This window comes from Eutrigla gurnardus (assembly GCF_963514095.1).
Source record: "Eutrigla gurnardus genome assembly, chromosome: 1".
Classification (NCBI taxonomy): Eukaryota; Metazoa; Chordata; class Actinopteri; order Perciformes; family Triglidae; genus Eutrigla; species Eutrigla gurnardus.
Genome location: NC_139915.1, coordinates 20,293,423 through 20,437,601, shown reverse-complemented (window position 1 = coordinate 20,437,601; position 144,179 = coordinate 20,293,423). Strand labels below are relative to the sequence as shown.

Below are 144,179 nucleotides of genomic sequence, written 5' to 3'. Positions count from 1 at the left end.
TTTTTCTAATATTGTGTATTCTGTAGACAAACTGTATATCTACTGTTGATATGTAGAAGGATAGCACGATAACCGGCTGCTGTGATACAATAATTTCCCAATTTCATATTAATAAAGAACATTTATATATATATTTATGTATTCCCCTGTGAGTACAATTGGCATATCTGTGTAAAATTGAGTGAGAATGTGAACGTTTACGTAACTTTGTACAGGTATGTTAGATGTCCACTGTACATTTTGTGTTTTTAATGTTTGCATGTAAAAAAATCCAATGAAAATATTTGAAAAGAAGGATAGGTTTATTATTGGTTTTGGCCATTTTGAGAGAAGTGTGCATTTGTTCATTTTTGTACGTTATATATGCACACATAACCAATGTGCAGGAACAGGAAAAGTCAGATCCTGTTAAGTTATTTAAGGGAGGGTGACAGTGTGACAGCGTGTTTGAAACCCCTTGAGCAGAAAACAAAACAGGTTGGACATGTGTACATATGAGAGGGTTTGCTACATACATCCAAGGAGTCATCCTGGTTCCAGGTGACTTTAATTCCCAGCTGAGCTGTGACAACGATACTCGATGTGGTCCCAATGACAGACACCCCGAATGTGACATAAGGCAGAAGCACCCTGCAGAAAAAAAAAGTTAGCGTGAACACAACAAACAGGAATTCATGTTCTCATGAGCCAAAGTAACAACTGTGTACTGTGAATGTGAATTAATTGGTTAGGTTTATTAAAAATACATTGTTAGGTCTATAAAATAAAATGACTTGTTTAGGACTACACAGTTAGGTTTAGGTAACAAAACTATTTGGTTAGGTTTCATAAAAAAACATGTTTCAGTTTAAAATGACTAAAAACTTGAAACAAAACAAAAATGCAATAGATGCTCTCCGTATAAACTGAACTCAATCTACTTTCCAATAAGCAAGCTGAGGAACAGAAATCTCAAAGCAAAACACTCTCATCAATTGTGCAGTCAAATTTGACTTCAGTCAGGTAAACTTACAATAGATTACCGGAAAATGAATGATACTTTAGATACTGTTTTGTAATCTTTAAAAATCAGAGTCATAGAACAACCCAGACTTGCCAGACTAATTCTTTGATAATCTCCCCATTCCAACGTTAGATCCTGATAGAGGAAAATAAATGGAGGAGGGAATTTCTCTTGAGGAATTCACGGCTGCTATTAAATGAATGCAGAGTGGCAAGAGTCCTGGTTCTGAAGGATTCCCCACCATATTCTATTAGAAATTCAATGATAGCCTACTAGACTATTCAGAGAGATGCACAAAAAAACTCTACCCCCGACTTGAGGATAGGCCACTATTTCACTACTCCTAATCAAATAAGAATTGGCTTAATTGTGGTTCATTTTGGCCCATATCATTATTAAAGTAGACTTTAAAATACTTTCTAAAATACTAGCTTGAAGACACAACATCTTCCCTGAATAATGTCACCTGATCAAACTGGCTTTGTGAAGAGACTGTGTGGACTTCTGCAGACTGATTTGAAACTCATTTGTGATCAGTCAAGAGGAAAACATAATCCATGTCAAATTACCTTCCCTCGAAACATTCTGAGTATCACTGCCTTCAAGGTGATAACGATCATGACTATTAGTAAATGTAAAACACAAAAAATTTGCTAAAAGACTCAAGCACCATCTCTATTAAACTCTAGTCAGCCTAGGACTAAACCTTCCACAAAGGACAACTCTACTCATTCTGCACGCCCTCTAAAGACAGCTCTCCTTAATGTCCGATCCCTCACTCATAAAACTTTCATTGTCAATGATATAAAAATATCTCATAGGCTTGACTCTATTCTCCGTACTGAGACGTGGCTTGATGAAACTGGAAGCAAAGAACTGATAGATTCTTTACCATCTATTTTTTTTAAATTTTATCCAACAAGATGGTTGGTTGCTGCAATGTTTTCAGATATTTTAACATGTAAAAGTGTCTCATTTGGTTGTTACTCTTACTTTATTTAGCCCTGGTAATCAGATGTGTACAGCCGCTAAGGCTTAGGAAGGGATTCATATCTGAATTTGTTGAGCGTTTATCTAAAATCACTGTTGAGTATGAATCAATCCTTATTTCAGGTGATTTTAACATTCATATTGACAACACCACAGACCACTTTGCTCATCAGTTTACTACCCTGCTATCAACTTTTGAGTTCATGCAGCATGCTGTCGGGCATACTCATAATCAGGGTCACACTCTTGACCTAGTTATATCTAAAAGTCTAGATATAACTCCAAAGTGCACTCGAGATGTTAGGATCTTAGATCACCTTTGTATTGTCTTCAATGTTGCCTGCTTAACTAGACAAGTCGCTTGTGTCAAAGTAGTCAAAAGATGCTCAATTCGAACACACACTGACAGGTTTATTGGTAGATATACTGATTCTGCTGGGCTTGTCTGGTCACATTCTGATTTTAATTTGTCCTCCTTGTCTTTGTGTGACAATTTGAACAACAGTTTGAACTTTTCTGTGACACAAATTATGGATGACTCAAACAAAAGCACCATGGAGGAATGTGGAAGAGTGATGGCTCTTCAAAGAACCTATTGCAAATCTGTGAGTGTAAGTGGCGCTAACTATAATATCCATATTATATAATACCTATAATAAAAAGACCTGCTTAGAAAATATAATGCTGAATTTACTTTTCTCAAATTATTGCTGAAAATGTGAATCATTCTTCTGTTTGGTACAATTGGAAAACGGATTAATCTTCTGGGACCAATATGAGCACCAGTCCTCAGACAGATGTAATGAATTTCCTTTATACTTCAAATACAAAATAAAAAAAAACATTAGAAATAACATGGGGGTTTCCTCTGCCAGTGAGTGTGACCTCTCATCTTCCACCGTTGCCAATCTGTCCAATTTGCTCTTATTCAACATAGTGAACTGCAAGAAGTCGTTCAACATGTTGTGTTGACTCAAAATTGTGAAAAAAATGCTTTCAGCTGTCTGCTAGATGATGTACTCGAGATTGTCAATGCTTCCCTATTCTGTGGAATCTTCCTCTTAAGTCTCAGACATGGCTATCATTTCCAAAAACTACAGACCAATCTCAAATCTTCCATTCCTGGGGGAAATTCTCCAAAAGATGTGCCAGTCTGGTTTTATAGTTAACCACAGTCAAAGTTGTAAATTATGTTAAAATTAGCACAGACATTTTGCTTCTTTACAAACCAGAAAAGGTCTCTAAATGTTTTCACTCACCCATCCAAATAATTAAAAATCAGGTGTTCCAATCACTTCCATGGCCACAGGTGTATAAAAGCAAGCACCGAGGCATGCAGACTGTGTTTACAAACATTTGTAAAATAATGGGTTGCTCTCAGGAGCTCAGTGAATTCCAGTGTGGTACTGTGATAGGATGCCACCTGTGCAAGTCCAGTTGTGAAATTTCCTCACTCCTAAATATTCCACAGTCAACTGTCAGTGGGATTATAACAAAGTGGAAGAAATTGGGAATGACAGCAACTCAGCCAAGAAGTGGTAGACCACGTAAAATGACAGAGTGGGGTCAGCGGATGCTGAGGCACAGAGGCCAACTTTCTGCAGAGTCAATCTCTACAGACCTCCAAACTTCAAGTAGGCTTCAGATTAGCTCAAGAACAGTGTAGAGAGCTTCATGGAATGGGTTTCCATGGCAAGCAGCTGCATCCAAGCCATACATCAGCAAGTGCAATGCAAAGCGTTGAATGCAGTTGTGTTAAGCACACCGCCACTGGACTCTAGAGAAGTGGAGAAGCGTTCTCTGGAGTGACCAATCACGTTTCCATCCATCCATTTTCTACCGCTTATCCTGTATTCAGGGTCGCGGGGGGGCTGGAGCCGATCCCAGCTGTCATTGGGCGAAGGCAGGGTACACCCTGGACAGGACCAATCACGTTTCTCCATCTGGAAATCTGATGGACAAGTCTGGGTTTGGCGGTTGCCAGGACAACGGTACCTATCTGACTGCATTGTAGAGTTCTCAACGGGCCTGAAAATTACGACCCGGCCCGTGGCTTTTAAAGCCCCGACCCGATATAACCCGACACATAAACATGGATTATCTGCCCAAACCCGCCCCCTTCTTCTTTTTTTCTCATACACGTATTATCATGACCAGAAGACGGCGACGGTGAATTCACCTGCGGCAAGTTTACTTTTCACCAACTCCATCTACTTCTCCAGGCTAAAGGCATGCACGCAGCAGCGTCAGGTCTGCCCCCGCCCCTCTCCATGATTCCACGTTACACGCAGCAGCCAGACTTTCTTTACGGTGAACAGCAACGATGATTAATACACTGAGCGGAAAAAATTAAGACCGAGGTCCGACCCGACCCGAGTCACTGCTTATATTTTAGACCCGAACCCTGCCCGAACCCGCGGGTCCCGTCGGGTTTGTCGGGCCGACCCGACTTGTTGAGAACTCTATTGCATTGCACCACGTGTAAAGTTTGGTGGAGGGGGATTATGGTGTGGGGTTGTTTTTTAGGAGCTGGGCTTGGCCCCTTAGTTCCAGTGAAAATGACTCTGAATGCTTCAGCATATGAAGAGATGTTGGACAATTCCATGCTCCCAACTTTGTGGGAAAAGTTTGGGGATGGCCCCTTCCTGTTCCAACATGACTGTGCACCAGTGCACAAAGCAAGGTCCATAAAGACATGGACAAGAGAGTTTGGTGCGAATGATCTTGACTGGCCTGCACAGAGTCCTGACCTCAACCCAATAGAACACCTTTGCGATGAATAAGAGTGGAGAATGAGAGCTAGGCCTTCCCGTCCAACATCAGTGTGTGACCTCACAAATACGCTTCTGGAAGAATGGTCAAACATTCCCATAAACACACTCCTAAACCTTGTGGAAAGCCTTCCAGAAGAGTTGAAGCTGTTCTAGTTGAAAAAGGTGGACGGAAGTCATATTAAACCCTATGGATTAAGAATGGGATGTCACTTAAATTCATATGCGAGTCAAGGCAGGTGAGCGAATACTTTTGGCAATATATATATATAGGGCTGCACGGTGGTGTAGTGGGTAGCACTGTCGCCTCACAGAAAGAGGGTCCCGGGTTCAATTCCCGGGTCGGGTCCGGGTTCCTTCTGTGTGGAGTTTGCATGTTCTCCGGCTTCCTCCTGCAGTCCAAAGACATGCAGGATGGACATGTCAGCCCTGTGATAGACTGGTTACCTGTCTGTATCTACATGTCAGTCCTGTGATAGACTGGTTCCCTGTCTGTATCTACATGTCAGTCCTGTGATAGACTGGTTCCCTGTCTGTTTCTACATGTCAGCCCTGTGATAGACTGGTGACATGTCCAGGGTGTAACCCGCCTTCGGCTCCAACCCCCCCACGACGCTGAATATAGGATAAGCGGTAGACGATGGATGGATGGATATCTTGTTGAGTGTTATTTTAGATCCACTACGACACTACGCTACTCACTTCTTGCAGCAATTGGCTTCCTCTACTTCAATGCAACTGACATTTTCTTAGAGTCCGCTTGATCCCCCAGACCCCTCAGATCATCAAATAGAAGTCTCTTCACTGTATGGAGAATACATTCTAAATCAGCCTGTGGTGCCTCCAGTCCTACCTAAGGTCTGCTACAACTGTGTCATCTTTTAAAAGCAGGTTAAAAACACAATAAACGTTTGGTTAGGTTTTAAGATAGTTGAGTGTGATATAACTTATTTAGAATTTTTGCTATCCCTTTTAATAATAACAATAATACATATTTTTTTCTCCGCCTGTCGTATTAAATGTGCTACATGAATAACCTTGACTTGTCTTCACAACTACACTTTGGGACACACCAGTCTCAGCATGGTTGAACGTCCTGTATTGTGTTCAGAGACACATGGAACAATTTTAAATTGGTGTCCATGTATGATAATCACTAGATTTAAATTGTGTTGCAAGATAAGTATCTCCATAACAACTGAGCAACCTCCATCCACTGATGCAGACCGAGAGATATGGTTGAAAGCTAGTTAGTAGAAAGCCTTTTTTTGTCAAACTACTATTTTCATGGTAAGAAAAAATGTTCAACTCATCAATACTATAGGACTTAAAGTTAATATCTGATCAGAAACACATTTCCCAACATGTAAAACAGAGTCTCAGTCTGAAACACGGAGAATGTGAGGTATAGTGTGTAGCTGAACTTACTTTGTGTCATCAACGATCACTGAGTTGCTGGAGAGCTCCAGCACAGTCCCATCCAGCCTCATGACGATACTGCTGATGGTGGGGATGTTGTTGACTAATGTACGCCTCATCTGAATGTTGAAATGTTCGTAGCTGTTCGTACACTCGTAGGCCAACACATGGTTACATGTGGAGGCCAGCTGGAAGAAATTTCCATCAAAGGTCTTCCAGTGATACTGTCCCCAAGTCGTGCACACTTGGCCGAGATGGTTTGTATTAGCTGCAACAACATAGTAACATATTAAAACATCTATAACTGACAGGAAGAGCAATAATTAATAATTAATAACAGCAATAATTAATCTTGGGCATTTGCACAGTTACCTGTACCCAGGCTCAGTGGCTGTAGAGAAGGGATGAAGGTTACTGTAGGAAGAAAAGAAATAAGCATTTTATTTTAATGTTTCTGAATATTTGTTCTGTATCAGCTTGAAGCCATATGGCGTGTCCTCAGGGCCAAGTCCAGGAGGACAACCTGGGAATCTGATCAGCAAAAAATGACCCTGCGAGGCCCCATGATACGGTATGATTTTATGCGATTTTAAACATTTTGCGATATGCTGAATATTGAATAAAAACATATAGCATTGTATTACCTTTTTTTTCAAAAGCAAATTATGCAGTTTCTCAACTTGTTTTATCTAATGACATTGTTTTATCTAATTTTTAAAACAGCCCAATGTGTTTGTAAGTCAAGCAGTCCGACTGACACATTAAAACCTGTTGTTCATCTTCCATCATGCACCTGACATATTCAACTGTTTATAACAATCATCTCCAATCCCTAATACTACCTGACCACACACGAAAAAAACTGTACACAAACTAGTGGACTGAAGAAACCAATGTTACAAAAAGGTTTAACTTGTTGCACTATTATCAGTTTACATAATAAAAGATTGGTACTTGGCGTCCGTGTATCGATACACTATTGCAACACAAAATATTGTGATACTATGCTGTATCGATTTTTTTCCCTCCACCCCTATTCTGCATCCTGCTGGAAATGCATGCCTCAAAATCTATCAATTCTAGTCGAAGATTTACATTTACATCTAATCTTATAAAAATGCAGTTTGTATTTTGTCCGAAGCTTTCTGAATGAATAAATTCATATTAATTAATGAATATTGATTATATAAAATAATAATTATGTGGTTTAATATCATATTACAGAAAGGCAATGTATTGAAAAAAGATATAAAATATCTCAATTCATATGTTTTCTTCGCTTCACCATGCACAACATTAATTCCTGTTAATACCACACAATCAAATTGTATGCAACAAGTGTGAAAATGTAATGATGTTTCAAGTCACCACTCACCAGTCTGAGTGAGTGAGTCAACCAGCAGTGTCAGGTAGAAGAGCCATGCTGTGGATTGGAGTCCTGTGGTCCCCATGTTTGGTCCTGAGGACTGACCCGCTATGAGACTTTTCACCTGCAGGACAAAACCCTTTTATAACCAGTAAAGGAGGAGCTAAGAGAGAGAGGTGTAGCTCCAGCTCTAAATATCATCAGAGTGGTTGTTATTTGCATATAAAATAAATGCTTGACAGTGCACACAAGGTTACAACACTTTACAAGTGTTGTTGTTTGCTCAACGAGCATGTCATCACCTCCATTGCCGCACTTTAGTTAGTTAGCCCTACAGGCCTCTAGTGAGCTACAGGAGGCGTTGATGCTTTATGACATTGGGCCTCATTCACCAAGAAGAGTTCTCTTTTTAAACCACACATACACACTTTTCACAAAGATTCTGACATTCACCAATGTTTCCTTAGTTGGGATTTGTTCTTAGGTGTGTGTGTATATGTGTTTGCAAAAATAACTTGTATAACATTATGGCTTTTTAAAATAAAACAAAACACTCCACTAACACATTCATTCCTATATATATCTAAACAGTATATATCAACAATCACGACTCATTCATGATTAAGTCCAGCATCACTGGCTCTATTCCCATCAGGATTTCTTTTATTATGAGACGGAGGATCTGCCTCCTGGTTGATGACATCCGACTCACCCGGAGGTGTCGTTCAATCAGCGGTACGCGCGTCCTCGCTGCACAGCGCACAATCGGCAGGTTGAAAAGACGCTGCAATTCATTATTTTTTAATTTTTGTATTAATTTCTGTAAGTGTCTCAGAGTTTTAAACCGATAACTCTGAACAACCTTTCCGCCTCCAGTAGTCGGCATCTCTCTTTTCTTTCTTTTTTTGCCTCACATTTGACATTAAACCGTTTCTTTCTTACTTCATCGGTTGTGCGCTCTTCTCCGGATACAGCATCTACTGAACGAGTAACACCACCATACATGCATCTTGTTTTAGATCTACTCCCGACGCTACAGACTACGGCAGTCGGCTTCCTCCACTTCAGAACTACTGGTTGTCCACCGTCTGTAGATTTTCGTTTCCGCATTCTTTACTTCCTTCTCAACTTTTCTGCTCTTTAATTTCACTGGCATGCGCGTTCAATTAACAAAGACAAATCAAGATAATAACACGTGCAAATATTTCTGCTGTTTAAAAACACATGAATACTACGTTTCACGGATGTCCCTAGGATTTAAAGACAGGGAGAGCTTAGCCCCCAGGAGAGGTATACAGATATTAGTACGACACAACAACCAGTGAAGAAGTCCAGCTAGTAACAAGTCTTCTTCCATTCTCTTTTGTTGAACAAGAGTTACTGTCATGTTAACTTTTAGACACATTAAAGCTGCATGCTCAGAACCTGATTATGTAAATGTGTCATTAGATAAACTACAGGTCTAAAGAATGTACTTTAACTACACCAGTTACTGTCCTGTAGACTGGTTCAATCAGAGTGATTCTGCTCAGTAAAGTTTCTGTCATAAAGTATACAGTAGAATAAACCAAGACTGATTTTAATGGTCACAATAAAATCTGACAACATAAATATGAACTTTACCCAAATAACTGTATTTATATATATTCTATATGTATCTATTTATTCTGTATTTATTCCATCAAAATAAGGATACAGTGTCTGTTAAAAAAAACAACATAAATAAATAAATAAAAAAGCTCAATGCGTGGATTAAAACATCCGAGTCAGACCTTCAGCTCCGGGTTAAAACTGTTAGCTCTGTCATCACACTGCCGTTGTTCCCACTATTAATCCTGCCATCACTACTCTGATGACATGAATCATTTCTGCCATATGGATTGACTCTGTTGTAGTTATTGGGTTGTTTATTGCATACACGTGACATCTATAACACTTCTGTCCATCCTGGTAGGGATCCCTCCTCTCTGTCTCTCCCTGAGGATTTTCTTTGCATAGATGTTGTACATGTGTGATTTTGGGCTTTATAAACAACATTCAAATTAATTGAAATTGACTTTCACACCATCGCACTTCAAAAGGTTGAAACAAGCCTTGGGGCTGCGGTTTGAGATTTAACATCACTATTGACTCCTATCCTGATCAACTTCTCTGACATCATGATGACCACTTTCTACAATTACAGTAATGATGTTTTCACTCTGAGTGCTTCTATTTTAGATTATCTCACTGAAGGTTGAGGCAGCTGGAACATGGATCGATGAGCCTGAATGGTGAGCCACAGTCAGTTTTTTCTTTAAGGTACAATGAACACAACACAATGAAGAGACTTCATCATGGAAGAAATATCAGCAAGATCAGATCAGTTGAAAAGTGTGTTAAAAGATGGTAACCATTAATACAGGCACAGCCAGAACTCTAGTCACCTCTCTTTTTTTAAATGACTTGCAGTCACCAAGCAATCTGACTAAAAACATGTTAGAAACTGAATATCTAATCAATGGCTTATTGAGCATAAGACGTCTCAGTATGCAGCAGTCCGCACACATCACTTAGTCAGCTATGAAAATTGAACACAATATGTCTCATTGTTCGGATGTAAACATGACGTGTGTTGCTCTAAGGAGGCATGAAAGATTGTTTGGCTTGTGTTGATGTTGCGGGCCTGCGTAAATAATCCACAATGACTCAGCTCCTCAGTCCAGGATATGCATCCGTGGTGCATCTTTGATTAAAAAAAACTGTTTGCTAACTAGAGTGCTTGCGTTGTAACAATAAAGTCTAATGAGCCGTTAATGTTAACATAGTAAATGTGCCGTGCAATTTATTGTAAAAAATAAATGAGATTCATGCTTCTGTATAGGAAGTGTTCATTTGGATGGAAAGCTCATTCTGAAATTAATTTGGTGTTGTTGCTTGTTTTCAATGCACTTTACTTTTTCCCTTTACATTGAATCATTTTTTCTTCCTAATTAAACCATTCCTGTTTGTGTTACTTTACATAATTTGAAACCAGCACTTTTGGACAGGTAAGGTTATCTCCACAGTTCAGGACAGTCTTGGAAGCTGTCCAGACCCTCAAATATCTCATAAGGCAAATCATTTTTGTAACCCATAATCCATGGCAACCCTGTCTCCAGAGAAACATATTTTCTTCCAGACTTAACAGCCTCAGATTGAAACAGTTTGAAACACATTGTTAACACACAAAACAAAAAAACACTCAAAAACCACATGGTAATGTTGGGGTTGTAGCAGGAGCAGATTTGGTTATCAACAGTTAACTATCAATATCAATATGATTATCGGTATTAATAATTATATTTAATATATTATCATGATATAATCATGAATAAACAGGGCACCACCCTGGGATCAGGGAAAAGATAACCTAAAACTGTATTCAGTCTCAATATAAAGGTTTTATACTCACATGCCAATCATCGTGATCATTGGCATGGAAGCATAAAAACAATCTAACAATTAAGAAGGGCGTGAAATTCAAGCACTAGCCTTCACAACCTCCTGTTATCCAGTGACATATACACAACAAGCACAAGAGACCGCTAGTTATAATATAATCAGATTTATTAAACTCAGTAATAATGATCACAATCAATAACACTGCAATTAACAAAGCCTTATTACCTAACTACCTAACACACAAAGCTAAGCTAAACAAAGGGAGAGACACACGTGGAGTGTGTGCGTGCGTGTGCATGTGCGTGCGTGCGTGTGTGTGCGCGTGTGTCGAGAGAGAGAGAGAGAGAGAGAGAGAGAGAGGGAGAGATGGCTATGTGCGGCCACCAGATGGAGCTATTCCTCACAGCGTTCAGGGGCGGAGCCACTGACGTCCGATGGGGTAGCGAGAGAGAGAGAGAGGTGGAGCTATTCCTCGCAGCGTTCAGGGGCGGAGCCACTGACGTCCGATGGAGTAGCGAGAGAGAGAGAGAGAGAGAGAGAGAGAGAGAGAGATAGCCGTATGTAGCCACCAGATGTAGCTATGTCCCTAGCGTCCGCCGGGAACAGCTGGCTTAGGACACGTGTGTGCGGCGTGTATGTGTGTGTGTGTGTGTTAGCGGGACACAAACAAAGAGAGAGAGAATGCGCGAGCGATATTCTGAGTCTCAGAAGCCGTGCCGCTACCACACGGGCTCGCGTGAATGAACTGGCGTTTATTCCGCGAGACCGGTCTTTTAACTGATAGTAGAGGCTTTCTGAGCTTGCGAATATGGCGGATGTTAGTCGAAAACACTGTTACAGAAATCAACCCAGCTGCGTGGGTACACGATCAGCATTCACATACAGCAGCACATGAACAAACGGACTCGGCGGTCCACGATCAGAACTTAAAACACGTTAGCAAGAATTACAAGCATATCCTACACTATCACTTATGTCTCTGCCCAGACTGATAGCCTCTTACTGGTATCGTTGCGTAAGACGATGAAGGCGATGAAGGCGTCCCTGAAGATTGTCAGCCAATAGGCACCAGTTGGGTGGCGTCGCATCTCTCACCTGGGTGAGATGTGAAACTAAAATGGCGGTGTAGTTTTTAACCCCCTTTGTCCTGTTGTCCTGGCCGCATGGTGTAGTCCTAACGGTTAGGTCCCAACACTGCCCAGACAAATAGCCTCTTACTTTTGTCGATGTGAGATGCGGCGATGTGAGGGTTTCGTCCCGTGCGGTGATAGCGTTCCTTGACGCCGGCAACGGACGGTAGTTCGTGGGCGCTCGTTCAGCGCCGGATCCAATTGGTTGAAGAAAACCGTTAGTTATTCTTCCTTCTGCAGGGAAATGATGAACAATCGCGGGGCTCGGCGATTTAGTCAGCTGATTTCAGACAAAGACGGGTCGAGTTATCCGTTCTGCTGGCAGCTGGGATGAAGAAAGTTTTCTTCTTACCGCGGGGAACGGGAGAGTCGCGCTGTCGCGGTGGTCTCCTCGGGATCCAAAATGATAAACAAAAGAAAAATAAAACGAGTAGAGAAAAAGAGGGGTAAAACAGTCTGTTGCTCGTCCAGCGAGTTTGGGGAAAAGACTGCGGCCTAGGACAAAGGAAAACGCTGCAGACGTTATGTTCACCTCCTGGTGTAACGCGAGTTACTTTGGAGAGAGTGAGGGATCTGGTGGCGCCGGGATTTATAGCTCACGGCTGGTCCGGGGGACCCCCTGGAGTCCCATGCAGTTGTCAGCCAATAGGGCCCCAGTTGTGTGACGTCAGATCTCGCGACCAGGTGGAGGTGACACTAAAATGGTGGTTGTAGTTTTTTATCTCCTTTGTCTCTTTGTCTGGCCGCATTGTGTAGGCTTTGTAGGCCGCATTGTGTAGTCCTAACGGTTAGGTCCCAACAAATATATTATATTTGTAATGGGCTTTCCATTGTTAAAAACGATCTCAAGGTGCTACAGCGTAAAACAAAAACAGAATAAAAAGATGTTTAAGAACAGCAAAAAAAGAACAATGTTTACTAAATTATTTTTTCTTTAAAGATAGTTTTTCAGGCCATTCTTAAAAGAGTTTGTGTCTTGCGAAGCCCTCAGGTGATCAGCTGAGCAGAAGGCCCGATCCCCCATAGTGCAGAGCTTGGTCCTGGAGGGATGAAGCAGGGTTTTGTTTCTGGAGCGGAGGTTTCGTGAGGAGGTTTGTGGTGTGAGGAGTTATTTAAGGTAGGGAGGGGCATTTCTGTGGATGCACTGATGGGTAATGTTAGAGATTTTATATTCGATCCGGAATGAGACCGGAAGCCTGTGGAGTGAGTGAAGGATGCATGATGCGGTTGTGTTTTCACACCCTCATCAGGTATCCTAGCGGCACTGTTTTGGATGTATTGTAGTTTATGAAGGCTCTTGCTAGGAATGAGGAGACAATGGTGTGGATGAGTGTTTCTGCATTGGACAGATGGAGGGACGTAGTGGGATGGAGTTTGGCAATGTTTCGGTGGAAAAAGGAGGTCTTGCAGAGATATTTAATGTGGGTGTCAAATGTGTGATTAGTGTCAAATCTTACACCCAGGTTAGATGATAGCGGTATGTTTTGACCAGAGAAGGTGATGTGGGTTATGGGAGATGACTGGACCTGGTGTGATGTGCCAATCAAAATAGCTTCTGTTTTGGAGCTAGAAGGAAATTTCCTTTCATCCACGCCTTTATCTCCTCAAGGCAGGAGCTCAGAGATGATGATGATGATGATGACGACAACGACAGTGAGGCTGATGAGATTGGGTCTGTCCTTTGTGTGTCATCAGCATAGCAATGGAAAGCTATACCATAATGGCTGATGATGCAGCCAAGGAGAAGAGTGTATAGGGTGAACAGGGTGGGACCGAGAACCGACCCTTGAGGGACACCACAGGTGACGATGTGTGTCTCTGACTTTGTACCACTCAAGGAGACATTTCAGGAGTGTATTCTGTTCTTTCAGACAGGTAGGACTGGAACCAGCTCAGGGTGGAGTCAAGAGAGTCTGATGGTGTTATGGAGGCGCTGAAGGACGATTTTATGGTCAACCGTGTCGAAAGCTCCATGAGGATGAGGAGTGATAGTGATCCAGTGTCAGCCGACAAATGGGGCCTCATTTATAAAGCTTGCGTATGCACAAAACGGGACTGGAAACGTGCGTACACCACTTTCCATGCAAAGGTTGTGATCTATAAAAACCAAACTTGACAGGAAAGTGTGTGTACCGTAAAGCGAACTCTGAGGCATGTGTGTTCACATTCTGGAGACTGGAGGCGAATCAGCGACACAGATGGAGCTGAAGTTAGATTGTAGAAAGTAAATGTGCGAAGAACTATTATAGTTTTGATGACTCACACACATTTAATTTCACTCCATATCATACGTTAAATCCGCGTTATCATGAAGATGAACTCCCACAGTGTTATTGGCACTTTTACTGAGTGATATTTTTTTCATAAAAACCTTCTTTTAAAATCCAACTCATATCTTAAATCAAAATAATTTATAAATATTGAATCAGTGCTGTGTCACCACAGGAGGAGGAGACGGCCCGACAACAAATACCCTCCCATTAGATCACTGCAGAACACAGCGGGAATAACTAAATATTCGCCTTATTTACTGTGCGTATATCATCAGCACACATAAATACAGCAATAAGCCATTGTATAATTGTCACACTTTATCCTCGTAATCAGTCCTTACTAGCTGCAGGTGACAGTGGCTGCCCCCTGAGATGCTGGCTCCTCACCCCGTTCTTAAACAACCAGAGCGCAAAATGGAAATGCGCTATAAGTGTCACGATTGTTCGCGCTCAGTCATGGAGAGTGCCATCGGCCTCCTGAAGGGCAGATGGAGAGCGCTGGATGCAGACTACTCTGCAAAAGTTTGCAAAATCATCAGGGTGTGCGGAGTTTTGCACAACTTGGCCCTGAGGAACAGCATCCCTCTCCCTCCTGACCTCCCTCCCCCCCAGCATGATGACCCCGAGTCACAGCCCCCTGCCCGACTGGAGAGGTATTAACAGGGCGAAAGAATCCGTGAGGATGTCATGCAGTGTTTGTAAGGTAAGGAAGACAACAATCAATGTTCATTTTTTAACGTATTCTTTTATTAATATGGCAATTTCTTGCATCACAGTGCACGTTTGCTGTAGCTTAGCTGCAACGTTGTTGATGGCAGCAATGCGCCCGGGGTGCACTGCTGCTTGGAGCGCTGCTGCTTTGCGCCGCTGTGCCGAGGGCCCCTTAACTTCACCCTCCTCACCGTCACCCTCCTCACCGTCACCGTCCTCTACGCCCAGCGCTGCAGACTCTGGAAGGACAGAAACTATTTAACTTTTTGTTTTTATATACAATAAAAGTTTAAAATCTGTTTACCCTTATACCTCTGGTCTCAGTCGCGTCTGTGTCTCCCTCCTTTTCGGACACAATCTCCATCAAAGTCACATCAAAGTCAAACTTCCTCAAATACTCAAGTAATACATTAAATACATGTTGGTAAAGGAGAAGAAATATGTAATTTACCTTCAGATCTTACCACTTTTTCTTAAGTTCTGCCACCGTCCGCTCTGTCCCACTGACGCCGTTGACTGCAGCAGAAATGTGTTGCCACTCGCACTACTTCTTTTTATTTGTGATCCCGCTGCTGTGGCCACTAAATAAAATTATTTTCCGGGCCTCCACCTCCCAAACAAGTGTCTCTTTCTCCGTTTCTGAAAAGTTACGTTTCTTTGTTTTTTCTGACCTGTCGCCATGATTCACCGCACGAAAACAATTGCATGTCGGCTCATTAATATGGTAAAAAGTGAACGTGTACAGGGCGGGATTTAGGTACGCACACTTGTAGGTGATTTGTGATTTTAAAGGGAACATTGCGTACAGCATGCGTGTGCACAGTTTTATAAATCTGAATTTTTTTGGGCGCACGCAAACTTTGGCTTTTGGGCGTACGTACACTTTTAGTAAGGATCCTATGCACAGTTTTATAAATGAGGCCCCAGGTCATTACAACATATAATATACATCAGTACATGCCCTACTGACACAAGGTGGTTGCTAACAAATGGCTCAATGAGACTACAGGGGTTGTTAGGGAATTCAAATTACAAGTCATGTGATGGTGACTTAGTTGGTTTATAGCCTATGAGCTTTTTACTTCTACCTATTGCTTTCAGGCTTTTACAATCATAAACGTGGTTGATTTGTGAAGATTATCTTGCTGAACAAAATATGTACGTATCCTAAAGGTTTGTTTGCTACAGTGATTGTTTTCGGTAGTCCGACGGATGTCCAAATGAAGCTTCGTGAAGCATTTTCGTTATTTTCTGAGCCCAATAGATGGCGCTCTCTGTTCAACAAAGGGTTGAAAGCAATGGAAATATATCGGCCTTCAACCCATTGTTGAACAGAGAGCACCATCTATTGGGCTCAGAAAATAAAGAAAATGCTTCACGAAGCTTCATTTGGACATCACTAGTTTTCGGCAATAATCCAAAATCCAATGGAAAAATCCTACTGAAATGTTTTTGATGGAACCAGCTTCCAGCTAACTTCCTGTTCATCATTAAGGAAGTACCCATACAGGAAGGATAGTAAGTACTACATTATGACTTACAGAGTACATGAAAACCTACCAAGAAACTAGATGGTAATACAATCTATGTACTAAGAAAGTACCCATTGGAAAGGATAGTACGTACTAAGTTATTACTTAGTAAGTACATGGAAACATACTAGAAAAGTAGATGGTATTACAATATATGCATTAACAAAGTACCAGAAGGAAAGATTAAAGTACGAATGTATTACCAAGTAAGCAAAACTTGGTAGGAAATTAGATGGTAATACAATATGGATATTGAGAAAGTACCATAGTAAAGAATAGTACTAACTTATTACCTAGTAAGTACCTACAATACATTGGTGAATTCCAGTTACTTACCTTTAAATAGCATTCACTGCCAATCTGAAAGTGTCATGGGTGCTTATTGCGTGATGACGCTGCTCCGGTGGAGAAAAGTGGAGAGCCAGCCAGCTCCGCGTCGGTGAACGCGGGGATCTGTTGGTTGCCGTGGTTACCCCACTCCGATGTCGTCTGAGCTGTCCGAGCCTGTTGTCAGTCCAGATGGTAAGTGCGATGAGGTCGTCCAAACCTGTGGGTAAGTCCAGAGGAAGTAGGAGGTCTTGAATAGGGGCAGCCAGCCCCTTAAAAAACACATCGTACAACGCAATGGAGTTCCACCCGCTCTCTGCCGATAAAGTGCGGAAGTGGATAGCATAGTCACACACGGAGTCCTGAAACTCTGCGAGAGAGCTGCAGATGGTTGATTGCCGACCCCATTCTGCTGCCGCCCAGGCTTTGGCTCTCCCGGTCAGGTGAGAAACCATGAAGGCTATCTTTGACGTAGGAAAGGCATGGGGGGGTTAATTTGAAATTAATTGAGCAGTCTATGATGAATGTCTTACATAGCCCTGGTTCCCCCGAATACTACGCCGGCGGAGCCAACTTACTACCGGCCCCAATGTAGGGCGTGGGCGGAGCTGGTATGGTGACCACAACGGCCAGTTGAGCGCACTGGTCGACCATGCCCTGTAGCTGGGTCGTGAGGTTCCCCATATGTGAAGCCATTGCCGTCTGGAACCCCTCCTGGTGTGAGATGCGGTCTTCTTGAGCTTGCAGGAGCCCTGACAGGCGTTCTCCCTCTGCTGGGTCCATACTGGCCCGAGTATACTGTCAGGCCTGGACCAAAAGAGGATGCAGATGCAGAGAGTGAACAGCTCAGGCAGATCTTTATTGGAATTTCAATCTTCCCTTGACAGCGTGAAAACAAACCGGCTATGAAACACTAGGACTATGTTTCAAACGTCAAAAGATGGAGAACCGTGAAAACACTAACAAAACACAAGAACCCTAACGGTAAAAAGATAACGAAAAATCACTCCCAAGGGGGGCAAAGAAAAAGCGGAGAACTACACTACGCTATGGTTGAATTAACTATTACATTTCCAAAAAGAAAATCACTCCAACAGAGGAAAAAGACAAGGCTATAAACTTAAACTGAGCTACAATAGAGTGGAAAAAAGGTACAAAGCAAAAACACTCCAACAGAGATTAGCGCAAGGCTACAAACCAAAAAACTAGCTTCTCTAGAGACTGACCAAAAACTACAACAAAAAATCATTAAAATACAGGAAAGTGAGAAATCCAGATCTTACAAACTCATGGGCTTTTGGCGTGGGCTGGAGGTACAGGGTCAAACGATATACAGGACAAAGGGAGACGCAGACTATAAGACACATGAGGATAATGGGCAACAGGTGGAAACAAATTTGGGATCAGGGGAGACGTCAGACTTACTTAAGGCGAGTCCACACCGGACCGAAAATCGGCGTCTTTGAGAGAGTCGGCGTCCGTGACATGAGTCTACTTGGTGTGGTCGCTCGAATCGGCCCACGTCGGCGTTCATTTCAGCCGACTCAAATGTATAATCCGCCATTCGAGTCGGTCATTCTTTTACCATTCTGATTGGTGGAGGCTAGCAGCTTGACTAGCGAATCAGTGAAGCCCGGAAGTGACGATGGTAAACATACCAGATAAACAGTGGAATCGAAGAAGAATTCCAATTCCATAAGAATAAGTGCGAGAGCTGACAAGGCCAGTGTCTCCGTATCGACATCATCCAACATTTTAGATTTTTCCGTTCAGAGAGTAATCACAACTACAGTTTACAACCTCACTCTGCTGACAACAGTGATTGGTGAGGACAGCGTGCTCTGTGTTATGGTCTAGAGAGGACCGGCTACCTCCGGTTTTCGTGTTTTTTGGCCCACAATACAGATTAGCGCCGCCTGTTGTTTTGGAGACATTACATCTCGCGCAAGCGCGGAACGTATGGCGTCGGCTGTAATTCCGTAGGTGTGAACCGCCCATGTCGTTGTTCGAGTCGGCCATATTAAGTAGCCGGACTTCATTTACCGACGCAAGTCAGGCAGTTCTTCCGTTGTGGACTCGCCTTTAAAGACGTCAGACTTACTTAGAGTTACTTTTCAAAATAAAAGAGGAAATTCACAAGACTAAAAACCCATGACGAGACACAACTCACGTGACATACATGTTTCATATTACATTTCTATATGTTCAAGTCCAGTGATAACTGACCAGTAAGACCAAGTCCAACCTCTGTACGGGGCAGTCCCATCCCAAGAAGATAAAATGTGACCAGCACCCAGAAACGGGCTCGCTCTGACTGAGATCCTGCGGGAGCTCTGCCATTCCGAGCCCAGCACTGCCATACTTCACCTGTAACCTGAATAAATACTATATCTGTGAACTGAAGAGTTCTCCGGTTTATCCTTGGGCTTCCAACAAGAGAACGGGGGGTTAATACCATAGAAATTGCAACATTAAAGGTCCCATATTATACTGTTTTTTATCAATTTCACACAGCTGTCAGAGGTCCAATAACACTGTATTCGACATGCTTTGTTTCAAACCCATCCGTGGTCCTGAATTTCAGCTGTCTAAAAGTTGCTCAAATGAGCTCTACTAAGAAAAGGCTGTTTCTGTTTCTGCACCTTTAGATGCTAATGAGCTCCGTCTGTCAACGCCTACTTGGAGAGCGACGGAGAGGATGCAGCTTACGCTAGCGGTAGCATGCACCAATGTTTACGTGGATGTATTGCTATGGCTCGCCTATGTTGCTCAGGTGAAGTTGCTGGGTCCCGTATGGTTGGCACAGATCCTTTTAAATCGCCAGAAAGCAAAGTTCGATATGAAGGTGGGGTTCGTGGCATATTTCGACTCTCCTTTCCACCATTACGGCGGAATGGTCTGTACAAAAAGGCCTACAGTTAGGGTTTCATGGATTCTACTTGGTGTTGGCTCACTTTCACAAAGATTAGCATCGAAGTTCAAAGTTGGTGGATCTCTGTTCAGCATTTTGAACTTTCGTTGACCCAACTTCCGTCTTTCTTTACACAGCTCTGGTAGGACTCGGCGCTCACAAACGTCAAAGTGATGACACATTTTGGCAGTGGCAAGAGAGAAGAGGCAACCAAGAATGTCTTTGACAGTATTTTCTGGGGCCAGTTGTTCAAAGGTAATTTGATCGGATTTTGGTTATGATTGGATAAAATCTGTAAAATGGGTTGTTCAAAAGGGAAAGAAGGATTCTGAAATTGGATAAGATCATGTAATCCAATCCGAGTTTGGAAATGGATCCTTCAAACCAGGGGTTAATTTGAGCCGGATCCTGCCGGAACAAGATCCGGCACCTCTTAATTTTGGCCTCCCTGTGTTCCGGTACCTATTTCGGCAGATCCGGCACCTCTCATAAAAAAAAAAGAAAGAAAACACATAAAAAAATGTTTAAAATAAAATTTAAATAAAATAATAATATGCATGTATTAATTTACAGAACAAATCCCAAAAATGATGTGTTTTTTAAGATTTAACGTCATTTGAAATCAACAAACCACGCCCCCGTCACTATTACAGAAAAAAAATTAAATATTTGAAATTCGCCGCATCTCAGGAGAAGGAAGAGAGAAAAAACCGTTAGGCATTTCGCAAACATGTCAAAGAGACAGTTGAATTTACTGTCCTTTTTCAAGAAAAAAGAAGAGTTGCATGACTCAAAACGAGTCAGAAAAGCCGGCGACGAGGGCAGCTGCAGCGGTCACGTTGAAGGTAAAAACCGGCTGCAGCAGGAGGCTAGCGCCGCTAGCCGGGTTCACCCACAGCTAGCCAAGCCGGGGCAGGAGGCTGGCACCGTGGCAGCAGCTGGTCAGGTTCACCGCCAGCCGGAGCAGGAGCCAGCTACAGCGCTAGGTGTCAGCCAGGTGGACCACCAACAGCCGGAGCAACAGGCGGGTACCCTGGCATCAGCTAGCCCGGTACAACAGCCGGAGCAAGAGGCGGGAACCGCCGCCGTGACATCAGCTGGTTCACAGGAGGAAGATTCGGAAGGAGAGGGGAGCGCACTGAGCGGAGATGGGACGTCCGGGATGGGATGCACAGTTTGGACAGCTACTCAGTTCAAAGTTAAGCAGAGCTACTACCCCTGGCTTCTTATGAAAAATACAGGTTTTGGCTGCACAACGTGTAAGGCGGTGGGGACTTTGGGGGCAGAGAAGACGGGGGGGATGAAACTCGCAAAAGAGTGGGTTTCATGCACAGTAACCTCATCTGCTCCAGATATTAAAAAACAGCAACGCGCAATCAGAAAAAAAGTATTTGAACATGCCCGTACCAAGGCTCACCTAGCAGCAGCAAGCATTCTTGAAAAGGCAAAAGTGGACACTTTAGGACAGTCTATAATTAATAGTCAGTCTGAACAGATAGCCACTACAGCTCGCGTATTTCGCACGGCGTACAAGGAGGCTAAACGCCACCGTCCCGCATATGGGTTCGAACATGAGATTGATTGCCAAGAATTAAATGGACTCGATATGGGGAGGATTTTACATTCCAATGTTGCGTGTGTAAACATACAGAAACATATTTCTTAAGAAATGAAAAGAAAACTGTTTGAAAAAATAGTACAGTGCACCCCCAAACTCAGTTTAATGCTGGATGAGTCAACCAGTTTAAGCAAAAAGAGCTGCTTAATAATATACCTTAGGGCTCAGTTGCCTGATATGGACAAGCCTACAAACATTTTTACTGAACTCGTAGAGCTAGATGATCTAACTGCTCATGGTATTGTCCACAAACTGTTGTCTGCGCTGGAGCGCCTGCATTTGACACAGGATTTTCTCTCTAAAACCCTCATTGGAGTAACTTGTGATGGTGCTTCTGTTATGTTAGGGCGTAAAAGCGGAGTGGCGAGTCGGCTCCAGGCCATTTTCCCTAACATTACTGTGTGGCACTGCTCAGCCCACAGGCTTGAACTTGCAGTCGCAGACGTAGTGAAAGACATGGGCGCCATAAATCACTTTAAAATATTGATGGACAAGTTATACGCAGTGTATAGCACATCTAACAAAAACCGAATGGAGCTGAGAGAGTCTGCTGAGAGCCTGGATGTCCAGCTATGCAAAATAGGTCGTATTTTAGACACTAGATGGGTGGCATCGAGTTTTAGAACCGTTGAAGCAGTGTGGAAGAATTATCCAGCACTTTACAAGCATTTCAAAACTGCATCAGAAGATCCCTCCCGTGATAGTGTCACAAAACAAACATACAGTGGGCTTGCTATGCGCATATCATCGCATGCATTTGTTAACAACTTAGGCATAATGTGCGATGCATTGCAAGAATTATCCGAGCTCTCAGTCGAGCTTCAAAAACGAGACATTACCATCATTTCAGCACACAAGACAATTTGTCGGGAAATCAGGGTACTTGAGGCCATGTCGGATCGGCCAGGGCGCTACACTGAACTGAGCCAAAGGGGAATTGGGGAAAACTCTTTCCATGGCATCACGCTGAATGGAGGAAAATCAAGCGACAAAACACTCGACCCCAAGCAGTTTTTCCTAACTGTGGCCAAGAACTTGGAGGATCGCATGTTATCTCAAGGAGGCCGGATGCCAGATAAAACTGGATATAACAAGTTCATTGAGGAGTTGAAGGTGCTTTACGCACAGTACTGGCCCGAGGACGCAGGTGCGCTGTATGGAGAGACTGAGGTTGAGTCACTGTGTCAGCGCTTCAACATTGACAACCCGCGCACAGTCATACGGGCCTACAGAAAGTACAGAGACTCAGATGGAAAAGACACCCCCGATGAGCTGATGGAGTTACTTGTTGCTGTCAACAGCATCCCCATTGCAAGTGCTGAATGTGAGCGCGGATTTTCTCAAATGAACTTGATTTGCACTGCCAACCGTGCCTCACTGCTCACATCCACCATATCATCTTTACTCTTCCTAAATCTTGTTGGACCCCCCCTCGCTAAATTCAACCCAGTCCTGTACGTGAGGTCGTGGGTGGCCAAAGGACACAGAACTGCCACAGACACGCGCAGCAAAGCCCGAAAAAAAGAGGAGGAGAATCCGGACATGCTCGTGATGTGGGGTGTTTTGGACAACTAAATGGTGAGCATACTTTATATTAATAGGCCGCCGTGCCAATCTTTGAATAATAATAATAATGGAAGATTTGTGTGATTTATAAAAAGCTCTTTTTTTTTTTTGACCTGTTGAGAAATTAATTGCTGACTGTAGATACTGTAAGTCCCAGCTGTGGTGATGTGGGCATTTGCCTGTGCTGTGCGGAGTATAGCCTAAAATAATTGTAAATTATCGTCATAACATTTATACCATGGATATAATTTGAAATTGAGTCTTGTAAGTCCCACGGCGTGGCAAGTGGGCATTTGCATGTTGTTTTCAGCACGTTTTGTGTATACGTTCCGGGACCTGTGCCCGTCTCGTCATCCCGAGCTGTTATATGTACTTTGCGTTCCGGCACCTTATGATTTACAAATTAAGCACTGCTTCAAACCTTCAGTTTGTGTTGCTCAAAACTTTTCAGTAGGATTTGGATAACTTTGATCCAAAAAAGGGGTAGGATTTCAAGGTGGATTTCAGGAAGAAAATGTAGTAAAACTTAAAAATTGGTCAAATAATACATTTGTATCATTTAGTGTATGTACTTTTATTTATATTTTGCACTTGACTTGTTTAACCGTTACAGTGATAAAGTAGACCTTTCAGTATAGTAAAGTAAAAATAAAAATGAAACCCCCCAAACAGATTTCAATAACAAACAAAAATGATATATTAAATTTTTCATCTCTGTCACTGTCATTCATCACTGTATATTAATGTCAAAGAAACAATCATCAGATATGAACCTGTCAAAAATAATTTCGAACAATTGCATCCCTTACGACACGTCCAGTCAGTCCCTCGTTCTGACGCCAGAGGTTGGTCTGGTGCATCATAAACTTCACAGAGAGGAACATTGCGTCTGGTAGCGATGTTGTGCAGGACAATACAATCAAGTATTATGTTGTATGCACCCTGTGGTTCCACTCGCAAATAGTATGCATTAATGTTGATATTCTCCGTCATTTTTTAGCAATTTTGATTGATGTGTAATATTGTGATTTTGATCCGCGGGTCTGTTCAATTTAAGTTCCCATACAACAAACCACATGACCAATTATGCTCCAAAGGAAACCTATATTTCCTCAGGGATTATGTTTGTGTTTGACGATGTTCCTAATCATAGTCCAAGGTCGGGGGGTAGTAATCATGTTTCCTCCCACATGCATTAGGCTAAAACATACAGTATGGTGATTTTAGGAGACGGGGCTGACCTCTTTTTAATTTGACATAATTGATGCAACAAGGGCACTTTTCAAAACGGAATATATTTATCAAGGAACACCTCCAGAGTGTTTTTTATTAGAATAAAAGTCTATGAAGCGACCAATCAAAGGCATGCAAAGCGTCTCTTCAGAACTCCATTTAAACGCTCAATTGCACATCTTGTTTTGAAATGAGCAGTATTGAAGCGTGCCTGCGCGGGCGTGGTTGCTGCACAAAAAGGAGTCATCAGCCATGCTAGGAGTGGATACATAACACACAGTGTGCGACTGAACCACACATCACTAATAAGCAGTCAGGAGGAGTAACTGCAAAACTGCACTCTCAGGCATTCAACCAGGGGTTAAAATTTGTTGCTGAACTTAATTCAGGCACCTTCTTGTTAAGTAAATTATAATCTGATGGGCAGTTTCATTCATCAGTCTTTCATTCTGCAGTGATGCACCACCGTGAATGCATGAATATCTGTGAAAAGGCGTAGTCTAAGTGGCTGCTTTGTTCATGGCACAAGCATGTTTTATTAACTTAGTTACTCATTTTAACCCTTTCAGTTTTAGCCACAAGGCTAAATGGGTTTTTGTTGTCATGGGTTTTTGGGATGTTAGAGGTCAAAGGGCAGCGATGAAGACCAGCTCACTGGTAGTCCTGTAACAACACGGAGAAATATCTTATTTCATTATCAAGATTGAAATTGTAATCAAGAGAAGAATATGGGGTAGCTGTCATTAAAATATTGATGTACAAATATTGATGTAATTATTTGAGTTACGGAGAAGTGTATCCCTCCTACTAGGGTTGTAAACGATGAACCGATGCGACCAGGTATTCGGTTCAACAAGTGAGAGATACGGCTGCATCGGTAGCAGCCTCCTCAATCGATACGAATTATCAATGGATTCCTAGATGAATCGGTTACAGAGTCATGGATCGGGTATCGCAAGACTTTGAAGTGGTCGGCGGCATCATATCTATGGGCGGCATTACACCAGCGTCTCTAAAACAACCCAAGAGCTGAAGCTGCCGGCGAAACGCCGTAGCTGGCTAGCTGGTATGAGTTATAAACAAGGGACAACACGGAACATGGAGGAGGTGGAGGTGGAGAGGCGGGCGCAGCACAGGTAGGCGGCTGCGATGCTGCCGTGTGACCGCAGGCACTCCACGACCGCACGCGAGAGACGGATGGCTTTGAATGTCGATCGCTTGTATCTAAACTTGCGCCACAAGAGGCGGCCGCAGCACGGGTAGCGTCCACGACACTGTCCTGTGACCGCCATCCAACGATTCAGACAGACTTTTTTTTGGTCCATGTCTAAAAATAAATACATTGACATGTGATTTTGTTGTTCTGTTTTTTTTTTTCACCAGTGCCATACAGCCACAATGTTTGGAGATATGTGGTATTTTACATATTTGAAATATTGTACTAGTGATATTGTCACTTTCATAGAATCAGCTTCTTTATTTTATAAAATATCTACAACAAATATTAACCGTTGAATCAAATCGTATCGTTACACTGTATGGAATCGATTCGAATCGGTCTGTAATTAAAGGATATCGTTTTTGAATCGAATATCTAGATGCATATCGAACCGTTTATCACAAAGAGATGTGCAACCCTACCTCCTACTAATTTGTATTTATTTATGTTGAATATTTTTTGTTGTTTATGAGAACAACAATGTTTGACAGGTTGCTATATTTACTTATATTTTACTATTTATTTGTTATTCTTGTTTGTTACATATTCAAAATAGATTAAAAAAGTAAACAAAATGGTTTGTCCCCGTCCACTCATATTCATCAACATGAATCCCCTTTTCTGGGTGCTCGTCACAATTTATCTTCTTGGGCTGGGACTGCCCCTTACAGAGGTCAAACTTACATGCAATCTATCTCTGACGTGAACTTCTAGGATGTAATACGAAACATGTGAGTGTTGTCCTTTAGGGGTGTATCTATTCTAGCAAACCTAGCTGTTAGAACAAAGAGGGCCTTGAAAATTCTATGGGTTCCTGCTTATCAGGTTAACTATCACACTGATTTAATGAGCACCACCAGTGATATATATGTGACCCGCCACGGCAAAACCAGCAACAAGTCTGGTGGGACGGATTTGCGTAAACAACGAAATAAACTATTTTTTCAAAATTAGTGTGCGACGGAGAGCACACCGTCACCTGGCTTTGAATAAAACAACACTTTGGACTGAGTGGGACTATGCACTTTAATAATTGCACACACACACTTTAGGGAGGATGTAAACTTTATTGGAGATTTGCACAGTACATTTTAACGCATTGTTTTGCACATTTTGTATGGATATGTTTGCCGTATTTATTGAATGTTTGTCACCATGTTTACTGTCCTTGGTTGGCTCTTGGTTGGCTGGGGGGTGCTGTGTGGGCCATGCAGCTCCATCTAGAGCAGAGGGACATAATGGTTAAATGGGCATATTAAATGTGTTAATTATTTAAAAAAGGATATAAGCTAAGGTGTATTGTGTCGAGTGTATTGTGTACTCACCAAGTCTTTGTCCTTAGGGTGTGCAGGCAAAAGGCTTCCCCAGAAAACGGACACTGCTTTTATAGTTCCGGGGACAACCAAGTGGTGTGGGGGTGGTTGATGTGTGTATTGTATCTATGTAAATGGCATAGGAAGTGGATATGTGTATTTTCTTTCTTAGTAGAGGTACATGAGGGTGTGTATATAGGTTAGTGATTATGTGGTGGAAATATAGAAATAAAAAGGGTTGGGTTAAACATGTGGGTAGGCAGTGGACCCCAGCGGATGGACTCTTCTAGGGTCATTAGCTGCAACACCCTATAAATAGGTGCCATTTTGACAACCTGGGTTGGGTCTGATGTATCAATACAGGATGCTTTAATGGGTAAATAAAGAAACCCCTCTGTTGCTCACCCTAAACCTGACTGTGGTTCATTCTTTGCTGTACACTCCAGCTGTAATTGTGGTCATTCTCACAAAGTGATTTTCGTTTTCTTTGCAGAATATGCAAGTTGAGATCATGAAGAAGCCACTCCATGTTTCAGATAACAGTATTTGTTATAAATTCCCTTTGTGAGTAAGCAAGGACACCCTATTAATATGTTAATTTGTTTAATATAACGTTCATCTAAATATGTGAATCATTTTAGTCAGGCAGCTTACAGGGCAGCTATGTTTGGGGTCCTTATACGGTCAGCGTTGTTGGGACCTCACTAGAAGGACTACACAATGCGGCCTACAGAAGCCTACACATGCGGCCAGGACAAAGGGACAAAGGGGATTAAAAACTACACCGCCATTTTAGTTTCACATCTCACCCAGGTGAGAGATGCGACGCCACACAACCAGTGCCCTATTGGCTGACATCTTCAGGGAACCCCGGGGGGTCCCCTGGAGCGGCCTGAGCTTTATAAACCGAAGCCGCCCGGAGAACGCTCTCTTATTCACTCTTACTCTCTGGCTCCCACTCCTACCCGGGCGCTGGTTCCAGCGCTTCCATCGCAACACCACGTTGCCACGGGAGGCGACCCCTCCACCAACAGGAGGTGGACACGGCCCCGCAGCGCACCGTTGCAACAAGAGGAACCAAGCCGGTTCCTGCCTTCCAGCTACCAGACGCTGTCTGAAGTAAGCTGACTAAATCGCCAAGCCGCGATTATATCGCCGCTCGTGGAAGGAGGAAACACCAACTGTTTTCTTTATTTGAGTTTGATCAACGAGAGGAAACCCGCTCCGCTCTCGTCTGGACGAAGCCGACTCATCACATCCCCCGCTGACGCCGGGGACTCACGAACCACCGCCGTTACGGAACGCCGTCATCGTCTTACGCAACGATACCAGTAAGAGGCTATCAGTCTGGGCAGAGACACAAGTGATAGTGTAGGATATGCTTGTAATTCTTGTTAATGTGTTCTAAGTTCTGATCGCGGACCGCCGAGTCCGTTTGTTCATGTGCTGTTGTATTTGAATACTGATCGGGTACCCACGCAGCTGGGTTGATTTCTGTAACAGTGTTTTCGACTAACCTCCGCCATATTCGCGAGCTGAGAAAGCCTCTACTATCAGTTAAAAGACCGGTCTCGCGGAATAAACGCCAGTTCATTCACGCGAGCCCGTGTGATAGCGGCACGCTTTCTGTCCCTCCGAATATCGCTCGCGCATCCTCTCTCTCTTTGTTTGTGTCCCGCTAACACACATACACGCCGCACACACGTGTCCTAAGCCAGCTGTTCCCGGCGGGCGCTAGGGACATAGCTACATCTGGTGGCTACATACGGCTATCTCTCTCTCTCCCTCTCTCTCGCTACTCCGTCAGACCTCAGTGGCTCCGCCCCTGAACGCTGCGAGGAATAGCTCCACCTCTCTCTCTCTCTCGCTACCCTATCGAACCTCAGTGGCTCCGCCCCTGAACGCTGCGAGGAATAGCTCCATCCGGTGGCCGCCCATAGCCATCTCTCCCTCTCTCTCTCTCTCTCTCTCTCTCGACACGCACGCACGCACGCACACACACACACGCACACGCACGCACACACACACATACGCACACACACACTCCACGTGTGTATCTCCCTTTGTTTAAGCTTAGCTTTGTGTGTTAGGTAGTTTAGGTAATAAGGCTTTGTTAATTTGCATTGTTATTGATTGTGATCATTATTACTGATTTTAATAAATCTTATTATATTATAACTAGCGGTCTCTTGTGCTTGTTGTGTATATGTCACTGGATAACAGCAGGTTGTGAAGGCTAGTGCTTGAATTTCACGCCTTTTTAATTGTTCGATTGGTTTTGTACTCCTATGCCAATGATCACGATGATTGGCATGTGAGTATAAAACCTTTATATTGAGACTGAATACAGTTTTAGGTTATCTTTTCCCTGATCCCAGGGTGGTGCCCCGTTTATTCATGATTATATCATGAATTATCCAAATACACGGTGCGTTACTATTTTTGTCAGTAAAAAAAAAAGATTTGCTTTCTTCGTGCGTCTCGGGGGGGGTGACGTATGTTAGCCGACACCTTCACGGACGGTCGCGTGTAGTCGGCTATACCGGCAGAAACGTAAACAATGGAGGGGGAGAGATACGCATTTTCCAGCTGGAAATACAAGCATTATTTCGACTTCATCTCAGCAAAAGATGGCAACATAAAGTTTCGTTGTACACTCTGTGTTAACAACAAAGTGTCTACTTTCAAGAATACAACGTCAAACTTGAAAAAACATTTAGAGTCACAGCATGGCACAACCACATTAAAAGAGCAGGTCCCGCCCGGTGACGGTGAAAAGGCACAGCGTGTGACAAGACGAGTTCTCGATTTCACGGAGCTCCTGCCAACTCAGTCTGTGCTGAAATGCGAGAGGAGTCTCTCTTGAGAGTGTTTAGTGGAGAAATGTCTCGCTGCTTGCTGGCCCCGCCCCCTCCCTTCATCATCACGCCGCTCATACTTGAGGACTGTGCTCATCCTTTGTTTCATAAAAAAAACACTCCTTGCTGCTCTAATGCTGGTTCAATATTCATAAAATGTTCATTCATGATGTTACTGCCATTACAATATGCAAACAATTATTTAAGTTAAGTGAAGTCAAGAAAGACTGTCTTTATTTTATTTTTTTTAATATAAAAACATGTATTTTCTTTCAGGACATAGTTTTCCACTGCAACTTAAAATGTCAGTGGATACATTGTTGATGTTACTGTTAAAAAGCACATCAATAAAGTGAGTATTGGCAAAATCGTTAGTCGGCAGCTTGTAATCTAACTTACTAAGTTACTTTTAAAATCAAGTAGTCAGTAACTTAACTAAGTTACTTTTTAAAGGAGTAGTCAGTAGTCAGTAGTCAGATTACTTTTTCAAAGTAACTGTGGCAACACTGCCAGCTACATCTGGCTACCAGTCTAACCAGCCTCCTACACAGAAGGTTAACAATGTACAGGACAGAGTGCCACCAGCTGCAATACCTGCCCATGCAGACAACATCAGTAAATCCAGCATCAGTGCAGCGTTACATCCCACTCAGGTCTGCACAGTCAGCATATCAACCCCCTCAGAAAGCAACAGCTCCATATTCTGCACCAGTTACCTGTTGCAGCTGCCACTCAGCCAGTTATCAATCCACCGCCCTACAACCCTGTCATTCCCCTGGGGACCATCTATCAGCCTCCAGCAACCATCTCTACACAGCCAATATACCAGTTGCCACTGCCACCGCAGACCCAACATCTGCAATTCTACCAGCCTCTGTCTCCCCCTCCAACTCAGCCAGCCTATCAACTGGTGTCTCCCCCTGCTGGCTTCACCCAGCAGCAGCCTGCGTCAGCTCTACAGGTTCAGTACAGCCCCCAGTCCCAGTATACACCACTGCAGGTACCGTATACCGTCCAGTCCCCCAGACAGCCAGTTCCAGTACCTGAACTGCCTAAGTTAATACATGACATTGAGAGAGAGTTCGCTGAATTAAAAATGGCGCTGGACCATCTGCTCAATCCGCACATTGAACTTTCTGAACATTACAAATACCGTGTGCTTATAGAGCACTTGGTCCTGGATGAAGCCAAGCTAATAGCTCAGTCTTGCAGACATTATGCACAACCCTACATGCAGGCTTTGCAGAGACAGTACGGGCAACCGCATCAGTTGGCACAAAGTGAGATTGCAGCCATCCTGAACTCTCCTGATCACAAATCAGGAGACCCCAAAGCCTTCCAGAGCTTCGCCCTCAACGTTGATTTGCTGGTGGGAATGCTAACCTCATTGGAAGGGCCAAATGGGATGGAAGTGATGTCTACTGGCCATGTTGACCGACTACTTAGCAAACTCCCTAGACACATGAGGGACAACTTTGTGGAGCATCTACAGATCCAGGGGCAGCTCAGCACCAGCAGCCTAAACCCATATAACCTCAGAGACCTCGCAGAGTGGCTCAAGGTGAAGGCAGAAGCTCAGAGACTGTCCGCAAAAATGGCACAGCGCCATCGAGCTGAAGGAGCACTGCCTGCCAAAGGAGACAGACCTGTCCCTACTCCCCGGCCTCGGACTCAGCCTGTCTCTGTGTATCACGGTGCAGACCAGTCCAAATCAACTGAGAAGCAGCTAAGCAACAAAGGTTTAAAAGGATGTGTCTCTTCTGCAAGAGCACTACTTATCACAGTGTCCATACAGTATTCAACGCTCAACACAAGAAATTGAGAAGTGGATAGCTGATGGCAAGCGCTGTGGCCGTACTAACCACGACCAAGAGAGCTGCACTTTAAAGAAACCATGCAGAGTGTCACGAGACCCACCTGAGAGTGCTGCACAATGTCACCAGGCCAGGCCCCCGTGTCTATCTCATCACACCCAAAGACTGCACCTCAGCTGCTAACTCTATACAAGGAGGGAAAGTATACCTCAAGGTGGTGCCGGTCATCATTAGTCATGGGACCAAATCACTGCAGACCTATGCAATCCTCGATGATGGGGCTAAACGCACTATAATACTCCCAGCTGCAGTTCGAGACCTGGGGCTCAGAGGCAGAGCGGAGTCCCTCACCCTGCGGACTGTTCGTCAGGATGTTGTTCACCTCACTGGAGCATCAGTTGACTTTCATGTAGCCTCTCCAGCATCACCATCAGAACAGTATTTGGTCGAAAGGGCCTACACAGCAGGTCAACTTACCCTGACAGAGCAATCCTATCCAATAGCAGCGCTCCAGAGGCGCTACCGCCACCTGAGAGGGTTACAACTGCAGAGCTTCAATAAGGTGCAACCACTGCTGCTCATCGGTGCAGAGTATACTCACCTCATCACTGCCACAAAAACCTGTGAGGTTTGGCCCAAAGGGAGGACCTGTAGCTATCCGTACAACACTCGGCTGGACACTCCAGGGTCCAGATGGTTCACAGTCCCCTGCTGCATCATGCTACTACACCACCTTCAAGCCAATACCAGACGGCATCTACCAACATGTCAAACGCCTCTGGCAGCTTGATGTGCTTCCATTCCGTAGTGAGCGGTTAGCAGTGCGGTCCCGCCTGGATCAGGAAGCAGTGAGCGTCTTGGAAGCACGCACTAAGAGAGCGAAGGTTGGTGACACACTACGCCACACCTCATTGTTTGCCTCATCACAATGGCAAACATCGCCTGGTCTTTGACTGCTCCTTTAATCATGGTGGTCTCTCCCTCAACAAGCAGCTGCTCCCGGGTCCAACCCTCGGACCATCTCTCATTGGGGTTCTCCTGCGGTTCCGCCAGCACGCTGTCCCCATCAGTGGAGACATCCGAGCCATGTTCCACCAGGTTCGGCTTCTACCTGAGGACCGGCCGTTGCTGAGGTTTGTTTGGAGAAACCTGCAAAGGGAGAAACTGCCTGATGTCTACCAATGGCAGGTTTTGCCATTTGGTACCACAAGCACCCGTGTTGTGTAATATTTGCTCTGCAAAAACATGTAAAAGAAAGTGCTGCAGGAAATAAAGACATTCTGCAGTCCATCGAACAGTCTTTCTACGTGGACAATTGTCTTCAGAGCCTGTCAACAACTGAGTCAGCCAAGCTTCTAGTGGACAAGATGCGACAATGTCTGGCCTCAGGAGGGTTCGAGATTCGGCAGTGGGCAAGTAACTTCTCATCTGTTGTCTCCCATTTGCCTTCCAGCGCCAGATCTGAAAGTACGGAGCTGTGGCTGGCCGAGAAGAGTAATGATCCACAGGAGCCGGCCCTTGGTCTGCGCTGGTATTGTCCATCTGATCGGCTCGGTTACAAGCCGAAACCTCCAGAGAGTGAGACCCCTACTATGCGATACATATATAAGGTGCTCGCCCGCCAGTACAATCCGCTTGGGATCACTATCCCGTACACTACACGGGTCAAGATCCTTGTCCAGAGACTGTGGGCAAAGAAGAGGAGCTGGGACGACCCGAACCTCCCTCCTGACATCCTCCAGGCCTGGTCCAGCTGGGAGAGAGAACTCCCCAAGCTGGCCAACATCTCCATCCCTCGAACCTATGCACCATTGGAGCTTGCTACTGACACCACAGAGTACACTCTCCACGTCTTCTGTGACTCCTCTGAGCAAGCATACAGTTCAGTGGCGTATCTCACCACAAGAAGTGATGACACTGTCCACGTCTCATTCGTCATGGCAAGGTCTAGGGTGGCCCCAAAACGCCAGCAGTCAATGCCACGGTTGGAGCTCTGTACAGAGCCCAGCTGTCCTCCCTCATTCACAAAGAGCTCACCTTGTGTATTGCCCAGACCTTCTTATGGACTGACTCTACAACAGTTCTTACCTGGCTGACATCTCAGTCGTGTAAGTTCAAGGTCTTCGTGGGAACCCGGGTTTCTGAGATCCAGGAATTGACTGCCTCACACACTTGGGGGTATGTGGATACAGCCAACAATCCAGCCGACAATCTCACACATGGCAAGACGTTACCTGAGCTGGCAGCACCAAGTCGTTGGATCCAGGGACCATTCCTTCGCCGCCCACCGGATGAATTGCCATCACGTCCTAACACTACAGAGCCCGAAGACAGTCGTGAGTTAAAACAGAGTGTTTTTTGTGCCCTCACACAGACAAACTCACCACTCAAGATACCAGACATCACCCAGTTCAGCAGCTGGAGAGAGATGGTCAAGGCTACTCAGCAGTCTCTCCATGGGGCGGCGGCCGACCCTGCTTCGCCTCTGTGTGACCTTCGAGATGCAGAAGTCTACCTGCTGAAGACCAGCCAAGCAGACTGCTTCTCTGAAGAAGTCAGATGCCTCAGAGCCGGCAAGCCCGTGCCCCCCAGGAGTAGGCTGAGTACGCTCGCTCCAGAATGAGACCCCACAATGGGTCTTATACGAGTTGGAGGACGCCTAGGCAGCTCTAGCCCCACTGACATTCACCCGATACTGTTGGATCCACATCATGCAGTTACCACGCTCATTAAAGAGACGGATGCTCAACTACACCACCCCAGGCCTGATAGGGTGCTTGCGGAGATGAGGCGTTACTATTGGATTCTGCGGGGAAGGCAGGCTATTAAGAAGTATCAGAAGGCTTGCACTGGTTGTATGAAGTGGAGAGGGAAGCCAGTGGTGCCGAGGATGGCAGACCTGCCCTCTGCCTGTCTGCGGCTGCTCAAGCCTCCATTCTTCTCAACAGGCGTGGACTGCTTTTCTCCCTCCTGTGAAAAGCGCTGGGGGATTATTTTTAAATGTCTCACCACACGATGTATACATGTGGATCTGCTCATCAGCCTCGATACAGATGCTTTCCTCCTAGCACTGAGATGGTTCATCGCATGGAGAGGCACCCCCCTTTGAGGTCCTCTCTGACCAGGGCAGATAAGGATCTGAAGGAGGCCTTTGCAGCGATGGAGTCACAGTTGAAGGAGAGGCTTGCAGAAAAGCAGATTAAGTTCTGTTTTAACCTACCAGCATCTCCCCACTTTGGAGATGTCTGGGAGGGCGGGATTCAATCAGTCAAGAAATCCCTGCAAGTGGTCATAGGTGCACAAGCGCTCCAGGAAGAGGTTCTGCACACACTCCTCATCGAGGTGAAAGGCATCCTCAATGCCAAGGATATGTGTCTTCGGATGTGGCAGAACCAGACCCAGTGACGCCTAGCATGTTGTTGATGGGGTGGCAGGATGCCTCTCTCCCACAAGTCACCTATGCTCCTGACGCCCTCACCAGGAGGTGCTGGCGTCATTGCCAGATGATGGCGGACCACTTCATCTCCTCCTGGATACAGTTGTGATGATTTTTGATCCTCAGCTTCCACGTGCTCACTGGCCAATGGGGAGGGTGGTCAAGCTGAATGCAACTGATGATGGATGTATACGAACAGCTGAGGTCAGAGTTGGCGAGAAGACTTACCTGAGACCAGTGGCTCGGCTGGTCTAGCTGTCAGCTCTTCCTGAAGATAATCCTGGTTAAAGGACTCCTGTTGTGGGAATTTATGTTTGTTTCAAAATAGCCATGCTATTTAGGGGGCTGCTGTTATAAATTCCCTTCGTGAGTAAGCAAAGACACCCTATTAATATGTTAATTTGTTAAAAATAATGTTCATCTAAATATGTGAATCATTTTAGTCAGGCAGCTTACAGGGCAGCTATGTTTTACGTTTGGGGTACTTATACAGTCAGCGTGATAAAACAATTTGTGTACTGAACCGCTGCTGAAAAGTTCATATAAAAGAAGTTGAAAACATTGAAACGGTGTCCTTATTCCCTAACCGAAGTATGATCACGGGTGAAGTGGTCCCAGCACAACAGTTTCCCCGCATAGTTCTTCAATAGTATTGGTTGCCTTAAAAGTATACATTTTTTATTTGTAGTTAAGTAAAAAATCGGCGTTGTCTGTGTCTCTTCAGGGCCATGTACGGCGATGCAGTTAATTTCCATACTGATTACCGTTGGCCATACACGCACTGTTATTTTTTCAGCCAATCAGCTACATGTTAGAAGCGAAACCCATGGCTAATTATACAGCGTCCGTGTTGGCCGCAGCGGAGGAGCTGGAGCAGAAGATAGCTAATAGTTTAGCAACTAGCCTACCTGAGGACAATAGGCTAGTTGCTAAATCATTAGCACTAGCTACTTAGACGGTGCCTGTTAGCATGACACATGATGTGAAACTTATTTGTTTTCTTTTTCAGAATTGGCAAAGACACCCTGACTGATATAATCAAACACTTTGAGGAGAATGGGCCTGGACTAAATTCACTTAATTCTAGTACTGACTGTACTGTAGTATTTTTTTTCCTCTAATGTTTACATTGTACACTTTAAGCATTTCCATTTCAATAAAGTACCTTCTAATTCTGATCAGTCCAGTAAAGTGCTTAATGAAAATAACACTACATCAACATTACCTCAACATTACATAACTGCTTTTGATTGTCACACCGCGGTGAGGGGTGTCTCGTCTTGGGTGTTTTTGTCTCATGTATTTCCTGTTTTATTTTGAAATCCTAACTCTCCTCTCGTTCCAGGTCACTTGCCCTTCCTCATGTGCCTCCTGTCTGTCTCCCCTGATTCCTAATTGTTCCCACCTGTGTTCCCTCACCTGATGTGTCTTATAGTCTGCGTCTCCCTTTGTTCTGTGCCAGAGTGTCTTGTGTTGTCATGCACCCCAGCCCACGTCCACAGCCTTGTTCAGAGCCACGAACCAAGTTTGTATCTTTTGCTTCCTCTTTGAAGAGTGATTTTTTGTTGTAATTGTTTTCAGAGAGATTTTAGTCTAGGTTCTAAGCCATTTGTTTGCCTCCGGTGGAGTGTCTCCTTTTGTTCAGTAAGTCTCCTTAGTCAGTTTTGAGTGTAGTTTTGCTTATAGTGTTTCCTCCGGTTGGAGTGATTTTTCGTTTCTAAGTGTTATAGCTTTAAGCGCCAGTGTAGTTTAGTTCTCAGTCTCTTTACTTTTCCTCGTCTAGAGTGATTTTCTGTTTTATTATCCTTTTCCTTTGAGGTTGTTTGCCTCAGCGTTGTTCATGTTCTGTCCTTGTTTCCTAGGTCTGCAGATTAGTTAGCGTGTTTCATAGCCGGATTGTTTGTCACTCTGTTAAGGAGTCAAGTATAAAGAAACCAACTTCACAATAAAAACCAGTTAATTGCTCTAAATCTGCTCCTGAGTCCTCCTTCCGTGTCCAGGTCTGACAGAACACTCTGGCCAGTATGGACTCAGCAGAAAAGGAGCAACTATCTGAGATTCTGCGGACCCAGGAGGCTCGTCTCGTCCGTCAGGAGGAATTCCAGACAGCGATGGCTTCTCAACTGAGCCAACTCGTGTCACAGATACAGGGCATGAGGGACCAGCTGGTCCAGCCAACCGCTACAGCCCCGCCTCAAGCAGCAGCAGCAGCAGCGGTGGCAGCTACAGCGCCGACTCCGGTAGCACCCTGGGTCGGATCTGGCAGTAAGTTGGCACCGCCAGCACAATTCACTGGGGAACAGGGATTGTGTAAAACATTTATAATTGACTGCTCAATTCATTTTGAGATGACTCCCCATGCTTTTCCCACTGATCGATCAAAGATCGCTTTTATGATATCCCACTTGTCTGGTAGAGCCAAAGCCTGGGCTTCAGCAGAATGGGCTCGGGACTCTCCCTTCTGCAGGTCTCTCGCCGAGTTCCAGGCGGCTTTGAAAAGGATTTTCGATCCGGTGACAACCGACCGGGAAAAGGCTCAAGAGCTTAGTAGACTAAGACAAGGCAGTGCCTCGGTTTGCGACTACGCCATTCACTTCCGCACTCTGGCGGCGGAGAGCGGATGGAACGACACAGCCCTGTATGATGTGTTCCTGAAGGGGCTGGCAGCCCACATTCAAGACCTCCTCATCCCACTGGACCTCCCTGCCGATCTGGACTCCCTCATCGCGCTCGCCATCCGAACGGATAACAGGATTGGGCAATTCAAGCGACAACGAGGTGGAGGACTCACAGCAACAGGGAAGCCTCAGCTTCCACCCCCACCAAGCTGGTCGGCTCCCCACCGATCACAGCCGGAGCCGACTCGTCACACTTCCATGGAGGGGGAAGGGGAGCCCATGCAGCTGGGTCGAGCCCGGCTGACGCAGGAGGAGCGGTGGAGGCGACTGTTGGAGGGCAGGTGTTTTTACTGTGGTGAAACCGGCCATCTCGTCGTTACCTGCCCAGTCAAGAAATCCCAGCCGGTGAGCCAAGCCACAGTTCCATGTCCCCCTGCACGCACCCTCACTAAGGTAAAGATAATGCACCACAGCCTCACAGAGCATGAAGCACTCATAGACTCAGGGGCTGACGAGAATCTAATGAACTGGGGTTTAGCAGAGAAATTGGGTCTCAACTCCGAACTGGTAAACAGATCCATAAAAGCCAGATCGCTTAATGGGAAAGACCTGTTCACCATCACGCATGTCACTGAACCTCTCTCAATGCACATTAATGATCATAAGGAACGCATTCGATTTTATCTATTCAAGTCATCATCACACGCTCTGATTTTGGGGCAACCTTGGTTGTTCCGCCACGAACCCCACGTCAACTGGAGAAATGGCGAAATCAGAGGGTGGGGAAATGACTGTGAAAACAACTGCCTGAACAAGTCCAACCAAGGAGAAAGACTGACCGATATTAACCTGTTTTCTGCTAAATCTGCCACAGACTCTGAATACCCGGATCTGAGCTCAGTGCCTTCCTGCTACCATCACCTTCGAGAAGTTTTTAGCAAAACCAAAGCCATGTCCCTTCCTCCACATCGACCATATGACTGCGCAGTTGACCTGATCCCTGGCTCCACCATCCCCAAGGGCCGCCTGTACTCTGTTTCAGGCCCAGAGAGGGAGGCCATGAAGGATTATATCGACACTTCATTGAAGGCAGGTTTGATCCGACCCTCATCGTCACCAGCAGGAGCTGGCTTCTTTTTTGTGGGCAAAAAGGACGGGTCCCTAAGACCCTGCATAGATTACAGTCCTCTAAATGACATTACTATCAAGAACCGCTACCCCCTTCCTCTCATGTCCTCTGTTTTTGACCAGCTCCAACAGGCCAAGGTGTTCACCAAACTGGACCTACGTAACGCCTATCATTTGGTTCGCATCAGAGAAGGTGATGAGTGGAAGACCGGGTTTAACACTCCCAGCGGTCACTACGAGTACCTCGTCATGCCATTTGGACTTACTAATGCCCCTGCCGTATTCCAAGCCATGATAAACGATGTTCTCAGGGATTTTCTTGACCTCTTTGTCTTTGTGTATATAGACGACATTCTCATCTATTCTCCTGACATTGACACTCACCGAGACCATGTAGCCCGAGTGCTTAAAAGGTTGTTGGAAAACAATCTCTTTGTTAAAGCTGAAAAGAGTGAGTTTCATGCCGACACTGTCTCCTTCCTGGGCTTCATTGTAGCCCCCGGAAGAGTTCAGATGGATCCGGCTAAAGTTAGCGCTGTGGCTGATTGGCCCACACCTGATAGCCGCAAGAAGGTTCAGCAATTCTTAGGATTTGCTAACTTTTACAGGCGGTTTATCAGAAACTTCAGCGCGATAGCTTCTCCTCTACATGTCCTTACCTCCTCCCGTGTGCAGTTCCACTGGTCCGCAGAAGCAGAGAAGGCGTTCCAGAACCTCAAACGACGATTCACATCAGCTCCGATACTCACGATGCCAGACCCACAGCGTCAGTTCGTGGTCGAGGTGGATGCCTCCAACGAAGGCGTCGGAGCGGTCCTCTCTCAACGCTCAGAAAAGGATAACAAGATGCATCCCTGCGCCTTCTTGTCACGGAAACTGTCCAAGGCAGAGCGAAACTACGACGTTGGTAACCGAGAGCTATTGGCGGTCAAGATCGCGTTGGAGGAGTGGAGACATTGGTTAGAGGGGGCCAACCAACCGTTCATTGTCTGGACAGACCACAAAAACCTAGAGTATATTCGTAAAGCCAAAAGATTGAATTCTCGCCAGGCCAGGTGGGCGCTCTTTTTTAACCGATTTTTTTTTTCTCTCTCTTACAGGCCGGGGTCCCGGAACGTCAAACCTGACGCCTTGTCCCGACTGTTTGACCCCGAGCCTGTTGCCAAGGAACCAGAACCCATCCTTCCACTGAACTGTGTGGTTGGAGCTATGGCTTGGCAGATAGAAGAGGAGGTGAAGCAGGCAAACGGTGGAGCTCCATCACCTAGTGGGTGCCCTGATAACCGGTTATTTGTCCCAGTCGAATTGCGCCCACAGGTGATTCACTGGGCTCACACTTCACTGCTTTCGTGTCATCCGGGAGTTCGTAGAACGATGTTCGCCATCTCTCGGCGGTTCTGGTGGCCGTCCATGGAGCCGGAGGTCCGGGAGTACGTGGAGGCATGTTCGGTCTGCGCACGTAACAAGACGTCTTCCGGGTCCCGTAGGGGTCTTCTGCAGCCGCTCCCCATCCCCTCCAGACCGTGGTCCGACATCTCCTTAGACTTCGTCACGGGGCTCCCGGTCTCTCAAGGCAACACTACTGTTCTCACAGTGGTCGATAGATTCTCTAAGATGGTCAGGTTCATCGCTCTGCCCAAGTTACCTTCCGCCAAAGAGACGGCGGAGGCCATGATGACCCATGTGTTCAGGGTTCATGGGTTTCCTAGAGACATCGTCTCTGACCGGGGGCCCCAGTTCGTATCACGGTTCTGGAGGGAGTTTTGCCGCCTCATCGGGGCAAGGGCCAGCCTGACCTCGGGGTATCACCCGGAAGCCAACGGCCAGACCGAACGCCTGAATCAGCAGTTGGAAACGGGCCTCCGGTGCCTCGTCTCCCAGAATCCCTCTACATGGAGCAAGCACCTGGTCTGGGTCGAGTATGCACACAATTCCTTGCCCACATCTGCCACAGGTTTCACCCCCTTTAAATGTGTTTATGGCTATGAGCCTCCCGTCTTTGCAGACAATGAACCAGAGGTATCGGTCCCCTCTGCCCACGCCATGGTTCGACGGTGCCGACGCATCTGGACAGCCGCTCGTCAGGTGCTAATCCGACAAGGGGATCGTGTCAAGAAGGCTGCGGATCGCAAGAGACGACCTGCGCCCGCCTATCAGCCAGGTCAGAGAGTCTGGCTCTCTGCCAAGGACCTGCACCTCAAGGTCCCTTCCAGAAAGCTGGCGCCAAGGTTCGTGGGTCCCTTCCCCATTGATAAGATCATCGGTCCTGCAGCAGTGCGGCTTCGTCTGCCCCGGTCCCTCCGCGTACACCCGACCTTCCACGTCAGTCTGGTGAAACCTGCCAAGGAGAGTTCCATGGTTCCAGCTGCCACATCTCCTCCGCCACCTGAGGTGATTGACGGTGGTCCAGTGTATAAGGTCAAACAGCTACTAGCGGTACGAAACCGGGGCCGGGGCAGACAATATCTGGTTGACTGGGAGGGCTATGGACCTGAGGAAAGACAATGGGTTCCGTCACGGCACATTGTAGGCCCTAGTCTCATAGAGGACTTCCACAGACACCATCCTGGGCAGCCTGGGCCGTCAGGAGTCGGCCCTAGAAGGGGGGGTACTGTCACACCGCGGTGAGGGGTGTCTCGTCTTGGGTGTTTTTGTCTCATGTATTTCCTGTTTTATTTTGAAATCCTAACTCTCCTCTCGTTCCAGGTCACTTGCCCTTCCTCATGTGCCTCCTGTCTGTCTCCCCTGATTCCTAATTGTTCCCACCTGTGTTCCCTCACCTGATGTGTCTTATAGTCTGCGTCTCCCTTTGTTCTGTGCCAGAGTGTCTTGTGTTGTCATGCACCCCAGCCCACGTCCACAGCCTTGTTCAGAGCCACGAACCAAGTTTGTATCTTTTGCTTCCTCTTTGAAGAGTGATTTTTTGTTGTAATTGTTTTCAGAGAGATTTTAGTCTAGGTTCTAAGCCATTTGTTTGCCTCCGGTGGAGTGTCTCCTTTTGTTCAGTAAGTCTCCTTAGTCAGTTTTGAGTGTAGTTTTGCTTATAGTGTTTCCTCCGGTTGGAGTGATTTTTCGTTTCTAAGTGTTATAGCTTTAAGCGCCAGTGTAGTTTAGTTCTCAGTCTCTTTACTTTTCCTCGTCTAGAGTGATTTTCTGTTTTATTATCCTTTTCCTTTGAGGTTGTTTGCCTCAGCGTTGTTCATGTTCTGTCCTTGTTTCCTAGGTCTGCAGATTAGTTAGCGTGTTTCATAGCCGGATTGTTTGTCACTCTGTTAAGGAGTCAAGTATAAAGAAACCAACTTCACAATAAAAACCAGTTAATTGCTCTAAATCTGCTCCTGAGTCCTCCTTCCGTGTCCAGGTCTGACATTGATAACCATTGTTCAAACCACTACAATACTTTCTGCCCTGCAGGCTAAAGCCGAGTTCACACCGGACCGAAAATCGGCGTCTTTGAGAGAGTCGGCATCCGTGACATGAGTCTACTTGGTGTGGTCGCTCGAATCGGCCACGTCGGCGTTCATTTCAGCCGACTCAAATGTATAATCCGCCATTCGAGTCGGTCATTATTTTACCATTCTGATTGGTGGAGGCTAGCAGCTTGACTAGCGAATCAGTGAAGCCCAGAAGTGACTTAGACGCGCCTAATAACTGTTCTCTTTCTTTTTCGCTTACGACTGTCTTCTTCCATAAGAATAAGTGCGAGAGCTGACAAGGCCAGTGTCTCCGTATCGACATCATCCAACATTTTAGATTTTTCCGTTCAGAGAGTAATCACAACTACAGTCTACAACCTCACTCTGCTGACAACAGTGACTGGTGAGGACAGCGTGCTCTGTGTTATGGTCTAGAGAGGACCGGCTACTTCCGGTTTTCGTGTTTTTTGGCCCACAATACAGATTAGCGCCGCCTGTTGTTTTGGAGACATTACATCTCGCGCAACATAGGCATCACATTTGTTTTCAAGGCGCAGGAAAAAGTTGTAAAGAGGAACATTTAGGTCAGGTCAGACCTCCCAAATGACCCACAAGGGTCAGGCACAAGGGGAGGCTGCTAGGTGCTTTATGTCTGAAATCATTGCACATTAAAAAATAAATAAGACCACTTTTGTCAATCACTTTTGCACACTGACTTCCGTCCGTCAAAAAGTTTTCGGAGCAGGTTCGATACGGTAACGCAAAATTGTGTGGAATTCGATAGGGTAGACATGCCAGGCGGCTAGGTGGTGCTGTGATACAATATCACACAACACCGCCATGTCTGAGCGTATGCGTAGAATCTTCCTTCTTCTCTTATCTGCGCCACGAAAACCAAAACGTGACGTAAACGCGTACGCGACGTGAGCAGATCTGAGCAGAGTTTTGCTTCTTGGCAGTGTAGACGGAAATGCTACGGCGGAGCGTATTCAAGTCTTCAACTCTAGAGGGTGGTTTCAGATTTTTGAACCAAAAACGCTGTCACCGTCGAAAGGCACTTCCGTTAAAATATTTTGTTGTTTTTACCCGCAAGCATCCTCGTGTAAACGGGGCCAGAGACAATCGCAAAATCGTCCTCACTGCTGGATGACTCAGAAGTCCTCAACTAGGATCACCTGAGAAGGAGAAAAAACACATTGAATTATCCTGGCTGGGGAGGATATGCCCCCTCAGGTGGCATCAGTTCAGCCTAATCAGTGACATTAAATACTGCCTTCCTCTCTTTATCCCTAGCCACACTGTGTCCGTCTTGTAAGTTGAATTCCTCATTTGATGGTTTACTCTTCACTGACACATGTGGAAAAAATGGACACAGTGTGCAAAGGCCTTAAGACAGACGCATGGAGGGATATTATAAAACATTATTTAACTTAACAGTTAAAAACCCTAAAAATCCCCAAACTAAATAAACATCAAAATAGCAAAGCAAAAATGAATATCAATTACCAATCATAATTTACAAACAATTCCCAATAGTCTTTTTCCACTCCATACTTAGTCTCTCCCACTTCCTGCCAGCTGAGCATAGGGGGCCGTCCACACGTACCAAAACAATCTTTTCTTCTCTGTTTTTCCTTGGCGTTGTTTCAAGAAAATCTGCGTCCACACAAATCCGCGCTGGAGTACATATTCCAGGCCTATATGTGGCGCTGTTTCTGCTACAGAAATACACCAAACACGGAGAAGAAGAGACATGGAGCATGGGGAAGTAAACACGTTGCTTGACCGGATGTTTGCCATTGCTATGGCAACAAGTGCCCCTCTCGGCTTGTTTTTTTTCATACAGTGGCCCTAATACGCCGTTGTACAGAGGAGCAGAATATCTGCTGAAGCACGATCACGAGCATGTAGGCCGCCATTGCTGTTATGCAGGGTTGCCAACTTTGGGACTTTGGCTGGAGTGAGACTCTGGAAAACGGAAGTGGGCACGCGCTGCAATTTTTGTTGACAACCCTAACCCTATTTTCTTTTTTTACATAATAGTACTTGTTTACTTAGTATGAACTGTCATTTATTAAAAAAATTTTATAGAATGGAAACACTTTTTCAAACTGTACAATAATAATTGATTGATTGCACAAAACCCCCCCAGCTCCCTAAACAAAGGTAGGCTGTGTTAAAAAAAAAGAAGCCTGCAGCCTTATAATGACATGGTAGCCTTATCACAATGACATGACATCTCCATTAAAATTACATGTAGGCCTAGACCTGTGCTAACATTGGTAAGACAAGTTCATATTTGAGTGAGGCATCAGGTGGAGGGCACAATGTCCATCTTAAATTAAGAGGTAGCCTAGCCTAGGGTAACATTTTTCTTCTTGCTAACAAACAACTGAACATAAATCATTATGTGACCAGCTTACCTGCTGAAGCTCTGCTTGATTCTTCTTGATTTAGCAATTAGCAGCTACCTAGCCCTCATAATGCACGTGAGATAACGTTAGCAACTAGTTGAAGTCTGTACTGTCTCCTCAGCACACAGTTACACTGATATTGGGGCAGGCTACTGTGACAAAGCACACAACTGTATTAGACAATAGATTATTTGTTTTGTGAGGCTATTTTATCAGCTCACCTTCATTGATTTTCATCAGAGGGTGTTATGAAATGACAATAATAAGGATCTTCGTTGTCATCCAAACTTTCGAACCCGCATTAGTGGGCGACTGAACCTATGTTTTGAACTTTTTTTCACAGGCAACAGTGACGTATCAGGTGCATGGTTTTCAGCAAATCAACGGTGCATGGTTTTCAGTGAATCAACGCTCAGAGAATACTACCGTGATGATGTTGTAAGCAGATGTTACAGCTGCTAGACATCAACAGAAAATGAACGGGAGAATTTTTTTATGTTGGCGTGACATTTTGTTCTTGTGCGTGACAGCGTGAGATTGATGGTGAAAGTGTGAGTGTCACGCCAGGAGCGTGAAAGTTGGCAACCCTGTGTTATGAGACGTCACGGGGGAAGAAGTCAGGCTAGAGGGTCGAGGGGCGGGGTGATGATGTCATCGTATACGTTTTTGTTCGGAAATGTATGATGAACTGTATTTAGTGTGCAACTACAAAGAAAATACTAACCTTGTTGAATGGCAACGGGGCTGCCACAGGCTGAATGGTGCGTCACTTCATCACACTCGGCCATCCGCCAGTGTGGGCATTACTATTTATTGTCAACAGGAAACAGATTCTGTTGTGTTGTGAGATTCTAAATGCTGCATGTGTCAATAAGTTGGTGAATGTTTTCTAAATACTGTACATGTGCTTTTTTTAAATTTATTTAAATGGGTTTTCTTAATTTGCAGTATGTTGAGGTCTCAGGGCCAGCATAGAACATATGTTGCCCTAGTTTCGTGGCGCAGCGCAGGGTGGCGGAGCTGGCGCGATGCAAGTTTCAACCAGCCCAGCCTTGCGCACGGTCAGTTTGGCAGTTTGGTGGTCTACTCTTGGCGTAGACATGCCTAAATGGCTCCGGCATGGCTGGGACTACAGGTTGCTGAGGCGCTGCTGGTGCAGGGACAGGAGACGGATCAGGCTCCACCGGTGCAGTGACTGAGGATGGCTGAGGTGCTGCCGAGGCCGGAACTGGAGACGGCAGAGGCTCTGCTGTTGCAGGAAGAGTTGAGAGCGGACCCCTGGCAGGATGCGTGGAGCAGGCGTCGGCCGGTCCCCCGTTGGAACAGGAACGGGCGATGAGTGGACCCCTGGCAGGATGTGTGGAGCAGGTGTCGGATGGTCCCCCGTCATGACAGGAATGGGTGACGAGTCACTGTGTTCAAGATGGCGCTGCGTGAGTGGCAGCTTGTTGCAGCAGCTCTCGCTCACTTCTGAGCTTTTTTCCTCTTTCATATTCTCTTTGTACTTTTTGTCTATTTTTATTTACATCGATTTGGAGCTCTCTCTCCGGGCAGTATGGAGACCAGAGTTGTTTTTATCGCTCTGGTGCTAATACTGCTTTTTTCGCTGTTTTCCGCCGTTTCCGGGGAGTCCTATTGTTTACAGTAGGGATCAGCTGTTGGCCCTCAGTAGCGCTGCGGTGTCGCCGCTCGAGCGGCCCGATTTACCGCGCGAGCTGAAGAGGAGGAGACGTGGATGCCGTGCCAGAGCTGCTCGCCGTAGCAGGAGGAGACGCAACAGACCCGTCCTCCTGTCGGTCATCATAGGGAATGTGAGATCTCTCCCGAACAAGATGGATGAGCTAACGGCGCTGACCCGGCATCAGAGGGACTACCGTGAGAGCAGCATCATGTTGTTTACCGAGACGTGGCTAACGGCGCAGACCCCGGACACGGACGCTAACCTGGACGGAATTTCAAATGCGGCGGGCGGACAGGACGGCAGAGAGCGGTAAGAGGAAAGGAGGAGGGCTGACTGTGTTTGTTAATGACAGATGGTGTAACTCTGGGCACATCACTGTTAAAGAACAGGTCTGCAGTAAGGATATTGAACTTTTAGCGGTTAGCATGACGCCGTACTATCTCCCGAGGGAGTTCACACAGGTGATCGTACTCGCTGTGTATATCCCCCCCCCTCTGCTAACGCTGATGCAGCTTGTGACGCTCTTCACTCAGTCACAAGTTCACTGCAGACACGGCACCCACAGGCCCTCTTCTTCATCTCTGTGGATTTTAATCATGCCTCTCTGTCCTCCACTCTGCCCACATCCACACCAGAGACAATAAAACACTGGACTTATTTTATGCCAACTGCAAGGAGGCATACAACTCATCCCCCCTCCCTCCCCTGGGAAGATCTGACCACAACCTGGTTCATCTCCTGCCTGTGTACATGCCCCTTGTAAACAGGCAACCAGTGGACACCCGCACAGTCAAAGCATGGACTGAGGAGTCTGAAGAGGCTCTGAGGGACTGCTTTGACTCAACTGTGTGTGAAGAACTCTGGGTCATTCCGTGTCATTTCATCAAATGCCTGCCACCTCACCATCTCAGAATGTCCTGAAAAAATTTAAGTACAAAGACACACTTATAAATAGGACAAATCCAAAATATTAGGTCTCTACTCTCAACAGTTTCTTCATGAAACGTCATTGAATAAAGGGTAGTTTAGACGGTTTTTGGCATCATACTCTGAAAAGCCATTTTTAAACGGCTTTATCTGGAAAACTATCTCACCTGTGGCCTTCAAAATCTCTACAAGTTCCAAACATGAAATATCAGGGGTGTAGCTCAATGATAACCTAGTATGGTAGGTACTTAAAATGAGGCTTGTTGAAATAAAGTAGTAGATTTGAAGAGTACCTGAATGATCCTAGGAGCTATGTTGTCCGGGGCTTAATGCCCCTGGTAGGGTCTCCCAAGGCAAACAGGTCCTAGGTGACAGGTCAGACTAAGAGCGGTTCCAAAGCCCTTAATGAAGAAGCTAAAATCGAGGACGTTCACGTCGCCCGGATTGGCATCACCGGGGCCCCACCCTGGAGCCAGGCCCGGGGTTGGGGCTCGCAGGCGAGCGCCTGGTGGCCGGGTCTGTGCCCACGGGACCCGGCCGGGCACAGCCCGAAAGAGCGACGTGGGCCCGCCCTCCTGTAGGCCCACCACCCGCAGGAGGGTTCAGAAGGGGCCGGTGCGGTGGGATTTGGGTGGCTGTCCTGGGCGGGTGCCCCGGCGACCCAATCCCCGGACGGTGACTCTAGCCATGGGGACATGGAATGTCACCTCACTGGGGGGTAAAGAGCCTGAGCTAGTGCGGGAGGTAGAGCGCTACCGGCTACAGGTAGTCGGGCTCACCTCCACGCACAGTCTGGGCTCTGGAACCCAACTCCTTGAGAGAGGCTGGACTCTCTTCTACTCTGGAGTTGCCCGCGGTGAAAGGCGCCGAGCTGGTGTGGGCTTGCTCATAGCCCCCCAGCTCGGCCGCCATGTGTTGGAGTTTTCCCCGGTGAACGAGAGGGTCGTTTCCCTGCGCCTTCGGGTCGGGGATAGGTCTCTCACTGTTGTTTCGGCCTATGGGCCAAACGGCAGTGCAGAGTACCCGGCCTTCTTGGAGTCCTTGGGAGGGGTACTTGAGAGTGCTCCAACCGGGGACTCCATTGTTTTACTGGGGGACTTCAACGCTCACGTGGGCAATGACAGTGTTACCTGGAGGGGCGTGATTGGGAGGGACGGCCTCCCCGATCAGAACCCGAGTGGGGTTCTGTTATTGGACTTCTGTGCTGGTCACGGTTTGTCCATAACGAACACCATGTTCAAACATAAGGGTGTCCATCAGTGCACATGGCACCAGGACACCCTAGGCCGGAGGTAAATGATCGACTTCGTGGTTGTGTCATCTGACCTCCGGCCGTATGTTTTGGACACTCGGGTGAAGAGAGGGGCTGAGCTGTCAACTGATCACCACCTGGTGGTGAGTTGGATCCGCTGGCAGGGGAGGAAGCTGGACAGACTTGGCAGACCTAAACGCGTTGTGAGGGTCTGCTGGGAACGTCTGGTGGAACCCTCTGTCAGGGAGGTCTTCAACTCCCACCTCCGGGAGAGCTTTGACCAGATCCCGAGGGAGGCTGGGGACATTGAGTCCGAATGGACCTTGTTCTCTGCCTCCATTGTTGACGCGGCTGTTCGAAGCTGTGGCCGTAAGGTCTCCGGTGCCTGTCGTGGTGGCAATCCCCGAACCCGGTGGTGGACACCGGAAGTAAGGGATGCTGTCAAGCTGAAGAAGGAGTCCTACCGAACCTGGTTGGCTCGGGGGACTCCCAAGGCAGCTGATGGGTACCGGCAGGCCAAGCGTGCTGCAGCACGGGCGGTCGCTGAAGCAAAAGTTCGGGTCTGGGAAGAGTTCGGGGAGGCCATGGAGGAGGACTATCGGTCGGCCTCGAGGAAATTCTGGCAAACCATCCGGCGCCTTAGGAAGGGGAAGCAGCCCTCCACCAACACTGTTTACGGTGGAGGTGGGGAGCTGCTGACTTCGACTGGGGATATCGTCGGGCGGTGGAAGGAATACTTCGAGGATCTCCTCAACCCCACTGACACGTCTCCCATTGGGGAAGCAGAGGCTGGAGACTCAGAGGTTCATCCACCCATTACACGGGCTGAAGTCACCGAGGTAGTTAAGAAGCTCCCCGGTGGCAAGGCACCGGGGGTGGATGAGATCCACCCTGAGTACCTCAAGTCTCTGGATGTTGTGGGGCTGTCTTGGTTGACACGTCTCTGCAACATCGCGTGGCAGTTGGGGACAGTGCCTCTGGACTGGCAGACCGGGGTGGTGGTCCCTCTATTCAAAAAGGGGGACCGGAGGGTGTGTTCCAACTATCGGGGGATCACACTTCTCAGCCTCCCCGGGAAAGTCTATTCCAGGGTGCTGGAGAGGAGAATTAGGCCGATAGTCGAACCTCGGATTCAGGAGGAACAATGCGGTTTTCGTCCTGGCCGTGGAACACTGGACCAGCTCTATACCCTCCGCAGGGTGCTTGAGGGTTCATGGGAGTTTGCCCAACCAGTCCACATGTGTTTTGTGGACTTGGAGAAGGCATTCGACCGTGTCCCTCGTGGCATTCTGTGGGAGGTACTTCGGAAGTACGGGGTCGGGGGCCCTCTGCTAAGGGCTGTTCGGTCCCTGTATGACCGGAGCAGGAGCTTGGTTCGCATTGCCGGCAGTAAGTCAGACCTGTTCCAGGTGCATGTTGGACTCCGGCAGGGCTGCCCTTTGTCACCGGTCCTGTTCATTATTTTTATGGACAGGATTTCTAGGCGCAGCCGTGGGCCGGAGGGGATCTTGTTCGGGAGCCACTGGATTTCATCCCTGCTTTTTGCGGACGATGTGGTCTTGTTGGCTCCTTCGAGCCAGGACCTCCAGCATGTCCTGGGGCGGTTTGCAGCCGAGTGTGAAGCAGCCGGGATGAGGATTAGCACCTCCAAATCTGAGGCCATGGTTCTCGACCGGAAAAAGGTGGCTTGCTCCCTCCAGGTCGGGGGGGAGTTCCTGCCTCAAGTGGAGGAGTTTAAGTATCTTGGGGTCTTGTTCACGAGTGAGGGAAGGATGGAACGCGAGATTGACAGGCGGATCGGTGCAGCGGCTGCAGTAATGCGGTCGCTGTATCGGTCCGTCGTGGTAAAGAGAGAGCTAAGCCGAAAGGCGAAGCTCTCGGTTTACCGGTCAATCTACGTTCCTACCCTCACCTATGGTCATGAACTTTGGGTCATGACCGAAAGAATAAGATCCCGGATACAAGCGGCCGAAATGAGCTTCCTCCGCAGGGTGGCGGGGCGCTCCCTTAGAGATAGGGTGAGGAGCTCCGTCACACGGGGGGAGCTCGGAGTAGAGCCGCTGCTCCTCCACATCGAGAGGAGCCAGTTGAGGTGGCTCGGGCATCTGCATTGGATGCCCCCTGGACGCCTCCCTCGGGAGGTGTTCCAGGCATGCCCCACCGGGAGGAGACCCCGAGGAAGACCCAGGACACGCTGGAGTGACTATGTCACCCGGCTGGCCTGGGAACGCCTTGGGGTCCTCCCGGAGGAGCTAGGGGAAGTGTCCGGGGAGAGGGAAGTCTGGGCGTCCCTGCTCAGGCAGCTGCCCCCGCGACCCGGTACTGGATAAGCGGAAGAAAATGGATGGATGGATGGATTTGAAGAGTGGCTGAGCCCCCATTTTTACAGATAAAAGACTTCTATCACTTCTGCCTCTATCTCTGGGGTTAGCTTAAACATTCTACAAAATATGGTCTCTCTTAGATTATTGGTTTCACAGATATTAAGGCTCAAAAATGGAAGTTAACACATCTTTGCCCAACTTCAGAGTCATATTCCAAAAAACACGTATCAGGTCCAAACTTACTTTTTTGAAAGATCATATTCTTGTTAAAATCATATTAAAAAATCAGGAGGGTGTTTTGCCTCATTTTGTCGCAGTGATTTTTTAAAATCCTGATATTGGTGGGGTTTTTGTGGCTGGTTTTTGTGCCTGAAGCTGGGAAAAGTGCCACTGTTGTGGAAAACCTCCTGCGTGGTACCAGTACCAAAGATCCCTCACCCTAAGGACTTCAACAACTACAGACCAGTTGCTCTCACTTCACACCCGATGAAGACCCTGGAGTGGCTGGTCCTCATCCATCTCCACCCTCTGGTGGGTCCTTTTATGGACCCACTCCAGTTTTCCTACCAGCCTGGCATCGGAGTGGACGACGCCATCATCTTCCTCCTGGACAGATCACTGTCCCACCTGGAGAAGCCTGGAAGAACTGTGAGGATCATGTTCTTTGATTTCTCCAGTGCTTTCAACACCATACAGCCTGTACTTTTGGGGGACAAGCTGGAGCTCGTGGGGGTGGATCAACACCTCACAACCTGGATCCTGGATTACCTCACCAACCTGCCACAGTATGTGAGGACTCGGGACTGTGTGTCGGACACAGTCATCTGCAGTACAGGGGCCCCACAGGGAACAGTCCTGGCCCCTTTACTGTTCACCCTGTACACTGCAGACTTCTCGCACCAAACACCTCACAGCCCTCTACAAAAGTTATCTGACGACTCTGCTATCGTCGGCGTCATCAGGGACGGGGACGACAGAGCCTACAGAGAACTTATTAAAGACCAGTGTTGGGAGTAACGCGTTACAAAAGTAATGCATTACTGTAATGCATTACGTTTTGCTGTAACGCGGTAATGTAAGGCATTACAAAAAAAAAATGGTAATATTTTACTCGGTACAAATCTCAGTAACGCACGTTACAATGCATTTTAAACCCGAAATCAATTGACTCTACATTCGCAATCGCGAGATGGGCATACGCTCCACTTTTGGAAAAGTGTGAAAGCCGGTCCGTGTGACTTTACACTATGTTAATGAATCGCTGTTGTTAGCAGGCTCCATGAGCTGGACACCGACTCACGGAGCGGCTCCCGGTCGGTCAGAGCGCACCCGCCCCCGGCAGTTACACCGAGGATCAACAGCTGAGGGGCGGCGGCGAAGAGGCGGAGGCTCCGATTCTCCCCGTCGGTTTTGAACCGCTTTTATGTCCGCGTCATAACGCTTTTGGTGCGAGTTTAAAACAGTAGGTTTACTTCAAAACGCGAGCGTCAGACGCTGTCAGAGCGTTAATGAACAGTGTTTTAGAGCTCCCCTAAATGTCTCAGGTAGGCTTTCAGGTAATTACGCAGCATAACACAGCGCCTTCAGGGTCATTAAAAAAGACGAACGGCAAATCTGGAATGAAAAATGGCACTGTTATTTTCTCCCCGAATCCCATTCATGAACACAATATCTAATATCAGTTAACGAGTCGTTTTCCGTTTCTTGTTTTCCGTTTTTACGAATAACGGAATACAAGTCATTTTCCGTTTTTCGTTTTTATTTTCCTTTTATTTTGAAGCGAAAAACATCACATCCTGCAGTGTAATGAGATGCATTGAACACAAGAAAATCTATTGAGAACAAAAAAAAAATGTTTGGCGAAAAGTAATGCAAAAGTAATGTAAAAGTAGTGTAATGCCTTACAATTCAAAGACAGTAATATTGTAATGTAACTAATTACTTTGAAATGACAGTAACAAGTAATAAATAATGCATCGAACAACGACATGGAATTACAGCCGAGGCCATACGTTCCGCGCTTGCGCGAGATGTAATGTCTCCAAATCTAATCTGTATTGTGGGCCAAAAAACATGAAAACCAGAAGTAGCCGGTCCTCTCTAGACCGAGCACGCTGTCCTCACCAGTCACTGTTGTCAGCAGAGTGAGGTTGTAGACTGTAGTTGTGATTACTCTCTGAACGGAAAAATCAAAAATGTTGGATGATGTCGATACGGAGACACTGGCCTTGTCAGCTCTCGCACTTATTCTTATGGAAGTGGAATTCTTCTTCGATTCCACTGTTTATCTGGTATGTTTACCATCGTCACTTCCGGGCTTCACTGATTCGCTAGTCAAGCTGCTAGCCTCCACCAATCAGAATGGTAAAAGAATGACCGACTCGAATGGCGGATTATACATTTGAATCGGCTGAAATGAACGCCGACGTGGGCCGATTCGAGGGACCACACCAAGTAGACTCATGTCACGGACGCCGACTCTCTCAAAGACGCAGATTTTCGGTCCGGTGTGAACTCGGCTTAAGCCCTGGAGTCTGTTAGCTTTTGTTTGTGGACCCAGACCGAGAGACGAGAGACTGGAGCGGTTGGTAAAGAATTTATTCAAACAGGGAATGTGCAGTGAGCTGGTGAACACGCCGTGGCCGAGCAGGCAGGTCGGCAGCAGGCAGGCAGGTGAGGTGGCGAGCAGGCAGGCAGGCAGGCAGGCGGAAATCCAGAGGCAGGGACGCTGCAGGTTTCAGGCGGAGGACTCAATGGGCTAGAGGAAACAGGCTTAGGCAGGGATACGTGAAACGAGGGATGCACTTTTAGTGAAGCTGGAAGCCTGAGCCGGGCCACCACAGGGTTAATCATCCTTATAATTTCAAAGGGACCGATGTACCTGGGTGCCAGCTTGCGGGAGTCAGTTTGTAGGGGAAGGTCCTTGGACGAGAGCCACACTCTTTGACCCGTGACGTAGGTGGGTGCCGGTCTGCCGTGCCTGTCCGCTAGGCGTTGGTTCTGTGCCGCCGTGCGCACGAGAGTAGCGCGGGCCGTCTGCCAGACATGCCGACACTGTCTCATGTGGTCCTGGACGGACGGAACCGCCACCTCATCTTCCTGCTCGGGGAACCAGGGGGGCTGAAAGCCGTTAGCGGCCATGAATGGAGACATACCCATGGTGGAGCTGACAAGGGAGTTGTGCGCGTACTAATATGAACTGAGATGAACTGCGGGCCCCGGTCCGAAACTATGTCCAGGGGGAGACTGTGGAGCTTAAACACATTCAACACAAGATGGTTAGCGGTCTCTAAGGCTGAGGGGAGTTTGGGTAGGGGGACATAATGGACAGCCTTAGAGAACCGGTCCACAATGGTGAGGATTACCGTGTTACCCTCCGAAGGTGGTATTCCCGAGATGAAATCCACTGCGATGTGCGACCAGGGTCGGTGGGGAACGGGGAGAGGTCGTAATAGGCCAGCTGGAGCACGATGGGATGTTTTGCTGCGGGAACAGACTGAGCAGGCAGCGACGAACTCCTTCATGTCAGCGTACATCGTGGGCCACCAAAACCACTGCCGCACGAGGGATAAGGTGCGATGAAAACCCGGATGACACGCCAGTTTAGAAGAATGCCCCCATTCGAGGACCAGGGACCTGGAGGGGTCCGGGACGAACAACCGGCCGGGTGGGCAGCCATCCGGTGGAGGATGAGTGCGCTGTGCTGCCTCGACGGAGCGTTCCACGTCCTATCTAGCGGCTGCGATTACACACTCTGCGGGAATGATGGGCTCGTCGACACTTTGCTCGTCAGCGGGGGAAAACTGGCGAGAGAGGGCGTCGGGCTTGGTATTCCTAGAACGGGGCCGGTAGGTGAGGGTGAACTGGAACCGTCCCAGGAACAAGGCCCAGAGAGCCTGGCGTGAGTTCAGTCGCTTGGCCGAGCGCAGATAGGTTAGGTTACGGTGGTCGGTCCAGACGAGGAAAGGAACCGTCACCCCCTCCAGCCAGTGCCTCCATTCCTGGAGCGCCAGGACAACGGCCAGCAGCTCCCGATTACCCACGTCGTAGTTCCTCTCAGTTTGGGACAGGCGGCAGGAGAAAAAGGCGCAGGGGTGGAGCTTCTGGTCCGTCAGGGATCGCTGCGATAGTACTGCCCTGACTCCGGTGTCCGAGGCGTCCACCTCCACCACATATTGGAGAGCCGGACCCGGGTGGGCCAGGACCGTAGCCGTGGAGAACAGCGTCTTGAGATGGGTAAACGCTGCCTCCGCTTCTGACGACCAGAGGTAGGGGATCTTGATGGAAGTGAGCCGAGTGAGAGGAGCAGCTTTCCGGCTGTAGTCCCGAATGAAGCGGTGATAGAAATTCGCCAACCCCAGGAAGCACTGGAGCTGTTTTCGGCTCTCCGGGATCAGCCAGTCCGTCACCGCTCGCACCTTGAAGGGGTCCACCCTCACCTGCCCCTGCTCCACCACGAAGCCCAGGAACTCTACGGAGGTAGTGTGGAACACCTTGACAAACAGTCTGTTCTCCAATAGTCTTTGCAAGACGGCCCGGACATGCTGAACATGCTCTTCTGGGGAGCGGGAGAAAATAAGAATATCGTCAATGTATACGAAAAGAAATCTATTCAACATGTCACGGAGCACGTCGTTAACCAGCGCCTGGAACACCGCTGCCGCGTTGGTGAGTCCGAATAGCATCACCACATATTCGAAGTGACCCAGGTGAGTATTAAAAGCGGTCTTCCACTCATCATTTTCCCGAATGCGTAGTAGGTGATATGCGCTGCGTAAGTCCAACTTAGGAAAGATGGTGGCCTGGTGAAGGGGACCAAAAGCAGAGTCAGCGGGGGAGAGTGGGGATGTGAGACTGGTTTACCGTGTCTAAATCAATAAAGTTGTCGTCGGAGCCCGAGTCGATGAGTACCAGGAGGGAGAGGGGCCGTTGAGACCAGGTAAGGGTTCCCGAAGCAGGATTCGAGAGGGGGAAGTGGGTGCAGTGGTGGTTCGGCTCATCAACGCTCCCCCGTTGCGTGATGAGCCACGGATTTTGGTCGTATAGGCAGAGCCCGTCTCTTAGCCTACGCTGACGTTCGGCTGGTGAGAGGTGCAACCGGCCCAGTTGCATCGGTTCCTCCGCAGGCGGGGCTGAGGGGGGAGGCATAGCAGTGGGACGGGAAGGCACCGCGGATGGATGTCGGGGCTGAGGGAAAGCAGGAGGGAACCGAAAAGACCTCTCCCTACGTCTCTCTCTGAGCCTATTGTCCAGACGAATGGCTAAAGAAATGAACTCCTCTAGGGAAGTAGTCTCGTCCCGGGTGGCTAACTCGTCCTGGATATTGTCCACTAAACCCCGTAAAAACACCCCCTGAAACGCGGCCTCATCCCAACCAGTCTCTGCGGCCAAGATCCGGAAATGGACCGCGAAGTCCGCTACTGAACTGGCCCCCTGCCTGAGAGCTAACAAGCGATTTGAGATCTCCCTGCCCTGAACTGGTTGGTCGAAGATCTTGAGTAGCTCAGCGGTGTAGAAGAAAATGTGTTACCTTACAATTCTTATTTTAATCTCATACTAATATTCCTTTCTCTTGTACTCATCAAATGTCCTGCTGTCCCTATTTGATTGTGGTTGACTTGTTATTCTTGATGAAAAGACCCTTTGAATTGTCCCCCTTCCTGGACCGTCTCCGAAACACCTTTATCTCACATACTTGATCAAGGCCTTCATGAATGACCCCTGATGTGACATTATGTAGAAAGCACCCAGCTGTTCCGAGGGAAGTCACACCTTTCTGTTGTCTCGGGATGTCTCTTCCTCTTGGGAGAGACGGGTATTGAATCTATGTAAATCCACTGTTTAGACCTGCCCCTTTGGTTCTGTCTATAAAACTCTCCCTTGCCCCAAACTATTCAGAATTGATCTTCATGGATACACTCAATCCGCGCCAAATTCAAAGGGTAAAGGAAACCTCTTGTAAAATTCTTTTGCTTTTGCTGATATTCACAATGCCCTGTCTCAGGTCCGGATCTTCCATAGACCCAGGTAACGCAATTTAAATTTCAAATAGCAGTGATTGACTGCAGGCGGTTCTGGTGAGTTTTAAGCAAAAAGGCCTTTTGTAGTATAATGACGGATTACATGGTACGATTCTCTATGAAGTGACCTTATGGGTTTGAGTTTTTCTCTGTGTAACGGTTTATTATATGAGGTGGATAATATTGTATTGGAGTAACCAGGCTACCATACAGATTATCGTGATTCCTATTGGTAGAATATGAACACTTTGCATGGTGGAATTCTCCGTGACATTATGGGTCTTAGTATTTCTCCATGTAACGGATTCTTATATGAGGTGGATATTATTAGTGGAGTGAATCAGTCTGACTCTAGAGTATCATAATTCCTATTGTACTATGAGAACCCTTTGCATAGTGGAATTCTCCGTGACCTTATGAGTCTGAGAGTTTCTCTGTGTAACGGATTCTTATATGAGGTGGATATTAGTGTATGGAGTAACCAGTCTGCCAAACAGAGTATCATAATTCCTATTGTAGTATGAGAACACTTTGCATGAGGGAATTCTCCATGACCTTATGAGTCTGAGAGTTTTTTTTATTCTATTTTTTTATTTCTTGTTACTCAAGACTGTTAGTAACTTGCCCTTTATCCCTTCTCTAACTAGTTGGTTTGTCTCTCTGTTTTAATTAGTTTCCCCCACCCGCCCTTTGTTATTTACTCTTTTGTTCTTTCCTGTAGTTAAATTGTTGGTTCTTTTAGTATTCTGGCTTCTCTTTAGCCTGTTGGTTTGTTTATTTTTTTAAATCACTTCACCCTACCTACCTTCTATTATTTTAGTATTTTTTTTGTAAATATTTCATTTTTTCGATTTTATGATTTCTTGTTTCTCATAACTAATACCGTACCTTATCCTTCTAGTATTATAATTTCTTTTGAGCCGGTTGTTTCTGTATTAATTAATTTGCCCCGTTTTATTTTTTATGTAAAAATATTGTTTCTCAATTTTCAGTACTATTATGATTTTCTCGTTAATCATTTTATAATAGTTTTTTTGTTTCAATTGTATTTTTATTTTTTATTTTCACTGTATTTGATTTTTATTTTTATTATTATTTTTTATTTTTGCCTGGTTTTTGCCTGGAATGCTCTATACAAATCTGGCACCCTATTGAACAGAGTAAAACTGAGAGAGCGTGCCGTTCACAGACACCAGGATGAACGCATTCACAGTAGCGTTCATCAGGCAGAAACACAATACGTTCAGTTCACGTTCTTCCCAAAATATGAACGAGTTCATGAACTATCGTTCAATGGATAGGTTCAGGCACAACACTGTTAAGTATCGCTTCTCTAACTAGTTGGTTGTCTGTCTGTTTTAATGCATTTTCCGCAACCTACCTGTTGCTATTTTAGTCTTTTTGTAAATACATTATTTTTCTATTTTATTATTTCAGGTTTCACATACTGTTAGTAATTTGTCCTTTAAGTGTTATTGTTTATCTTAACTAGTTTGTTTTTTTGTCTATATTAATTAATTTTTAAATTTCTCGTTAATAATCATGTTGGTTTTAATTTTTATTTCATCCTATTTTTTATTAGTGTTTCATTATTATTTTCGCTTGTACATTTTTACTTTATTTTTTCTCTCTTCTAAAAAATAAAGATAAAGTAAATAAAAAGAGGGATAAATTAACTGAATTATATGACTTGCCATCAATCCTAAAGACTTGTCCTCCGTTGAATTGTCCTCTGAGGTTGTAAACACAGTAGGCGTCTCCGGCATCACTAAACAAAACCCAGTAAGTGCTCCAATGACAGTGGAATTAGGCCCCCTATCTAGAGACCATGGCCCTCATTTATCAAACGAACGTAGAAACCAGCGCAGATCCGAGCGCAGAAATCATCTTACGACAGCGTCAACGTGTGATTCATGAAACGTTCGTACCTCGCCGATCACAGCGTATAAATGATTGGGCATTGATAAATGCGGCAGCTGAAAACAATCCTCATTTAAATATCACGCCCTTAAATATTCTCAGTTTGGAGGCCTCGCCCCTAGAGTTTACGACATGGAGATGCGGAATACGTCAAAGAAGAGAAACTTCTCCGAAGTTGAAATTGAGACCTTAACGTCACAGGTACAAGTAAACAAAGTAGTTTTATTTGGAAGCCTGAAAAGTGGCATCAAAGCGGGTCGCAAGAATGCTGTATGGAAAGAAATTACTGCTGCGGTCAACAGCGTTGCCGTGGTTAATCGAACTCCAGCTGAGGTTTGAATATTTAATGTACACATCCACGATATAGTCACACATATATGTATATTATATATATATAATCGATTATATTTATAAAATATTTAGGTCAAGAAAAAATGGTCGGACATTAAACTCGCCACCAAAAAGCGTGTTGCGGCTCTCAGGCGAAGTACCACGCTGACTGGAGGAGGCCAGCTGGACCCCAGCCTTGCACTGACCCAGAGAGAGGAGCGGGTGGCCCCACTAATCGGGTCTGCTTCGGTCTCGGGCATAAGCGGCGGAGGAGACACGGACGCACCACCTGAGCCTGAGCCGGATAATGGTAAACATTTAATAGCCTACTAATATTTGTTGTACAGAGTTCGGTTGCTGGAAATCCCTGAATGCTTGAAGCATTTTGGCTGTTTAGCCTATATTTAAATTAACCACAGCCTGTGGTATGGTGCTGGAAAACTTGCAAATGCACCTTGAAAAGTGTTTGTATTTGACTTGGGAAAAGGTGTATGAACCATGTTTGTAGTTTAAATAATTACTCGGTTGCAGTCAGAGCTCATTTGTTTATTTAAATGATGTTCCAGATCATTCGGAGCCAGGCACGAGTGGTGTTCAGGCTTCAGCTGAAGACACCGGTCTGGAGCCAGTCCCACAGAGCCGGTCATCTGCCAGCTGTGCGTGCGGACGCGTGTCCTCCGCAGCCCGTGCAGGCACACCACCACCACCACGACCCTGGGTTCTAACAGCAGAAGTCCTAGAAAAGCAAACAGAAATGTGTCGGTCAATGGCAGAGATAAATCGCTCACTGATTTCAATAAACGACACTTTAAAGGAGATAAGCGAAAACCTCAAACGTGCATCACAATAAAATGTTTGACTAAACGTTATGCATTGTCTGTTTCCCTGTATTGAATAGTTGCCAAATATAAGTATTTAACACTTTACATTTTAGAAGCGTTGAATGAGGTCCTGTCTCCTTCGTACAGCCTCCAGTGGGGGCTGTGCTGGCCACGGCTCTCTGGGCATGGGTTCATCTGGCTGCACCGGGACATCAAATGGCACCCTGTTTTCCTGCGCAATTTTGTGCAGAACCCCACAGGCTAAAATGATGTTGCACACTTTCTCTGGTGTGTACAATAAGGTTCCCCCCGCGGATCCTAGACAGAGCCATCTGCCCTTTAGCAACCCAATGCAGCACTCCACCGTGGCCCGTGTGCGTATTTGCGCATTGTTAAATCTGCGCTCCTGCGCTGTTGCCGGGTTTGTCAGTGGCGTTATCAGGTATTCCTTGAGGGGATAACCTTTGTCACCTAGCACACGAATCACACCAAAATGTTAATAATTTGATTACCTTTAGAATATTTATTTAACACAGTAGTTAGGCTACTCACCGAGGAGATGACTCCGGCCCTGCAGTGCGCCCACCTGTAGCCGTGTCCCTACGCTGCTGTTTTGCCAGATGAAGGAGTCATGTGTGCCCCCGGGCCACCGGGCTACCACGTTTAGGAGAGCGAGCCTGGCATCACAAATGACCTGAACGTTGATGGAGTGATAGTTCTTACGATTGATGAATGCGTAATCATTCATGGATGGTGGTTCAGACGCACATGGGTACAATCAATCGCACCTATCACATTAGGAAACCCAGCAATCTCATAAAATTCTCTCTTAATCACAGTTTGCTGAGCATCATTGTAAGGGAATTGGATGTACTGACGAGACAGGGACTTGATAGCCGCCAACACTGCTGGCATCATTCTGCTGATGGTTGGCTGTGATATACCGGACCTATCCCCGATCTCTCGCTGAAAGGTGCCGGTGGCCAAAAACCCCAACGTGGAGAGCACCTGGACTGGCACAGGTATGGCATTAGAGAGTCTGGTTTCTCTCCTTAACCGGGGCTCTAAATTGTGGCATAATTGCAGGAGGAGATGCCTTGGCAGACGAAAGCGACTTAAAAGCCACTCATCACTCTCCATAAAGAGATCCCTGCGGTCCCGAAAAACCCTCTCGCGTCTTACGGGCGCATGGAGGTCCTCTAACAGAGCCAGATCTGCCATTGTCGAGATGTGATGCCTGCCAAAGCTCTTGTTTAAATAGGTAACTGAGTAAGCATCTGACCTATCACATTGCTTTCCTTTTAGATTGGCTGCTTGTAATTATGTCACCTGCCTCAAAATCTTTCTCAAAATGAAAGAGAAATTAATATTACAGCAATAAACTGTTAACCCCGTTAATTGCTAACTATTTGAAACTAGTAGGCTATATGGTCTAATAACAATTCTCGGACTCCGCCAGATTTATGCTGCACCGCACTGACTTGAGAACTTGCATACACGAACTCAGACCAGACGTGAGATCTGAGCGTAGCTCCCGCTCACGTCCAAATTGATAAATGCCGAAGCTTGCGTGGAAATGGTCGTACGCACGGTTTTCTGCCGTACGTTCGTTTGATAAATGAGGGCCCATGCCTTTCTAATGGCTACTGATACCCCTCTGAACTTACTGGGTCGTGATTTATTGTCAATTTGGCTGCACTATTAAATGCACCCCTGATGGGGTATATCTTGATGTACCTGATGCTAACGTTACTACTGTGTTTTCTATGCTACAACAGGTTTCCCGATCAGTGACCTATGCTTGGCAGTTGCCCTCTCCTCAACTTTCTTTAAAACTTCAAACAATCTATGACCATATAACCAAACAACCCACTTCTCCTTTCCTTTCTTGGCTGATTTCTGAAATATCTGACTCTTTGCTCTGGTTTCCCTCACTCCATTGTCTAGCTCATCACGATGCAGTTCCAAATTCTGAGTATACTCAAAAAGCTGAGCAACATGAAAGAGCAACCTCCCTCTTGCATGTTAATGATATATATTTTGGTCATGCAGGGATTGCACTCGATGTAGAACTATCTCTCACTCAACAACCTATGATTCAGAAGGATACCCTATATCGCAGTAGCTACTGCTAACAAATGCGACACCTTGGAGCTGGGCAAGATGGTAAACTTATTCCAATGACAAAACATTTTGTGATACTCTAGCCAGTTACCCACTGTACAAGGTTGGCTCTTTGGGGTCCATCCTGTGTGTGTCAGGTCCGAGCAAGGAGGGAGGACTCTGGTGCAGGGTAGTGGCAGAAAAAAACAGGCTTTATTTCTAAATAAAACAAAACAAAAGATCGCTCCACCGGGAGGAAAAAACGAGGCTATAAACTTAAACTATAAACAAAACTAACAAAGAACACAAAAACATAAACTTTACTTAACTCGACAAGGCTATAAATCATGGAGAATCTTGACGTGACGAAGGATGAAACGAACTGGCACAGGACAAGGGGAGACGCAGACTACAGAATACACAGAGGGTTAACGAGCAACAGGTGAAAACAGTCAGGGATTAGGGATGACATCAGACCAGGAAACACATGAGAAAGGGCAAGTGACCTGAAACGAGAGGGGAGTTACTTTCAAAATAAAACAGGAAATGACAAGACAAAAACCAAGACAAGACAAACCTCACCGGCGTGACAGTGTGTCTCTTTTGAACCACAACCTGTTATCTTTTCAGCCCTGTCACAGACAGAACCACACCTAGCCCCCAGCCTATTTTCCCATCTACAACCTCCTTCCATCTTCTCTCCCAGATCCCTCCTGCTTTGTGGTCCTCTCACCCTAATGATGTAGGACTGATTCTTTCTGCTTCTAGTGTAAAAATTAATGTCAACCCAGATAAACCACTCCCAAAGAAACGCCAGTATCCCCTTAAACCCGACGCAGAACTTGGAATTGCACTTGTGATAGAGTCCCTGTTAGAACAAGGCATAATAATACCCACCTCCAGCCCCTATAACACTCCCATTTTGCCCATACCAAAACCAAATAAGACAAATTATAAGACCTCAATGCAGTTAATGACTATTTTTCCTGTAGTTCCAGATCCAACCACTATCCTCTCTTCCTGTTCTTTTTCTCTATCCCTGTTCATCCCGGGTCCCAGTATTTTTCTTTATTTCAGTCACGCTGAAGAAACTACCTCCTCCATGGTACTGGGATCTTCACTAAACACTATTTGCCCCCCACTCTGTCTCCCATGTTGTCTTCCGCTCTGAAACGCAACATTTTTCCTCCTCTAGACAGACTTATGAGTTATGAGTTCACCCTTCTTCCAAACCTAACCTTACTATTGAACGCTGATCACCTCTTAACTCTGTTTCCCTCCTTCCTTCCCTAATTGATGGCAAGCCATATAGTTGTGAAAGTTGATCTTAGTTGATCATTATGCTCACCCCATCCCGATCCACTAGACAAACCACTTGCAAAACCTGAGTTCATTTTGTTTGTAGATGGTAGCTCATACTGCTCTCCCACTGGAGCACTTGACTAGAACCCTATGAAATTCATTTTAATTTTTCAAGATTCCATTTATTTTTCCCTAATTCCGTGCTCTCCGTTTTAATTTTTCTAAATTCTGATTTCCATTTTAATTATTCTAAATTCCATGTTTTCCCATTTAATTTTTCCCAAATTCCGTACTTTCCGTTTTAAGTTTTCTAAAATCCCGGTTTCTGTTTAATTTTTCTAAATTCTGTTTTCCCATTTAATTTTCCCAAATTCCGTACTTTCCGTTTTAAGTTTTCTAAAATCCCGGTTTCTGTTTAATTTTCCTAAATTCTGTTTTCCAGTTTAATTTTTCTAAATTCTGTGTTTTCCATTTTATTTTTTTCGAAATTGTGTGTTTTGCGTTTCAATTCTTCTAACATTTGTTTTCCGTTTTCATTTTTCGGAATTATGTTTTCCGTTTTCATTTATAGAAATTCTGTATTTTACAATTTTATAGCATTTTTTTCATCAAATAGTGTCTAATCGTGTAGGTGATAAATCAAAATAAAGAAATTTCTAGCAGCCCCCTGCCCCCGACTTTCGCTGTGCCTAAAATCAGCGTATCTGTCGATCCACTCGCCGCTATTTATGTTTCACTTTTCAGACATGCTGGATGAGGGGGTGTTCCTGTTGATTACACTAAAACACAATAGAGACTCTCCACGTCCCCCCCCCCCCCCCCCCCTTTTTCAGCTTAGGTATGGTAACAAACTCTTATAATGATCGAGAAAACATTGATTTTCAGATTTCGTTGGAATCAGAGAGCCCTACACTTGACTCAGGTTATGCAATTGGTCCCCTATTTGAGATCCTAGAATCTCCCGTGCTGCATTAACTGCGATAAAGGCACCCATTTCAACTCCTCTATCACACAAGAACTCTGCAAGGAACTGTGTTCTTCTGTCTAAGCTCTGCACTAACAGGTGATCGCAGCCCACACGCCTCCCACTGACACAACCTTCAGCCTGGTGATTTCAACCCTGAAGCAGTTCAAGCGAAGGAACACTCTCCAGCCCAGATGGATCCACTCTTCACACTGCAGAAGATCAACAGCCCAGCAGGATGCCAACATGGACCAGTGAAGATCAACAGCCCAGCAGGAGGACAACCCGGAGCGGTGCTGTTCTGACCAGATTCTGACGGAGGACACCAACATGGCTGCTGCTTGTGACCGGATTACCACCTCTGTGGCTCCTTGGCAGTACCAATATTAACCAATGGGGACAGACGGTTGCTTTGGAAGACCCCCCTCTTAATACTGAATATTAGCAATATCTCGTCCCTCCTTGGATGCTCCATCCTTCAACAGAGACGAGAAACTGGACCCGATACATTTCTCACACATGACCAAATTATTTCGACAAACACTTATATCAACCTGCCTAGAATGATAGCTGACCAAAGCTCCAATTCTACCAACGGTTAAACATGTGGATTCATCCCACATAATACCAATGAACTCTTCCCACTGATGACTCTGCCCATTTCCGACTGCAACACGTGCCATTTACTTCACCGGAATACACACATCTTACACCCATGAACTTTAAACAGTTTTCACCTGAAATTTGAACTTTATCCTGCAAATATCCACAAACAAGTGTCAGGCATGCATGGATGCCCCTGCTACCATCCCTCTTAGTGTAGTTCCAGGACCATTAAAATTGTGTATTTAAGGCACTGGAAGTGGTCATGACATGAATTTCAAATTGTCACTTTGTGTCTTCCTCCAGTACCAACAAGAACTTTGATAATTTGGACTTCAACCTGGCCTTCACCTCCTGCCTAAAGCTTTAGACAATCTTTTGGCATCCCAAGGTGGTACCTGTGCAGTGATTGGTGTTGAACGTTGTGTTTATGCGACAGATTATCATTGCATGCATTCCACACAATACTGATGAGGTGCACACCAGCAATATTAGCAAAACTTTTGAATGATTGGAAACAAATATAGCCTAGTATTTTGTTTGTTGGAATAATCAGTTTTTTTTAATTACCTCTTATTATTTACTTATGTAAGAACAATATACAAAACTACTACAGTTAAGGTGACTGCTTAAATGAACTCTTACCCGAAGAACTCTTTCATTATGTTTTTGATGTATTGTGTTGTAATTTTCATGTGTCATTTGATTACATTTTCTTGTAAATTTAGTGTTGTCCTATAGGACAAAATGGGGAATTGTAGAAGAAAATGCGTTACCTTACAATTCTTATTTTAATCTCATACTAATATTCCTTTCTCTTGTACTCATCAAATGTCCTGCTGTCCCTATTTGATTGTGGTTGACTTGTTATTCTTGATGAAAAGACCCTTTGAATTGTCCCCCTTCCTGGACCGTCTCCGAAACACCTTTATCTCACATACTTGATCAAGACCTTCATGAATGACCCCTGATGTGACATTATGTAGAAAGAACCCAGCTGTTCAGAGGGAAGTCACACTTTTCTGTTGTCTCGGGACGTCTCTTCCTCTTGGGAGAGACATGTATTGAATCTATGTAAATCCACTGTTTAGACCTGCCCCTTTGGTTCTGTCTATAAAACTCTCCCTTGCCCCAAACTATTCAGAATGGATCTTCATGGATACTGTAGCACGCTCGGGGGTACGGGAAGGCGCTACGTGACCAATCTCAGGGAAAAGAGGGCTGTCCACACCAAATTCACAGTCAAGAGTCTTTATTAAAGATTTGTACTGGGCTGCTGTCAGTGCCACGGAGTGCGGAGCTGGCCTGAGTGGGCTGGGACTGAGGCGGCGTCGTTGGACGAGAGCGGGGTTCGGTACACGGGGACGGCAGTCATACGGTCCGGGGCTCGGCGGGAGGTGTGGCCATAGACGGATTATCATGACCACGGGCCCTGGACACAAACTCGCCACGGGCCCCTGCCTACACACGCAAATAGTCTTCCCATTACGCACATAACAACACCGCAACACCACAACAACCACAAAATGACTGTCATTTTAGGTCTGTTTTGTTTGGCACCTGCCATGTACAGGACAATATACATATTATGAGAGAGACAGCAAGCTCAAATAGCCAGACATGGTAGTATTATGGAGTAAAACACACCTTAATTAAAATATAACCACCTAAAACAAATCGTGAAAGTAATAAAGGCAACATGAATACACATCAGTAAAGAGCCACAGCTACGACCACACAAAACCAAAGTGAAACTACTCACCTAAACCACCAGCTTTTTCCTGGCCTTCTTCGAGGAAAAGTCCTTGATAAGGTCATCAAAGTCCAACTCTCGGACCAGTTCGGCCTCTATGGCCATGAGTGACAAACTGTTAAGGCGTCTCTGGGTCATTTTTGTCCGAAGTTCAATTTTTATCCTGGCCATTTGAGAGAATGACTGTTCTCCCTCGCAGTTTGTGACAGGAAGCGTCAGATACAGTCTTATGGCAATGTACACATTAGGAAATGTTGACTGTAATCCACAATCAAGTATTGTTTTAAGACATTTAGATGGAGGCACATTATGTCCGTCTGATCTGATGAAAGATCTGAAGTGAATCAGTTCATTTCCAAGATTGCTGTCCAAGTCAGCGGGATAGGCAAAGGCAAGTGTGTTCGCTTTGTCAATTAACTCACGGTCAGATGTGTTTTCCGGCATGAAAAGAACACCAAACAGATCACACAGGTGCTTGTATGCATCAATTCTGTGGCTGAGACAGCTGACTAACTTATCGATAGCCACATTGAATGTTTCTATTTGGAATTTGCTTTTCCCATCAAATACCGCATCTTTTTCTGCGCTGTCATCCTCAAATCGTTTGCGCTTTCTGGTGCGCTGGAGGTCATATTTGTACGTCTGGCACACGCCTGGCACTGCTAAGGCTTCCTTTTCAAAGTCTGTGAAAAGACCTCTCTGTGCTGATACAAAATCACGCAGAGATATAAGAAGGCGCACAGCTGTCATGAGCTCTATGTCCGCTTTTTGGAGCTGTAAACTTGTCAGTTGGAATCGAGTCAGAATGGTATTCCAGAAATTAGCCATGAATGCAGTTTCCAATTTATTTAATTTTACAGCGAGTGTGCTGGCCTCACTTCGGGTGTCTCTTTTCTCAGTTTCATCTTCAGCTATGCTCTCTAATGCCTCCCTTATTTTAACATAGTTTTGCCAAAGAGCTTTAGTCGAGTCAGCTCGGCAGCTCCACCTAGTGTTTGACAGTGATTTTAATGTTAAGTCTATATGAATATCAGAGTTCCGAAAAACTCGCTCCCACCTGTGAGTGGAGGCAGCACAGAATGTGTACAAGGATTGCAGTGAATCAAAATACTGTCCCACTTCTAGACTGCTTACCTCTATGCTGTTTACACCCACTAAATTTAGAGAATGGGCAGCACAAGGCACATAGTGGATTAATGGGTTTCTTTTCTTCAAATGTGCCTGTAGTCCATTGTACCGGCCCGACATGTTGCTGGCATTATCAAATGATTGGCCTCTACAATTAGATAAGTCCAGCCCAAGATTCTCCACCATGGCAGTCACACAATCTGCCAGACTTTGGCCTGTATGGCTCTGAATTGGCTCAAATGCCAGGAAAAGCTCCACTATGTTGCCTTGCTTGCTAACAAATCTGAAGATAAATGTTAACTGATCAACATGAGAGAGGTCGGGAGTGGAATCTACAATGACAGAGAAATATTTTGCATCACGGAGCTCTTCTGCAATTGCCTGGTTTTTTCTCCCATCATGTCAATGAACTCCTCACATATTGTTGACGACAGATATGAGACGCTCCCTCTGCCCTTCTGGCCATATGTTTTAATATGCTCTGCCAGAAATGGGTCAAATTGGGATATTAACTCTAATATCCCCAAATAGTTGCCATTATGTAGCGATCCAAGGAGCTCATCATTCCCTCTGAATGCCAGTCCTCTTTCTCCTAAAAACTTGATCACTGCCACTACACGTCGCAGAACAGCCCTCCAATATTCCCTCGCATCCGAAGTTTGCTTTCTCAGGGCTGAGTCGATTGCACCAGTTCCACTCATCCTCTGCATCAGTGTCAGCATGTTGGACATATGGACGGGGCTCCTCTCATGCTCTGAAATGCGATGTGGATGTTTCCAGTCGCAAAAACCGTCCACAAATGCATTCTTTGTTGCCCCGAAAAGTTTGCAGGCAAAGCAAAACACATGTCCAGTTGATGGTGAATACACCACCCATTCTCGTGGTGCTAGTTGTCCATTAGGCAGTCGACTGCACATCATGTCATTGGTTAATGAACGAACCCGACCACCTAGACCGCAGTCTCTTGTCGATGCAGGGTATTTTGCTCGTCTGTTGTGAAACGAAGAGGGCCCTCTTTCAATGAGAACACTCTACTTTGTCACTGGATATATTTCCCCACAGCGCAGGATCAGTAACAGTTTCACACCAGGAGTCTTCATCATCATCCCTCTGCTGTACGGCACCCGCCAACATCTCAACCTCCGCCCGGCTGCTGCACGCCGTAGTACTGCTGCCCGCCGCCGTAGTCCTGCTGCCCGCCGCCGTAGTACTGCTGCCCGCCGCCGTAGTCCTGCTGCCCGCCGCCGTAGTACTGCTGCCCGCCGCCGTAGTCCTGCTGCCCGCCGTAGTACTGCTAGCACTGTCCGCTAAGGTTTCCGTAGGAGGCAGCGCCGCTCCACCGCTACCAAACGTCTCCGGTGAACTTGCGCTAGCAGTGTTAGCATCCTGCAGGTCGTCCCGGTGAGTTGTAGTACTGCTACTACCGCTGCTATGAGTAGCACCATCATCTTGACCCACTTTTCTGGTGAAAAATGTTGCGATGGATGGGATTTGCTGCACCAAAGCAGCATCTTTGGCTTCTTTTTCTTTCCTTTGTTTTCTTTTAGCTGATCCACTGAGCTCCCGCTTCTCCATTTTGAAAATGCAATGTACGGTTGACCCCCAGCATACGTAGCCTACATACGTACGTCATTGTGTCATCACACATTACTGATTTAATCTTATCATTTCTAAAACATTCAAATTATTTTATTATCATACTACATTTTCAAAACCACAGCCATTCCGATATATTTTTTAAATTGTATCAAAAAAAAAACAAAAAAAAAAACAACTCTGAAGGCCAAGGGCCCCTATTGGCTCTGGGGCCCTGGGCACACGCCCACTTTACCCATGCGGTAATCCGTCTATGGGTGTGGCAGTCAAGCAGGCGGGGGTCGAAGCAGAGGCGGGTTGTCAGACGGTCCGGGGGTCGATCAGGTTCTCCTACAAAAACGTGTCATACACAGGGCTTTTAATTCTCTCTTTCTCTCTCTCAACATCTCCTTACTCTCCACACCAACGTGTCGTCTCCTTTTATCATCTTCTGTCGTCTTGCTGGGATTTCCTCCCAGCCGTGTTCCTCCGCGCAGGTGACTCTGATTGGTAATCGGAACTCCATATATGGTCCGCCGTCCGTTCACTGCGCTGTGCCTTGGAGGGATAGAGTGAGGTGACAACTGCGCCGTGGCTGTCACATGCCACGGCTGTACATAAACATTATTTATTATGCTTCCCGGTTCCCTCCTCCTCACCTCTGTCCCGCGGGCGCCACATACCGCCCCCCTCAGCTCCGACCATGTGGGAGGGGCGATCCAGCCACTCAGGGCGTCCCGACAGGACAGGGCATCCGCGTTTCCATGGGCTGAGCCGTACCTGTGGGTGACAGTGAACGAGTATGGCTGGAGAGCCAGGAACCATCGGGTTACTCGGGCGTTGGTGTCCTTGTGTCGGGCCATCCACACCGGAGGATGAGACCGGAGCATGATCGGTCACCATAGTGAACTGCCTTCCCAGGAGATAATATCTCAGTTTCTCCACGGCCCACTTGATCGCCAGACATTCCCGTTCCAGGGTTGAATAATTCTTCTCACTGGGCGTCAGCTTACGGCTGATGTACGTGATGGGGTGTTCCTCACCTTCTTGCACTTGGGCCAGGACGGCACCCACCCCGGTTTCCAACGCGTCGGTTTGGACCAGTAGGGGAAGGGAGAAATCAGGTGTCACCAGCACGGGGTCGGAGCAGAGGGCGTCCTTCAGTCCCTGGAATGATTTTTCTGCCTCTGGGGTCCACTGGATCCGGTCTGGCTGTTGCTTCTTTGTATACTCCGTGAGGGGGCCTACGAGAGAGGAGAAGTGAGGGACGAAGCGGCGGTAATAACTGGCTAAGCCCAGGAATGTTTTCACCTGACGCTTCCTCTGGGGGCGGGGCCACTCGCGGATCGCCTTGACCTTCCCCACCTGGGGTTTCACGCAGCCCCTGCCGATGGCGAAGCCTAGGTAGTTGGCTTCTTGCAGGCTGAGGCGACACTTCTTGGCGTTGGCGGTGAGCCCCGCCTCCCGCAGAGCCTGGAGTACTGCGATCAGTTGTTCCAGATGGGTTCCCCACTCCTCTCCATGGATCACGATGTTGTCCAGGTACGCCGCCGCGTATTCCCGGTGGGGCCGGAGTACCTGGTCCATCAAGCGCTGGAATGTGGCGGGGGCCCCGTGTAATCCGAACGGGAGTCGGAGGTACTGGAAAAGCCCCTCGGAGGTCGCGAAGGCGGTCTTCTCGCGGGCTTCGGGGGAGAGGGGCACCTGCCAATATCTCTTAGTCAGGTCGAGGGTGGAAATTAACCTGGCCTTTCCCAGGCGTTCTATCAGCTCATCCACCCTTGGCATGGGGTATGAATCGAATTGAGAGATGGCGTTGAGGTGCCGGAAATCATTGCAAAACCGCAACGAACCATCGGGTTTGGGGACTAGGACGATGGGGCTACACCATTCACTCCGGGACTCTTCTATAATGCCTGCTTGTAGCATTTTCGGGACCTCTTCTCTAATGGCCTTTCTCCTGGCCTCGGGGACACGGTAGGGTCTTAGCTTTACCTTCCTGCCGGGGTTGTGTGGATGGGGTGTTCGATGAGGGTGGTGTAGCCCGCCTCGGTGGAGAAAACCCGGTAGTGCCTCTGCACCAGCTACCTGAGGTCCTGGATCTGTCGGGGCGTGAGCTGCTCTCCCATGGTACTGCCTCCAGCACTGTCGTGTGCGACTTCTGTGGGGGAGAGAGAAACAGACACCCCACCCACTTTTTCAGGAGGTTTATATGATATATTTTGGTGGGGTGTCGTCTACCTGGCTGTCGTACCCTTTAATTAACTTTGCCCGTCCTCTCGATCACCTCGCCGTGGATTTTTATTTTTATTTTTTTTATTAACCTTTATTTATACAGGTAAAATCTCATTGAGACCCAGGGTCTCATTTACAAGAGAGACCTGTTCCAGGTAGGCAGCAGCAAAACACAAAGTTACAGACAACTGAACATACAGGAGACACAACACAGAATACAAACATTAAAATAAAATGCAAACTACAAAGTGCAAAGAAGAATAGGACTGGTTAAATACATGTGCAGACCCCCACAGACTGTCTCATCAGCTTTCCTACCAGCAATTTGAATCCCCCTAAAGGAATAAAGCTGGACAGCTTCAGCCTCTGCTGGAGCATGTTCCAGGTTGCAGGTGCAGCATAAGAGAACGCCTTCTTGCCAAGTTCAGTACGGACTGACGGGATGGCAAACGAGATGAATTCCAGGGACCGGAGGCTGCGATCGGACTGTTTCCGTGTCAAGTATGTGGACAAGTAGGAGGGGAGCAGTCCGATGATGGATTTATAGATAAATAGATACCAGTGAGTGGTTCTATGCATGGAAAGTGAAGACCAGTTTGTGAGAGAGTACAATGTACAGTGATGTGTGAGGGGTTTACAACCAGTTATGAATCTCAAGGCCCCGTGATATGCGGCATCTAGCAGTTGCAAGGAGTGAGCAGGGGCATTCATATATATAACATCACCATCAGGCCCGGCCCTAACCAATCTGGAGCCCTAGGCAAGATTTTAGGTGGCGCCCCCCTTGCATCGGCAGTGTAGTGTATATACTCACAAGAAACCGAATAGCTTTGTCTTTGACCTTTTTTTTAATTAAAGAAAGCAAATTCACAATCAGAATAGTTAACAAGATAAAAAAATTATGAATAAATAAATGAATACAAAAAATAAAATGAATATATGAAATACAATCATTTTTACATACATTCATAAATAGTCTTAAGTATAAGATCTAACTAAACACAAAATAAAACGTGTCAACAAGTTGCATGAAATAAATTTAAAAAACAATATAAATAAGGCACTGCACAAAACAAGATATTAAAGGTGGGGGTTGTGCTGCTGAGTTGGAGGCAGCAGTGGTAGATGTGGTAGATGGGATTTAGAAACTTCAACAGTGCATCTGAAGAGAGGAGTATGTGACACCATTGAGTATTACAGTCTAATAATAAAAACATATGATTCCAGGAATGAAATGAAATGATATAATATAAATGAAAAACCAAAGAGATATATGTATGATGTTAACTGATATGCAAATTAGATTAGATTCAATTTATTGTCATCATTACAGTGAAATGCTGAATAGCAGAATGCAAAGTAGCAGTAATATATGAGAATGTTATGTTATGATTATCTTTGACCGAATCACAGCAGTGCTCATATTCAAAACAGCATTCTCTCTCATGTGATATTGCTTAATTAACATTAATGATGTGCACTTTAACAACTAGGCTTACAACTAGAATATATAAAGGGGTGGAAAAGTGACTATTACCAGCAGGGCAAATGTTAGCTAATCAGAAGGCAATAAAAATGTAAACAAATGCTTAAAAGATCTAATACAAATGTCCCTGAGGAATGTAAGGTGGGAGTACTGTAATTATACCTAACGTTACATTATTACTTTCCATAACAACTTAGCCCCCTCCACAATATTAACTGACGTTAAAACAGTCAACTGACGTTAGCTATTTATTGATTAGCAATTAGCGAATCATGTAACCTTATCTTAATGCTAAAAAGCCAGGTGTCTATCTGTAACAGATAAATAATTTCATGTAACGTTACCTCTGTCTTTTTATCGTTTCTCCTCCTCTTCTTTTCTTTTTTTTCTTCCCTGGGCACCGGACAGTTTTGGCCGTTTTGACATTTTTTTGATGTGATGACGTCCAAAAAGAATCATGATAGGCTACGGGAAGGGAGGGGGCGCATCATGCATGGGAGGGGGGGAGGGGGTTTGTAATGTTGTTACAAATATTATTTCTATTAAATAGGCTTTGCTTTGCGTTTTAATTAACGTGGGATTATTTCTTGTACCAACTTTTTTTTTTTTTTTTTTTACCATTTGTGGCACTGGCGTGGCGCCCCCCGATGGACAGCGCCCTTAGCATTTGCCTATACGGCCTATGCCACGGGCCGGCCCTGATCACCATAATCCAGGAGTGGCAAGAAAGTGGCCGCAACAATCCGTTTTCTGGCTTTAAAAGAGAAACAGGCTTTGTTTCTGAATAAAAACCCCAGCTTTAACTTCAATTTCTTCAGTAACTGGTCAACATGACATTTAAAAGAAAGGCTATCATCCACTGTGATGCCTAGATATTTGTAAGTGGCCACAGACTCAATGGGAGTACCCTGAGCAGACGTAATACGGGGTAGAACCGCAGGCACCTTCTTTTTATTTGAAAAGAACATAAACTTAGTTTTACCTGCATTTAGAACTAGCCTGAGATGAGACAATTGTGCCTGAATTGCGTCAAATGCAGACTGCAGTTCTGTGAACACCTGGGCAACAGAAGATGCACAGCAATAGACAACGGTGTCATCAGCATAAAGATGTACAGATGCATTAATATTTTGACCCACCTCATTCATATAGATAGTAAAGAGCGTGGGTCCTAAAATAGAACCTTGTGGCACACCATTTACAGTGTTTAGGAACCCGGAGCAAAGATCATTGGACTGCACACACTGCTTACGGTTGGAAAGGTAGTTAGAAAACCAGCCAACTGCATGGTCTGACATTCCAATGGTGGACAGTCGCTGACATAAAATACTGTGATCGACTGTGTCAAATGCCTTTGAAAGATCGATAAAAAGGGCAGCACAATATTTCTTGGCATCCGTGGCTTCCAACATATCATTTATCACCTTAATGGTAGCAGTTGCAGTACTGTGTTGCTTCCTAAAACCAGATTGAAAAGGAGATAAAATATTCTTCAGGCTCAGGTAATCCTTGACCTGGTCATTCACCAGCCTTTCAAGAACTTTTGCTAAAATAGAGAGCTTGGAAATGGGTCTATAATTATTCAATAAAGTGTGGTCACCCCCTTTCAGGAGAGGGAGCACATAGGCGGTTTTCCACACATCAGGAATGACGTTGTTCTGGATAGAAAGATTAAAGATGTGAGATACCGGCTGAGCTATAATGTGCGCAGCCAAACGTAAGAAGTAAGGGGGAAGGTTATCAGGACCTGCTGATTTTCGGGGGTCTAGGTCTTTTAAGGCCATAAGAACCCCTTTAACAGAAAAGGGGGTGAAAGAGAAAGAGAAATCTTGGCTACCCGTGGCTGGGCTGACGAGGGACAGAGTGGGTGAGTTACCATCACAAGAGGAATCAAACAAGGAGCTGGAGGCTATAAAATGTTTGTTAAAACAGTTTAGCATCTTAGATTTGTCTGATATAGGGGTGGAGTCAACAACAATATTGGGAGGCAGCTCTGAAGAGCAGGTATTGGCTGAAAGAGATTTTATGGTATGCCAAAATTTCCTAGGGTTATTTAAGTTGTCTGTGGTCTGTGATAAATAGTACTCTCGTTTAGCTTCCCTAATAGCGCTAGTGCAGCTGTTACGTGCTTGCCTAAAAAGTAACCAGTCAGCCTCAAGCCCCAACTTCCTTGCATTGGCCCAGAGCTGGTTTCTCCTGTGTAAGAGATCAGGGGCTCTCTCGTCCCTTCACCCTGAACCGACGAAGAGGAGCATGTTTGTTCATAAAATAACTAAAACTGTCATAAAAGTATTCCCATGCAAGATTTAAATCATCAATTAATAAAATACGATCCCAGTTAAAATGAGAAAGATCATGAAGAAAATCTTGTTCAACAAAGTGCTTAAGGCATCTTTTAAGAACAATACGAGGTTTAGTGCGAGGGATTTTAGTGTCCCTAACAGCACCGATCACACAGTGATCACTCAGATCATTGGCAAAAACTGCTGTAGCAGAATATTTATGTAGCATGTTGGTAATTAAAAGATCAATAAGAGAAGATTTGGTTGGGCATTTGGGGTTAAGACGCGTGGGGCTTTCAATGATTTGGGTAAGGTTACGGTGCAGGTCACGGTGACCGTGTCTGGAAGCGGCGGGCCGGGGGCGAACTCGGGGCGGGCTAGCGTCCACAATACACTGTGAATTTCTTTTCTCCACTGTCAGTGATTAAACCTCATTTGAACCAGCCACAGAATTGGACCTGGAGAGCTTTCTTCCACAGCGGTAAATAGATTAAAAGAGTAACAAAAAGGGGCCTGAGACTTGGAGGCGGCTACTGCCCACTGGGATGCCCTGTCACCTAGCAAACTCATGACAAACGCTACCATTGCTCCCTGAGCCGACAGGGCGTTGCAGAGGTGCTCGGTCTCGGCCGGGTCCATGTGGCCAGATTGTTCTGTTAGGTTTTGTTTGTGGACTCGGACTGAGAGACCAGAGACTGGAGCGGTTGGTAAAGAGTTTATTCAAACAGGGAATGTGCAGTGAGCTGTTGAACACGCCGTGGCCGAGCGGGAACCTCCTTATTAAATTAGATATCATATAATTTAGTTGAGTGTGAAACAGCTCAGTGAACTACATCTCTGGTCTCACACAATGCAGCCGTTAGCTTGTCATGCTAGCTAGCTAGCTAACTTACATTCCATCACTAATGTAATGTTATCTTAGCTGATGTGTTTTATCCAGCGACAGGCATCAAGAAGACCTCAGGTTGTGGTATAACTGTTGAACTATTAGACTGTGAAAATACATATGCTAATTCTAAAGACTTTCCATCCAAAAGTGTCTTAAGTGATGTCTCTGAAGCTATAAAAACAGGTCCCACGTATTCTTTCTCTTGTTGCATAAACCTAAATGTATTACAACAAACTGAGACTTCTCAGATCATACAATAACAACTGAATCAACATTCAAAACCACACATTTTTACTTGTAATAACTTGGTGTTGAGAAGTTAAGTCATGATAATTTGCTTTTATTAAATTAGGCAAGTTAGATATGTTAAATTAAGTAAACATCCTTGTTTACCAAGACTTGTTTTCTCCACCCATTCGCTTGAGAAAGATCTGACGGGGATGTGTGCTGTGTGGTACCACCTTGTCCCAAGGCACTTCGTCACTACTGGGAGTGTTTGTCTGCGACTCTGTGTGTAGCTTCCAGTGCCGTGTTAGGCTGCTTTGTCATCACAGGTCTTTCTCTAAGTTCTTTGTCTCACAAGTCCTTGGCAAATATTCAGAAGTAAACAGGAAGGCGGATGTGGCCACGGCCTGCATGTACACCTTCTCACACAGGTGCTTGATTTATGGGCTGCAGCTGAATCACTGGTTAAAGTGGAGGCAAACACACAGACACACACACACACACACACACACACACACACACACACACACACACACAGTTTAATATTGGACTAGCACCACAATGAGGCTGATACAAATGTCCTCAGAAACCTCGTACTTCTATTGTGCATGTGTGTAAGGTGCAGGTGTAATCATTGTACATTGCAATCTCAAAAACATGGGATTTTAAAAAAGCAAAAATAGAAGTTGACATTTTTTGCGTGTCCATTGCCAAGTCCAATGCATTCCAATTCTAAGTTATTGCAGAACAAAATGTCACGACAGAATGGGAGCATAATGTGTAGCATAATGTCTTTTGACCCCCCACCAATTCAATGTAATTTACAATGAATTGGTGGAGGGTCTCAGGCAGTGCTTGAATTGGGCCGGTACTCACCAGTATCTGATTTTTACCCATCTGCGTACCGTTACTTCTTACAGCGTACCGCCACCTCATGACGCATCTAGGTACGCATATTGTAGTTCTTTTATCATGTTGTGGATACCTATAATAAGCTATGTAGTTGATGAATCTGTCTTCATTTTAGATCGACAAGATTAAGTTTAAAAGATTTTCGAGAGCTTGCGGGAGGCTGCGGCGCACTGTCTCTCCACACTTGCCGTCAGTCGAATGCATTTCAGGATATACCGTAAATCCTCTAATATAGCCTCAGCCAAAATCTTCGCGACGCGAACCTGACAATCTATTATCTGACAATCTATTATCAGAATCTATTTATGTACAGGGAGCAGAAATGGAAAAATAAAACCGGTCACCCTCTCTGGATGGAGAGGACTAGACAGGAATTCAAGAGTGAGTATCTAAGTTGTGATATCTTTATTCCAAGACACTCTCTCTCTCTCTCTCTCTCTCTCTCTCTCTCTCTCTCTCTCTCTCTCTCTCCGGGACTAGGGCAAGCAAGTTGAGAGACAGAGCAAACAAGCAAGCAGAATGCAAGTAGCTACAATAAAACCACACATAGTTGCCATCTCACTGTACATTGTATCCATTAGACAAACAATATTTAGGGTGTCATGCTATGTTGAGTCGAGGGGGAGTCTGAACAGGTGAGTCTTGAGCCTTTTTCGGAAGATGGCAAATTACTCTGCTGTCCTGACATTGGTCGGGAGTTCGTTCCACCACTGAGGCGCCAGAACAGAGAAGAGTCTGGACTTTGCTGAGCGACATTTGTTTGATTTCAGCGATGGTGGTACCAGCCGGCCAGCTGAAGTAGAGGAGCTCGTTTCGGGGCGTGAGGTTTGACCAGTGTTTGAAGGTAGATGGGTGCCGTTCCATTGATGGCCCTGAAGGCCAGTGTCATCGTCTTGAATTGGATGCGTGCTGCAACAGGGAGCCAGTGGAGGTCACGGAGGAGGGGGGTCACATGGGAGAATTTGGGTAGATTGAAGATAAGGCGTGCTGCAGCATTCTGGATACGCTGCAATGGTTTAGTCGCAGAGGCCGGGAGTCCGGCCAGGAGAGAGTTGCAGTAGTCAAGGCGGGAGATGACCAGTGCTTGGACCAGGAGTTGCGTAGCATCCTTTGTGAGGAAGGTTCGAATCCTGCGGATATTGTAGAGGGCAAATCTGCAGGATCGGGCCACAGCAGTGATGTTGGGGGTGCAGGATAGTTGGTCATCGAGGATTACACCCAGGGTCGTCGCAGTTGAGGAAGGTAATACTGTGATGCCCTCGACAGTGACCGACAGGTCCATGCAAGGGCAGTCTTTCCCTGGGATGAAGAGGAGTTCGGTTTTATTCAGGTTAAGCTGGAGGTGATGTGCAGTTGTCGAGACAGAGATGTCAGCCAGACAGTCCGAGATGCGAGTTGCAATGTGAGTGTCAGAGGTTGGGGGAAAAGAGAGGAACAGCTGGGTGTCATCTGCGTAGCAATGGTAGGAGAATCCATGCAATGTAATAACAGAACCTAGTGATCTGGTGTATAGTGAGAACAGAAGCGGTCCTAATACTGAGCCTTGAGGGACACCCGTGTCCAGAGAACAGGGTCTGGACATAGAGCCATTCCATGTGACCTGAAAGGTGCGATTTGTCAAGTATGATGTAAACCAGGTGAGACCAGAGTCAGTTATGCCAAGTTCAGCCAGGGTGGAGAGGAGGATTTGGTGGTTGACTGTGTCGAATGCAGCAGATAGGTCGAGGAGAATGAGAACGGATTACAGACTATTTCTGAATGAAATAGTATGACCTTCTCCATCAATTTTAATTCTATTAACTTTTTACTTTTTACTATGAATTTCTCACAGGGCTGTTTTCAACTACAATATAAATATCAAATCTATGAACTTGAATATAAATATTATAAATTATGAATACATTTTCACAGGGGTACACTTTCCTCAAGTGAGCTTTATTTTTGAAAACCTCATGAAAACACATTTACACGTGTATGATGCTGCAGGTACTTTGACATGTTACCGTGCTCCCACTGATGGGCTAACCTGGTGCAGAATAGCAAATAAACAATAAGAAACAACTTGTAAAACCTTTCTTTTGTTGCACCGACATCTTCCCCTTTGCCGCTAAGGTGAACACATCACCAGCCTGGCTAACGTTAGCAATCTCAGGTCTTAAATTGTCTATGAAAAAATACGTGGGCTAATTTGTTAGCTGCCTCAATGTTGGCACAAGACATATTATTTATTGTTTAACTTTCCGGATTCGGACTGCAGTGCCATCACTTCGGTGCCACGCTTGAGACGGGGCACACATTTATTTCTACTCCATGAACTCGGAGGAGGTGCTTTTTCATGTTCGTAGTGCACCCTCCTATGCACAAAATAATCTTGTCGCAAGTGTTGCATTTTGCCGAGATTTCGTTGTTTTTAGAAAAGTGAAGCCACACTTTTTACCGCCGACACACGCTATCCATGCTCGACTCGCTCGATTATGCAAACACTTCCAGTGGACGCTTCTCCGTTGGTGTTTCTTCTTCTCCCCTCGGCGGACTGGCAGTAATACAAACCACGGAAACAAACTAATGCGGGCATTTAGGAACTGAACAAAATAATCTAAATTCAAACATCTTCGTAACGGTCCCGAAACCGGACGTTAGGATCTCGGTGCCCAACCCTAAATATGTTTGCTCTTCACGTATTACAAATTAGTTTTAAATGGTTGTATGAGTTTGGTTGTATGTATGTATGTAGTTTTGTTGTCTAGAGCTAACTATGTAGTTTTGATGTTTAAAGCTAACTGAATAGTTTTATTGTCAAGAGCTAACTAGTTTTGTTGTCTAGAGCTAACTATGTAGTTTTGATATCTAAAGGAGCAACGCTGACTGCTTGCACAGGCAACATGGCTCTGACATGATATGTGATGAAATTCCTTTGGATCTAGGTTCAATCCCACAGGCATATAAATAAGGTGGCTGCTGCTGAAAAATAAGCATGAGAATATTGTGCAAACAGGTAGCCTAAGGCATATGGTTTAATCATATTTCACATATTAAATAAAGTAAATATTTCCACTTGTACTAGTTTTAATCCCCAACAGAATTCTGCATCAACACACAGAAATGTCCTTAAACATTTCAGAAAACTCCTTTTCGCAAAAAGGTATGCAAAGATGTTTTTCAACATGGTCAAAACTGCAGAATGCTCAGACCCCCCTCCCCCCTTTAAAGGAGACAGGGTTGCTCATACACACACACTCACTTAGACAAACACACACACTTGATTACACACACTGTGTGTCAGAAATCAAAACAGACTCAGCCTGCAGTTACAGTTTGATCTTTATTTATGCAATTTTTGTGGGTTTAAAATCTCATCAAGCTAACACTAATTATGCTAATACATATGACATAAATAGAGGAATTATTCCTGCAGATGATATTGATACATGATACAGTTATGACATGTTCATGCACTACTTGTCTGGTGGTTTGCCTCATCTCCTGCGTCGACGTGACTTGTTGCTGGGAGTTTTCGTCATCCCACTGCGGCCAACCACAGAGCACTCTGTCTTGAGGCAGCCGCAGGTGTTGATGTGGGTGTACGTGTAGGTGAGCTCTGTGTTGTCAGGGCAGGAGAGCTGGATGTGCCGCTCAGATGTGGCCACCTCCTGGCAGCAGGAGCAGGTGTGCTGCAGGGATCTCATTTTGGTAGAGTAGCTGAGACAAGAGAGAGAGGGAGGTGGCAAAGAAAGGAGGAAACAAGAAAAGGATATCCAGTTATAGAAAATTCAAGTTGAAGACTGCAGAGCTAAACAAAAAAAAATAAAATAATTGAGAGCTGCTCAATATGGTCATAAATGATATAAACCACATTTATACCCATCTCTTCTCCTCTGCCGGCCACTAGCCCCATGCCCCCTCCCTCATTTCAACAGTTATTTTACAGTTAATTTATTAATTTATTTGTTTATTTATTTGTTTGTTTATTTCTTTTCTGTAAAGAGTCTTTAGTGAAAAGCGCAATATTACATTTATTATTATGATTATGATTATTATTATGATACAGAACTGAGTAAAACTCTTTTAGATGCAATCATTTCTGATCATTTCAGGGAGCACTCAAACGATTTTACACATAACGATCAGTTTACTACTCATGGTTAGTACTACTGAGTTGGAATGGGACCATACAGGACTTTATCATGGATCGTGACAAAAAACACTCACAATAAGTTGATCGTGGATCCAATATCGGGATAATCGTAAAAATCGTCACGAGCGATTTGAAAAAGCTGTCATGGTAGATGGCTGAAAAATGTGTTTATCTCTTATTATACATGGAGACCTTGTGATTTCTGATCATGATGGTGATTTGATTGTTTTTTACTAAATGAATGACCTATTCACTAAAAAAAGATGTTGCAATAATATATTTGTAAATGTAAAATGATACCAATATGCTTAAGTACATTTTAAGAATTTTATGTTGAATTCATTATTTTAAATGATTATCAGGATAATATCATGAGTCACATTTATTTTGGCCAGAATAATGAAATTGAAATTATTTTGAAAATGGTCATGATATTTTCATATCATCCTTATATTGGTCGAACCCTTGAATCCTTGAAATAAAACTCAGGATATCTCAGGCCTCCGATACAGTGTTAATGACCACTTTTGTTCTATAATGTGTCTCTTAAAGTTCCCGGAACAAATAAACGTTGATTTGGAGAGAATTTTCCACAACCCTGATAATGAACAAAATGACATGATGGGGACTCACAAGGTGAAGGTTCCGCATGCTCCACTACAGGATGTGATGTTGATCAGGTCGTTGGAGTGGCAGCCCTGGCTCTCGAGGCGCACAGAAGTGGTGATCACGCTGCACGGCTGACCCTTCCGAATACCTGAGGAGGCAAGAGAAGGATGTTGACATGGAAAACGTGTTTGTTGTGTGTTGTGAAGTTGATGTTTTTTTGTTCTAAAGATGATGTTTTCATGTCATGATATTACAGTAATGTTTTCCTATCGTCAAATTTATGTTTTTGTGTGTCCTCAAGTTGTGTTGTGTGATGATTTGGTTTTCTTGGGTGCAAAAATGTTTCATTTTGGTGTTAATTCTTTCGTCGTTCTTTATTCTGAATATATGAAACAGCTCAATAAACCAATGATGTCATGAATGAAGTCTCATCTAATTAGCCATAACATATTTGATTATCATTTCTATAAAGCCAACAAAGGTATTACAAATAACTTCAAAATGCATAATTATGTATATGAAGTCAAAAGACATCATAACTGAGAGTAAGATGAGAGTGTCAGCAGGTTGTTTGTAAATAATATGTAGGTGTGAAAAAGTCATGGAAGCAATACATACAGACATGGCAGCATCCATCTGGAGCTATGGTCTCTGTTTCCTGTAGGAGACACACACATTCACGTCAGTATTGTTGGAGAGATTCACATTCGACAGAACATCATCAAAGACACGTTTTATAGTCCATGCTGTAGGACTCAAATCTTAGTAAAAAGCTACAATGATGAGTTGGTGTGTGTTCGTGTGTGTGTGTGTGTGTGTGTGTGCAGTCACAGGTATGCAGTCTTTAGGGTCATATGGAGGACAGATGATCTTGGCCTCAACGGTGATGAACTGATTGGCGATCTTCACACACTCAAACTTCTCACAGGGTGTGTGTGTGTGTGTGTGTGTGTGTGTGCAGTCACCGGTATGCAGTCTTTAGGGTCATATGGAGGACAGATGATCTTGGCCTCTACGGTGATGAACTGATTGGCGATCTTCACACACTCAAACTTCTCACAGGGGTTCTCAGATGGAGTCCAAACGCTGCCAGGCTAAAGAACAAGAACAACACAATTTTGTTGTAGTAGTCTCCCAGACAGATCTCTATTTGAAGTTACCTCGCTAACTGCAAATCCTGCTTTGTAGTCCAGGGTCCTCATTTATCAACCAAGCCTACCCTCAGTTGTGTGTAATGGGTGTATACGATCGTTCCTACACAAAGTGTGGAATTGATCAACTTGTACTTAGGAATGTGTGTAGATATAAGCACAGCACCTAGTGGTAGAATAGGGGAACTGCAAATAGAACGCATTGCCAGTGTCACAGCATGTGTTAAACAATCACAACATCCACACATTTTCCTTATTTTTGATTAATAATTACTCACTTAGTATTCTTTTGTAGTTAAGAACAGACATGTGGCCTAATTGGTGTCAACATCTATAAAATACAATTGTGACAAGTATTAATCTAACATGGCTCATCTTGCATTACTGGAAGATTTAGTAAACGATGCGCTCCACAACGAGTTGTCAGAGCGCTGATCTGTTTGGTGAGAGAACAGAGTGGCTTCTGGGTAGGGACCGCTTCCCCACATATTGTACCATATATGGTTAATTGGGGGCATTTCTGAATGCAAATAACCCCAAATGTGCACGAGCATGGTGGTTTAAAACATTTATCAATGCTGGTGTGCTTACGACCGGGGTTTGTTTGATAAATACAGATTTGTTTGTACGTAAGCACATTCTAATTTGATTCATACGACATAATTTAAAACCTTTTCTATGCACTGTTGATAAATGAGGGCCCAGGACTCTGGTAGCATTATCTGGTAGATATGTTTGAGAACTTCGTGACCTCATAGATATATCTGTACACACACACACACACACACACACACACACACACACACACACACACACACACACAAAACAACAACAACAACAACCTGTAATGTGTGTGTGGAGTTAGAGCCTGGCAGTGCAACAACACAGCTTATTTGTACACAAGTCCCACAGCACTGGCCAGTCCGGATCTGGTACTCATAACCCTGAATGGATACACAGAGACAAACAAATCATAAAAATCCAAAGTAAATCCAACACACAGATCTGGGTGATATTTTATCGCTTCTAAATGTACAGAGAATGCTAAAGTCAGTCATTTGGATGAGTATTCTGTTTGGTTTACAGTATGGCTTTTATTTTCTCTCTTTTATGTATTCATTGTCTTTTAGTTATATTGTACAGTACATATAAGCCCCTAATCAAGTAAACACAACAAACACAATTGGAAGGGTGATGGATGCCTCAGAACTCTGTTCCTTGCCATGCTTCTTTATTTACTTGTTAGACCCTCTTAACGTATCAAAAGTAGGGCTTATTTTCATTACTGCAAGTTGTCATGGTCCTCCCTCTCAGCACACCTCACCCTCCTGCCAATCACCGGTCTACCACACCCCTAATCAGCCCAAACTCCACTCAGCTGGTCTCCACAGCTGCAGCTGATCACCAATCAGTCCGGTATATATACTCCCCGTCATCCTGCACTCGGTGCCAGATTGTTCTATGTCGTTTGCACTAGTCTCTCCAGCTTACCTCTGCCTGTCCCCGACTAGCCTGCTCTGTCTCTGCCCCGGTGTTCGACCCAGCCTTCCTGCCCTGACTACGGATTCTGCCTGCTCCTTGTCTGTTTTCCGCCAGTGTGGTTCTGTGACGGAAAAATAAAGAATCGCTATTCCCTGCCCCTCATTGCATCTGCCTTCGAGCTCCTGGAAGGTGCCACTATCTTCACCAAACTGGATCTACGCTACGCCTATCACCTGGTCCGAATCGGCCGCTACGCATCTGCCGCCAACCATCGTCGCTCCCAGGCCCCGGGATATTGGCTAGGGGATAAGGTCTGGCTCTCTACCTGGGACCTCCCCCTGAAAGTGGAGTCTAAAAAGCTGGCCCCACGGTTCATCGGGGCCTTCGAGATTAAGGAAGTCATTAACCCGGTGGCCGTGCGGCTCAAGCTCCCCCGGTCCATGCGGGTCCATCCCACCTTCCACGTGTCAAAGGTCAAGCCGGTTCGAGAGAGTGCTCTGGTCCCCGTGACGCCTCCCCCTCGGGGGTCCCGCCTACACGTTCCGCCGCCTCCTATGGTCCGGCGCGGCAGAGGGATACAATACCTGGTGGACTGGGAGGGGTATGGTCCCGAAACGAGGTCCTGGGTCCCAGCGAGTGACGTGCTGGATCGGGCCCTAATCAAAAAGACCAGCCCACCAGGACCAGCTGCATCCCCAGACCTCGGGGTCGGCCTCCTCGGTCATCCCATCTTCCTGACCTAGAGTTCTCAACGGGCCTGAAAATTACGACCCGACCCGGCACGTGGCTTTTAAAGCCCTGACCCGATGTAAACCGACACATCAACATGGATTATCTGCCCGAACCCGGCCCTTTTGTTTTTTTTGTTTTTTTTTCTCATACACGTATTATCATGACCAGAAGACGGCGACGGTGAATTCACCTGCGGCAAGTTTACTTTTCACCAACTCCATCTACTTCTCCAGGCTAAAGGCGTGCACGCAGCGGCGTCGGGTCTGCCCCCGCCCTCTGTCTACTGTGAACTGTCCTGATTCCAAGTGTGCAATAAGTCATTACCGAACGTCTGCCTACATGTGCTGCATTTGGGTCCGCTCCCGCGCCCGTTACACAAGTAGGTATTTCCAGTGGCAGTAAAGAGGCAAAACGACAGGTGAGTATGTCTCACACAGTTTGAGTAATGTGCGTGGTCGAAAAAATATGTATCCAAGCATGATTGCTCTAAATTGGGGAAGCACAAACCAAATCACATATTCTGCAGCTCATGCTTTCAGCGAAAGCTGAAACTCCTTGCTCTGATACTGTTAAATCTCCTACCTGAACTAGTAAAAACGATGCTTGTTTAAATTTGTTTTGTAACCAATGGTTTTGTTCAATTGATCTGTTTCAATGCACATTTAATGTTTGATGATATCCATGCATGTTGTATTTTGCTCATTCCCAACAGTAATAAATGCAGATTTTACCCTTTTTTTTCAGACGACGACATCATAAATATTCATGCTCATGTTGTCAATGTTAGTGTGGTTTTGTTCCAGCCATCCAGACCAGTGAGAAGATTTAAACGTTGTATTAAAACTGTCAGCAGCATCTACATGTCTACTTGTTTAATGTTTGTACGTCAGAATCCATATTCCAAGGCTGTATCCAAAATCACTCCCTACTCCCTATATAGTGCACTATATAGGGAGTTCGCCATTTTGTAGGGGTGTCCGAATGTGTAGTGAGCATTACTATTCCCCATATAGTGCACTCAAAGTTTCCCACAATGCATCGTGAATAGTGTACAGCCGATGGTCACTAGCCAAGCAAATTTTACCATCATGACATTGCGCTGAAAGACAAATTGCAAAGGGACGAGAGGAGAGAGAGCAGGAAAAAGCTGCAGAAATAAGAATAATCGTATAATAATAAATGTTAATATTTGATAGGCCTTTATGTATTGCAGAACAAGGACGACACAAACGGCCAAAGTGTGATGTTTTACTGTATTTACTTAAAAAAAACGTGATATATATTTGAGACTTTGGGTAAACTTAGGCGGCGGCCGGCGAGAGGCAACGGTGGCGGTGGGGTCTTTGTCCATCAAAAACCGTCACTCGCCACTCAAAGCAAAGCGCCGTATGACAGTCTGAAAACTATAAAGATGCGGAGATGAGGGACAGATTGTGGCGAGTGATCACCGAGGAGTTTGGGATCGAGGACGGACTGCAGGTCAGGTGGATCGCGGACATGTGGGGTGCCGGTAGTGCTGCAACCTGGTCCTGAAGTCCACCTGGACCCGATCGGGATCGTTGAAAATAAAAATAGCAGTGAGGACGATGTAGTGATCGTCTCATTATTGAAAATTATTTTTTTTCTCAAGAAATGAGACGGCCACGGAATCTCCCTCCTGCTGGAGGCCTCGTTCTTTTTTCCGTTTTGTAAATTTTCGCAACAAATATGTATTAAAAAATGTATTATCCTGGTAATTTATGTGCGTGTGAGTGTGAGACTTAAGAGCCGTCGGCGGAATCTGACGTATTAATTATGCATCAGGAACAACGTCCTCAATGGTGCCGAAAGAAATCCCCCGAGTAGTGTCCGAAAGTGTTTTTTCATTTTGCCTTTGAGTCCACTATATAGTGCCCTCCATAGAACTCCCCTATATAGGGAGTAGGGAGTAGGGAATGATTTCGGACACAGCCCAAAGACTCAAGTTCTACAGAGTTCAGACAGGAACACCATGGTGTTTCAGTTGAACTGGTGACCGTGTTAACTGGTGACTCTCAGCTCATAGTCACTTCAGTAAATGGTTGGTGTAGATCACAAACAGATGTATTTGAAATACATTGAAGGCTTTTATGAGGACACCTCCATGTTCTGTTGTTGTTTTCAACAGCTGAGAGTCACCCGTTTATAAACATGTTGACTACCACTGGAAAAAGAGCACAGGAAAGTGTCAGAAGTCAGTTTTTATGGGCAATAATGCCAACTACAAAAATTATTTCATGAATTATTAAAGAAAAGAGAGAGGAGCTGAACTTACCTGAGGGCAGTGTGTGTCACATTGTGTAGGCTGACATTCTATTATGTGCAGTTTTCTGGTGTCTGTCTTGCTACTACAAATGCAGTCTTCACATGGCTTCAGGTGCACCAGGTCTCCAACCTGGACGAACAGAGTGAGAAGGTTAGATTCACAGATTAAAAACAATGCAGCTCAGCACCTACCCAGTTTCATGGCAGCTAATTAACTAGTCACAAAATGCAATCTACTGGTTCCATGTTCAGGGACATGAATTGTCCATTTTCTTTCGTGTCACTCAGATCTGAAACAATGCCAATAGAAAGTAGCATCCTCTTTCATGGAGGATGCATTTATTGAACACATCCATGTGAATATGCAATGTCCAAATGTAGTGGCAGAGTATTAAATATTGAAATGGGCTGTTGGATGGGCACAATAGGATGCCCATATTTGAAATATAAGGTTGTCATCTTTATAACTAATTTTGTCTAATAAGATTCACATGAGGGTGGTAGATGTGGGGTCTTACCTGATATTCATGGTTTTTGGAAACACACACATCTTTAGGCTCTGTAAAGGAAACAGAAGAACGACAAATTAAATGTGATGCAACAATCCGTGGCAAAAATGAATTGCAGCTATGCAGTTACAATAACATGCACCAGCACAGCACACTCACTGCAGGAGTATTTGGAACAGCAGACTCCCTTGGTGATGTTGAGAATATAACCAACCGAGCATGATGGTACAGTACCAGGACACAGCTTCACATCACACTCTGTTCAAAGACACAGATAGATGAATGAATGTTCACAGCACCAAATAAGGTATCATAAACCTTTATTAGATCAGTAACAACAGAGGAGCTCTTTCGCTGAGGAACAAGCACCTATAAATACTCAAAAGGGCCTTGGTTTATACAACAAGCAAGAAAAGAGCATGTTGTGGTCTTGTTTGGTCGTATATGAAGTAGTGTTCCAGGGTTTTATTCCATTTTCACTATGGCCTCCTGTAAACAACCTGCCATATGTCCATCCATCCATTTTCTTCCGCTTATCCAGTACCGGGTCGCGGGGGCAGCTGCCTGAGCAGGGACGCCCAGACTTCCCTCTCCCCGGACACTTCCCCTAGCTCCTCCGGGAGGACCCCAAGGCGTTCCCAGGCCAGCCGGGTGACATAGTCACTCCAGCGTGTCCTGGGTCTTCCTCGGGGTCTCCTCCCGGTGGGGCATGCCTGGAACACCTCCCGAGGGAGGCGTCCAGGGGGCATCCGATGCAGATGCCCGAGCCACCTCAACTGGCTCCTCTCGATGTGGAGGAGCAGCGGCTCTACTCCGAGCTCCCCCCGTGTGACGGAGCTCCTCACCCTATCTCTAAGGGAGCGCCCCGCCACCCTGCGGAGGAAGCTCATTTCGGCCGCTTGTATCCGGGATCTTATTCTTTCGGTCATGACCCAAAGTTCATGACCATAGGTGAGGGTAGGAACGTAGACCTGCCATATGTGATCCAGTTAAAACATTGTCCTTCAAATTTTTGATCCGGAGTTTTGGTTATAAATATTCACTGACATATCAGTCAGCCTGCTCTCCTTAAAATGACACTCCCACTCTCCCAACTAAACTGCATTATTAGGGAACATTTCGAGGGAAAAGTTTTTGTGGTGGATTAGGTTTTCTCTTGACGTATCACAAATTAGTTTCAAATGAGTCCTAGACGTCCACATAGGGAAGAGTTCTGGGTGGTGGACAGTTCCAAAAACACAGGACTTTCACCAGGAGACTGATCTGACTGATCTAACTCCTTGTAGAAGCAATAGTTCTGTTTTATTTTAGTTTTGTTTCAATTTCACAGTCATTATAAGCAAAATGCCTGACTAACGTAAACCTGACTATGTCGTTTTGTAGCATTTTGTTCATCAAAAACGTGTTCAAACTGTCTTTTTACTCAGCACTTCACCGTATTTTGCTCGGACCACTTCAAGCTGAGAATCTCATCATGATGAAGACGGACAAAGCCCTTTTGCAGAAGCAATTAGCCGACAAGACACTGACTGTTGCATCCTCCGTGTGGTTAGAGTGGTGATATATTGTTAAAAAGCTTGGAAGAAGTGCTCCCCAGAGCCCTGCGGACAGAACCTTACACTGTCTCATACTAGAAGCTACAGTCCCAGTGAAGAAGGGAGAGGGTTGTGAGTTACTGTGCTATCCGTATTACCCAGTAAAACAGAGTATTTAAGAGGTGTACAGTTACAAATGGGATTTAAATCAAATCATTCACATTTGATTGGACCGCTAAACGTGTTGTAGAATGTAGTGCGACACGGAGCTACAGAGGCTCCACACACACCTTCACAATCACTAAAGAATCAGATTGAAGTAAATAGATGTCATATTTTGTTTTACAGAAAGAAAAGATGTCTATTGTATTTTGATATAAAAATACAAAGAAATAGATTTTGTTCTTTATGTGCACAATATGACCGGTGTGACAGTATGTGATCAAAAAGGGTAAACATGTCATCTCTCCTTTAATGGACACTTATCAAAAACAAGTATTTCCAGTGCTATACATACAGTATATCTTTACATATAAATAGAGATCTGACTCCAGTATTGGTACTCACTTACCACACTTCTCCTTTTGACAGCAGCCAACAGTGTGCCTGACCTTGCCCTGACCCTCATGGTCACAGCTGAGGGGCAGCGGTGCTGGACAGGACACATGATGGCAGCTGACCTGCAGCGTGTCCTCCTCACATATACATTCATTGCAGCCTTCTGTCCATGTTGAATTGGCCTGAGGACACAATGTTTGATGCAATATTTTGGCAGGAGGCTTCAGCTATTACTGGTCTGTCATAAGGTTATGTGGATTAGGGACTGGTATTTCAGGCAAATCACTTACCTTTTTCCATTTTCCATTTGGCAGCCTACAAATTTCTGAGGAGAAAAATATAAAGCATAATTAGATTTTGATTATTTAGTCTGCCTGCCTCAGGAGCTAAGTAAATCCTCAAAGTAGCCTCTATGGAATGACAGCTACAAATAGTTTTTATTACGAAACGTTTTTGGGAACATTACCTTTCTATCATTTCCCCACTTAATATTCTGAAAATTGGTTTACCATTAAAACTAGACTAACAGTCTTTCACATTTGGTGAAGGTATGTATTGTGTAGCAGACAAGTGTTGCTCAGCTTCCTCAGATGCATATACAACCCAGTCTAAGGGCGGTTTGTGAAATACTCATGGAATGTACTCTATTGGTTTCATGTACAGGGACATACATTTTCCGTGTCTCTCAGCCTTAAAACAATGTCCATGGAAAGTTAATTAGGATCCTTTTTCATGGTGGACACAAAGTAAACATCCACGTGACCACTATTGTAAAATAAGTTATATTGAGAGTGGGAAGGTGGATGGGTTCAACAACATTTTATACCAGTGTTGGTGTCCCAAAGTATTGTTGTGAATTGATGGGTTCTTGAGGGTATTCCCAACCCTAACTAACAGGTTTTGTTGCATAATGTTTGCCCGAAAAAATGGTGCAGGCACGAATTATACTGATACAGATTTGTTAAAAAGTTGTGCTGACTGAAATGTAAAAATGTAAAATTGTTGTATCTTCCGTATTATCTACACGACACAGTATTGTTGGTAATTAAAACATTTTGCAATATGCGTAATATACATTTTAATAAAGAAAGTCTGCTATCTGCTCTTACCACAGGTGGGCACACATTCATTTGAGTTTGAGGAGAGAAGGGAGGTGTTACTTGGGCAGTAGCAGCCCTCCAGCTTCATCTTCGTCATGGCACTGAACTCATCGACAGCATAGATGAATTTCTGGTTGTACCTGAAGAAAACAACAGCATATTGTGAGCATTGTGTGTTGGAGGTGAGTCAAAGCAAAAAATGCATGAACATTGATTGACTGTGATGAGCAACAACAATGTGTTGGTGAACTGTTTGTAGGCCTACCAGGATTCACAAGTAGGCTCCACCTGAGGGCCACAGGCCTGATACACTTTGGGACTCTGACATTTATAATCTATTAAGGGATGAAGAGAGAAGAAACATTTTTGAGATGAGGTCATTGCTGTGATGTTGTTTATGAAATGATTAGTAATGCTGGACTTTAAAATAGTAACCAAATCCCTAAACCATTTATTTACAACTGAAAACCAATTTGTCTGGGTATTTTGTAGCGTTGTTGATTGATTCAGGTCCAATGTTGAATTCTAGGAATTTTAATTCCACATATTGTTATATACATAGCAACTGTCTCCTTCCCCTCCCTGCCTTTATAGGCATCACTTCCCTGCAGACTGTGGAATATTAGTGAAGAGTATCCCTGACGCTTTCAATTAGCCTGTAAATCACTTATGCCAATCAAAAATGCGTATTACCTGCATGTAAACTCAAATCCACACATTTTTATAATAGTTTGAACTGCATTTTGTCACTATAACAGACCTTTACCACACTTTCCTAACCACATAGCACTAGCATCAGTGATTAGCATAGTCATAAGCTAATGTAAAGGGCCATCATGACCTGCAAGTTAAAAACAGTGAAGTGGGGGTAAACTAATGTAAACCAAGTCCAGCAATTCATGTGGTGCTTTGTATGTTCTGTAACTGTAGCATGGGTTAGCAAGCTAGCTAGCTAACTAGCCAGCCTCTTAATTAATAAATTGCACAACTTCATGCTTCATCCAAAAACTCTGGTCACAGTGTAGGAAAGAACTTTCTCATCAGCAGATAATTAGTCAATAACACGGATTAACCACATTTTGTAATGCTAATGATATTAATTTGAATGGGTTATTTCCAACATTCCCAAGGCATTTTTTTTTTATTTCCAGGCTTGAGGCGCTTCAACCGAAATTGTGGGGTTTAGTAACTCTTTAAAAAAACATATTTTGGTTGCATACCACAGAGTCCTTTGGTGGCACTCCTCCAGTCAATACACACTCCAGATTCAGCACAGGCATGAGCGTAGGTTTGTAAGCTGGTGCAGCCAATGTGATTTAGGTGGATGTGGCAAACGTCAAACTCACAGGCCAAAACAAATGGATTGTAGTCGATGATCTTGTGGCAAGCTTCGAACACACTGGAGAACATGGGATGTCATTATGGACACAAGCTGAATGCATCATTACACGTTATCAAAACAGGAATCAACGAGGAATGTGTTGCTTGTCAGGTGTGTTACAATCCTAGAATGTATATGTCTATAAGAAGTGGATGAAGTTATTGTGAAATCACCCATTGGTTTATGGACTATGGCTTTCAAGGCAAGTTCAGCAGTTTGGCAGTCACCATCTGGGATTTTGGCTGTTGCCATCTAGGAATTTTTGCAAGCAAGTGTGACCATATTTGTAAAAAGAAATACTGTCTAAATTAACCAGACAATGTTATATTGTTACTGTAATGCTTTAATCTGAAGCTCAAATATAAATATATAAATCAACTTTGACAGGTACGGTGGCTGAGGAGGAACATACAAGGTGAACTCGCACTTTACAACAGTGCCCCTAGTGGTTTATCAATTACACCCAGAATCACAGAGAGGGAGCGAGGGGGGCTCTCAGTCTAGTTATCTGACCGCCGGTCTTAAACTGATGGTGGAAACCTTAACTGAACAACAGCTGAACACAATTATAACTGTTACAATGATGATCTGTAAAATGTAATAACATGTATGAATATAGGCTGATTTAATGTAAAATAATGGTCACAGTGTTTAAATGATGACGTATAGGTTGCTCTGACTGTTAATACAGATGGGTTTACATTGGAGTTAGTTTGGAGCCTGGTGCGTCCCATACAGATGCTAAAGAGTGACATGGTGCATCTGTATTTGAGTTGGAAGTGAGATCAGGTTGGATGTTATAGATGACATGTTTTCCCCTTCCCTCTTACCTGCTCTTGATGATTTCACAGATGCTGGTATCGCAGGGATTAGGTACAGGTGCTGGCGTTGGGTGAACTTGTTTGCAGTAACCATTGTTCGCATGCCACTCGTATGCCATATTAGGACATGAATCATCAATTTTGCCACTAGGCAACATGCAGTCATCTGTCCGGTTGTTGTCACATGTGCCTAGAAAAATGTAAATCACATCGATTACAGATTATATCAAATTCACAATTTCGCAAAAGATTAAAACATTTTGTAATTTAAGCTGTTGTTTTCTACTGCAGGACTCACCACACTGTCCCTGGGTGTTGCCGCCAAATTCATTATAGGGCAGGTAGATACTGAATATGAGACCTGAGAACGTGATCTTGGCATGGATTTTAGGGATGACAAGCTCCGTTTCAATACCAGTGGTAATTACACGGAAGTCAGCATTCTGGTATGCAGGATTTACACGCTTGTCATTCACAGAAATCTAAAAAAAAAAGAAAAGGCATTATAGATAGAAATGTCAGAAATAACCCTTTACAAAATTCCTTTTCAGGTTCAATGCACCTACAGGAAGACATTTTTAGGCAATTTTACTAATTAGGATCAGATAAGGTATGTGTAGTTGCTGCTAGGATCATGACTAGAGTTTGAATTAGAAATGGAGATAGTGACATTTATTTACCTGATTTGAGAAAATGCCATTGATATCCTTCTGTGTCATAAAGATGGTGTATCTTTTGTAGAAGACGGTAATGGACTGAGGACAGGAAAAGCTTTCGCCGCAGTAGTAGTTATCGATCAAAACACTGAAGTTGTATTTGGGCAAGATCTCTTTCACCAGCCAGTAGGAACAGTTGCCTTGAAAACCATAGTACGTTCCATCGAAGGTGACATAATGGGGGTCTCCCCAACCAAAGCAGACACCTTCATACGATACATACATACATACATTCCATTTTTAATATAACATTTGAAATAATCTGGTCTCATCAACACACAAAGTTATATAAAATAGAAGTAAAACACAATTTTAAAATAACATAACATTTTAAATCATTGCTACAGGTAAAATGCTTTCACATGTTAAACCTGAGAATTTTGCAGACCAAGTAACATTTTAGTAGGTCATACTTACATTGGCATTCATAGTGAAAACAGCATCCATCATCATCCAGCACTTTCATAGGAGGGAAGTTATTTGCGCAAACTACAGGTTTTGGAACTGGACACTGTGTCTTGTTGAAGGCTACCTTGCCATCGTCACATTTTCCTACAACACAGTTACTCTCCTTCCAAATGTCACCATCCTATGTGGACAAAAAACAAAAAGAAATACCATATTAATTAGTTATGCAAAATCTCTTAATAAATGGTAGTATTTATCTTGATTGAGTAGTATTGCTTAACAACTGCATGTAAAAACAAGGTTCAATATGTATGGGATGGAAATAAACCGGTACCTTTCTATGAGGCGTTACAGAAACACACTCTCTCCCAGGATTAGGACACGGGTGATGTTTGACTACTATATGACAGCTCTCATTGCAGTACCCTATGTAACAGTAGCCATCATAGTCTGTCTTATTGTAGACTATAGAGTCTGAAAATGAGGCACAGCAAAATCAAATCAAAACCAGACAAATATTCTCATTCGAGTCAACGTAGCATTTGCGACTGTTGTGGCGAGTAACTTCTGTATAAACTAAACTGACCGAGGTTTTACAGTTAGGACTATCAGAAGACGAGTAATGTCATGAAGCATAGAGAGACAGACTAGATGAGTAACTTTTAACAACTTAATGCTTCATCTACATATGACAGATGGCTGATAACTTTGTTCAGCTCATTTTCTGTAAAAGTGCAAAGTACTGGAATTAGCAAGCCAGCTATGTTGTCCATATGTTGTGTTCTGAAATTCACAATGTATTAAATAGATGTGGCACAACTGCAAATTAACAAAAAATTGTGTGTCTTCATGAATCAGAACTTACCACGAGGGAACATTGTACCATAATGGAGGCATTGGCAAATCACTGGCAATGTGGCTGGAGTCGAGGTTGCACCTGTCACTATCGTAAACTCAGTTGTTGGAGTGGAAGTTGCTGTTCTTGTAGTGCTTCTTACAGTTGGGGTGGAAGGTGTGGTGGTAGTAGTAGTTGAATGTGTTGAAGTTGGGATTGTAGTTGGAACTGTAGTTGTTGTTTCAGTTGTCGTAGAAGGTGCGGTGGTTGTCGTAGTTGAATGCGTTGTAGTTGGGATTGTAGTTGGAACTATACTTGTAACTGTTGTGGAAGGAGGTGGTGACGTTAGACAACCACAGCATTTAAATTTAATTTCATAATCAAAACACTCTTGCTGAAGGCCTTGTTGTTTGTTATGGCAAATGAGACCAACTTCTTTATTGCAAGTCACAGTTTGTCCCACCAGTGACATGGAAAGATGTGGGTAAAGAACAGCTCTACACTGGACTTCTTCAGGAGCTGAGCACACATGAGGATTAGCAGCGATGATCTTCTGGATGGATTCATTGTCTCCACCATCAGGGCCTGGTGTGGGCTTGTCAAGATTCATCCATTCTGACCAACCACATGTCATATTATGTCCCCCAGGGCAAGCTGTAGTTGATGATGGGGGAGTAGGAGTTTTTTCAGTTGTGGTGGAAGGTGTGGTGGTTGTTGTAGTTGAATGTGTTGAAGTTGGGATTGTAGTTGGAACTGTAGTTGTTGTTTCAGTTGTCGTAGAAGGTGCAGTGGTGGACGTAGTTGAATGCGTTGTAGTTGGGATTGTAGTTGTCACTATACTTGTAACTGTTGTGGAAGGAGTGGAAGGAGGTGGTGACGTTAGACAACCACAGCATTTAAATTTAATTTCATAATCAAAACACTCTTGCTGAAGGCCTTGTTGTTTGTTGTGGCAAATGAGACCAACTTCTTTATTGCAAGTCACAGTTTGTCCCACCAGTGACATGGAAAGATGTGGGTAAAGAACAGCTCTACACTGGACTTCTTCAGGAGCTGAGCACACATGAGGATTAGCAGCGATGATCTTCTGGATGGATTCATTTTCTCCACCATCAGGGCCTGGTGTGGGCTTGTCAAGATTCATCCATTCTGACCAACCACATGTCATATTATGTCCCCCAGGGCAAACTGTAGTTGATGATGGGGGAGTAGGAGTTGTTTCAGTTGTGGTGGAAGGTGTGGTGGTTGTTGTGGTTGAATGTGTTGAAGTTGGGATTGTAGTTGGAACTGTAGTTGTTGTTTCAGTTGTCGTAGAAGGTGCAGTGGTTGACGTAGTTGAATGCGTTGTAGTTGGGATTGTAGTTGTCACTATACTTGTAACTGTTGTGGAAGGAGTGGAAGGAGGTGGTGACGTTAGACAACCACAGCATTTAAATTTAATTTCATAATCAAAACACTCTTGCTGAAGGCCTTGTTGTTTGTTGTGGCAAATGAGACCAACTTCTTTATTGCAAGTCACAGTTTGTCCCACCAGTGACATGGAAAGATGTGGGTAAAGAACAGCTCTACACTGGACTTCTTCAGGAGCTGAGCACACATGAGGATTAGCAGCGATGATCTTCTGGATGGATTCATTTTCTCCACCATCAGGGCCTGGTGTGGGCTTGTCAGGATTCATCCATTCTGACCAACCACATGTCATATTATGTCCCCCAGGGCAAACTGTAGTTGATGATGGGGGAGTAGGAGTTATTTCAGTTGTGGTGGAAGGTGTGGTGGTTGTCGTAGTTGAATGTGTTGAAGTTGGGATTGTAGTTGGAACTGTAGTTGTTGTTTCAGTTGTCGTAGAAGGTGCAGTGGTTGACGTAGTTGAATGCGTTGTAGTTGGGATTGTAGTTGGAACTATACTTGTAACTGTTGTGGAAGGAGTGGAAGGAGGTGGTGACGTTAGACAACCACAGCATTTAAATTTAATTTCGTAATCAAAACACTCTTGCTGAAGGCCTTGTTGTTTGTTGTGGCAAATGAGACCAACTTCTTTATTGCAAGTCAGAGTTTGTCCTACCAGTGACATGGAAAGATGTGGGTAAAGAACAGCTCTACACTGGACTTCTTCAGGAGCTGAGCACACATGAGGATTAGCAGCGAGGATCTTCTGGATGGATTCATTTTCTCCACCATCAGGGCCTGGTGTTGGCTTGTCAAGATTCATCCATTCTGACCAACCACATGTCATATTATGTCCCCCAGGGCAAACTGTAGTTGATGATGGCGGAGTAGCAGTTGTTCCAGTTGTGGTGGAAGGTGTGGTGGTTGTCATAGTTGAATGTGTTGAAGTTGGGATTGTAGTTGGAACTGTAGTTGTTGTTTCAGTTGTCGTAGAAGGTGCAGTGGTTGACATAGTTGAATGCGTTGTAGTTGGGATTGTAGTTGGAACTATACTTGTAACTGTTGTGGAATGAGTGGAAGGAGGTGGTGACGTTAGACAACCACAGCATTTAAATTTAATTTCATAATCAAAACACTCTTGCTGAAGACCTTGTTGTTTGTTGTGGCAAATGAGACCAACTTCTTTATTGCAAGTCACAGTTTGTCCCACCAGTGACATGGAAAGATGTGGGTAAAGAACAGCTCTACACTGGACTTCTTCAGGAGCTGAGCACACATGAGGATTAGCAGCGAGGATCTTCTGGATGGATTCATTTTCTCCACCATCAGGGCCTGGTGTTGGCTTGTCAAGATTCATCCATTCTGACCAACCACATGTCATATTATGTCCCCCAGGGCAAACTGTAGTTGATGATGGGGGAGTAGGAGTTGTTTCAGTTGTGGTGGAAGGTGTGGTGGTTGTCGTAGTTGAATGTGTTGAAGTTGGGATTGTAGTTGGAACTGTAGTTGTTGTTTCAGTTGTCGTAGAAGGTGCAGTGGTTGACGTAGTTGAATGCGTTGTAGTTGGGATTGTAGTTGGAACTATACTTGTAACTGTTGTTAAAGGAGTGGAAGGAGGTGGTGACGTTAGACAACCACAGCATTTAAATTTAATTTCGTAATCAAAACACTCTTGCTGAAGGCCTTGTTGTTTGTTGTGGCAAATGAGACCAACTTCTTTATTGCAAGTCAGAGTTTGTCCTACCAGTGACATGGAAAGATGTGGGTAAAGAACAGCTCTACACTGGACTTCTTCAGGAGCTGAGCACACATGAGGATTAGCAGCGAGGATCTTCTGGATGGATTCATTTTCTCCACCATCAGGGCCTGGTGTTGGCTTGTCAAGATTCATCCATTCTGACCAACCACATGTCATATTATGTCCCCCAGGGCAAGCTGTAGTTGGTGATGGGGGAGTAGGAGTTTTTTCAGTTGTGGTGGAAGGTGTGGTGGTTGTTGTAGTTGAATGTGTTGAAGTTGGGATTGTAGTTGGAACTGTAGTTGTTGTTTCAGTTGTCGTAGAAGGTGCAGTGGTTGACGTAGTTGAATGCGTTGTAGTTGGGATTGTAGTTGGAACTATACTTGTAACTGTTGTGGAAGGAGTGGAAGGAGGTGGTGACGTTAGACAACCACAGCATTTAAATTTAATTTCATAATCAAAACACTCTTGCTGAAGGCCTTGTTGTTTGTTGTGGCATATGAGACCAACTTCTTTATTGCAACTCACAGTTTGTCCCACCAGTGACATGGAAAGATGTGGGTAAAGAACAGCTCTACACTGGACTTCTTCAGGAGCGGAGCACACATGAGGATTAGCAGCGAGGATCTTCTGGATGGATTCATTTTCTCCACCATCAGGGCCTGGTGTTGGCTTGTCAAGATTCATCCATTCTGACCAACCACATGTCATATTATGTCCCCCAGGGCAAACTGTAGTTGATGATGGCGGAGTAGCAGTTGTTCCAGTTGTGGTGGAAGGTGTGGTGGTTGTCATAGTTGAATGTGTTGAAGTTGGGATTGTAGTTGGAACTGTAGTTGTTGTTTCAGTTGTCGTAGAAGGTGCAGTGGTTGACATAGTTGAATGCGTTGTAGTTGGGATTGTAGTTGGAACTATACTTGTAACTGTTGTGGAATGAGTGGAAGGAGGTGGTGACGTTAGACAACCACAGCATTTAAATTTAATTTCATAATCAAAACACTCTTGCTGAAGACCTTGTTGTTTGTTGTGGCAAATGAGACCAACTTCTTTATTGCAAGTCACAGTTTGTCCCACCAGTGACATGGAAAGATGTGGGTAAAGAACAGCTCTACACTGGACTTCTTCAGGAGCTGAGCACACATGAGGATTAGCAGCGAGGATCTTCTGGATGGAATCATTTTCTCCACCATCAGGGCCTGGTGTTGGCTTGTCAAGATTCATCCATTCTGACCAACCACATGTCATATTATGTCCCCCAGGGCAAACTGTAGTTGATGATGGCGGAGTAGGAGTTGTTTCAGTTGTGGTGGAAGGTGTGGTGGTTGTCGTAGTTGAATGTGTTGAAGTTGGGATTGTAGTTGGAACTGTAGTTGTTGTTTCAGTTGTCGTAGAAGGTGCAGTGGTTGACGTAGTTGAATGCGTTGTAGTTGGGATTGTAGTTGGAACTATACTTGTAACTGTTGTGGAAGGAGTGGAAGGAGGTGGTGACGTTAGACAACCACAGCATTTAAATTTAATTTCATAATCAAAACACTCTTGCTGAAGGCCTTGTTGTTTGTTGTGGCATATGAGACCAACTTCTTTATTGCAACTCACAGTTTGTCCCACCAGTGACATGGAAAGATGTGGGTAAAGAACAGCTCTACACTGGACTTCTTCAGGAGCGGAGCACACATGAGGATTAGCAGCGAGGATCTTCTGGATGGATTCATTTTCTCCACCATCAGGGCCTGGTGTTGGCTTGTCAAGATTCATCCATTCTGACCAACCACATGTCATATTATGTCCCCCAGGGCAAACTGTAGTTGATGATGGCGGAGTAGCAGTTGTTCCAGTTGTGGTGGAAGGTGTGGTGGTTGTCATAGTTGAATGTGTTGAAGTTGGGATTGTAGTTGGAACTGTAGTTGTTGTTTCAGTTGTCGTAGAAGGTGCAGTGGTTGACATAGTTGAATGCGTTGTAGTTGGGATTGTAGTTGGAACTATACTTGTAACTGTTGTGGAATGAGTGGAAGGAGGTGGTGACGTTAGACAACCACAGCATTTAAATTTAATTTCATAATCAAAACACTCTTGCTGAAGACCTTGTTGTTTGTTGTGGCAAATGAGACCAACTTCTTTATTGCAAGTCACAGTTTGTCCCACCAGTGACATGGAAAGATGTGGGTAAAGAACAGCTCTACACTGGACTTCTTCAGGAGCTGAGCACACATGAGGATTAGCAGCGAGGATCTTCTGGATGGAATCATTTTCTCCACCATCAGGACCTGGTGTTGGCTTGTCAAGATTCATCCATTCTGACCAACCACATGTCATATTATGTCCCCCAGGGCAAACTGTAGTTGATGATGGCGGAGTAGGAGTTGTTTCAGTTGTGGTGGAAGGTGTGGTGGTTGTCGTAGTTGAATGTGTTGAAGTTGGGATTGTAGTTGGAACTGTAGTTGTTGTTTCAGTTGTCGTAGAAGGTGCAGTGGTTGACATAGTTGAATGCGTTGTAGTTGGGATTGTAGTTGGAACTATACTTGTAACTGTTGTGGAATGAGTGGAAGGAGGTGGTGACGTTAGACAACCACAGCATTTAAATTTAATTTCATAATCAAAACACTCTTGCTGAAGACCTTGTTGTTTGTTGTGGCAAATGAGACCAACTTCTTTATTGCAAGTCACAGTTTGTCCCACCAGTGACATGGAAAGATGTGGGTAAAGAACAGCTCTACACTGGACTTCTTCAGGAGCTGAGCACACATGAGGATTAGCAGCGAGGATCTTCTGGATGGATTCATTTTCTCCACCATCAGGGCCTGGTGTTGGCTTGTCAAGATTCATCCATTCTGACCAACCACATGTCATATTATGTCCCCCAGGGCAAACTGTAGTTGATGATGGCGGAGTAGCAGTTGTTCCAGTTGTGGTGGAAGGTGTGGTGGTTGTCATAGTTGAATGTGTTGAAGTTGGGATTGTAGTTGGAACTGTAGTTGTTGTTTCAGTTGTCGTAGAAGGTGCAGTGGTTGACATAGTTGAATGCGTTGTAGTTGGGATTGTAGTTGGAACTATACTTGTAACTGTTGTGGAATGAGTGGAAGGAGGTGGTGACGTTAGACAACCACAGCATTTAAATTTAATTTCATAATCAAAACACTCTTGCTGAAGACCTTGTTGTTTGTTGTGGCAAATGAGACCAACTTCTTTATTGCAAGTCACAGTTTGTCCCACCAGTGACATGGAAAGATGTGGGTAAAGAACAGCTCTACACTGGACTTCTTCAGGAGCTGAGCACACATGAGGATTAGCAGCGAGGATCTTCTGGATGGATTCATTTTCTCCACCATCAGGGCCTGGTGTTGGCTTGTCAAGATTCATCCATTCTGACCAACCACATGTCATATTATGTCCCCCAGGGCAAACTGTAGTTGATGATGGCGGAGTAGCAGTTGTTCCAGTTGTGGTGGAAGGTGTGGTGGTTGTCATAGTTGAATGTGTTGAAGTTGGGATTGTAGTTGGAACTGTAGTTGTTGTTTCAGTTGTCGTAGAAGGTGCAGTGGTTGACGTAGTTGAATGCGTTGAAGTTGGGATTGTAGTTGGAACTATACTTGTAACTGTTGTGGAATGAGTGGAAGGAGGTGGTGACGTTAGACAACCACAGCATTTAAATTTAATTTCATAATCAAAACACTCTTGCTGAAGGCCTTGTTGTTTGTTGTGGCAAATGAGACCAACTTCTTTATTGCAAGTCACAGTTTGCCCTACCAGTGACATGGAAAGATGTGGGTAAAGAACAGCTCTACACTGGACTTCTTCAGGAGCTGAGCACACATGAAGATTAGCAGCGACGATCTTCTGGATGGATTCATTTTCTCCACCATCAGGGCCTGGTGTGGGCTTGTCAAGATTCATCCATTCTGACCAACCACATGTCATATTATGTCCCCCAGGGCAAGCTGTGGTTGATGATGGGGGAGTAGCAGTTGTTTCAGTCGTGGTGGTTGTCGTAGTTGAATGTGTTGAAGTTGGGATTGTAGTTGGAACTGTAGTTGGAACCGTAGTTGTTGTTTCAGTTGTCATAGAAGGTGAGGTGGTTGTCGTAGATGAATGTGTTGTAGTTGTGCTTGTAGTTGGAACTGTAGTGGAAGGAGTGGAAGGAGTTGAAGTTGGGATTGTAGTTGGAGCTGTAGTTGGAGCTGTAGTTGTTGTTTCAGTTATTGTCGAAGGTGAGGTGGTTGTCGTAGTTGAATGGGTTGTAGTAGGGATTGTAGTTGGAACTGTACTTGTAACTGTCGTGGAAGGATTGGAAGGAGTTGTCATAGAAGGTGTGGTGGTTGTAGTTTGTCTTCCATATGTGGGAGATGATTTAGTAGTTGTAGTGGGTAGTGGTTGAGTTGCAGTAGATGGTTGAGTTGGTACGGTTGTGGAAGTAATTGTAGGTTTTGGTGTTGTACTGCAATGCACTTTCTTGCAACATTTTACCTTTATTTCATAATTCAAACATATGGGAGGAAACTGCATCCGGTTCTCACACAGAAGTCCTTGATTATTACATGTAACTCTTTGCTCCAATTTTGCTAGGGGAAGCCCCGGGTAATGCACAGCCTGACATTCCACTGCCACTGGATTCTCACAGATTTGATGTCCTTTCTGGATAATATGTTGGATGGTTTCATTGTCCCCACCTCCAGGACCATATTCAGGGTAGTCTGAATTAATCCATTGTGACCAGGTGCATGTTTCTTGACAAGGTGTTTCGGAAACAAATTTGGTTGTTGTAGGTATTATTGGAGATTTTGTAGTTGACATTGGGGGTGTTGTGGAAGGTGTAGGTTTAATTGGGCATGCACTATCGTCACAACACAGGACTCTGATTTGGTAGTTAAAGCACAAGGCCAGCGGCCCTGACTGGTCTTCATTTCTGCATGTTAGTCCCTTCGCCAGATTACATTGTACCACTTGTCCGACATTGACAATGGTGACATTAGGAAATTTCTCAGCTCTGCATTGGATCTGGCTTGGCTTTGCACATATCTTGTGCCCTGCCGCTCTGATCTTTTGGTAGGTTTCACTGTCTCCTCCTGGAGATCCCAATGTGGGGAAGCTAGTGTCATACCATGGCGACCATTTACAAGGATTACATGTGACTGGGACTGTGGATGGCTCTGGGGACACACAATAACATTTACATTTAGGTCAACATAGGTGTTTAGTATGTTGTAAATCTTACACTCATTTCATCTCATCGTCTACCGACCGGTGTCGGGTCGCCGGGGCAGCAGCTTTAGCAGGGGGCCCCAACCTTCCCTTTCCCGGGCCACATCAGCCAACACTGACTGGGGGATCCCGAGGTGTTCCCAGGCCAGTGTGGAGATATAATCTCTCCACCTAGTCCTGGGTCTTCCCCGTGGCCTCCTCCCAGCTGGTCGCACCTGAAACACCTCCCTAGGGAGGCACCCAGGGGGCATCCTTACCAGATGCCTGAACCATCTCAGCTGTCTCCTTTCGATGCAAAGGAGCAGCGGCTCTACTCCGAGTCCCTCACGGATTACTGAGCTTCTCACCCTATCTCTAAGGGAGATGCCAGCCACCCTCCTGAGGAAACTCATTTCAGGCCGCTTGTACCTGCGATCTAGTTCTTCTCATGACCCATCCCTCATGACCATAGGTGAGGGTAGGAACGGAGATTGACCGGTAGACTGAGAGCTTTGCCTTCCGGCTCAGCTCTCTTTTCGTCACAACGGAGCGGTACAGCGAATCCAATACCGCACCTGCTGCTCCAATTCTCTGACCAATCTCAGGTTCCATTGTCCACTCACTCACGAACAAGACCCCGAGGTACTTGAACTCCTTCACTTCATTCCCTACACGGAGCAGGCAATCCACCGGTTTCCTGCTGAGCACCATGGCCTCAGATTTAGAGGTGCTGATCCTCATCCCATCTTACACTATAGAGTTCAATATCTCTTCTGTTTTAAAAATGAATAGCTTGCACATACCTGGTGTGGTTGTAAAAACAAAGGTGGTTGTAGGGTGGCCGACTGTAATAGCGGTTGCAGTCGGCATATGTGGTGTCGGTGTGGGAACTGGGCATGGATGTGATCTCCTGTCAATGGTACCATTCTTCCCACAAACTGCTGTGATACAGTTACTATGTCCATCTGTTGTGTTATAGATGGTATTCCCGGGGTGATACTTGTTCCCACGATATGTGCATGTACAGGCTGTAAAGAGTGGAGAGGTATTGTTAAAATAATTAAAGTGTATACTTTTACAACCCTCAAATATCCCAATTTTTACATACCTTGGGGATCGTAATGGCATTGGATGGTCACTGAATTGCATGTGCTTCAAGAAAGAAAACATGAAATATATTGTCAGTTTTGATTTGTTTCCATTCAATGTAAACCTCTCACAAAGTTCTTACCTTGATTGTGACATGTAATACTGTATATGTAAGACCTACCATGTTTGACAGTTTTCCGTTGTTGGCACTTGGTCATTATTAATATAGTGTCTCCCCTCTTTATCGTAGCAGCCACAATGTTCTTTTAGAACACATGTCATTGTATCCTCATCAAAGTATGGCTGAGCAGGAGGACATTTTGGATAACAACCTAATTGAAAAAACAACTTTTCACTTATTGCAAGAAATGTGATCTTTAATACTTGTTGGCGTTATTGAAAACATGGGTCCCACCAGTTGGATGCATTTTTTGTGTGTTCTCCTGGCATTGTGGTTGAATGAGTAATATTATTAAGCAACTTTTTAAGCATACCTATAAAGATACAGCCAACGTAAAAAAAGACAGCTGATGTGTTCTTAAAAATTCAACATTTTATTTATTTTTATTATAGGTTTGGTCACGTTATAAAAACATCATCTTGTGACATACCTTCGAGAGGAGGTATCTGTGTAGAGCAGCTGCCTGAGGGGTTCCTGCAGGTTTTCATACAAGCAGATCCACATGGCAAGTAGTGCCATTCACATTCACCAGGTGGATTGTAGTAATCACAGAAGAGAGCTGGGAAAGATAATAATACTTATTATTGGTACATTCCAGACATTTAGAGAGCATACTAATGGTTTTATGTGGTGGTACATAGCCTTATTTTAAGCTTTATACTAGGCAGATATGGTACAATGGCCTGAAACCAGAGCACTGCAATAGCCCTTCATTTTCTAATTCCATATATTCCAATAGCCCTATGATAGCCTGACTCCACTAAATAAATTCAAAAGAAACTCAATGAAACCGAAAACGGAGGCCAGATGCAGTATAAATAAATAATGAGTACAAATAAACCAACAACACAGTCTGGCTTTTCGTCAAGTGTTAAACTTCGTTTAACAGACTTGTCAAGGCAGTATTGCAGTGGAGCTACTCCATCACTACAAAGAAATTTCCAAAGGTTCACTGTGGTAGTGGTGGTGACGAAACATTACAGCACATATGTTTCGACTGCTACAGCACCACGGAAATAAGGAGGAAAATTGCCAGGGAAGGAATGAACATCATAAACAATCTGAATCTGAAATCAAGCATGCATGGACGTTTCAAGAAAACCTTCAATGAACTAGGTAATGAAAAGTAAGGCATAGTAAAACAATTTGGAAAGAACTTTGGTGGAGATGGTGGCAGAACCAGAAGCATTGAACAACTCAATTTGGTGGTGAAGAGCATTTCTTGTGTAAAAGCATGGTGGGCTAATCTCTCTTGGGTTATGGAGGGGGCTGGACAGCAATCTGATGAAGAAGTAAATACCACTAAAGTACACTTGGATGGTGGATGTTCTGATTTAGTGGGTAGGTGTGAGTGATGTTTTGATTGACATTGTGGTGTTGGTGGAAGGAAATGGCAGGTTGTGCGAGGTATGGAAGGATTTGAAACTACATCATCCTGAGTAGTACGGGAGTGAGGAGGCTATTCAAGATTACTTGAAGCAATGACGAGGTGGAAAATCTGGAGGTTAAGTAAAATGGTTTTAATCTGCTGCATAGGGTTTACATTTCTGAAATGAAAGATGCCAGAAATGGAGTTCACGTAGCCTGGAACATGGGCAGTGCGCATAATTAATTGTTTAATTGTTGTTGATTAATTGTTTGCTGATATTTAGGTGAGTCTGTGGATGAACTTCATGATGTCTAGTAATTCGAGCAACTATTGTGATTCTGCTTATGATATTGGTGGTGCTGCATTCATGCCACAAAAGAAGGGAGTGAGGACAGTTCTGGAGGCCAAGTGGAGGCAACTCTACCGCTGTAGTAACTTCTGTATCCGGTGGAGGGTGCTGCAAAGGTGTGCAGTTAGATGTCTTCGGCTGAGTTATGTGACCATCATAGAAAACACAAATGACATTCTGAGAGGAAAGGAAGTAATGCCACACTCTCAAGGGTGAAGGGAAAGGCTTGCAGTAGACAGGTTCACTCAATGGGATGAAATCAAGAGGAAGGATCAACCTTGAGGGATGATGTGGATGGTGAAATTCAGGTATCTGAGTAGGAAAAGAAGGTGGTACAACTGGTGGAAATGGGTAGTTGTTAGAAATAGAAATGTCCAAAGAGATGGAGTTTCTCGATTGGGAGGAAGGCTTGCGCTTGATCCGCTTTTCTTGAGGGAAAGGATACAAAAGTAAAGCAGACTTTAGTGTGGAGAGACAACACGGAAAATATGATGGCGTGAAGTGAGGTAGTTGTCCAGAGGATGACTGATAAGGATCCGGCCTTGTACTTGCAAAGGGAATCATATAATTTGGCGCTGCTCTTGAACTTGAAAGAGAAATGGATGGTGAAGTAGAAAGAAGCTTTTGAAGTCTGGATGACTGGGTAAAACTTTTAAGGTGGTGGTGATGTCAGCTTTGGCTAACCAGGCGCCATTGCCAGTTAAATGCATGGGGCGGACAGCATGTGAGATGGTGAAGTAATGCATGGAATATTCCAAAGTAAGGATGGGACTGTTGATGTTTGATGTATCAGTGCCATGGGGGCAAGAGGGATGGATGATGTCTTACCAGAGTACTTCAAGGTGGCGATGAGACTGTGTTATTAGTGTAAATGGACCTGGTGTTGCCAGAGGTATAGAGACCTCCTGAGCTAACCCCCCAGGCTAGGTGACTGACTAGATATTTTTTAATTATTGAAAACCCATTTTTTTCATCTCCTCCTAAACTCCTACAGGTCTGATTGATAAAAAATCTTCAGTGGATCATTATTTGACCAATCTTATCAAAGGTAATTTAAAAGGGGGCGGTGGTGCAGTGGTTAGGACAGCCGCCCCATGTACAGAGGCTTAACGTCAATAGACAATAGACCTGACTCAACAGTTGTTGGGCCAGTTATCATGAAACTTGTATTATATGTCCACCAGATTACCTGAAACATGATATATGTATACTTCTATATACTGATATAGAAGTGTTGATCTCGACTCAGTGTGCTGACTTACAGACGTCTGTGTTAATCACTAAACTGATCAGACTTTACGAGTGACTTGAGTCACTTGAGTCAATATTACCCAGAGCATTGATCCCCGCTATTTTTTCAAGGAGAGCCACACTTCCAAGTCCACAGGAGAGGAACCTCGACTGCAAAATACCAAAAGCCATCTCCAACTAAGCATATCTGCTGACTTTATTTTCATCCCACTTAAAATACAGTATATGGAATGCATCCAGCTATTATTTAGGGCCCTATAAAATCAGTTTTATTTCTTCTTCTTTTTTTCCCCTTTTTTTACAATTTCGGAGCATTTTATTTCCATCATATGGTGTCTCAACATGTGCTGCACGGTGGTGTAGTGGGTAGCACTGTCGCCTCACAGCAAGAGGGTCCCAGGTTCCTTCTGTGGATGTTTGCATGTTCTCCCTGTGTGAGCATGGGTTCTCTCCGGGTTCTCCGGCTTCCTCCCACAGTCCAAAGACATGATGGGGATAGGCTAATTGATGACTCTAAATTGCCCGTAGGTGTGAATGTGAGTGTGAATGGTTGTTTGTCTCTACATGTCGGCCCTGGGATAGACTGGCGACCTGTCCAGGGTGTCCCTGCCTTCGCCCAATGATAGCTGGGATCGGCTCCGCCCCCCCCCCCCCCCCCCCCCCACCCGCAACCCTGAATACAGGATAAGCGGTAGACAATGGATGGATGGTGTCTCATCATGTGGTTGATGAATCAGAATTAAGATATTTACTGAAGAAACATTCTAGTAGTTCTAGTAGTTCCCCCCCAGCCCCCACCGACTTTTACCATGTCTAAAGTCAGCGCATCTGCCGATCCACTCGCAGCTATTAAAAAGATATCTAAAAGATAAGTCTGATTTGATAGACTTGTCTCTCCCTTTGTCTTAAAAATAAGTTTAGCTCAGATATACTGTATTAACTGCATGCCTGTTGTAGCTTTTAAACACGTAATGTTCCATCTTGGTTACTCACGACAGATCTTTGGGGTTCTCCATCGAATGCAGACGCCAGCTTGATTACAGGATTCGGCATAAGAAGCCACAGCAGTGCAGAAACACTCACAGTCTCCACCCGTGTCACAAGCACATGAGTCAAACGCACATGCTTCGTAGTATGGAGCAGGATCCACCTAGAGGCAAATGTATGATCATACACTATTAAGTTAAATGGAGACTGCTGCACTTCTAGTTCTACAGCTGTTTAGTTCTACATCTGAGAGGCAAACAAAATTATGGTTACTGCACTAAATATATCAGATACATATATGCAAATTAAGATTTTAGTATCGGTCATATGAAAAGGTTAAAGAATATGAACATTGATCTGTGCAACAGTATATTAAATAGTTATTCGCCTCTACTAGCTACGACATTATAATGCTGTATAGATGTTAATGCATTGCAAAAAATAATATAAAGTAATATATAATAATTAATGGGCAATATTCAAAATACAAATTTAAGTGTTTATTTTACTCCTTGGTCTATTTGCCTCTGTAGATTTCTCCTAATTTCACCATAAGTTACCTTTAATAAAACCGTGTTTACATATTTAAACATGTCGTTTCAGAAAACATAGTAAAAAAAATGAATTGCCTTAATGCGAGCAATCAAATGGGGAAGTTGATGGTAACATATTTTATTGTTATTATATATATTTTTTAACCCTATTGACCTGTATATCTTCATGTCTTCAACATGTATGTTGTTTTACAATTTACATTTTTTTTTTGACTTTCCAGTTTCATTCCTATCTATATTCTGAAGGTTTTTCCAGAGGGGCTTGTATGTATATCATGCATGGCCTCATTTATACAACATTTTATAACTAAAAACATGGAGGAAAGTTTTTTTCTATGGCTGTGACGGTATTTTCTGATTTATGGAGTGATACAAAGAGATATCCAAAATGTCCTCAATACAACCTTTGACTCCTATATGTCAGCCAAATTAAACATTTATATTTTCTAAGTATTTTGAACGTGATTTTATCCAATGTTCAGATTTCTGTTCTGAAAATCATTTCATAAGATTGTATCTCATGTTCATATTACATAAACATTTTCCATAATGTGTCTTAATGACAGTAATCAACAGGGGGAGTTTCATGGTGATTTGTATTTAACCCTATTCATTTTACAATCCTTATCTGTAAAGGCCAATTTCTCTGAATTAGCGTTTTCTCAGACTCAAACAGCGTCTTCAGTAGCGCTTACATCCACCAAACTTTCAAGTTTCATTCCTATTTATATTCTGAAAGTTTTTAACTAAAGTTTTTTTTTTTTTCATTTTATTTATGAATATTTTATTCCAAGGGATATAGTGTAAATAGATTTTGAAATGGCTGTTTTTCTGATTTATGGAGTATTAGAAAAGACATATCATAGTCTCCACTTCAACAACAACCTACAACGGAATGGCAGGCAGAGAAGACGTCACTCTGTATGATGCTGCACTGTTTCTGAGCCCACGCCTGTCTGTATGGGTTGGTTTTGCAGGGGCTGCCGATGCTCAGAGCATCAGGGCAGATTGGTAAATCCTTCCAGCTGTTCCCAAACACCAGCGAGTTGACAACCACAGCGTGGCCCCTTGTTGTGAAGTCATTATTTGCATTGTCATCATAGTTGCCACACAGCCCGCACACACGACCCTGAAAAAGTAGAGCTCCTTATATCATGTTGGTCAATCAAAATATCAAAGCAAAGCTTGCCTTTTGTTGTCTGAACAAATCAAACTTTCCTTCACAATTTGCACATTTACCTTATATTTGGGGCTAAGCTTGATGAACAAGCTGGTCTTCCTGTCCCATATGAAAATTAGTCCATTGTTGGCTTCAATCACCAGGTAGATACCCATAGTGCTGTAACGGAATGGGACCGTTTCTTCATTTCCACTTGAAAGGAGCTGGTAGCTTCCCTCGGTCAGAATCAGCTCTGCACTCTGAAAAAAGAAATGTATTGTTGGTCAATGTTTCTATATACAGAATATGAATAGTATAAATCAACCTGCTCTCACTGCCAAGGCATAAAAAATGAAGCAAACAGGACAGGAGACTGCTGTAAGTGTTCCATGTTAACATTAGTTGTTAGTAATGTGAATTTAAGAGTCTGAAATCATGTGAGTCATTAGTCAGTGAAGTTTATGTGAACACACTCTTTTCGAAAAACTAACCAAGAGGTGTTTTTGCCTTAACCTAAGTTTCTGTGAAGACAGAATTTAATTTACATTTTATAAGTTAGAGCGAGTCATGATATCAAATGCTTTATATTAATGGTTTACCCCCAGGAAGATCTTGATGTTCTTGGAGCAGGTGGTTCCAGTGGTTCCACATGGAACATTTTCAGTGAGTACTCTGAAGGTTCCATTACTCTGAGCACTGCCACAGTAGTCCTGAGGGAAAAAAACACATACATACAGATCATCCATATTAGTGGCTCTGCTTCACTCCTGACTTGCTGGTTCCCACCTTTCTCATTGGTCAGAGATACATGTTGGTGTTGATACAGTTACTGAAGTGAGGCAGTAGCAAGGTTATTACAACATATACCTATTTGTCTTGTATTTTGTGAGTGGAGCCAAACTGTTAGAAAGTGATATTTCTGTTGTACCATTGTCACAAAGTTGTAACACTAAAATCACAAAGAATATGAATGAAATGGACGCCCAGTGTTTCCCACAGGATTTTTGGAGACTATGGTGGGGGGGTTCGCGATCCTGTCCGGGGGCATGCCCCCCTGGGGAGAACATTTTTAATATATTTCATTTTAATGCATCAATTTGGTGAATTTTAAGAACCGAAATATGACATACCAATTACTGACCAATTTCTTACAAACTGCTGCTACAGATACAAATGTTCACATACTAAATGGGGTTGAGGAGTTTAAGCTTTCAAGAAAAGATGAAAACAAAAATGACTAAATCACAGTGCTGAGCCTTTATACTATTAGATTATTATGACTATTATTATTATTAATACTGTTAAATATAATATAATAAATATTTTCCGAATAGCACCAAGTACCTACCATACTAGGTTATAATTGAGCTACACCCCTGAAATGCCATGTCTCGAGGCTATTAGTAACAGATACTGTATACACTGTAGAAAATTTGAAGGCCACAGGTGAGATAGTTTTCCAGATATTGCTGTTTAAAAATGGCTTTCAGAGTATGACGCCAAAGACCGTCTCAACTACCCTTCATTCAATGATGTTTCATGAGAAATCTATTGACAGTAGAGACCTAATATTTTGGACTTTTCCTATTAACAAGTCTGTCTTCATACTAGATTTTTTTCAAGAAATTCTGTGATGGTCAGGTGGGAAGATTTTCAGAAATTTGATGAAATGACACGGAATGACCCAAATGCTAACAGGCTTAATGCATGGAATGAGTAAATAGCGCGTGCATATTTGAATACAAATGAGAAATCTATTGACAGTAGAGACCTAATATTTTGGACTTTTCCTATTAACAAGTCTTACTTCATACTAAATTTTTTTCAAGAAATTCTGTGATGGTCAGGTGGGAAGATTTTCAGAAATTTGATGAAATGACACGGAATGACCCAAATGCTAACAGGCTTAATGCATGGAATCAGTAAATAGCGCGTGCATATTTGTATACAAATCCCCCCCCCCCCCCCAAAAAAAAAGAAAAATATCGATTTAAAAAAAAATGTATATCGATATAGTATCACGATATATCGATATATTGTCCCACCACTTCTATACAAAACAACAACCCAGTATTTTCTGCTGTTTTTGTGCCACCACAATGACGTAAATGTGACAACTACTCCAAATTGGTCTATTGTGGGGGACACATAATGCTCATAATGTCCTCCCACAATATACTGTGTTGATGAAAAATATAAATTACATAAAAAAAACTGCTCTTGTTAGCTATGATAGCGATCACACCACCGTGTTGAAACGGAAACTTAAACAAATGTCGCTCAGCAAAGTCCTGACTCTTCTCTGTTCTGGCGCCTCAGTGGTGGAAGGAACTCCCGACCAATGTCAGGACAGCAGAGTCACTTAACATCTTCCGCAAAAGACTCAAGACTCACCTGTTAGGAGTTTCATCATGCATCATGAGGACCTAACACTTTTTTCTACTTTTACGCTCTTTATCGGTGTGGAAGAAAACTCTTCAGGTCCAATTCTGTGGCTGGTTCAAATGAGGTTTAATCACTGACAGTGGAGAAAAGAAATTCACAGTGTATCCATGAAGATCCAGTCTGTCGAATGGCCTGGCCGAGTTGGATTTATACAGAACATTCGAGAGAACAAAAGGGAAGGTGTCATGAGTGGATTTGCATTGAATCAACACGTCTCTCTGCAGAGGAAGAGACATCTGTTGATATCTACAAGGTGTGACCGTTCTCGGGAGAGCTAGATGATGTCACTACAGGGGTCTCTCATCGGGCCTTGATCAATGTATGAAAGACAAATGTTACGGCGACAGTTCATGAAGAGGGAAAGATCAAAGAGTCTTTTCATCAAGACTGCAAGGTTTAAATTCAATAGAAACAGCTCAGCAGGACATTTGATGTTCCCGAGAGAAAGGAACATTATATGGGGAACATATAAGAAATGTAAGGTAACACGTTTTCTTCTACATCGGCAATGATATGTTGGAAAAAAGTTTCTGCTAAATGCCCTAAATGTAATGCTGTCTGGTGCAAACACACAATTTTCATCACTCTGTTCACCAATTGTTTTTGTGTGCGTTCATACCTGAGTGAGAATGTATTCACAGCTGCCATCAAAAGAAAAGCGCTTCTGATCAAACGTCATGTAGTGTCCAGCACCGTAGACAGAGCAGGTTCCATCACAATGGTTGGTAGTGCACTGCCACTTCCTGTCTTTACAAGTGCTATAAACAGATACACATGAGATGGCACCAGGCTTATAATAAAAGGGATGCTTTGTATTTGATATTTGAAGTCACAGATAGGGGTGTGACCACTTGTGATTTACCTACCAGGTGTTGCAGTCCACCTTGGTGGTCTCTCTAGGCTGGTAGGATATGCCATTGTGGACACAGGGACAGGCCTCTGGCTTGATGCAGCCACCTTTACCATCAGACACCATCCCAGATGGACACATACAGCCAGAGACACACTCTGTGGTCACCTAGAGAGGAGATCAAACTTACAATCCAGTTTTTAGATGCACATTAAAATATTATAATGTCTTCAGCGTCAGGCATCAAGTCTTGCCTCTTGTCCATATCACACTTGTGCCCAGGCAACCAATCAATTGGAGGAAAAAGTAGGCTTTACTACCACTTCCTTCCTGTTTTGTTGCTGGTAAATGTGGTAGGAACAGACAATGGCAATTAGCGTTTTTTGAATTACGACAAACCAAAATGCCTTTTGCAGCGTGTCTCGGTGTGATCTGCCCCTGAGACAGCGCCCACCTGTCACTCAAAGCAGCCACGCCCTAATTATGCACTTTAAGCTTTAATATAATTATATAAACAGGTGAGCTATATAAAACTTCAACCTTCGCACATATGAAAGGGGATACTAGCTATAGAAATCAAAATATTCTTTTGTACCAGGATGATTATTTCTACTGTAAAGTTGGGTCTTTTAACATGGAGGTCTATGGGGATTGACCATAGACTGTGTTAAAGTCATTTTAGTAGCTAACTGCATTGGTGGTGGTGTGGTAGTGACCTGTCAGTCACAAGGTAGTCCCGCCCCTAAAGCATCCTCTGCTTTCTGGTCTATTAGACTCTAAATGGACCATAATTTATGAAATTAGCAAACTAGTGATGACTAGTTTATTGAGACCATAAACTGGTGTTTAAATGTTTATTTATTTTTGCAACCAAAGAAGTCGCCTCCAGATGTCCAGGATAGAATGTCAATTTAAGGCACTTTACCTTAGCTTCTTTTTCAGAAACAAAGGTTGCTGCCTGGGATTGAGCCTCAAGTGATCATTTGATGATCTGCACTCTACCTTGTAACTCAGATTATAAATGTTCCTTAATGTTTGGGAGAAGGTGACTCACACAGGCCATGTCTAATGTGTTGCAGCTCTTCTCACACTCAGTTCCTTTTGCAGCCTGACCATTAGCAGAGCAGTTGAAGAAAACCATGGGAGGAGCACAGGCTGCTGGGAAAAGACACATCAGAAATTACTTTAATGTATTTCTAAAATGCATCTTGGTCAATATTTTAACTTCACTGTTGGCCTGATTTAATGCAAGATAGTGTATGTTATATCTTAATTAATAGAGCTTTATTAGAACTTGAAGATTTGCAGAAGAGACATTCAGTAGTTTACATTTGTAATATATTTAAATGTTGGTTAGGCATGGGACGATAAAACATTCTTGTCACAACTATCCTAAATCAATTCAAACTGTTAAAATTACAGTTTAACATAATGATATGACTTTACATTACAAATATTTGTATTGTGTCACAGAAAAATATACATCTTTTTTTGTGAAAAACAATCAAACAATCTTAAATAGATGATCATAAATCATAAAGTCTACCTGCAAACATTATGAATGAATAGAAATGTATTTTTGTATCCTATATTTTTAAAATCAGGCTCTATGTTTCACACCTCTACCATGATAGTAGGGCTGTTGGAATGAACTTTGGGAGTAAAATATAATTTGAATAGTAAAAAAAAAAAGTACTATTCCAACGCTGAAATTTGTATTAAAATGTTTTTTCTAACGTTTGTTTTCTAACGTTAGCTAATCTTGCCCTCCTCACCTTGGCCTCCCCGCATAAACGGGTGCTTTTGACACATTGGGCCCTAGTTTCGTGGCGCAGTGCAGGGTGGCGCAGGGTGGCGGAGCCGGCACAATGCAAATTTTGACCAGCGTAACCTTGCGCACGGTCAGTTAGGCAGTTTTGTGGATCGCCTGCACCAAGATGGGTGTGGCGGCGCAGCAGCGGGAGGCGTCACAGATTCAGCTTGGCGCAGTGGAAGTTTCGTGGCAAAAAGCCTCGCCGAGACTGCGCCGAAAGCCCGCCAGCTCCAACCTGGTCTACTCTTGGCGCTGGCGGAGTGGCAGTTTGGCTCATCGGCGCGCAGTGCGCACACGTCACCAAGACCTCACAGGCAGGTTTCCACAGTTCCGGGCACATTTAAATGCAATAAATCACAACAAACATTAATTAATGCAACTAATTGAATTGACACGTGAATTTATATCTATATAGATTGTCCCATCACATCTGACGTCAGATCAACGCGTAACGGAAACTCAGCCTGACTGAATTAACACAGCTGAAACTTGGCCCTCTCGGACCAAAACATCAAGGGCCCTAGTTTCGTGGTGCAGCGCAGGGCGGCGCAGGGTGGCGGAGCCGGCGTAATGCAAGTTTCGACCCGCGCAGCCTTGCGCACGGTCAGTTTGGCAGTTTGGTGGAACGCCTGCGCCAAGATGGGTGTGGCGGCGCAGCAGGGGGAGATTCAGCTTGGCGTAGCGGAAGTTTCGTGGCAAAAAGCCTCGCCGAGACTGCGCTGAAAGCTCGCCAGCTCCAACCTGCTCTACTCTCGGCTCAAGGCGCAAGGCGTAAATAAAGTCCATTCATTCAAGGCGAATCACAGCTGGCGGATTGGAAGTTTGGCTGACGGCGCGCAGTGCGCACACGTCACCGAGACCTCACAGGCAGGTTTCCACAGTTCCAGGCACATTTAAATGCAATAAATAATCACAACAAACACTATTTAATGCAACTAATTGAATCGACACGTGAATTTATATCTATATAGATTGTCCCGTCACATCTGACGTCAGATCAGATTCGTAACGGAAACTCAGCCTCTCGGACCAAAACATCTCCCTCTCTCTCTCCTGTTTTTTATAATATCGCCATTGTTATTATTATGATACGCACACACAGCGCGTGATGCGCGTGGTGGGAGCGGCGGCGCTGCTTCTGTCATCGGGTTGTCAAGTAACGAAACTTGCACTAAACCTCCCCTAACGCATTAAAGGTGAGGAGAGGAGCTCATTTGATTGGTGAAGATCTGAATCGGCTGTATTAATCCCAGTCCACGCCTCGTCTCCTCCTCGTCTCCCACTCACGCCTTCTTCTCCTCCCTCTTTCCCACTTGTGCGGGTGGGAGTGACGGGAGGTATGCCGGCGCCTACCTGCGCGGTGCACGAAACTTGCAAAGTCCAGGCGGACACACCCCGTCGGCGTGGCGCAGGTGCACTGAGAACTGACTGCGCCTGGTCTACGAAACTAGGGCCCCAAGTGACGAAACTTGCACTGCACCTCGCCTTGGCGCATTAAAGGTGAGGAGAGGAGCTCATTGGATTGTGAAGATCTGAATCGGCTGTCTTAATCCCACTCCACGCCTTCTCTCCTCCTCGTCTCCCACTCACGCCTTCTCTCCTCCCTCTTTCCCACTTGCGGGGGTAGGAGTGACGGGAGGAGTGCCTGCGCCCGACTGTGTCGTGCACGAAACTTGCAAAGTCCAGGCGGACACACACCGTCAGCGTGGCGCAGGTGCGCTGCGCCCCTACTGCGCCTGGTGTACGAAACTAGGGCCCATTAAGTCTGATGAACAATAAAGTTTTCTGAATCACAATCTCACTATCAGAAATAGCAACATTGGCGCACACGCAGAGATAACCGCGCGGCAGCACTTGGTGAGATGAAAAGAAAAATATGGACGGAGCTCTAGAAGCGATGACGTCATGACAAAGATGCATTCATGCTGCTTACTGCTAGCTAGATCGATCCGCGTTTCGATCAGCTTATTCATCTGCTCTTGGTCTCAACGAGACCAAGAGCAGGATGTACATGAGAAAGTGAAAGTAGAGCTGAAGGTGAGACGAGGAGTGCGTAGCCATGGCAACAGGGACACAGCATCACCAGGAGAACGGCAATGTGGTTGTTTTACTTTCTTAATTCTTATTAATCTTAATTCTAGAAAGCTATCAGCTTTTGGTAATTCAACATATTTATTGGTAATGTTTTTGGAACGCCCTCTCGTGGACAGGAAGTAAAACAACCACATTGCCGACAATGGCATTGGCAACTTATCAGCCTGTGTAGTTAATATTAATAATAGGTAATAATAGCTGAATTTGACATTAAATATTTGAATATAATTTGAATATTGAAAAAAATATGTAATGAAATTTGAATAGTATTATAGAGGAAAATTGACAGCTCTACATGATAATGAGACAGCTTTTTCAAGTCACCACGATGGATTAATTGGGAGTGTGTTTTATTGCTTATCCACAATAAAATCCTATATGGTCCCATGTTGTTAGGTCGATTTGCTAAAGCTGGCTTTCTGCCTTGATTCTAGTCTCTAACCACGTCCTGATAAATGAACATATTTCCTTTCAAACTGTTATCATCTGACAAATTCCCAGGTTGTATTTTCAAAAATAGAATTAGTTCAAATGATGCAGCCAACAACTGTCAACAACTGTAACTGTATTGCGATGTGAGTTCATGTGCTACAATCTGGAAGGAAGTTATTAGATATTATGGAACTTACATGGCTGTACAAGAAACTCTCCAATGCAGCTGAGTTTGCCCTCCTTACACGTGCTTTTGGAGAAATATGTTTAAAAAAAAACACATTAATAAACATACACCATACATCACACTGTTTACAAGTGTTCTTACAACTGTAAATAAAATAGATAAAAAGGAGTGAAGATTGAAAACATGCCTGTGTCTCAAATGTGTTGAATGGTGTTTGACTACAACAAATCAGTCACTGTAATTATCATGATGAGTTTAGAAACACTCAAATGTTTAAATTTCTTTATTTTAGCTTTTAGCTTTTTTAGTAAAGACATTATAGACTGTGGATTAAAGACTAAGATACAAGGTATAGCTGACATAGCGAATTCCATACACATTAAATAAAATAGCAGTAGAAGGGACATTTCCATTCAAATCAACGTAGCAGGATGCTCAGAGCAGCGGACATTTTTATGTGCACTGTTGCCATTGTGGCGGTTGTAGCGCGCCACTTCTCTATAACGTAAACTGACTTACAGCATGTGGTGGACTCTCTGAGGTGAAGTTTTCCAGTAACAACTCTCAGTGGAGTTGCAACGTTACTAAACTCAGGGAGACAGACTGGATGTGTCTAGCTATCTACCTATCTGCCTAGCTACATATCTACCTATCTGCCTATCTACCTAGCTACCCAACTATCTAGCTACCTATCTGCCTAGCTACCTAGCTACCTATCTACCTATCTGCCTAGTTACCTAAATACCTATCTGCCTAGCTACCTATCTGCCTAGCTACCTCTCTACCTAGCTACATATCTGCCTAGCTACCTATCTAACTATCTGCCTAGCTACCTATCTACTTAGCTACCTATCTACCTATCTGCCTAGCTACCTATCTAGCTAGCTACCTATCTGCCTAGCTACCCATCTAACTATCTGCCTAGCTACCTATCTAACTATCTACCTACCTATCTGCCTATCTACTTAGCTACCTATCTGCCTAGCTACCTATCTACGTATCTGCCGAGCTACCTGTCTACCTACCTACCTATCCGCCTCGCTACCTATCCATCTAGCTACCTATCTACCTAGCTACCTATCTACCTATCTGCCTATCTACCTAGCTACCTATCTGCCTAAATACATATCTGCCTATCTACCTAGCTACCTATCTGCCTAGCTTCCTAGCTACCTATCTGCCTAAATACATATCTGCCTATCTACCTAGCTACCTATCTGCCTAGCTACCTTTCTACCTATCTACCTAGCTACTTATCTGCCTACCTACCTAGCTACCTAACTACCTAACTGCCTGTCTGCATAGCTACCTATCTACCTAGCTACCTATCTGCATATCTACATAGTTACCTGCCTACCTAGCTACCTATCTGCTGAGCTACCTATCTACCTACCTACCTAGCTACCTATCTATCTAGCTACCTATATATTTAGCAACCTATCTGCCTAGTTACCTGCCTACCTAGCTACCTATCTACCTAGCTACATATCTGCCTACCTACCTAGCTACCTAACTACCTAGCTGCCTATCTACCTAGCTACCTGTCTGCATAGCTACCTATCTACCTATCTGCCTAGCTACCTATCTAACTATCTGCCTAGCTACCTATCTACCTACCTACCTATCTGCCTAGCTACCTATCTATCTAGCTCCCTATAGCTACCTATCTCCCTATCTGTCTAGCTACCTTGATACCTAGCAAGAAATCTTTCTCCAGAGCTGTGTCCGCTCTCTTCCTGATGAGGTGTGTGACATAAGCCCACTGACGTGTGTTGTCACCATAGCAACTAACAACAATCTCCAATTTCAATGACAGTTCAATGTCCCTTCTACTCCTATTTTATTTTTATAACATCGAAGCAATAAAACTTGTGCAAGTTATGTACGTACCACATGACCCCGTCCTTGTTGACGACCTGACCGGGAGGCAGTACTGATCCTTTGTCATAACAGGGACACTCCTGAGACAGGACACACTTCCCAGTGTCATCCAGATAGGTTCCCTGTGCACAGATGCAGCCGTCAATTGGTGGGAAGGAGAAGTGACAGCTGAGGTCCGTGGTGCTGATGCAGCGGCAGGTGTGGCTGCTGGACGTGATGTTGTAGGAGTAGACCATGCTGCTGGGGCAGGAGCTGGCATATTTACCTGAGGACCAGAATGTCAAAGAAACACAGTGGGACAGTGGTCAGAATCAACCTGACACGGTCATCACACCCCTCCATCATGGAGAAAAAAAACTGTCTATTTAAGAAGTTGTAGTTAATGTTTCCAGAGAAGCAAGAGAAAACATCCTGGCTGGAAACATGACAAACTGTCATGGGAATGTTCACGGTCCAGGACAGGGGGACTCTGCAAACCACCAGAACACCACGTATTGTAGGAGCAATATCTCCACGATTCTCGGATTTAATTCAATTGATGAACAAAGATGAGAAAAACACTCAGGTCCAGATCACTGGACTGACCAGAATGGAATGTGAGGCCTCTTTATGGCCTTAAAAACAACATCTCCACACATCTCCGAAGGTCGGGAGGACACAGACCTTCAGAAACACCAGACTTTGAGGCCCATAAACACAACTGGAAACTGATTGAAGTATAAAAGATAACACCTTATCTCTTCCTCACTATTTGTTCCCAAGTCATGTTGAAGATCCCTTCCTCCCCTCTTGGAGTCATAAACTAACGACCTGGTCTGTGAAAACGAAGGGAAGGGGGGTATCCCCCCCCCCTTCCTGCTGACATGCAGAGAGAGGTCACATGAACTAAGCTAAGCATGTTCAAATTTAGACCAAACCAAGAAAAGGATGAGATATATGTTCAATGTTAGTTTAAAACCACCCATAATAATCATTAAGGAATAATAAGCATACTGGCTACTTCCTGTCGTTCTACGCTGAAGAACAGAGAATCTGAAAATTAGATGCTCAAAAATGCTAAAAATTAACATTGTCATTGTAATGGACTTACTACTGCACTCATGGAGTCAGAGGGAAAATATGTAACTTGCTCATCAATCTGCCCGCATCACCGAGGACAAAATGCTTACTAAGTTATCAAACTTGTTTGCATCTGTGTGTTTTGGATCAAAAGTTCCTTTCAACTCTACTAAAAATATTTAGTTCAAAATGATTTGTACAGAGAAATGTTTACAGTTCATGTTTCATTCGTTTTGACCTATTATTCTGTGTGAGAACCATATGCAATGTGTTAGAAGGAGCCAACTTTGACCATAAGGGCGAGATTGTGTGTTATCAGAATATTATGTATACATTTAGGGAATCCCATTACGAGTGGTTCTATTGAAGGCCCTCCTGAACCGGCCCCTCCTCAGGATCGGGTTCAACTAAAATCACGCCCCCTGCGTGTAGCATAAAACAGAGCATTTCCAATAGCTCGTCGAGTAGAGTTGGAGAGGGGGGTCGAGGCTTAGCTGGCTTCCCCTCCCCTTTGCTTCACTTAATTTTCTTTCCTTTTTCCTTTCTTCGCCGTTGATTCTTCTTTTTGCATTTTTCGGGTATTGTTACTATCAGTAACATTTTCAGTCTTAACAACTAAGAGTCCCTACAATGATCACTAAGTATTATGAGTAAGCTATATAATTAGTTATCCAAGAATTAACGTCACACCACAACGTTGCCTCCCAGCAGCAGCAACCCGAGGCAGAGACAGCCTCCGAACCGGATGACCAGCTACAAAACCACCGCAGAGCGACACTCGTGGTCCTGAACCATCTCTCGGCAGACGACCTGCAACCTGCACTGCCCTAATTCACCGACGGGAAGAGTAACTGCTTGGGGTTCCGAGGAAAAGCCGAGACCACGCTGCAGAACGTAAGACCGACACAGTCTACACTCAGTTGGTGACCAGAGTTGAAGCGAATGGTGAAACTAATTAATAGCGTTCTCTAATATTTTATATCCGTTGAGGCATTAGGCTTTATTACTAAGAAAAATTCTTAGGAGAAACACACACTCGTCCTTATTGCCAAACTCCCTATCTTCATGGTTAATCAGTTTCTTTCAGTTATACTTCTTGTGTTTTGTGTGTGTTTATGTTGATTCCACTTATACTCTTTTATTCACTTTGTTTAATCCTTAATTATTCAATAAATACCCCAAAATCATAAAGTCGTTGTCCGTTGATATTTCTCCTGTGAAGAATACAAAGATCCCTATTTCAAGAACTTATGATCTTTGGAAATGAGACTGATTTATTAAATTATATTGATTAATTGTTAATTAATGAATAAGTGGTCATTAGAGTCATTAAAGTGAACTCTATAAAGTTCTGTCTGACCAACAGATGGTGCCCCTTTCACGAGAGCAGGTATTAAAATTGTATTGTGTTAATACACATTGATATACATATTTTAATATCGTCCTTAGGTTCCTTACATAGTTTACATAGTGTAGGTACTTTACCTCGCTACAATATTATTTTGGTACCATTACTACACTACACCATCGACCAGCATCAGTGATGTTGGTGACAAGAGTTCCTGCACAGAGCCCAAAGATATTACGACCAAACCCACCAGATAATTTAGGGAGAAATGATATGTTACCTAAAAGTGAGCCAGATGTATACATCTAGATTCAGTGTCTTGGTTCATGAACCTGCCTCAGTTTGTTGTATTTTGCTGCATTATACAGTAAATCTCAAGGATGTATTTGTGTCCATCCATCCATCCATCCATCGTCTACTGCTTATCCTGTATTCAGCGTGGATTTATTTCTGTCTTTGTTATTTTTTCATGGTAGTAAAAAGAGTTTAAGTATAGGACAAAGTAGGCTCCTATAATACACCTCACCTCACCTCCTGGACACATCATCAGTGATTCTCTGGGATCATAGGGTGTTTTGTTTCTGAATCAGACACCCTCACCCAGGCGACCAAGCCGGGGGTGATCAGTCCCCCGACTTGTGTCGAGGTACTGCACTACGCCACGCCTCCCCCCTCCTCAACCAGCCAACGTGGAGCCTTTTCAGACACTTCCAGGATGTTTTTGATGGCTCTTCGCCTGTGCAGTCCACAAAGGAGCCACATATAGTAATGGGAAACTGAAGACCTACTGACGATCTGACAACAGACCATACCAGTGTTACTGCGCAATTCAGCCCACACTCTCCACAAATTTGCATTGTGCTAATCAGTGTGTTGGAGTACCTTTGTCTGCACAAGACACTCATTTTGAATGTCATTACCACTAAGACATCAGATGTTAAAAACATATAAATACATGTTATTATAGTATTGTTAGTAACATGTATATAGGCATATACTACCAGTATTCCTCATCTCATAATTTAAAGATATCATTCAGAGTATTTGATTCATTCTCACTATAACATCTCTTCATACTCATCAGCTGCTTTTCAACACAAATTCAAGCCAGCATTGCAGTTTGGCTCAAAGCTTATACTTTTTTGCATAGCTTTTCAACAAACCCTACATTATTTCACAGTTTGTATGTATTCTGGTCATTATTAAAGGCAGGAATCCGCATTAGGTTTCAGCTTGTCAACAGGGAGCATTCACAACCGCAAGTTCTTCAGAACTTGCCTTCTTTAGTAATTAGTGTTGTTGTTGTTGTTGTTGTTGTTATTGTTGTTGTTGTTGTTGTAATGGCTATTATTGTTATTGCTGTTATATAATTTGTATTCTTTTGGGTTAATACATTTAAACTCCAGTGACTGTGATTCTTAAGTAACGCAGTGTGGATGTAGAATAGATCGAACTGCTTGTATGCCATAAACCTCCAAAGGGCCTTTAGGAAGCAGACTTCTCAACACAGCTTCAACGTTTCGGAGCACCGCAGCAAGATGTTTCCATTTTTCATCCCAAATGCCACAACCCATTTAAAACGAGGCCTTGCTACATCACACTTGTATAAGACAAAAACTGCAGTAATAAAAGCAGCAAGGCCTCTTGTGTTCTGACTGTTTCAACGTGGTCCCACATTCAATCTTTCTATAGAATCCCAAGGGTTGTTTTCTGTTTCACAATAACTCACCACAGGTGGTCTTCCTCCAGCCGCTCATCTGGATGCCAGCAGCTGCACAGGCGTGGACGTAGGAGGAGACGGCAGCACACATGCAGTCCTCACTTTTCTCACAGTTACAGCTGTCATACATGCAGTTCTGTGAAAGCAGTGCAGTGTGAGTTCATGTCACAGGTCTGGTACTCAGAAACACATGCTGTGAGCCTTACGTCTCTGTACGGATCAGGGCTGATCTCTGAGTGACAGGAGGCGAACACTCCCTGAGGGTCAGTCAGCATGGAGCACCAGTGCTGGGCGTACTTCTCTGTCATTGACAAACAAGACCGGCATGAGTCATTGTGAAGAACCCACAGTGACAACAGTGACTTATGAGTTAGACCTACCATTATCCAGACTGAGACTGCAGGGGTTTTCAAAGTGGTTCTTTACATCGGGGCAACCAGCATGTGTCTTCCAGCTGTTGACAAAACCAGCTGGTGTGGCATCTGGAACGCCACTGAGCTTAAGGAAGTCATCAGCTTGGTTACTGTTGAAGTTCCCACACAGACCTGCAGGCAGACACCATTAGACATGTGATGACATAGTCAGAAAATCATCAACATATGCTAAAAACTCTTAAACATACCGGTATCACTTTGTTAAGACATAAAACATTTTCAATGCGTTACAGATAAGACCCAAATCTTTCTTTAGTAATATCCTTTTTCATGGAAAACAATCATATGATCTCAAATAAGATGATCATAAATGATAAAGTCTTCCTGCATAAATACATTTTGAACAAATTCTCAGATCTCTACCATGATGGCATGTTGACAGCTTTTTCGTGATGGTGTTTATATTTAATTCACCACAATCAACCTATTAATAAAATGGTAATGTCAGTATAAACTGTTGGACTGATTGTGTGGGAACTCCTTCCCCTCAGAGCAGAAGAATCACAATTGAGTACTCACTGCAACAACCAATCGGGATCAATACCACCATCATTATTTGAGTTCAGATCATTTACCACAGGTATGGGCTTGGTAGTCGCTGGTCACTGTGACATAGAGTTGCATGACCGGCTGGAGCTGCACTTCCAACAGAACACCGACAGACGTCTGCACCAGCAGGTAGAACGAGGACGCTCTGAAGGCTGAGATCCCAGCTAGGGGTTCACACAGAGGTGAGAGGAAACAGTTCACAGGAAACGCATCATTCAACTGTAATGATCATTTTCTGCAGGCTGTTATCCTGACCAGGCTTGAGGCAAGTTAAATAATCTGCTGTAAAGATGATGTTTATTGGAAAATGATGCTCATGAAGTGTGGTATTATTATATTATTATTATTATTATTGCTGTTATTATTATTGCTGTTATTATTATTATTATTATTATTATTATATTTATTTCCATACCCTCAATCAATATTTGTGAGCTTGATCTGCTCGTTCTCAAAGCCAAACACAGAGAAGTAGGTGGCCGTTATACACAAAACCATTGTTTTCCTTTAGAGCCATAGTCCTGCTGTGTGCGGCTCTAGATGCACATAAACATTTAAATATTCTCAACTTTTCAGGGCAAAGTGCGGTGTCGCAATGCACGTCAATGTCCCACTTGGGAGTTCATATTTAATTATATATATAATGATATCTTAGACCACAGGAATAAAATGTATGATTTTTGAAAATGGTTATGGCTCCCCTCTAGTCTACTGTTGAGCTGAGGTGCTGCCCGCCACTCCTTTTCATCAGCTGGTAATGAGATTCATCACATTGGTATGGAAAGTGGATTGGACCAAAACGTCTACTTCTGCATCCGCTTTAGCTTAAAGGAAAACACCACCGCATTTCCATACTGAACTATGTTCTGCTCTGATGTTAGATGAGGTGATACATACCTCCCTCTCCTCTGTGCGTGCACTCAATGGCTCTTGCGCGCACTCCGCGCAGCGCTAATTTGCTAGCATGTAGCTTGTCCTTAGGATCCAAAGGGGGGTGAAGTTAGAAGCGACCAAGCACTTCCACGTTGTCCCTATTTAAATACGGTTACGTGAGTAGTTACACGACCCAAGTTTGGTTACACAAAATGAAACATGCCACTTTTTCTAAGCGGATAACAAGGATAACTATATAGTATGGAGGAATAACAACTGGAAGCACTTCGACGTCGGCGCAGTAATATCATCACTCAAAACATGACGGGACTATATACCTTCTGCTTGTTTTCACAACCCTGTACGATGCACGTTATAACCATGATGACCTCAACTGTGCACAAACTACTACAGGTAGTGCAGGCGACGGCGTGCAGGTCACGTAGGTTCTATTGACGGAAGTAAGAGGGGGAGCGGAGTGATGATATTACTGCGCCGACGTCGAAGTGCTTCCAGTTGTTATTCCGCCATACTATATAGTTATCCTTGTTATCCGCTTAGAAAAATTGGCATGTTTCATTTTGTGTAACCAAACTTGGGTCGTGTAACTACTCACGTAACCGTATTTAAATAGAGACAACGTGGAAGTGCTTGGTCGCTTCTAACTTCACCCCTCTTTGGATCCTAAGGAATATACTGGGACAAGCTACATGCTAGCAAATTAGCGCTGCGCGGAGTGCGCGCAAGAGCCATTGAGTGCACGCACAGAGGAGAGGGAGGTATGTATCACCTCGTCTAACATCAGAGCAGAACATAGTTCAGTATGGAAATGCGGTGGTGTTTTCCTTTAAGATTTGTTCATCATATGATGACAGAACATTCTTAAGGTGTGTGTAAAGACTACATTTTTAACTAAAGGCTTATGAAAAGTTCCTGGGGGGAAACATTATAATTAGATGTGATGCGTTCACAAAAGTGGCCACCAGATGGCAGCATTAGAGCACAAATGGTAACCTGCTGAATTTGAATTTGCTGTTCTGCAAGCCGATTTTGTTGTAAATGCTGTTTAAGATTGGTTGATTTGTGGCAATGCTTTAGTGCAGCCAAGGGGTATTTTTTATGTATTGGTGTGAATTATAATTTACGTTGTGATTATTCTATTAGTCTATTTGACTCTAAATACCCTATACCATAATAGCATAATTTACGTTGTTTATCTCACCGATCAAACTTACATGAGGAAGTATTTAAGGCATTCACATAAGTAAAGGGAGAGCTTAGATATCGTATTTGAGGCCTGACAATTAAATATTTAGGAACTTAGAAGCCTAACAGGAACTGAAATGAGTGTTTATTCAGTCATTCAGCTCAAATAATAATATATACAGTTAACTATAAATACAATATAAATGTCACTCACCAGCAGAGAAGGGCAATTGAGCGTAGAGGCCATTCACAAAAACCTTGCCATTGGGCTGGATGGTGATCACCTTTATGTGAAGGAGAGCAGATTACTTAGTATTGAGAGTCTTGGTGTGTGTTCAATAATTAAAAAAAGGCCACAAATTAGCCACCATATTGTTGATTTCTTATAGCATATTTTCAAATTTTCTATTCTATATTTATGCTCTTTACTTTTGCTGTACTTTGCCTGTATTTTAATATCCTCTTCATATGTAATTTTATGCACCAACAACAACCTGCTTGGCAATAAAATGTATTGTGATTCTACTTGCACTGCTTTATCATGCAACAATGCATACATGTTGATAAACTGATAAAAACATAAAAGTGGACATGACAATCACCATAATACTATTATGATAATAGATTCAATCTAGTTCCTAGTCTAATCTAGATTATTTTATTTTAGATATAATAACAATACTAAAGATATCAATTTATTTTCCATGAATAGTGCTGTGTGAGTGAGTATCATACTCACATGAGCCCCTCCGGATAAACCCAAGGTAACAGACTTGAGACAGGTTTCACTCTCGGTCAGTCCACACTGCACAAGTTCTCCCTGCACCACAAACTGGGATCTGCTGCAGTCCTGAACATACAAACACACTATGAGCTGGACTGAAAGAAAGAAGGCCTACCAGACTTCACCTCAACTCTCTCAAAATCATTATCGCTAGCAATTAGCATAAGATAATAGAAAGTTAAAAACAGTCAAGTTTGGCTTTATGTTCAAATAAAGTAGACCAAGCAGTCCACGTAGGCCTTTGCATTAAATCAGCAAGGAATGCCCAACAGAGAAAATGTCCGTAACTGTAATGCTGCACTAGTGATGGAAAAATGAGCTGCATTTCCAGGCTTGAGACACAAACTGTGAAGTTAAGTTACGTTTAACTAACTGACATATTGATTATATGTGATGGAACAAACAATGATGGACAAACTTGTTCTTTGAGGGAATTTTCTCTATACCTGATTCCCTCAGTACAATACATGCCAAATACATGTCATCTTATGAATAGGTTCACATTTAATCTGAGTTATTAAGTGTCTGCTTCTCCAGGCGAGGCAAGGTCACAAACAAGCTCACATAACTCAGGGCCGAACATAACATTCTCACGATGTACATCGTGCATTAATAAATATTTCTGCATAAGACATCTACTAGAGGTCTCCTTGCTTCGACTCATACATATTTCCATAACAGTTCTTCTTTTCAACACACATTACTTTGTATAATAAGGTAATAATAGTTCATTTGGTTATAAGTTATTAAGACACATTTACAAGCCTTGATCTTACTGTAGGTGATGGGGACAGTCTTTCACATTTACCCTCTTTTAATATTTAGATGAACTGATATATGGGATGATACGGAGAGGATTTGTTAAATTTCAACAATATTCCCAACCTTCTATTAAAAATAGCTTTAACTGGTTTGAGGCGTTGTTTAGGTTTGTGTGCACTACCTGAGCCAGGACATAGGAGCAGGCTCCATGGAAGGTGTAGACTTTTCCATCGAAGGTGCTGATGTGAGCCCCTCCCTCCACACTGCAGCTTCCTGGACAGTTCCTCTCTACGCATGTCCACTGGCCGATCTCACACACACTGTCAGCACACAGTTTCATCTTACTTAACAGCCCAAAACAAACTCAACATACAAATTGATCTGTGCCCTGGACACACATTAACAGAACACAAGTCAAATGTTTTCTCATCCTTAAACAAAAGCCATTTTATGTATTTGTTTTTCTTGGTTGATCGTTGTCAGCCTGGTCTCCTAAAAATGATGTTCCCACACAACAAATGTGCATCTTGAATTACATTTCAAAGGAAACCTATTTTGTCATGGATTACTTGTGTTCTTGATATCACAAATGAGTTTGCACAAGTCTGCCTAGCGAGGTCTGGGTGCTGGACGGGTCTAAAAACAAGAGACTTTCCGCAGGACACTGCTGTTAGTGCCCCGTTGGAACCATGTAGTTTGGCTGTTTAAACATGACCAAGTAGTTGCGTTTTTGTTCTGTTTCAATTTTGTAGTCATTGTAAGACGAGCCACAATTTTTTTTTACATAAACCTAACAATGTCGGTTTGTATCGTTGTTTTATTTTATTTGTTGATGTGTTTCAAACTGTTTCAAACTGTAATCCCCCAAAAAATGCATATCCCTGGAAACCAAACTAAGAGTGCACTATAGTTTTATGGCACGTACTTTTGTAGGAGACAGGGCAGCCACCATCTCCTTAATTGTTGGTTTATGAACAAACAATAAAACTACATAAATTGGTTTAGGCAGATAAACATCACACCATGGTTTGGCTTAAATTTCTATGAAACTGAAACGAATCAAAACAAAAACGTGACAAAACTACTTTCGCAACATCACTTTTAGGCTGATCTCAAGGGGGTTTTTTTGTCAATAAATAAATAAATAAACTAACGTCAATTTTTCTGGCAAACAAATGCATTTTCCATAATGTGGAGTGTTCCCTTAACATACCATTTTTTGCAGTTACTGGAGTAGGACTCCCCAGGTCCATAGATCTTGTTGTTGTAGCGGCAGGAGCACTCTTTGAGTGGGACGCAACCCTTTCCATTTAAGTCATCCAGCACCATGCCTGAAAGTCATCAAAGGGTCATGGAAACATATGTGTGTGTGTGTGTGTGTGTGTGTGTGTGTGTGTGTGTGTGTGTGTGTGTGTGTGTGTGTGTGTGTGTGTGTGTGTGTATCTGTGTGTGTCCGTGTGTGTGTGTGTGTGTGTGTGTGTTTCCACTCTGCTGTACCTGCAGGGCAGAAGCATCCATCAATACAGTGGTTGTCACAGGTGTGGCTGGCCTCTGGGTTGGAGCAGGTATCAGCACAGGGACTCCCACACTCTTTATACTCCATTTTGTATGGACATGACTTCCCTGTGAATAAATCAGATGTTTTTCACCACTTGACTTACATAAGCTGAACATTCATCAACACAAACGTGTCAGTGTTCCAGGGAATTAAATATTTTGCTTCATTGCCACTTGGTTCAGGATTTATATGAAAAACAACATTTTTAGATGAGTTCTAAGTAACTGATTCACATGACATGTTCAGTAGATTTTTTTAAATCCCTTATATAAATGGAAAGTTGAATTCATGCGCCAAATTAAAGTATTTTAGTCCTCTTTCCATCCCTGCATACGTGTACTACATATACACTTGTAAAAGCTAATGCGATCCAATACAACAGGACAGCCATGAATTCCACTCTATACGGTATAATGTAACTATGGGTTTATAACTGTAGGTTGTAGTTTGTAGTGGTGTTGGACACAACTTTTGTTGTGACTTTCCAACTTGTGTTTTTGGTTATTTTTGTTATTGTTTTTGTCAGTTGGTATGGCATTACGCTACAACACCAACATTAGCTTTTGTGAAACAACCTCTTAATTAGGTTTAGAAAAATCCTCATGGTTGGCCTTAAAATAATTATGTATAGTGAGGTTTAAGCAACAAAAAGAATGTTAGGTTCAGAAAAACCATCACAAATGCAACACTTCACAACAACACTGTGGAACATGCAGTGTGCAACACCAATCTGGTGGTTGAAAGTCCTGTGTTGCTGGACCCATCCCACTCCCACTTTAAGTCTTTCTCAATGTTCAAACCTACGCCACTAGCTCTGGACGTTGCATAGTCATATGGATGCATTTAAATAATGTGCCCACCATAAAAAAGAATCCTAATGAACTTTTATTGACATTGTTTGAGTGCTGACAGACATGAAAAACAGGAAACTGATTTAATTTTGTGACTTCTTCACAACCTGCCACGAGGCTTTGGCATTCTGAGTGTCTCCTCTAAATACTGATCAACATTCTTAAAACATACTTAAGATACAAATGTTGACTGGAAATTATGTCAGTGTGACCTGGAGTTACTCTTGTGTTCGCAGAACTTTTTTGTTACGTTCACAAAAGGTATCTTTTAATATGGTCACTTCTTGTATTTCTTTAATTCTATAATGGTTTTGTGCCATATTTTGAATATCTGAGACATTTTGTTCTGACAAAAGCCTACCAATGGAATATTCGCTTCCCAGTGTCTAACAAGTGTACTCACAGCAGAGCTCTTTGCTTCTCCAGTTGAGGGGTTTGCCACCAGCATGGCTACACTGTCTGGAGAACTCCGACACGGTGTCGCACAGACAGAAGGGGCCAACATGGTCATCTATGCCATTGCCACAGTGACAGAGGTCTGCAATGCAGGCAGAAGTGAAGGAGGCGACATCCAGCAGACTGTGACAACTGTTGAAGGCCGGCCCTGTAAGGATCTGCTCACACAGTGGTTTCTACAGAACAGACACACAGACAGGAGAAAAGTCCGGAAGAAAGCTAATTATTTTGTCACACCGGTATATCAAGTGGAGTTATTTTGTCCTGTCTCCATGTCTGTCTTGTCATTTCCTGTTTTATTTTGGAAAGTAACTCTCCTCTCGTTTCAGGTCACTTGCCCTTCCTCATGTGCCCCAGTCTGATTGTCTCCACCTGTCGCCCATTACCCTCATGTGTTAAATAGTCTGCGTCTCCCTTTGTCCTGTGCCTGTTTGCTTGTCTTGTGTCGAGAGTCACCAGCTACCAAGTCTAGTCAAAGTCTGAGCTATCCACAGTTGCCTGCCTCATTAGAGGGTTTTTTGTTGGCCTTTTGCCTTTGTATTTTCATAGCCTGTTTAAGTTAGTTGTCCTTGTGCCTTATAGTTTTTTCTGTTTAGAACTGTTTTAGTTTTTCCCCTTTATAGACAGTAGGGTTTTTGTTATCATACCTAGTCGTAGTTTTTCCCTCCCCGGAGGCGTTTTCTGTTTAGAACTGTTTTTGTTTTTTCCCTTTAGACTGTAGGGTTTTCTGTTGTAAGTTTTCATAGCCATCCCGCCTTTTGAGGCGCCTTCTGTTTTGAACTCCTTTGCGGCCTGAATGAAGTCTTTTGAAATCTCTGCATCCGAGTCCTATCCCTGAGTCCTGGGTGTGATATATTTGGCAGCCAAGCCATGGATGAGCAACTAGGGATGGGCAATATGGCCCTAAAAGAATATCACAATATTTCAGGGTATTTAGGCGATAACGATATGACAAAGTCAGTAGTCACTTTAGTTTGTAAACAGCATTAACTCACTTAAGTAGCTCCTTTTTTGGGAATTACTTCTTCTGCAGTATTGCATTCAGCCATGTTTGCTTTCACTCATGCTTGTTGAATGTTGTTGAGCTGCATGAGTTGCGCTGCATGACGCGTGTCAGCGTACATCCGCAGCATAACAGTGTGACGTTAACCAATCAGAATATCACCATATGATTTTATTTTGTCATGTAAAAAAATATACCGGTATTATTGTGAACGAAATGATATGGTCCACCCCTATGAGCAACATTTCTGCATCAATTCTGTCAAAATTGTGACAAAGACAAATTAACTGTGTACCTATTCAGCAGCCGCGTCAACTTCAGCAGCACTTCAAAAGCAGCTCAGAAATATGGCCTTCTTTCCCCTTTTCGGAGGATCCAACTCATGGATCCGTCATACCCCTACTTATCCCAAGATTCATAGCGTGCCGATGACGATTCCAGTGAATCGGAAGCAGAGGAATGGCAGAAATACACTCTTGGTATGAAAGCATTTCCTCTATCATAATATAAAATAAAAAGAATCAAATATTATCTCTGACTCCATTTTAATCAGATGTTAGCTACCTCTTCTATGCCATTTCTTGTCAAACGTGGCTCGTTGTTGGGCAATGGGACCAGCAAAGGTGACGCAAAAAGGAAATCCCCTGTAGACCAGACGTCTCATTTTGAAAACCACTTGTTTCGTCTTTCAGGGTCTTCAAAGGAAAGACAACATAGACCACAAAGGATGTGTCCTCTGGCCTGTTTAATACATCTTATTTGTTTTCTTCCGAACTTGATCTATTTAGTATGCTGGTGCCTTCGTCATTTCAAGAAACAGTCCAATCCACTAAATAACAATGTTTGACTCCCTGATGAGTCTTTCATATACTGAAAGTTGGAAGAACTTTTTCTTTCCATCTGAGTAATATGAATCGCCTCGCCAGGAGTGTACCAAATGCTATCATAATTTTGCTGCATGGGATAAGATGGGGATGCTGCAGTATTGTGCCAAAAATTGCTATTGTGGTCAGTAAATCTCAATATGTTGCAATATGTTATTGTGATACTCGTGATATTATAGTTCCCACCATTACTAATATAATAATAAAATATTGAAGTATCTGGTCAGTTCAACAATCAGAACACCCAAATGTTGCATGAGCAAAGGTGTAAGGAATGTTTAGGTTAGGAGGAAGATGAGAAGAGGCCTAGCTGTAAATTAAACATAGCTATCTGATGAGGCCCTGAGACATAAATTAGTGTTGTCTCTCTTTGTGTGTGTTACACACAAACAGAGACACACTGGCTATAGGAGCGGAAAAGGATAAAGTTACTAAGGTGACAGGATGAGCGAGAAGAAGGCAGAACAGGATGGAGAGCGCTTTAAAACAAAGACATGTAGCAGGGAGAGTTTGGATTTCCTTAGATTCGAGAGCAAGAGAGGACTTCCCAGGTGGAACAGGTGCAGAGGCTCCAGGAAGACTCTGCCAGGGATTTGGAACAACCGGGTGTGTACGCTGTGTATCATTTTCTTTCCACCTGCCTTGATTCTTCACCAATCTACACTTCAACATCTCATCTTTGGGGAAGTTTGCCTATATATATACTATATATATATATATATATATATATATATAGTATATACTTCTCGTCTTGATTATTGTAATGCCTTGTATGTTGGCGTCAGTCAGGCCTCACTCTCGCTTGCAGTTAGTCCAGAACGCTGCTGTTCGTCTGCTACTTGTAAGTGAGAGCACATTTCCCCTGTACTGGCTTCCCTCCACTGGCTTCCTGTGCATTTTAGGTTTGATTTTAAGGCGCGCAGGTGGTGGAGTGGTTAGAGCGCATGCCATGTACGAACGTACGCACACACGCAGCCGACCCCGGTTAGATCCCGGCCAGAGGTCCTTTGCTGCATGTCACACCCCCCTCTCTCTCCTGTGTTTCCCATCTGTCCACTGCTAATAAAAGGCGTCTATGCCACAAAAATATCTTAAAAAAAAAAAAAAGGATTGATTTTAAGATTCTGCCGTTTGCTTTTAAATGCCTGAATGGCTCAACACCATTCTACCTCTCGGACCTGCTGGAACCTTATGTTCTTTCAAGGTCCCTCAGGTCCTATGATCAACTCCTCCTGGCTGTTCCTAAGTCCAGGCTGAAGCTTAGGGGAGACCGTGCCTTCACAGTGGCAGCCCCAAGGCTCTGGAACGAGCTGCCTCTGCATGTTAGGCAGGCCCCCACTCTGCAGGTGTTTAAATCACGCCTCAAGACCCATTTATTAGGGCCCGAGCGAAGCCCTATTGTTATTCGAATGTTTATTATTCTTACGCCAATTTAACTCGCGTTTTGGAGGCCTGAACATTAAACAAAACTCACCAAAATTGGTGTGTGTGTAGAAATTGCAGGAAATTGCGATATGGTAGTGGTTTCGCATTCGGCCATGAAAAAGTTGCTCGCTAGCGCTCCACGACCGCACGTGAGAGATGGATGCCTTTCAATGTCAATCGCTTGTGTCTCAGCTTGCGCCACGATGGGGCAGCCGCAGCACAGGCACGACATCTTTGAGAATAGATTAACGGCAGTATTTTTTTTATTGCCCGATAAGAGTCTTGCGTTAACGCAGCACATTAACGCCGATAATGGCCCACCACTTATATATATATATATAAACTGGGTAAGGCCTCACCATGTTGTTGCAGCTTGGTGTGGATTCCAGTGTGTAGTCAGAGCAGCTTTCAGTTGGACCATCCATTTTCCAGAAGTTAGCAAAATCCACAGGGGATATTTTCACACCTGTTAGGATAAAAAAAACAACATCTCCATTCTGTGGTCATGCTTAAAGTGACTGACGTGTTAAAGTGGGTCAAAGTGTACCATGGCTGTAGAACTCATTGTAGAGCTGGACCCCGTTAAAGTCTCCACAAAGACCACAGGTTTGGTTCTTGTACTTCAGGTCTAGTTCCACCTGTGAGGACAAAACCATCATTCAAGCAGGAGGTACAATCGGCAGCACAGCGTTAGTGACACTAAGAAGCATGATTATGATTATAAAAGTGTGCAGCCTAACCCCGAAATAAATGCAAGGCCTTTAAACAAAAATGGTCACAAGTTTTTTTTTATTTGCCACCATAATCCTACCAGAAAAGAATCCTCCTCATTCCAGATAGCAACTAATCCCAGCTTTGCTTTGATTTTGATGTAGGTGGGAGTTTTCTCGATAAGCACTCCTGCTTGACTGAATGGTAGGATGGCTCTGTAAAGAGAGAGAGGGGGAAGGTATGAGCAAACAGTGGAGGTAGATGAATTTCACTTCTATGCCCGATGTCCATGCTGTTCTAATCACTATCACCCCAGCAACAATTCTCAAGATCAGGTTGCATAAATGTAAGACATTCAGTCACTTTGAACCCAGTCACACACATTCATACACTGATGGCAGAGGAGCCACCCGCACATCAGGATCTAACATTATCTAACTCATTCATACACATTCACACACAGATAGCACAGCACTTTGGCATTATTCAAACCGCTATCTCCAATTGGAGGACGACTTGCTCTACCTCTGAGCCACAGCTGCCCCATAAAGCATCATGAATATTAAAAAAATAAAACATTTGCATTGAACCACGATTTTTTTTCAAAAACATAAAAGAACAATGCTCGCCCGATATATCGGACTTAATTGAAATGCTGGAGCTATCAATCAGATCTGAGCACCAGGTTAATGCAACTAAACCTTAGCTAGGTTTAGGAAAATCGTCATGGTTGAGCTTAAAATAACTAATTAGGTTTAGGCAACAAAACAACATCATCCACTGAAAGGGGCTATTTCACAAACTGCCATTAGACTGGGTTGGCTAGTCAGGTCATGACTACAATCTAAACCATTACTGTTTGTGTTTTTTTATGAGATATTAGTAAATATAATCATATGTAACATCCATTCTGAGGAAGCATTATGCAGGCAGAGCAGAAAGTTCTTAGGGCTTTTAGAGCAAACTTACGGTTTGTCATCAACAACCACTGAGCCTTCAGAGAGCTCTACTACTGAACCCTCCAGCTTCATGATGATGCTTTGGATGGTGCCGGCCTCCTGTCTTCTGATCTGAATGTTGAAGTCCTTGTAACTGTTTCTGCATGAAGAGGTCAGGACGTAGTTGCAAGTGGAGTGCAACTGGAAGACATCTCCATCAAAGTTCTTGAAGTGGAAGTTGCCCCACGTACTGCAAACCTGGCCGTTGTGGATGGGACTCACACCTTCAGAGACGGATCAGGACATGCCATTTAGACAGCTCTTTACCTACATGAATTAATTGTCACCACACTGCAAACAGTTTACAATTACAAACAAACAACCAAGAAGCTCACCCATTATTTTTTCAGGAAAATAGGACGTGGAGGAGAACCTGTTAACAGCAGATATTGCCTCTGTTGAAAGAAGTAAGAGTTATTAGTAACTACATTACAACACAATGCAGCTGTAGCAGATGGGTAAACATTTGAGCTGTTAACAGCCCCATTTGTTATATTTGCTAGGCTGCCAGATAGAATGTAGTATATGTACCGCTCTGCCATGCAGCCACGATGGCAGACAGGGTCAGCCATAGCAGCCACTCGTTAGCCATAGCCATTTACTTCTCCAAAGGAACTCTGAGGACGATGGGAGGGAGGCCCAGTTCTTTATAGCAGGGGGCAAGGTCTTAATGTGGCAGGTGAGGGAGTGGCAATCCCATTGCTTAACATGGTGATTCATGGCCGTTGCTCTTGCTTGTCCCATTTATTTCCATGGTCCCCGTTTCACTCTCCTTCAAATAACTGATATGAAGGGCGAGGTTGCAGAGCACACAAACAGATGTTCACCTCACATCTGTGATGGAAACAAACGAGCACCATAGATCCACAATTATGGCAAGACTAACATAGTATTGGTGTTTACATACATGCATTTTTTTTTTTTACCAGATCTGCAGGTCAAAGTGTCCTTGAGACAACCCCGAGTTGTTTACAGCAGCTCACTTCTCCGAAATGCTTAGGAAGGGTTACATGCAGAGGTAAAAATGTATGTCATAATCATCAAAATATGGTGGATTAAAGTTTTTTTTTATTCCCCTCCCATGTTCGGCCGCTTATTATCATTTGACTGAATATTCATACTTACATTTCATGTTGAACACATCCATGTGACTATGTGACATCCAGAGCAAGTAAAAAAGTATTAAATATTGAGAATGACTACTAATGTAGGGGAGGTTGATGGATCCAACTACACAGGACTTAACCTAACTGTATGTAGTTACTTTAAGCCCAACCATGATGTTTTTACTAAACCTAACTAAGAGGTTTTCTTTTGTAGCATAATGATGAATTGGAGGCACGAGCGAGATTTCCAATTGACACAGTTAGTTTGAAAGTCTTATTTTGAAAGTGAAAAAATGTATGTCTATGTACACAAATCACCGGATTTCATGACTATTTCAGAAACTGCTGTGAGACTGTATTGTGCGAACACACCCATCTTCGCTCTCTGCCTTCATTTTGATCTTGACTACACACCTGCGTCACTTACAAAGTGCCAAAATCTGTCCACAGTCAGAAATATAAACTACACGTACAAATTCAACGAATGCATCTGGCCCCTTTTAAAACATCAACAGTGAGTTGGGAGGACCTTTAAGTCTTAAATACAAATACATGTTCTGTTTTTGAGTAGATGTATTCAGTTCGTTTGTACCTGTGAGAAGGAAAAGCAAAGGTTCTTCTTTTCAGGCTCAGAGTTTCAGGATACAGCTTTGGCATTATATTTCAAGTAGGAAACACCCACTACCAAATCTGATTTAGACCTGTGGGAATAATAGACCACCATTATGACCAATTATGGATTAATATAGCAAAAGGCTTTCGATAAACAAAGGCTTCATTAAATACTCTCCTGAGTGTTTTTATGTGCTTTGTTTTATCATATTTTGACTTAAGCGATAAAGGCTCTAATCCATTCAAGGTGTGTTCAGATCTCAGAGTGATTAACACTTGCCTCTTTTGTTTTCTTATCGCCACTAGTCATCTTTAACAATAGAAAGATTCAACAGTGACTCAACATGAATGGAAGGTAGCGATTACTTAAATTCACCTCAGTTCATTACAGATCCATTAGTATTGTTTTACCGTCCACCCAAATAAGATTGTGTGGCTGTTTGAAGAAGGCCTGCTGCATACTGCAGAGCAGTATGGGTGTAGCCCTGCAATCTACGAAGCAAAATGAGCCAACAATTGTTTTCAGTCATGCTATTTGAATCCTGTTGTTTCATAAGAGGTTCTGTAAATTCCACCGACAGCATTAGCTCATTAGATTAGATTCCCGTTTATTGTCGATGCACAGAGTACATGTGGTGAGACAACAAAATGCAGTCATGCATCTAAACAGAAGTGCAAAAAACAGTAAAGAATAGCATAATTTCCAAAATAAAATATAGAAATGAATGTAGAATAACATTTTAAGTGTATGATACGCTTGATACATACAGTACAAGCTATATTAACAGCATGTATGAATACACTAAGGACCGGATCACACCAACACGTGTTGCAACAGATACAGATGTAACCCAGAGGTAACTACAGTTATTTGCTGTAATCATTTCAGGTCTGTTTTGGGTGCATTGCTCTTTAAGCACCGCATTACGGCAGTTTTTACGACGGCCACCAGGTTTCCAGACTTAGTGGGAATCGCGGGCTCAGAGCGATGTACGGTAGCTGCAGACGAACACGTTGCCTTCATGCTTCTCCGATATATTTAATACTGTGGTGTTTCTATTAGGTGAGCATTAACACGTAATGTGTAATGTTGTCAGTGTTGTAATGATGTGTGTGATAGATGAAGGTTGAGTCAAATGGCTGAATTGAAATGATTGATTTGTTGACGTGTAATGCTAAATGCTGGCTACGTGTTTTGAAGGTAACTGAATGCTAACTTGAGCCACGTTGTTAAGCAGAGTGTCTTATCATTCTGTACATTTTCTTTTATTTCTGCTGTCATGTAATAGCTCATAATGTGTGTAAAACTTAGTGACTTGTACTTAGTGGGAATCGCGGGCTCAGAGCGATGTACGGTAGCTGCAGACGAACACGTTGCCTTCATGCTTCTCCGATATATTTAATACTGTGGTGTTTCTATTAGCGACGGCGCCATCTTGGGGCTGCGGAGCTCGTTACGTTGCCTTGTAAAACTCGCCGGTCATCGTCGTCTCTGCTCACCGGACATCAAACGCGACGTTCGACTACAGAGGGAGAGAGACTGCTGAGGTGTCCCTGCGGCCGCGGAGGAGAACGTCTTCGTCACCCCGTGACCATTCTTCAGGCAAACACACAGACATATCTCAGTCCCCCCTTACACATATTACACAAAAGAGAGCTCTCTAATTTCTTTTCTTTCTGCTGGCCAGCCTTTTATTTTATTTTGAAAGGACAATTAAGACTCTTTTGTGAAACACCTGATCGGTGAATTTTTTATTTTATTTTATATGTTTATGGGATAAATGCTCCCTGAATTGAAGCACAATTAACCCAGAGTATTCAAGTGTTTTATTTGTTCCTTTTCTATCAAAGGGGATATAAGTTCATTTATTGTGATATAAGAAAAAGTGAATGTTCTCATAACTGTTCATTTCTCGTTTAAATAATCCTTAATTTGAAAAACTACTCACAGTGGGATCTGGGTATTTTGAGTTTTTTTCTTTCGAGGAAGTATGGTGTATTGAAGTATTGTAAGTTGATAAGTGATAAAGAGGTGAAGTGTATTTCGTCCCCAGAAATATTTGAATAAATCCTGGGTTGGTAGTAAACTGCTATCAGGACTCTGAGTAATTCTACTGTTTGGTTACAACAATAGTAGTAGAAAAATTGGCGCCCGAACAGGGACTAGAAGTGCATCCATCAATCCATCCATCCATTTTCTTCCGCTTTATCCGGGACCGGGTCGCGGGGGCAGCTGCCTGAGCAGGGACGCCCAGACTTCCCTCTCCCCGGACACTTCCCCCAGCTCCTCCGGGAGGACCCCAAGGCGTTCCCAGGCCAGCCGGGTGACATAGTCACTCCAGCGTGTCCTGGGTCTTCCTCGGGGTCTCCTCCCGGTGGGGCATGCCTGGAACACCTCCCGAGGGAGGCATCCAGGGGGCATCCGATACAGATGCCCGAGCCACCTCAACTGGCTCCTCTCGATGTGGAGGAGCAGCGCCTCTACTCCGAGCTCCTCCCGTGTGACGGAGCTCCTCACCCTATCTCTAAGGGAGCGCCCCGCCACCCTGCGGAGGAAGCTCATTTCGGCCGCTTGTATCCGGGATCTTATTCTTTCGGTCATGACCCAAAGTTCATGACCATAGGTGAGGGTAGGAACGTAGATTGACCGGTAAATTGAGAGCTTCGCCTTTCGGCTCAGCTCTCTCTTTACCACGACGGACCGATACAACGACCGCATTACTGCAGCCGCTGCACCGATCCGCCTGTCAATCTCACGTTCCATCCTTCCCTCACTCGTGAACAAGACCCCAAGATACTTAAACTCCTCCACTTGAGGCAGGAACTCCCCCCCGACCTGGAGGGAGCAAGCCACCTTTTTCCGGTCGAGAACCATGGCCTCAGATTTGGAGGTGCTAATCCTCATCCCGGCTGCTTCACACTCGGCTGCAAACCGCCCCAGGGCATGCTGGAGGTCCTGGCTCGAAGGAGCCAACAGGACCACATCGTCTGCAAAAAGCAGGGATGAAATCCAGTGGCTCCCGAACCAGATCCCCTCCGGCCCACGGCTGCGCCTAGAAATCCTGTCCATAAAAATAATGAACAGGACCGGTGACAAAGGGCAGCCCTGCCGGAGTCCAACATGCACCTGAAACAGGTCTGACTTACTGCCGGCAATGCGAACCAAGCTCCTGCTCCGGTCATACAGGGACCGAACAGCCCTTAGCAGAGGGCCCCCGACCCCGTACTCCCGAAGTACCTCCCACAGAATGCCACGAGGAACACGGTCGAATGCCTTCTCCAAGTCCACAAAACACATGTGGACTGGTTGGGCAAACTCCCATGAACCCTCGAGCACCCTGCAGAGGGTATAGAGCTGGTCCAGTGTTCCACGGCCAGGACGAAAACCGCATTGTTCCTCCTGAATCTGAGGTTCGACTATCGGCCGAATTTTCCTCTCCAGTACCCTGGAATAGACTTTCCCGGGGAGGCTGAGAAGTGTGATCCCCCGATAGTTGGAACACACCCTCCGGTCCCCCTTTTTGAATAGAGGGACCACCACCCCGGTCTGCCAGTCCAGAGGCACTGTCCCCGACTGCCACGCGATGTTGCAGAGACGTGTCAGCCACGACAGCCCCACAGCATCCAGAGACTTGAGGTACTCAGGGCGGATCTCATCCACCCCCGGTGCCTTGCCACCGGGGAGCTTCTTAACTACCTCGGTGACTTCAGCCCGGGTAATGGGTGGATGAACCTCCGAGTCTCCAGCCTCTGCTTCCTCAATGGAAGACGTGTCAGTGGGGTTGAGGAGATCCTCGAAGTATTCCTTCCACCGCCCGACGATATCCCCAGTCGAAGTCAGCAGCTCCCCACCTCCACCGTAAACAGTGTTGGTGGAGGGCTGCTTCCCCTTCCTGAGGCGCCGGATGGTTTGCCAGAATTTCCTCGAGGCCGACCGATAGTCCTCCTCCATGGCCTCCCCGAACTCTTCCCAGACCCGAACCTTTGCTTCAGCGACTACCCGCGCTGCAGCACGCTTGGCCTGCCGGTACCCGTCAGCTGCCTCGGGAGTCCCCCGAGCCAACCAGGTTCGGTAGGACTCCTTCTTCAGCTTGACAGCATCCCTTACTTCCGGTGTCCACCACCGGGTTCGGGGATTGCCACCACGACAGGCACCGGAGACCTTACGGCCACAGCTTCGAACAGCCGCGTCCACAATGGAAGCAGAGAACAAGGTCCATTCGGACTCAATGTCCCCAGCCTCCCTCGGGATCTGGGCAAAGCTCTCCCGGAGGTGGGAGTTGAAGACCTCCCTGACAGGGGGTTCCACCAGATGTTCCCAGCAGACCCTCACAACATGTTTAGGTCTGCCAAGTCTGTCCAGCTTCCTCCCCTGCCAGCGGATCCAACTCACCACCAGGTGGTGATCAGTTGACAGCTCAGCCCCTCTCTTCACCCGAGTGTCCAAGACATACGGCCGGAGGTCAGATGACACAACCATAAAGTCGATCATTGACCTCCGGCCTAGGGTGTCCTGGTGCCACGTGCACTGATGGACACCCTTATGCTTGAACATGGTGTTCGTTATGGACAAACTGTGACTAGCACAGAAGTCCAATAACAGAACCCCACTCGGGTTCTGATCGGGGAGGCCGTTCCTCCCAATCACGCCCCTCCAGGTAACACTGTCATTGCCCACGTGAGCGTTGAAGTCCCCCAGTAAAACAATGGAGTCCCCGGTTGGAGCACTCTCAAGTACCCCTCCCAAGGACTCCAAGAAGGCCGGGTACTCTGCACTGCCGTTTGGCCCGTAGGCCGAAACAACAGTGAGAGACCTATCCCCGACCCGAAGGCGCAGGGAGACGACCCTCTCGTTCACTGGGGAAAACTCCAACACATGGCGGCTGAGCTGGGGGGCTATAAGCAAGCCCACACCAGCTCGGCGCCTTTCACCGCGGGCAACTCCAGAGTAGAAGAGAGTCCAGCCTCTCTCAAGGAGTTGGGTTCCAGAGCCCAGACTGTGCGTGGAGGTGAGCCCAACTACCTGTAGCCGGTAGCGCTCTACCTCCCGCACTAGCTCAGGCTCTTTCCCCCCCAGTGAGGTGACATTCCATGTCCCCATGGCTAGAGTCACCGTCCGGGGATTGGGTCGCCGGGGCACCCGCCCAGGACAGCCACCCAAATCCCACCGCACCGGCCCCTTATGGACCCTCCTGCGGGTGGTGGGCCTACAGGAGGGCGGGCCCACGTCGCTCCTTCGGGCTGCGCCCGGCCGGGTCCCGTGGGCACAGACCCGGCCACCAGACGCTCGCCTGCGCCTGGGTATTTTGAGATTTGTAGCAAGGGTGATCATCCTAAGGGACCAGCAACCTCAACCCCAGCAGCTGCACTCAAGGCACAGCCTTCCCACAGCCCAAGATTGGAAGTCTCCAGTGATGCTTA

At 44.4% G+C, this 144,179-nt stretch overlaps 2 protein-coding genes across 2 annotated transcripts in view; both read right to left on the bottom strand.

Moving 5' to 3' along the window:
• The window catches only part of LOC311011045 (mucin-2-like), a gene marked incomplete at both ends in the record, with an annotated part of 52,506 nt that extends 34,778 nt beyond the window's left edge, over window positions 1–17,728 (bottom strand). The window contains 6 exons of the mRNA XM_084005747.1: window positions 516–630; window positions 6,193–6,451; window positions 6,556–6,597; window positions 7,559–7,673; window positions 17,092–17,261; window positions 17,524–17,728. Of these exons, the coding sequence (XP_083861873.1) occupies window positions 516–630; window positions 6,193–6,451; window positions 6,556–6,597; window positions 7,559–7,673; window positions 17,092–17,261; window positions 17,524–17,728 (906 nt within the window). The remainder of the gene's footprint in view (window positions 1–515; window positions 631–6,192; window positions 6,452–6,555; window positions 6,598–7,558; window positions 7,674–17,091; window positions 17,262–17,523) is intronic.
• Window positions 17,729–80,592: 62,864 nt separating this feature from the next.
• On the bottom strand, window positions 80,593–137,638 carry LOC311011042 (mucin-5AC-like; the record flags this gene model as incomplete). The annotated part of the gene is made up of 58 exons (XM_084005737.1): window positions 80,593–80,920; window positions 81,990–82,113; window positions 82,584–82,623; window positions 82,797–82,883; window positions 82,931–83,059; window positions 83,959–84,060; window positions 87,624–87,743; window positions 88,132–88,172; window positions 88,282–88,380; window positions 90,229–90,397; window positions 90,506–90,540; window positions 91,325–91,455; window positions 91,581–91,650; window positions 92,536–92,714; window positions 93,527–93,707; window positions 93,816–93,999; window positions 94,198–94,439; window positions 94,651–94,822; window positions 94,976–95,115; window positions 95,579–96,322; window positions 96,851–97,390; window positions 97,734–97,831; window positions 97,957–98,458; window positions 98,987–99,334; window positions 99,839–100,594; window positions 100,907–101,470; window positions 102,006–102,103; window positions 102,229–102,718; window positions 103,037–103,735; window positions 104,582–104,806; window positions 104,887–104,930; window positions 105,049–105,199; window positions 105,479–105,607; window positions 109,011–109,167; window positions 110,448–110,687; window positions 110,798–110,977; window positions 111,317–111,427; window positions 113,782–113,920; window positions 114,029–114,180; window positions 115,067–115,170; window positions 118,549–118,601; window positions 120,429–120,684; window positions 124,556–124,682; window positions 124,753–124,847; window positions 124,927–125,091; window positions 125,556–125,693; window positions 127,823–127,892; window positions 128,348–128,458; window positions 129,336–129,474; window positions 130,368–130,485; window positions 130,652–130,777; window positions 131,967–132,195; window positions 135,691–135,797; window positions 135,879–135,969; window positions 136,143–136,257; window positions 137,012–137,264; window positions 137,376–137,435; window positions 137,572–137,638. 58 exons carry the CDS (start codon window positions 137,636–137,638, stop codon window positions 80,698–80,700), a joined length of 11,259 nt encoding a protein of 3,752 aa, XP_083861863.1. The 3' UTR covers window positions 80,593–80,697.
• Window positions 137,639–144,179: the final 6,541 nt, after the last annotated feature.